The following is a 143,222-nucleotide window of genomic DNA, read 5'->3' on the forward strand; positions in this document are numbered from 1 at the left end:
TGTTACTAGACACGATGTAAGAGTGCAGCCAGAACATTATTTCACATGCAGTTATTCACAACTGAAGCAACATTATGGCGTCGCAGATATGATACGTCCAGAAGTTACGTCTGACGTAAAGAAGTTCTGGTTTCAATAAGCTGCTAATGGCTACACCCACCCAGGTGTTTTAACAGCTGAGTGGTTGCCATGGAGATGAAAGGATGTCTCCAGGTTTGTTTCTGATGCGGGAAAAACATTAAAACATGACGAAACCCCCCCGATGATTTTCCGTCATGCTGGCCCTTTAAAGGTTTTGATAAAGGATTTCAGGTGAAACGGAGTCTGCGGCCGCGGCGGAGAGACGGCCGCCGGTTCAGGCTGGTTCCAGGTGATGGATGGGCCTCCGTCAGACAGAGTGGGGACTCCATCACTCCCACCCACACAAAGAGCCGCCGCCGTTCAACAGCAACAGTGGAAACAAACAGATGTTAAGCTGACAAAAAACAGTAACAATAAACTGTAAAAAATAAAAAACTACCACAGAAACTCATCCCAACAGGCTGCGACTGGCCTCAAACCAGGAAATAAAATAAAACTGCTTCTTAAAGATTTTTGATCTCTGATCACGGTTTGTCAGGTTATAATTAAATAATGAAAAAGTAAAATAATAGGAACATCCGTTATTATTCTGATGTGGAGAAATTCAGGAGGACTTAAGGTTAGCAGATTCACAAATATGCTGTAAATGTATTTTATTTTTCTCTATAAGAGAAGTGATGCTATGTGGTTATTTAAAAAAAAAACCATTTCAATAAAGTGTGCCTAAATTTGTCGTAATTTGTTTTTTCTAAAATGGATTTTAAAAAACACACTTCAATTCAAATGTAGCAATTTTTTTTATTGTTTTATTCTAATTGGATAAAAATAATACATGTGGTTATTTCAAAAAAGAATCAGAAACAAACAGTTTAAGACGTGTTAAAATGTGTTTATTTAGTTTAGTGAGTAAAAACACAACAGAAATCCTGTCCTTTATTTGACCCAGTCCATAGGAAGAACACCTGGACATTTCTTCAAAATAAAACTTCTGTAAATTTGCTTCAGTTTCGCTCTGCTGCATCAATCTTTGCACATGTGAACCTGCAGTTTCCAAAAGTTTATAGTTGTGTTTATGATATTGATACATCATTTATATATTCTGTGATGTAAATTCTGGTGCAGAACAAGAAATCCAAATTATTTGGTTTCCTCCTCATTTCTTCTGAAACTGAAGCAGCTGCTGATGTTTACTCTTCTGACGGATTCTCCAAACTGTCAGCTTCATTTTTACACCAACGTGATTGGAACAGAGCCGGTCATTGCCGAGGAAACGACATCATATTTGTGTTTGTGATTTTAGCCAACATCCTTCAGAAAAGCAGGGCTGGATGTTTCCAGACGGATTCGTCCTTCAGCTGCTCTGTTAGCGCCCGTCACAGTTATGATGTCATGATGCTGAGAAACGATGCGTCAATAATTTACACCCACTTACACGACGACTGGGACTCATCGAATATTAACGAGCGCCTGGGTGTTTGGAGGGTGTGAAAACTTCTGCTGCCGTTCCTGTTTCAGGTTATTTTCTACTCACTTTGTTTAAATAGAAATAAGATGTGCAACCGGGTTAAAGGTCTTAGCAGAGCCACTTTAGACCATTGAAAAAAATTAATGACTTGATTTTTATTTTTCTCCGTTTCCTTAAAAGATCATTTGGACCCACAGCATAAATCATCTGGCATTAAATCTGTTTGTTCAGTTGTTAACCACATGATTTCTATTCCCAGGGCACCTGCAGGTTTCAGCAAGACAAATTTAAAACTTTTAAAAAACTTTTTAAATGTCACCTTCAACGAAATTTAAGACAGAAAAACTGTAAATATGGAGGATGGCTGGAGGATTGTGCAGCAAAACAATGAAGCAAACCAAAAATAATGAAGTTTCTGGGGTTTCTGTGGCTTTGTGCTTTTCCCACTGCACATGTTCTGCTATGTTAACCCTGTACTGCCAAGTTAAACGAGTTTTAGCACAGAAGCACCTAGCCGAATGAGAAAGTTGACCGGCCCTTTAAATTTACACTTAAAAGGCTCAACGCAAACAACAAAAACAATAATCACTTCCCCTCCGCCAGCCAAGCCAACGATGACATGCACGGGAAAGTTTGCACTTGTAAATGTAAACACGCACGCAAACACAAGAATGTTGAAGAATGCTCAACTTTTATCGCTATCGCTTCCTGTGTGTTGGGTTAGACACCGAGTGGCGATGAGTTTCACTGTCGCTCATCGAGTCCATCACCCGTGATAAACACAAGGAGCTAGCCGTCTAGCTGCTAACAGCTAGCTAGTGGTAGCTTCAACTTAGCATAAACGTGATGGGACTGTTTATCTGTCGTGCCGCTCAGGAAGGAAACAGCTCAGAGTTCCTGACTGAAACGTGTGAATCAACCCCAGAATGAAGTGAAATAAAACCTGGACTGAAAAGCCGCTCAGAGAGGAAGAAGCCACCTATGGAAGGTCAACGGCAAATGAAGATTTGTGTCTGTAAACACACTCAGCAACCAACAAAGTGTCTGTTCATAATGACAAACGAATGTTGTAAATTTCTGAGTCGGGGAACGGCAGCCCAAGTGAAGCATGGTGGTGGCAGCATCACGATGTGGGCTGTTTTGCTCCAGGAAGGACTGGTGCACTTCATGAACTTAACAACATCCTGAAGAGAGAAAACTGTTGTGGAAACACTGAAGCGAAACATTTGGTCCAAGTCAAACAGTTCAACCATAAATCTACCAAATTCGGACGAGATCAATGGAAATATCGGAAATTAATTTCTCTGGTCTTCAGCGGAGACCTCTGTCATTTTCATTTGATTAAATGTGAGGGTATCATCCCAGATGTTCTCCAGCTGTGCAGAGACGTACAGATGCCACTTTCTTCTGAGCGTTTATTTGAATCTTAATGCTCGTTCCTCCTCTTTAATCTTCATTAGTTTTATTGTTTATGAAATCCTTTTATCGCAGCCGTTTGTGGGGAGCCTGTCATTAGTGACACAGGGATTTATGTAACCATTAATTTGACTGTTTTAAGCAGAGCGTTTTAATTGCCTGGGAAAGATTTTCCAGCTGCTGAGAGAAGAAGAAAGCGACGCGACAACGCAGCTGCTGGCGCTTCGCTCGGCTTCGTGAGAGCTGGACAGGAAACGGGAGTTTTCTCTGCTTTCTCTGACACGACCACTCATTCATGTTCTCAATAATTAAATCTGGTTTAACTCTGAAAAATTACCGCCAAAACAATTCCAGTTCATATGTGTTCTGCCTGAATATTTATCTTACATGTCAGCTCATTTTTTTTAACTGATTGGCAAAACATTTCCTCAAAAACACTCAGAGTAGCTGAATTTTTGCATTGTGATAAAAAAAAAACACATTAAACTGTGAAATAGCTGTACTAATCAGCTGGAGCTGCATATTTAAATACATCACATAGAAAGACACGAACTGACATTAAATCAGACAAAATGTTTCCGGTTTCCAGTCGGTTTGGACGAACTAAATGTTTCCTAGTTGCTAAATACCAGAATAACATAACAAGTAAATATGCAGTCCAACTTACATATCAGAATTAGCTAAAATGCTAAAGTTAGATAAAATGTTGTCACTATGTTGGCTAACATTGACTTATTTCATTCTGTGTGTCAGTTTTAGTTTATATACCAGAAGCAGTTCGAATGCTAATGTAGCCCTCACTTAAGCAATATTAGTAAATAAGTGAGTTTTGGGTTCTTTACTTCAGTATACTCTCTACTATTTAACTTGAATCTCTCTAATACTTTTGGATCAATCAGCATTTGAACACTACTACAGTAAATTACACTACACACTGTGTAAAGTAGACTTAGTAACCCTTTTTTAATTAGGCAAAAATAATAATAAAATAAGGAAATGGCAGGTTTTTTGGGTTTCAGGCAAAACAGAGCATTGTTCCAACAGTGCAATGAATCTGCATAAACAGTGCAAACACCAGTCATATAACCCACTATTGTAAAAACCTAACCTAATGCCGGCAGAAAATATACTCTACGTTGCAGGCCTGTTCAGATGCTCATGAATGTAGGAGTCCCACCGACTCAACAGTTCAGAGCCTCTTCACTCAATGAGCAAAATATTAAAGTACAACTCAGTACCTTGTGTAATCGTGATTTTCCACAGATGAATCCGGGCAATACTTCGTCCTGTGTTCAGAAGGACCTTAAAGCGATCCGAAGAAACAGCGGTTCAGGAATGATACAGTTGTGTGGTTTCCATGTGCTCTCCACGTGCTCCACATCTACTGGCCCTCAGTTCCCACGTTGCCAGAGGTACTCTGAGCGACGCGGGCACTCAGAGTGACTATCTGGAGTCCGGCTCTCGTTATCCAATCCGGTAACGATCTTCTGTAAACCTTTGAGTTCCACTCTAGCAGCGAAACGGCAGCCTACAGTAGTCCATGTTAGCGAACAGCTAGGTTAGCTTCGCTCTAACTCCCGAGTAAATACAGCGGCAAAGAAACAAACATACAGACCAACAGCTTCTCTTTGAAACTCTACTGTGTCCTGCTAACTTGCATAATGTATATTATAACTTCTCCTTACGACAAGTCTCAGCTTACTTACTTCGAAACCAGCTAACTGCTCCTCCTCCGCTATCACCTCTCCCGCTCAACCAACTCTCCCCTCCGCTCTTCTTCGCTGTTTTTTTCTCTTCACACCTGTGCTACCTTCACAGACCGTACTCCCGTAGGAAAATACAATTTTCACTGGCAATTCCCCACAAAGTAAAGATAACTTATTTTAAACAATGCAAACATATTTTTATTAACTTCATATGAACTTTGATATGTTACTTGAAACAAAAGGATATAATAAATGAACTTATCCTTGCTATTTATTATCTTATACATCTTTTATGGTTTTACTATCCAGGTTACACTAATGTTATTAGCATTTCAGCTAATATTAAACCCACTGACCGAAATGTGTTTAAAACTTTTCAATATAGAAACATTTAATAGTGAAGCAGCTTTAAGATGCTTCCAGTCCTGCGTGGTTAACAAGTTCAGTTTGTGTTTTAATCATTTCGCTTGCTAAATAAACATTTAGTTTGAAGCTATTTAGTCTATAAACAAAATATTTAGCTTGCTCATTAAGTATTTAAACTTTGACATTTATAAATGAATGAATAAAACGGAGTAAATATGATTTTGAAAAGAGAACCACCATTTTTCTCTTGTGACCAAATAACCCAAATGATTTCTGTAAATCTGTGACAGGTTGAGGCCTCAGCAGTGAAGCTCTCATTTCTCCTCATGGTCTTCTGTGGCTGAAGCCGACTGGTTCGTCATCATCAGATGTTCCTAAAGGCCTCCTGAACTTTTTACTCCTCCATTTCTTCTTCCTGTGAGTTTAATTTTAGCTCACATGGCTAAATCCGACTCACTAAATCGAATCTAATTTCCCCGTCAGCTCTTTAGACTTACTTTATGCACAAGTTAGTTTATTTAGCAGAGGTAAGTGGCTGCGGGGCGTTAGAGGTCACGATTGGTCAGAAATCATGACGAGCCAAGAGAGTTAAAGACGTCGCCGTGACGCATCGGCTGGGTTTGCTGAGCGCTGCTGTGCAGGATGAAAGGCGGAAAGCTCTTGCTGGTGAGATTGCGGCGCTGCACAGCGCAGGGATTAGGCCAGCCTTGAATTTAAAGGGGGGTGGGGTGGGGGACTGCCTACAGGGGGTGGCATGTTGCTATTTATGGAGAGAGCTGCATAAACTGAAGCTTTGTGTCTTGCAGGCATTGACTCAAGAAGAAGAAAAAAAAATACCGCAGTGCAATTATGCATGAAGATGAAATGAGCTCAGATGGGTTTTTTTCTTCCACCTACTCGTCTGTTTCATTCATCAGGAGCAAAACAAAGAATCTGGAGAATACGGCTTAATTTGCTGCCTGATTACAAAAACACTCATCAGCTGTTGTTGTTGTCAGGTTCCACTTCCTGGTTCTGAATCAGCGCCATTGTTTCAGGAAACGATGGGAACCTTCAGCGGCTCATTTTCAGCGTTTTTACCTTCAGGTGCCTCTGAGCTGAGAACGTCACATCCAGCAGCCTCCCAGTCTGGGTGCAGAGAAACCAGCAGGGCAGACTGGTGAGGGCAAATGGTTCGGACAGCAAGGCACCAGACCCCATTCCCAACACTGATCCTGGATTCAGAGAGGAGCAAACTTCACAAGTGATGCTCCTTAGCAACAGCCTCACTTTTTACGGAGCATTTTATGGAACTTTCAAGTGAGGAAAGTAAAATGATCAATTTTTCCAGAATTTCTTTGCTTTTCCCACCCATCCATCCATCCATCCACCCACCCATCCATCCATCCATCCACCCACCCATCCATCCATCCATCCATCCATGATGATCGTCAATATTCACTGAAGATGATCGTCAGTATACACGGTTAGTTTTCTGTGACTGCAAAGTCAAATGTCACAGATGATCTGAGGAATTCACTGGACTCTGATCATACAGCCATGCAGGATGATCCGGGTCCAGATCTGGAAGCAGATCCGGGTCCAGATCCGGTTCAGCAGCTGCAGCAACAAAACCCATATTCACAACTTTCTGTGCTTCTTCCATAGACAGTCAACATGTGTCGCTTTGAGGCTTATTATTATGACCAGGGGGGAAGACAAACGCTTTAATAATGATTCCCCTGGTGATTTTCCCCCTTTTTTTTTAAAATTAATGCCGTTGCTTCTCATCCTTTCTGTAAATAGGCGACTCATAAAACGCTGGTTCATTCTTAATTCCTCCATTGTGCATTATTAAAGGCATAATGAGCTGGTTCCGTGTTTCTTATTGGTTTGGTTAATTTAGTGGCTGAATTTAGACCAGAGGAGGAGGATCTTCATCTGAACCTGACCGGACCAGGACCAGACCTGACAGAGCCGAAACTGGCTGCCGGTGAAACAGACATGAGGATTGAGGATTGTTCATCATGTCGCTTTATTTCCACAGGAGTAATTAATAATTCCATCTATAAGCTCCGGCTTATCCCCCCCCATGATTTAACACTAAATGACTGTAATTACTTCGTATTATACTGTTAATGGAGCTGATTCATTCGAATCGACTGATTTAAGGGTTAATCAGCTGGCAGGAAGAAGACGGCCCACACATCCTGTCTGTGTGCAGACAGAGAGCCGGATGGGTCACTTCTAACAAACTGTTGGTGTTTGTCATTTATTTCATTTAAAAGTGGTTAAAGGTCCTCAGTGGGGAACATGCAATGAAGACACTTTTTTCCCAGAGCTTTTAGAGCGCAGAGTCAAGTTTATTCATTTTCCAAAACCCAAACATTGTCTGGAAAATGTAAAACGTGGATAAATGCCTGGAGCTGAAGAAACCAGTGACTGACAGATAGCTACATGTTGGCCTGTATGAAGGATTTTGTCATCATTACATCGCTTAATAGTTAAATCACAGATTAATACATCACGTTTGCAGTTTATTGTAAAGCAGAAACCTTTCAGACATGTAGACAAATATCCATACACAGCCTGCAATAATTGATCAAAGTTACGGCGTTTTGTCTGGATACCCTGCAGAATCCGGGTTTATATCTCTGAAGCCCAGGAACGGTGATGCAGAAGACGAGAACAGGACGCCATGTTGGTTAAAACCTTTACCCTGAGCCTGACTAAAGCCTCTTCTCCATGGAAACGAGTCTCTCTGGCTGGTTGCGGTCTGGTTCGGTTACTTCCTCCACGAAGTGATGAAAGATTTGGACCTCAAGGTCTGACCGTGGAGTCATGGATCTGCAGCACACTGCGCTGCCGGTTACTATGATTTCATTGTGGATTCAATAAATGGGTTCGGTCTGCTGCCAGGTCCAGGTTCTAACCCCTCTGAGGTGGCTCTAAAACACCGTGTCTGCAAACGGATCTGGAAACGGAGGATCCGGCTGAGATGGCGCCTGAGGCTTCAGAGGACTTAATTACCGACCGGTCCCAAAACGAGAGCAGCTGTTAGTTTTTGCCATCGATGTGAGTCACACGGCGAGTTCATCTGCTGCCACACACACTCTGGCTGCAGGAGGTCATTTAAATAAACACTAATTAGCTATTATTCGTACGGAGCTCCACTCCTCCAGGAGCGCCAGAGTCCTGATGGGCTCCTGGAAACACGGCTGCAGCTGCAGGTCAACCTCCTGCATGCAGACAGCGCCGCTTCGCTGCATCGTGCTGTTAGTCAAACCAATCAACAGTTAAAGCTACAGTTGAATAATGAAATGAATTCTCGTGTGTTTGTGAGCATTCAGGAATCGATGCTGCTCGGCGGCGTTTAATGGGACCAGCGGCTCAAACTGGAAAACATAATGAGAAACGATTCATCATTTAATGCGGGTGGCCTGTCACGCTGCGGACCGCAGCGTCTGATGTTCCAGGAAACATTTCAGCTCCCATGTCCAGAGTAATGCTGCATGTGCTGCAGATGGTCAACAGACAGATGAATGGAGCAGTGGTGCGTTGTGGTAACGCTCTGAACAATCCGAGCAGGATGAGACGTTCATGAGGAGCAACAGGAGAATTATTAACAAGCAAACACATTATTTCTGCTTCACACATGTTTTGACGCAGCTGCTGATTTGGGGAGAATTTTTCCATATTCAGTAATGATCTCTCTGAAATGTCAAAGTGGGAATTAAAATCTGTGTCAGTGAAAGAGGCCGTGTTATTGGATCTTTTTATCGTCTTTGTTATTTACTAAAGCAACGACTTTAACAACGTTAACTTTGAGGAATTACTTGGTTCGATTTTAACCCATTTTTTGTGTTTGCAGTATTTCTGTAAATCTGACGCACAGTGGCATCGCTGTGTGTTTCTGTAACGTAGTTCATGACGTTTCTCTCTTGTATTCATATGATTGAGTTTAATTGCAGGTACCTGCTTGATGTCTGCCATTCATTTCCTGTTCCGTTGATTTGTGCTTCCTCAGATTGTCTCCTGTTTTCTAAATTAGCCAGCTGTACTGAAATTACCTCTGATAATTTGCTAATGTGATGTCAGCGTGTTGTCACTTAGCCGCTCCTCAGAAAGCAGCCTCGCTCTCCACACTCAGCTACAAACCAACATCTGAACGCGGCTGCAGGAAGGGAACATCTGCAGATTAGATTGCAGGCAGAAATGCAATAATGTCATGAATAACCTCGTGGTGGTCCAATATTCCACCCGATAATCTAAGTTTAATGCAGTTTGCTTCCGTGAAAGCAGTTTTAGGAAAGATTCAGATGTGATTTACACCACTCTCTGAGTTTTTCAGGACTTTTTTAGGACTTGTACGTTTGCAGAAACGAACACAAAGCGTATAAACTATGGGAGTTACCAACAGTCTGCTGAGTTCTTCGAGGAAATGCGTTTCTACTTTATAACTGAGATGCTTTTTTTTACGGTAGAAAACATTTACAATCACAACCAGTCTAACTAAACCAAAGACTGAAGCTACATTTTGATCATTGTTTTGCTTTTTGTCATGATTTCCTTGTTTCTGTCATTTCTTCAGCTGCTCCATTGCTCTGTTGACTGCTGGTTGCTTTCACCTGCCTCCCAGCAGTAGTTGAAGTTATGCCCCATTTCATCAATAATAATAATATTTGTATTTATTGGATGCACTATCTTTAACTGTCTCTTCAAAATTTAACATCTGCTTGACAGAAAAAAGCACAAATAGGTTTTTTTAATTTAAATGTAGGAAGTAAGGGAGTTAGGATGAAGCACAATGGTATTACCGCAGCAGCAAATTCACCTGAACAACAACAAAAAAAGAGAGAGAGAGAGAGGGGGTTTTGGAGTGGCTTAGTCAAAGTCCAGACTTGAATGAAAGGCTGTGAGGTGAGTTTAAACCAGTTCGGGAAAGAGTCCAAATTCCTCCACAGAGATGTTAAAGACTTGTTTTTGTAATGTCCTGAAGAATATTTGTCTGCATTCGCATCAGTCCATTTCAGTCCGCTTTAATCCAACTCCAGTCCGTTTGTCTAGAAAGTCCAGTTCAGTTGGCGAGGTGTGAACGCTAATCGACCTCTGACCTCTGGTCCTTCAAACCTGGGTCTGGGTTTGGTTGGAGTGAACTCTGGTTCGGTTTGAATGCATACATGAACGCCACGCGGAGCAGAGACCGCTCCAAAAGCAGGAAGTGGACTACAGCGCAGGGCATAAATACAACCGAAACAAACGTGCTAGCCTAGCGCTAGCTGTAGAAATGGCTCGTGGTTTTTAACCAAAGACCAAAGAGAAATCCTCCAATCACTAAAATCTGATGCCTCCATTCCTGTTTCCACTTGGTGAAGGAGGAAGTTGCTCTCAGCGTCTTCAGAGGTTTTTGTGTCGTTTCCTTCAGTGGTTCTTGGTGCAGCGCCCCCACAGGCCAGGAGGGGAACAGGTTTATCAAAGGGTTTGGTTGGTTTGACACAGAGCAGAGACAAGGAGAACCACAGCAGCTGCAGATGGAACAGATATTGAAGTTCTGGTTCCGTAGTTCACCAGAAAGCACCCCAAGTGTGACAAAAACACAATAAATCTGTGAGGGGATGAAGACTTTTTCATGATGAACTGTGACCTCACAAACATTTGACAGAAGCTCCTGTCTGACCAACAAACCCTAATAAAAACGCGTTAACTTCAGTAGCGCAGGACATATTAGGCTAACAAAGGCGAGATGAAGCAGATGTAACCTTTCGGCGCTGCGCCGTCGGGACAGAAAGGTGGGCTGCATACAAACAGGTTAACCTTCTGAAGTCACATGGTGTTGTTGTTCAGCAGCTCCACAGTGAATCATAGCGTGAGTCACACTCAGCACAATAATGATGCCTTTCATTCTCCCTCAGCCCACCTTCGCCCGTCACAGAGCAACCGAGAGCATGGCGCATGAAAGGCTGGAGTTCAGAACGACGGATGGAGGAGGCGCTGCAGCGGCGCCACACTTCAGCCATCACATCTGAATCAACAGGTTTAACAGTCTGGGCTGGGCGTTAGGGAGGCTAACTCACAGCGGCTGGTTTACACCGTAAACCAGCACTGCTGCAGGAGCTACTGCAGAAACCATGAGGTCATCAGACTGCTGGCTTATTTTAAAAACTCACTCTGATATTCGATGTTATTAACTCGACGAGCTTAAAGAGAGCAACCCCACCACACTACAACTTTGTGAGTTCACTTTATTTCTGTTAGATTTGATGATTCTGGCGTAAAGCCGGTAAAACAAATCAGAATTCAGATTCCCTCAGAAAATGTTAATATTACATCTGACCAAGATCAAAATGTTCTGAGAGAAAGTTGAATGGAAGGACAAAATGTGACGGAAACATGTGGAGGAGCAGCAGAGATAACTGCAGCCTCCAGAAGATCGGATGTCACGCTCGCTCAAGAGTTTGGGACAAAATGGCAGAAGATGGACAAATGTCTTTGGCTGAGTGGCCAGAGACAAAACCTGGTCAAAACGTCAAAACCAGCTGGTTTAGCTCTTAACTTACCTTTCTTATGGAGGATATCAGTGGCCATGCTGGGAAAGACCATAGCATACTCTGCCAGACCAAACCAAATCATAGCTAAGATTACTATAGCATGCTGTAGCATAGCGTAGCCTGGCGCTACCTGTAAAGCAGCAGACAGAATTCTCCCTCCTCTCTGAGGTTCTTGTATTTTCTGAGGTCCAGCTTCATTCAGCCGCCTCAGCGATCCTGACTCAGTGTGGAGGGGGGGACTCGGTGGAAATGTTCCCCTCAGCAGGTCTGTAACATCACATCTCCTGGGCTGCATCAAAAGCTGCATGCCATCACCAGAACAAGCTTATGTGAGGTAAAGTTAATAAAGCCTCGCTTCCTGGAGGCTCGTCTTGAATTTCAAGGATGTCGTCGGCAAACAGCCGCTGGAGGAAGGAGCGGCTCAGGTTGATGGGAAAACAGGAGGCGGCTCTGGGTACGACAAATGAATCTGGCCCCAGCAAATGTCATGAGTGTGAGTTCACAGAGGAGGCTGTGTGTGTGTGCGTGTGTGTGTGCGTGTGTGTGTGTGCGTGTTATGGGCTTTGAGGCAAGAAAAGGCTATTTATCATAAACCACCAGCACCGCTGCCTTCTTACAGCGCACAGTTCCTGCGCCTGCAGCAGCAGCAGCTGATTACAAATAACAGAGCGGCTCTCACACGCAGCCACATACCTGCACACACACACACACACACACACAGCCAGCAGGCAGCAGCCAGAGGAAGAGCAGGGCTGCTACGGCGGTCGCACTGGGTCTGCTGGTGGCTGTTTGAAACCACAAACTGATGCAGCATCAGAGCTAATCCTGCTGCAGCACAAACATTTCATCTGTTTTATGTTCTCATTCATTTCCGGCCTGCAGGAGGCGCCGCTTCAGGCTGCGCTTCAGTTTGCTCGTAGTTTTATCGGACTCAGATCAGGTTTGGTTTGACCATGCAAAAGCCTGTATAGCCTGTTTGATGTGTTGTGTGCTAGGTGTTAGCAGCGCTAGCTCAGTCCAGTCAGAACAGTAGGTTTTTTGTTTTTTTTGCGCTATAGGTAACATCCAGAAAATTCAGTGTGAATTAGCAGAAATGAAGATGAAGAGGAAACAGATGAAGAAGAGATATTTGGGAGAAGAAGCTGAGTTTGTGCTGCTGCTGCTCCAGTGTGTGACTCTGTTAGCATCGGGATCAAAACGTTTCCTCAGATAAATTAGAACGTTTGTTAAAAATCTGCTTCGTCACGTTCAACGTCCATTCGCTCGTGTTGTCAGCTCTGACTGGTTTTTTTCTATTTTTGTTCTTTTTTTTTTTCGGTCGACGGCCAGACAGAGATTTAAAGAGATGCAGCAAATGCAAAGGAGGCGGATTAGCAGAGCTGCTAACAGCTGCTAGCAGCTGATGATGTCAGCCAGGACGTGTTGCTGTGGAATATTTGATGTTGAGTTGTTATTGTGTTAGCATGCTAACATGCTAAAAACTAACAGTTGCTACTAGTCTTTAGTCGGAAGACTACTGCTGTAGTTTTCAGTCAGAGGCTTCTTTAGAGTTGTTGGAAAACTGACTGCTGCTGGAGGAGACCCTTCCTGTCTACAGGATCAGACGTGGATGATATGAGTTATGATGTGATTTACTTTTCCTGAGATAAAATATTTTAAATTGAATTAGATTAATTTAGGAACATTTTATGCCTCAGTGACTCAGAGTTAGTCTACTCTTCTTCAGACTAATAAATAGTCTGAAGGCTATTATTTGAGTTTTCATCTCTTATTATTGGAAGCATTCATCTCTTTGTTTTCTGCATCCACGTCTTCCTCGTTTTAGTTTGTGTGTTGTTACTGATTCGTGATTTTCGCCTCAGTCCTTCACCTCCTGAAAGCGTAACATTTTCCTCTGAACGTAATCAGAACAGAGAAGGTAAAAAAAAAAAAAAAAAGCCCACAGCACTACCGATCAAGGATTTATATTATTCTAACTCTTCAGGTTTTATTCATTCCAGTTGCTTTGCGTTCACCTTCGTGCTTTTATTTCACACTTTTTCCAACCATTTACGGTTTTAATAAGAGCTTAAAAAAACAAAACAAAAAAACCCCACAGGAAGCCAAGAACTGGAACTGCCAAGCGCTGCAGAAAAACAGCATGTTGGGTTTTGTTTTGTGGTTTTTTTTCTCCCGGGTGACAAACCAGCACACCTTGGCATCCAAACACCTGCAACGTGTCGGCGGTTCGGGATTCCCTGACAGCTCTGAGTGTCACCCTGATGTGAGCAGGAAAACCTGCTGCAGCCGACCATCTGCTCAGCAACGCGACATGGCAGCGGTCCACACACACACACCCCACACACACCCCACACACACACACACACACTTCATTCATAGAGGCACTTTAATGCTCATGAGTTCCTTTTTACATTTTTCTAAAACATTTCTTTAAAAAAAAAAAAAGTTCCATAATATTTAATTTGGTTTATGTGAAAATCATCAAAGCGTCATCTTAAGCTGCTTTGGTCCAAAATTAGACGCTTTTATTTAGAACCAGTTTGGTCCAAACGAACATGAATTCAGTTAGTTCATTTTAATGCGGTTCAGATAAAAACAAACAGATTTATTCCTGCAGAGTCGTTTCATGCCAGTGAGGCGTTATCTGTGTCACTTGCATCTGGCCGCTGGTTCTCTCTTTAATTAGTGGTTAAACATTATTTTATTGCCGTTTTAGTGAATTTAAGTAAAAACTGTCAAAAATGTTTAATGTCGTTTTTATCTTCAGTTGTTCTGAAGCTCCGTCAGTAGTGTACTTTGGACGTAGGCTAACCTGCTAATGCTTATGCTAACAAGCTAACTAGCATCCATGTAGCTTTCACAGGATTTGACTCAGTGCTGAAAAAACTTTAATGAATGTTAATAATAATAATAATAATAATAATAATAATAATAAACCAGAATATTAAGGCAAAATGTGAAGCTATAAAAATTTTTAAACTTCAACTTTTCTAGCGTCCGGCAGCAGCCAGCTGGACTGCAGTGCTATGCTAGCTTGTACCTAAAATAGTAAATCAAACATTAAAGAGAACAATGAGGGTAGATTTGGTTTCAGATTTTATTTTAATATATATTTTACTGTAGTAAACGGAGCCCTCCTGTTTGTTAGCTTCACTGAACTTGAAACCTTGATAAACTACGTCCCACGAACGCCTCACAGTTTTGTAATATTTAACGCTGCTCTCTCTGTGTGTGTAGTGTTGGGGTGTGCGTGTGTGTGTGTGTGTGTGTGCAGGCGTGGAGGGGAAACACTCAGCCACACTTTAAATATTATATATTCGTGCTTCTGCAGCAGATGATGAGTTTTCTGTTGTTTTCCGAGTTTCAGTCGTTCCATAAATCAGAGTAAGGAGGCTTCAGAGCTGCTTGTGTCGGCAAACCACTTCATAGGAGATGTCTGCCTGTCGTCCTGATAAATGCGTTTGCTTCATGCTGCTCAGTCACAGCAGACCTCTGAAATGTGCCCTGACAGCTGCACCGCCACTCAGCACCAACCTGGCAGCTGGAACAGCAGATTCAATTTCCCCTCTAATGTGAGGAGCTGGAGCGTCTGCAGGAAGTTCCTTTTCACGGCTTCAGGAGCGAAGAAGATCGCCTCCGTTTCAGCATCTCTGCTGGTCCAGAGCAACCCGGGCGACATGCAACGCGCTGCTGCTTCCTCTGACCCCACGCGACGGTGGCTAACCTGTTGTCGTTTTTCTTTCAGAATAAAAGCACGCGCGCAGCAGAAATGGGATGTTTGCAATTTTGTTCCTGCACGTTGCAGCGATCTGCGCCCAGTCATGGACTTCTGGAGTGTTTGCACTTTGTGAGCAGCAGCAACCGCTCCGCATAGAGCTGCTGATGCGATACTTCTGCTCTGAATCGGTTTGCAAACATTTATTTTATCGATCGGCTCCTGGAAAGTTTAGTCTGGGCATTCGGACGGGTTCTGAACAAGCCAAGACGGCGTTTTATGTCATCTTTTGCCTGAGCTGTTTATTCCTCTAAGAACTGGAACCAACAGCACAAAACTCTGAGAAAACACCAGGCTTGGTGACGTCATGAATATACAAACACGATGAGTCATTTGGAGACTCAGTAGGACAAAAACAGTAAACGTTTATTTGGTGTAAAAACAAATTGTGGATTTTTATTCGCCACAAAGAGGCGAAAACATGAAAGTTTTCCTCTCCGTCTGACTGGAGGTAGAAATGAGTAAGAGAATCTGTGATGTTTCTGATTTCACTTGTTTTTGTTTCCGTCTTCTTCAGAACCGTTTGAGTCTTCAGACGGTTCTTTGCCAGAGGTGATCGATCGATTGATTGATGACATCGATGTAAGTATCGAATCATACTAGTGTGGCAAGAGCGCCACTGTAGTTTCAGATTTCCTCTCAATGTTTAATTAATTTTTTTTTTTTTGTATTGTAGTTTCTTAAAGATGAATCATAAACCAATTTGCTTTGATTCGCACTTTGTTTCTTTAGGACAAACAACTAAAATCATGCAGAACGGCTCCAGTCTGTTTGGATCAAACGGTTCTGAAGCCGAGCAGCCTGGTTCTGTTGGTTTTCTAACTTCAAGCGGGGAACAGACGCAGACCGACCTCCAGTTCTCTCTCTCTCTCTCTGTCTCTCTCTCTCTCTCTGTCTCTCTCTCTCTGTCTCTCTCTCTCTCTCTCTCGTAATAACTCATTTTGAAAAGGTTCTCCACCTGCAGGGAACAGCAAACCTCCGGATCAGCAGAACCGCCGCCGAGCTTCAGCACTTCCTGCCTCCTCCTCCAGTTCCATGTCGTTTATTCTGAGTGGAGCTGCAGATTCGGACCAACACGTGTCTCCTTAAGCTGCTGCTGATTAACTGGCACTTTGACCTCATCACTTAAAGGAGAAGCATCCTTTTTGGCAGGAAGAGTTCATTAAAAACATCAGGAACATCTGGGGACCCTCCTGCTGCTTCCTGGTGTCTTCTTCTTTGTGGTTTTCAGCAGTAGTAACATTTTTATTGCACCGCTCTTTAGTTGGCTCTATGTTTGTTTGTTTTTTTGTATTTTTGATTAATTTGGTAAGGAGTGAAACATTCCTTCATGCTGCATGTAGATATTGTTCCACGACAAAGAATTTCTGAGCAAACGGGTTTTATTGGGTTTTATTCAGTTGGCATAAAGTCTGGGCTGAATTTTTTCTGTTTAGGATTTTCTTTTTGTTTTCTCCTTTTGGGGATAAATGTTGAAGGTTAGAAAACACTCAGATGTCATTGTCTCGGTGTGGAGCAGCAAACTAACGCCACATGTTCTCATTGCTTTAATTAGGACGTCTTAGAAACCTCAGCGGGGTTTCATCTGGTTAAATAAAGGAGATCAAACAGAAGAAAGGCGACACGAGGAAGACGGACGTTAAAATGTGCTTTTATTTTGAAGCTCAGATTGTAACCACCAAACTGTCTGTAAACACGTCAAGAATACAAAACGACGCATTACTGATGAGAAAAACTTCACATTATGCCTGTTTGGTTAATAAAATATTTTAATACTTCAGTTTTAAAAACGTAGATCTGTGATGTGTAGAGTGGTAAGAGTGATTTATTTCACAGCTAAAACTAGAATCAAATGACTGTCAACTTTTCTAGGAAACTGTGATGCGTTTTTTTCGCAGGACAATGCTAATACAGCTAGCTAAAAAATAAAATGTGGCTATGGCGCCCCAATGAGTCAGAGGGGCGCCACGCTGGAGGGGGCGCCAAAAATGATGTTGGAATAATTATTTCTAAATGTGATTTTCTGTATTTAACATCAGTTTACTTTGAGTTTTATTAAAAAGTCAGAGAACTGTGATTGAAACGAGGCTCAGTTGGTAAAATCAATCATCCCGGCTCTCCTCAGCATTAACACGAGCCAAATTGGATTATTTTTTAAAATCGGTCTTCCAGTTTTTAATGGTTTTAAACTCATTTCTGTGCTTTGCTCGTGATTTGAATAATAATACAACATGGGAGGAAAACAAAGGGTGTGAACACTTTTCACACTGGTTCTGGTTGATTTGGAGATTTTACTCTTGTTTTAGGTTTTATATCTATATTTATTGTCTGATGTTAAATGTATTTATTTATTTGAACAGAAACGTTAAATGGTCACGATGTGCTTTGACGGTCCCGCCTGTTTCCGGTCCGTCCAGGATGTTTGGGTGTGTTGATGTCAGCAGTTTAAGAAGTTTGGGGTCCCACTGTGTGTGTGTGTGTGTGTGTGTGTGTGTGTGTGTGTGTGTGTGTGTGTGTGTGTGTGTGTGTGTGTGTGTGTGTTGGGGGGGAGGGGAGGGTCCCTGTGTCTGCCGCCCCTCCGGGCTGCGCCGGTACCGTAAAAAAAGGCGCATGTGTGTTTGCGGTTGTGTTGCCAGTTGCGCCGCATCCAGACGCGCTGCCCGCCGCTGGCTGATGCCCGCCCCCTCCCCTCCCCTCCTCCTCTTCCTCCTCATCCTCATCATCATCATCCTCCTTGCCATCTCCGCGTCGCCCCTCATCTTGGTGCTGTTGTGCGCAAAAATCTCCCGCGCCGGACGGAGGGGACCCAGGAGGAGCAGCCGCCGGAGCGGACATGGATGTTTAACCCGCACGCTGCTCTCCGCACCAACAACACGCTGTTTGCAGATTTTTCTTTAGATTTATTTTGGGGTGTTTGGGGTTTTTTTTTGTTTGTTTGTTTTTTTTTTTTAAGGATGTTGCTTTTGCCCTAGGAAGGGAGAGGATCTGCTCGATGTTGCTCTTCAGTTAATCACGGAACCAAGATGAGGATTTCTCCCTGTGGCTGGATGGTGTGGATGTTCTCGGGCTTCGCGATGGGAGCTTTCCCCAGCAGCGTTCAGATCGGTGAGTGCGGCTCGCTTGCGTGGACGTCCCGCATGCGGCTGCGGCTGCGGCGGCGCTCGGGTTGCTCCTCCAGGATGCAGTCAGGAGGGTTAATGCGCTTTGTATCTGCGGGCTCAGGCGGCCACTGCAGCAGATCACAGCGGTAAACTGTGACTCTCCCTCTGTGTGTGTGTGGGTCCCACTCGTCTCCCTCCAGTTTAACCACTTTGCAGCTCCTGCTGGGAGCAGAGAGGTGACAGCTTTATGGTTTCCATTAGAGAGGGAAGGGCAGCGCGTGACCTCCAGCTGTTGATCACCTCTAAAATCAGAAACAAACCTCCAATCCTCCGAGAGGAAAAACCACAGAGAGGCTGGAGGGAAACGACGAGCCGCAACTACCAGAGCGACCCGCTGGAGGGGAGAGGAGAGGTCAAAGTTCAGGGCTCGTTGCAAAGCGTCACCTCTACGGGCTGCAGCTTTATGTAACCGGTGTGCGTGTGAGTGTGCGCGTCCAGATATTTGCTTAAACCAACAATCGCAGCTTATTACCGTTAGTTTAACCGAACCGCTGCCAGATAACGCAGCTTATGCAACCTCCGGTCGGCCCAGGCTGACCTGCGCCCGCAACGCACGCACAACACGCACCACACGCACTCCGCTTCGCATTTTACCTGGAGGTCCAGGCTGGTCCAGGTCCAGCAGCCTCCGACATCATGACTCCGTGGATTTGGAACAGAAATGAATAATTCTATCAAGAGAAAAAATATGGAACATGAACACATTCTGTAAATGAAACATTTAGAAAATGTGACACATTAGAGCAAAGTCTGGATTATTAGTTCAAATCTGGATTATTAGTTCAAATCTGGATTATTAGTTCAAATCTGGATTATTAGTTCAAATCTGGATTGTTAGTTGGTTGTTTGAGGTCGTCTCTACTGGATCCGGGTCTCTAAAACGGTCCACAGCATCACAGGTACTCCGCCGTGCATGGAGCCTCTTCAGAACCAAAGGAGGCCACTTTATTAGGCACACCCCCCTTCACATGCTCGTTAACGCCGATATCGGCTTGGCCAATCAAAATGGCAGCAGCTCAGTTCGTTGGTTCGTGCTGACGTATCGAAGACGCAGCAGAACCAGGAAGAACCTCTCCAATGGAAACCATAACTCCCAGCAGAACCAGCGCTTCCGCCGGGATTCTCACCCACAACCCCTCAGGTTCAGAGACAGAGAGGTCTGCAGATGAGCAGGTTTCTGGTGAGCCGCTCCGGTTTTTCTGCGCTTTGCTTCGGACAGAAGATCTGGACCATCGGGTGCTGAGAAACGAAGAGAAGCGATCGGATCTGGTTTTACCCGAACGCTAATGGTCAGTAAGTGGCGCTCGGCTGTGAAACTAACCGGAAAAGTGCTGTAATCAACCAGCCTGCACCTGGAAGAGCTTAAATATTGCTCTGACTTTAACTGCCGACACTGACTTAACGGCTTCGTTTCACTTCAACCGCTGCCATTACTAAACTGTATCTAACTACGTCACCTAGCCACGCCGAGCCGCCATGATGGAGGCCGGAAGAGAGGCATGGAAGGGACTGCCATTATTTTCCTAAATTGTTTTTGGCAGTTTATTCATGGCTACTACTTGTTTGAGTTAAGCTAACTTGTCTAGCCAACTGTAGTAGCTAGCTAGCTTAGAAACCGACCCAAAGTTTCTCCCTTCTGACGTTTTTGTTGGTTTGATCAAATCACTGACTTTGCCTAATTTCATGCCACAAAAACAGCGTTTCCCCTTACATCAAAGCAGAATTAATACTGTACAAAAGTCTATATGCTAACCAGTTTTTTCGTGCATGCTAGGCTAAATGGTGGTGGTTTTTAGCCTGCATTAATGATTATGAATGGTTCCTTCTCCATAGTGCTGTATTTGATTGTATCTTACGAATCATGCTTATAAATCAAGTTAACATTAATCTTCTTACTTTCTAAAAAAAACGTTCACAGCAAATCCATGAATAAACCAGTGCTGTCCATCGCCGTCATCTTTCTTCGTCAAAAGGTTTATGATTGAATCAAATTTGGTTTACGTCCTTGTCTGTTTGTGCAGCTCAGCGCCCTGTAATCATTTCTACTGTGAAATCAGCAAAATAAAAGTGACATCAGGCGACCAGCTGTACGTCTTTCACCAGCTTTACAGGAGTTAGCGCTCACCTAACTTGTTTTAAGGTCTGTCATGGCTGAGTGGTTCGCTTTCTGAAGAGCCTGATGTCACAAGTAAAGAGTCGATAAGCAGACTGCAATACTGAAACGGTTCAGAAAATCGCTCACATCGTTACTCCCTCTGTACACTGATTAAAACTAAATTAAAATTCAACCAGAGGAATTAATTAAATTCAAATAGGAATTGAAATTGAGCTCAATGGGAGAAATCCCAGACAGACTCTGAAGGGAGATGAGAATCAAGTGGAATAGTGTAGTAAGGCAACGGCTGGAAAGTTTCTGTTACAAACAAACGATCCGATTCCTTTAAATCTTACATTTAATTTGAAACAATTTCAATTCTTTTAATGTATCTCAAGTTAAAAAACTTAACTTGTCTACCTAGCAAATCAAATGTAAAACTATTCTACTGGATTAACTATTGGATATACTGACAATATTGTTAATGTCTTGAAGGTGCTACATACACAAAGTTTTCCTTTCATTTTCAGTAAGCAGATCTAATCATTTTGATGACGGCGATAGTCTGTGTTAAATTCCCTTAGTTTGGTTATGCTTTGGGCCGGTCCGGATCAGGGGAGAATGTTTTATTTACATTATAGTTCATGTCTTTTACATTTTTTAATGATTTAATTTTTCTAGCATCGGTTTCTTGGTTGCTGCTTGTGTTCTTGGGTTCTGGACCACAGCATGATGCTGCCACCACCATGTTTCTCTGGGTTCCTCCTGACCTTTGAAGACAACTACTAGTTCCTCTTGGTTTTACTCAGGCGGATCAGAGTGAAGCGCTCTAAACCCAAATGCGCAGCGCACTGTTAAGACTTACCAGAGGGTTTCATTTTCTCCCATTGCTAATGAAACACAGAAGACAACAGGGGGTCGTCTGTGCGCTCAGGTGAAACCTGAACCGAGCGTAAAGACGAGTGAATTATTCTGAGCTTTACCTTCTTCAAAGAGGTCAGCCATGAAAGACCGTTCTGACATTTAGCTTTAAATGACATTTACACTGTCCCGTCCGCGCAAATGTTGCCTTAAGTCTGAATTCAAAATATGAAACAAACCACTTCTAACACCTGTGACATTTGCACAACCACGAGCGGCTTAGTTCGGGTCTCCGGATGAAGACCGAAGCGGACGAGGCTGATCCGCAGCGCCAGGCTGACGTAGCGCTCAGCTAAGAAACAGAAACACTCAGAGGATCCGGCAGGAGGCTGCAGGAACGGCATCGCCTCATCCAGCCGAGCAACAAACAGGCAGGGACACAGAAACAGGCGTGCAGGAAGCATTAGACTCAAACTGGGGGGGAAAAAAACTTAATTATGAGGATAAAGACAAAATAAAATGACAATGTAATCATAACAATGCCAGGGTGAAGTTGTAATATGATTAAAGAAAGGGCACGATCAAGATGTCTTAATAAATCAAGGTCAAAGTTGGAATAATACAAAAAAAATCTTGTAATAATAGAATAGTCATACAATGAAAGAGTCAAATTATTCATAGAATAGTCTAAATAATATGAGAAATATATGACACAAGAAAAAACAGTTATTACACAAGAAGAAAGTCAAATGAAAAAAGTTGAGATAATATGAGAATAAAGACATATGAGATTAAAAAAAACGAGAGACAGTTTCACAACAATGAAGTCGTAGTAAAGGGAGATTTGTCCCAGTCGTTCCTGCGTGTCTCTCCTGCCGCCATCCGCCTTCCCAGCTCTTTAAAAGCCAGTCCGTTTTCTCCCCTCTTTGGCAGATTTTGTTCTCTCGTTGCTTCCGGTCCATTTATTCCTGCGTTTCTGTGTTTTCATTTATAATTTCCATCATGAAGCCGCTGCTTTTCCAACATCTTCCATCGCTGGTTTTGATTTTAATCTGAATTTATCAGACTTTGGGGATAGGGCGTTGATTCTTAACTGCTTGTTTTATTGCTGTGTTTGTGATTTTGTTTTTATGAAAACAAATTTTTTTTTAATTAAAAATGATGCAGGGCATTTTACATGAAAATCAGCTTAAATTATTACAGGAGTCCTTAAATCTCCTCCTCCATTTCAATGAGGCAGAAGCAGAGGATTTGTGTTTCCACAGTTTAGTTTTTTTGGGGGGTTTTTTCAGTTTTTGCAGTTTGTGTCGTTTCTTTGCTGCTGTTTCCTGGCTGAATGGTCTGAATCTTCTTCGTCCCATCTGCAGGTGGTCTGTTCATCAGAAACACGGATCAAGAGTACACGGCCTTCCGCCTGGCCATCTTCCTGCACAACACGAGCCCCAACGCGTCGGAAGCCCCGTTCAACCTGGTGCCTCATGTGGACAACATCGAAACGGCCAACAGCTTCGCCGTCACCAACGCCTGTGAGTCCACAGCGTCTCCTACTGATTCAACGCACGCAGTAGAAATAACGGGCTGAAAAACGACCGTAACTCTGCTGGTTCTAGCTGCTTTGCTCTGCGTCGGGGATTTAAGTGAGCGTGTAATTAATGAGGCGGTTAAAACATTAAACTTTGTTCTGTTTTGGTTCGAAAAGCTGCAGTAAAAAGAAGAGAATTATGTTTTGTTGGAAACAGTTGTGGATTCTCCTGTGGAGTGGTAACTCTGTTCTACATTCCCATCTTTGTTATTGACAGAATTAATTTCTTTCATTGTTAACACAGGAGACTGAGATTCTGCTTCTCTTAATCTTATTTCTCTCTGACGTTCACATTCAGTCGATGCTCTCCGAGGTTTGTGTCGGTCAGTTTAAGATTAATGACATGGAAAAAGGAACTTGTGACCTTCCATTGAATCTTTTTGTCCTTTTGTGCAGCGAGCAACTGATTCGGAAAAGTTATTAACATGCTAATTACTCTTCTGATGTCACAGACAGGCGTGATGGACTTGTACTGAAAATATCTTTTCTTGTGGCTTTAATTCAGAGTTTAGTTTGAGTTATTTAAAGCCAGATTAGCCTAAATATGTTGTAATTTTCCTATTAACCTAAATACTGCTGCTTTTTGATACAGAAAAACTTGTATATCTTTATTGTCTTCGTAATATAATATCTCATATAAAAAGTGTCATTGTGATACACAAGATATGTTGAAACAAACAAACCTGATCAGCTTAGGATCTATTGTTTACTATCTTAGCAAGAGCTAACACCATTAGCAAGAGCTAACGCCAATAATTAGTGTTTAGGCCATTAGCAGGAACTAACACCGATAGTTAGAGTTAATATGAAATCAAAACAGTTTGGCAGATAATAAATGGTTGCTTAAAGTGACAATGAAGCGTCTTTTTCACAATGTTTTGATCTCGATGCTAACCATCAATAGCTTGAGTTGGAAAGTGGAGCTCCGCTTTCCGGTTAGCATTTCCAAACATCAGCAGCACAAACACCGGCTTTAACGACCGGCTCTCTCTTCTTCCTCCATTTGGTCCTCCTCATCTTCATTTCTCCTCATCATTTCTTCTCTACCTTTTATTTCAAAGCGCTCTGGTTCAAATGTAAAGGACGGACCATTACTCAGTCCGCAAAGATAAGTCTTCTTTCTGGACGCAGCTAGCTTTTTAGAGCTTTTTAGCACCTAGTATGTGTCGTCCACCCAGAATGCATTGCACCGTAAACAAAATGGCAACGTTTGTGTGACGATATTTTAGTTAAATTCATAAAAACTAAAGAGCCAGCTGGTTTCCTGTTGAAAACCAGGATCAGTTGGACCGGGTCTGAAGAGACTTGCTTTGAATTTTCTCCTAGATGTTAGCTGCTGATGGCTGAATAAATAAACAGTAAAGAAAAACTGGGTGATTTTCCCTCACAGTTTTACTGACACTGACGAATTTCTGCTGATTCTGCTTGTGCGTTTAGCATTTCAGATCAGTGTAGGAACATCGCGGTGCGACCATCTGCTGCTGGAAGTCACAGCCATAAAGTAAAGAGTAAAATGGATAATTACTGGTATATTATCGGTGTCCTCCACCTTCCCCAAACAGAGTTAGGTTTCTGTGCTTCCATCAGCTGAGTACTGATGACGCGGCGTCAACAGCTGAGCCATGGTTGCCGATAGCGACAGGAAGACGGTCCCACACCGGGCCTGGGTGTCCTAACCGCAGCAGGCGGGGATGTTCTCCCTGGAGGAGCATCGTCCTCCTTCTATCACCCCGCTCACTCTGTCAGCGGCTGCAGGACCGTAAAACACCTCAGCCTGATGTTCCCACTATCTGCTGTTTTAAAAAAATCAATGGCTAAATTAAGCAGAGAATGAAGTGGCTTCATGTTGGTGCATGGCAGGCTGCAGGCAGCTGGGTTTTACCTTGGACAGGCAGAACGGGCCGTCTGGCCGTTGTAACTCAGATCATCCAGATGGTGATGGTGGAGGGAGGGAGGATCTCCAGTACCAGACAGACATGAAAACCTCTGAAGAAGACGCTGAGCACAACTTCATTCCTCACCAAATGGAAGCAAAACTCAGTTTCCCCCAGAAAACCTGCTAAGTCCACCATGTTTTTGTGTTGAAATATGTTAAATGTTGCAAACATTTGATGTTTTATGGGATGGCATCGTAATCTGGTATAATATTGTGTGATGTCAGTGTGCAGGTGCAGCGATGGAGCAATTGGTTCACAGCCAGTTCAATGCGTCAACTGTAAATCTAGATTCATCTATCTTTACTGTTACTGGTGTATAAACAATCCTATTTAATTAAACAAATGATGCTAAGCCTGGCAGGGGCAAATGAAGCCGGGTGCCCGCCAGGCTGATGATTCACTGGAGGAAACCCTGCTAAAATGGAGTGGTGTCTGATTTGAACAGTTGGGCGAACCGAGACCACGGTTTGTAGGCAATTAGCATTCACACCTCGCCAAGCAAACCAGACTCTCCAGGCAAACGGACTGGAGTTGGATTAAGGTGAGCTGGACTGGACTAGTGTGAATCGACCCCGACCTCCTCTGGATTTCCTTGTCATATCAGTTTGTTTCCAACCACTTCATGTGTTCTCGTGTAACTTTCGTCCAAACACCTGAACGTTTTAGATTTTTGCATGTTTTGAGATCCTCCTGTTGGGAGTTTTCAAGACTTCCACGCTCAGATCCTGAAATGATCCGTTGAAAATGCTTTCCCTCCACAGAACGCTACGCTGGCTTTTCCACTTCCCACTTTAATGGCTCCACATCCACTGAAAGTCGGTCTGCAGCTCATTGATTGGCCGAGCCAAATCAGAGCAGAATTACATGAGCCAATCAATGGCTGTGATAGCTCAGGGTCAGCTGGGAGTCTGAGATCGAACCCACACGGCTTGTTTTCACCCCCAGTCCTCCGTGTTACATTTCACTGCATTTCTGCTCCTCGGCTGCTGCTCGGCTCAGCCATCGGAGCCTCAGAAGGTCTGCGTGTGATCAGGGCGGTAGAGGGAGGCAGTGGGTTAGGGCGGGGGAGGCGGTGGGGTGTGGGGAGGCTGCTGTCAGGGGGGATGATGGAGATAATTGGTGGGAGGAGGAAGAGGACAAGCTAGATGTTCTCCGTGTCGCTGATAATCTTCCTGTGGACACAGACACAAATGATTTCACACGTGTTTGATTTATAACTCAGTTCACCCTGAGGTCACTACGCCTCTAAAGCAACCATTAATAAACACAAACGCTTTCATCTGCATCAGTCTTTATTTTATTAAGGAGTTTCGCTCTGTTTATCGCTGCGGAGTCTGGTAAACAGGAAGGAAAGATGTTGCCTTTCAAAATAAAAGAAGCACATTCAGAACACCTCCTCTCAGAGGAATATGTATATATGTATGTATGTATGGATGTATGGATGGATGGATGGATGGATGGATGAGCAGCCTGGCTGCCTCACGGTGCAGCAGAGAAACGATGAGTGACTCTCTTAAAGGCAGCCGGTCTGGGCGGCTCTCGGAGAGTTGAGTGTTTTTAACGTAAATGATGTGAGCGGCTGGAGGAAGGAGAGTTTGAGTCACAGTGATCATTCATTACAAGCCTCTGATATGCAAACGTTCTACCAGGAAGCTGGCCAAAATGGCCGCCATCCTAACAGCAGGCTGACCAACATGGCCGCCGTCCTAACAGGAAGCTGACCAACATGGCCGCCGTCCTAACAGGAAGCTGACCAACATGGCCGCCATCCTAACAGGAAGCTGAGCAACATGGCCACCATCCTAACAGGAGGATGACCAACATGGCCGCCATCCTAACAGGAGGATGACCAACATTGCCGCCGTCCTAACAGGAGGATGACCAACATGGCCGCTCCTCAGAGAGCGAGTTGCCTTCATCTCGTGTGCCCAGGCTGAGGCCTGATGATTGCCGGGCAGGAAGGGGTTAAGGCGTCCCTCCTCCGCGTTGCCTTGGCCTCCATTCAATCGGTGGCATCTTAATGTGCGTTGAGTCATTCATATTCAGCGTGGCGCTCTGACTCACTCCACATCCAGACAGCAGGCAGCCACCTCTGCTCCTGCGACGAGCGCGGCGCGGTTTCACGTGCACGCCTCCTCTCTCCGTCTCCTCGGCCTGATGTCAGCCCTGCTGGGCTTGATTACTTCTCCTTGTTCTGCTGTTGCCGGCCTTTAAATGGCCGCCGCGCGCCCCGTTTGTCCGGAGATGCCTCCGCTTGGACGGAAACGCTGAGGCCTTTTCGTCACTGGCTGCCTCTGTGCGAAACGTTGGGCTCTGGAGAAAACGAGAGGTCTGCTAATGAGAGATTAATGCAGTCAAGCAGCAGAGAAGCAGGAATAATGAGCAGATGAAAGGAAAACCTCGCAGAAAGACAAACATGTCTTCACAGAGGAAGTTAGGACTTTGCTGTCTGTCTGATCAAAACGAGCCAAACCTGTCTGCTCCAACTCAATACTTCTTTATTGGAATTGTGGTGCTGAGGTATCACTAGTACAAACCAATGTGTTGGGGTCAATACGCTACATAAATACAAAATGTTACCAAGTATTTTTGTTTAGTTTCCAGTGCAAATGTCTTGGTTCACTAGAAATGAGAAAGACTAACTTACAGCTTTTCAAGAGCTTGTTTTACGTCAATCAACATTGATGAAAGAGTTCTTGTTCACACTAGTACTTTTCATCTGTCTTAAGGAATTATTGACATATAACAACTTCCTGTATTTTGTAGAGGTTTAAAGGAAAACATGTTTACATGTTTTGATCTGTCAGGATCCGTTCACTTCATCACTTGTTTGTTACTTTACTGACTAGAAGCTGAAGAACCCGGAAACCATCTGTTCTACACTAAACAAGGTGACTGTGCACAGATTCCAGTTTAGATAGAAGCCGTTGGCGTTCCAAAAAAATAATCAAGATTAACCGACATCATTTACTTTCACGCCGCCGCCGTACGTTTGGTGCCGCCTTTATCGCCTCTTCGTTAGTCGGTGTGCGCAGCTCTGCTTTCCGTCTGTTCCCTTCGTTGTTCCTCCGCCTCCTGGTCTGAGGTGCTTCCGGACGGGCGTGTTTATGCGCTGTGTTCAAGCTACGATCGTTCAGATGATTGATTTATTCCGTTATTACAGCCTGAAGGGAAAGAGTTAAAGAAGCGGCTGACAGAGTGAAGATCCCTCTGTGAAATCTTCCCGCGTAGGAGCGTTCAGGCTGCAGAATAATTTAGCATCTTTTAAATCAATCAGTGTTTATTTATTGACAGCCGTAACACGACGGCAACACAAAGTGCTTCACATGATATGATAAAAACCAGAGGCCATGAAAAACAATCAGCTGAACTAGGAGTAGTTATCAGAGAAGGAGGAGCACCGAGAGGAAAGCATGAAGCTAAAACCTCGGTTAATATCACAGGGAGGAAACTTAAGACAAACATAGAGACAGTCATGATGCTATCAAATATCAGTGAAAATATTAAAATAAAACAGATAAACTAAGTGATGAACACCATGCCTGCTTTCATTTGACGCTTATCTGAATAGTATCCTGACATAAGCAGTGGGTGATTTGGAGAGCAGAGAATATCTTCTTAAAAATGTTTGACACCAATAATTGGTTTCATCCTGTTATTGCCTTGTACCGATTGGCTGCCAAACCATTCGATAAAAACAAGTGTCAGAGAATTAGACAAAATCATCAACTTTTCACACAGTCAAAGCATATTTAATTTGCAGTGGGAGTGCAGTCCCACTTAGCTTTTTTTCTTCACCTTATTATAATTTTCACTGAATGTTCTAATTAATGACAAATAATAAAAAAAATATGTCAAATATAAATAGGTAAGTTTAAAAAATAGATGCTTCACAGTGAACAATGAGGGTTGGAAACCACAGTTGTTTGTGACCATTCCAGACCGCCTCTAAAAACACCTTCAACAACATATTGTAATGGTTCCAACTGCAAATATTCCATAATATTCATTAATAAGTACAATGGAAAACGTCCTAAGGCTACTAGACAAGCTAACAGCCCTTCGCTCTTTGGAGGTTCAGCCAATAAGCAGCAAGAACAATGAATGGCGCTCCTGTATTGGCCGCTTTGTAACGTATAACGTCATGCCTTCAACATCCGGGTGCTCTGTGGCCGTCCTGCGAAGCGGCTTTCCACTTCATGGACCTTACCAGAGGGGCCGCTTTTCATTGGCTGATGCCCATCCTACGTGGTCACGTGCGTGGCCGTCTCACAAACACACTTAGCTTCCCGTTAGCTAAGTACAGCATAATGGCAGAACTGATACAACTTCTACACCTTGAAGCCTGTCTGCTACACAGTCTGACGTTAGCTAAACAGATCAATATGCAATGTGTCTGTATCTGACATACACTAAAGATTTTATTTGAGCAGAAAAGGCTTTGGACTAAACTGTTACTCATGTTAGCCACGCTAGCACCAAGTACAGTGTATCAGGCCTTGGCACACTCAAACATTTGCCAACAAACCACAGGAATCACCCACTGATTTCAAAAGTAACCTACAAAACAATGAATGGCCGACTTACCCAGCCTTGTAAGATCAATAGGCACCAGTGATCTTTGTCCACAGTTATATTGATGTAGAGGATGTGTGGATCTGCTGTTTTCCTCATCGAGTGAAAACATTTTGCTGTGACATGCACAATGTTGGAGGCATCGTGTGGCTCAAACACCTTGATTTCATCCAAAAAAAGATGACATGAACTCGTTGGTTCCTCTGTCCATTGTAGTAGCTGATATATTGTGAAAATCCGGTAGAAATGATGCACTAATCCAGTCAGAAATACACTGCAGAGACTCAGTCGAAGTGGAAGACGCCATGTTTACATAGAAACAACCAGGCTTTGTTTGTGAGACTTGCGGCCACCTGGGATTTTCTAGGTCGGTTGTGGGCGGAGCTTGGTAAGGTCCATTGATAGCACGCTGGAGAACCGCGGTTGTCGGATATTGTTCGATTCAAGGCCGTGAAAACAAAGGCGGTAAAACAGTAGAGAGAAGTTTCCATTACATCCAGTCTGAAGGGGGCGGTTGCTACGAAACATGGAGCGCTGAGGACTTTGGCTGGCTGATACCCAGAGGAAATGCAACACGGATTGGTTCTCATCACTTCATTAGCGGTAAGAACGTGTACAGATGTTTCTGTCTGATAGCATTGCGCCTACCTGTCAATTCAATAAACAAGAATATCACAGAAAAGTCCATTTATTTCAGAAACTTTTTCACTAAGTGATGTATTGTTTACATCCGGAAATTTCGCGCATGCGCACAAGGCAGGAAAACGAAAAGCCGATTCTTTTATTTGCCGCGGTACATAAATTATGTTAACTTATTGAAACCAGGAGATTTTAGTATGATTAATGTAGTGCACTGCGCCACAGCAAAGGGAAAATAATGCAGTTGAACAACTCAAAACCACTTTTTTTCTCATTCTCTGCGTCGCTACGCTACACACAGATTTGTTGTCATAGCAACTGACAACGCCACTAATGTATCAGGGCTCAACACCAAAAAAACACTAATTTCCCACACAAAGAACAGACCATTCAGTCCGTAAAACAATTTAATGTTTTCAGACTTGATGTTTATTTTGCAAATATTAATAAGTGATTGATGTGGAAATGAGCTACTGCTAATAGATTAGCTCATTTAAACCTACTGATAATTTAAGAGATGGTAGATTATCTCCAAAAAAATCTTTCATTAGTTTGATTTCCCATGAATAATTTGGAGTCACATTCCAGTGGAAAATCTGCAAATATTTAGTTTTTATCATGTGAGAAATATCACCAAACTAGATAGTTATTCATGCAAAGCTCTGTTCTTTCTTTTTTTTTAAAGCCAGTTGGAACATATTCATTTTATTAATTTCTATGCGTTGTTGGGACTCTTATATCTTGAAAGGTGCTTTATAAAATTTTATGACTTTAAAATGCCTGTAATTAAGCAATTAGCTCATCAGAGTCTAACTGTAACATATTAATGTTTAATGCCTACATTTAAACTAGTGGAGCTGGCCTGCAGAGATGGGTAAATGTAAGGTGATGTGCTGCTCGTCAGGTATTTAGTCTAATCTGACCTGTTTACACGTTTGTCGGCTGCTTAGAAATAATGAATAAAAGAAGCCACAGAAATTACAGTTTTTCTTCCAAAATGATTTTTGTTTGTAAAAAAAATAAACAAATTATTATTAAAAGCACAGAGCTGTAAAAAAAATATTCTAGATATTTCTGTTTTCATTTACCTTCTGTTTTTGTGTAAGTCTATTGGCTATTTTTGCTTCTGTTAGACTGAAATGTCCACATTGTGGGACAATAAAAGAATATTTCTATTGTATTTTTTGTCTTCTTTTCATTCTGATTCAACAAATATTTTAAAAAATTGTTAAAGCAAAACAAAAACATCATTTGTGTCAGATGAGAGGGAAAGCAGATTAACACAGCAGAAATGTTTTTTTCTTCACTAAAGGACTTCGGTGAGAAAAAAGAAGACACCATTTTTCTTTTTCACTCTGTTGGGGTTTTTTCCCTGTACAAATTAAAGAAATTTAGTCAGAAGTAATAGAAAAATACAAATAATGAAATTTTGCACATATTTTTTTATTAACCTTCAAAGGACAAAAACGTAGTTTTAAAATATTTTTTTAAAGCACATTTTTTTGTTTTCGTTTTACTTGCGCATAACTTGTAAAGTCAAAAGAATATATGAGTTAGAAAGTGTGTTTTTGCCTTTCAGGGCTTCCGTAGGCCCTGGGTTTGGGTCAAACCTGGTGAAAATGGACTCAGCTTTCCAATAAAATGAGCGGTTAATCACATTTAATCATAATGAACAAGCATAGTGATTATTTTTTCACGTTTGGTTTGGAAAACTGTTTCTCTGGTTAATGACTTTCCCCTGGAGAGAAATGGGAAATGTGAAGGCGTCAATATTAGGGGAAGAACAAAATGATCAGGTGTTGATCAGATGTTTGAGGAGGAAGAGGAGGAGGAAGAGGTTTCGTTTGGTTGGTTTTGCTGCTGGGTGTTGATGAGGAAACGGTTTGAAGCTGCTGTGGTTAAACGTGAGGCTGAGCGGTCCAGACGGAGCCGCCATGTTGTCGCCGTTTGAATGGAAACGGTTTGACGTGTCAGCTGAGTTATTATCGGACGCGTTGTCGGAACGCTTAAAGAGGAAGACGCAGCGTCTTCATCACCGTCTTTCTCAGCTAGAAGTCTGCTTGGATGCTCTGATGCATGCCCAGCACACTGGGACAGCACGCCGTTCCAGTTTGTGTTAATCAGGTTTCCAGTTAGATTTCAGGTTTCCGCTCGGTTTTCTTTTCTCAGAGGGAAACCAGGAGTTTCTCTGTGTGCAGCCAGCCAGAGTACAAGCATTTTTACCAACGGGTCAGTTCACTGGACCAACGTCACTAAACCACATCCTACCACAAAATGGCCATCAGAACATTTAGATACAACCTTCTTTGCAGCTCAACTCTTTTCTAGTGTTCTTTTTATTTTTTTGACTAATATTGTCATTAAGTTTTAGTAGTTTTTGGAAGGAGCAATTATTTTTTCTTAATGTTTTGATTATTTAACTTTTTTGTTAGATTTTTTCTGCTCCATTTTAGTTGAAGAATCTTGTAGTTTTGTCAATGACTTGAGATTTAGCTTCAATCTAAATATTTAGCTGGCTAACGTTAAGCTATATTTAGTCTTAAGCTAAGTATTTAGCTTGCTAGCTAAATGTTTAGCTTTCTACTCTAATAGAACAGTGTTGTAAGAAAAAAGTCAAAAGAACATAACATACATTAGTGATATTTAGTAATAAGCTGTGCACGACATTTTACTGGACGATCCATTTTCCAAGTAATTATTGAGATAAATGATTGTTTTGGGACCATTATCAAGTAATTTATTGATAATTACATAATAATGCAACGTTGCCCTGTAAAAGTCTAATAAATTGTCATTTTGTCCTGAAAACGACCAAAAACAACATAGTGTAACCTAGTCGTTTCTGTTGTTTTGTTTATTTATTTAAAATGTTGCATCTGATTTTTTTTAAACTTATATTTAAAATGATATTTAAAATGTCTTCCAGTTCCAGTGTTAAATGCTCATTATAAAGTTTATTGATCTTGCATCCTTATGTCATTACTGTTATGTCACTGCTTCTCGTCCGGTAACAGGACTTGGCTCAGTGTCAGTAAAGGTGTGTGTGTGTGTGTGTGTGTGTGTGTGTGAGGCGCTGTGTCGTCCAGCTGCTGGTTTTCCCTCAGAGGAATGATCTGGGTCCCAACATGGAGACCAGCAGCAGCGTGTTCGCTCCTGTACTATTGCTCGCTCTGATCTATTATTAGATCAGATGATTACTGGTTATCAATTCTGGACCATCACTGTATGTGTGTGTGTGTGTGGGTGTGTGTGTGTGCGTGTGTGTTGGTGGAGTGGCTGCAGCTTTTGAATTCTCTCCAGCGGTCCAGCAGAGAAAAGCCCCTGATTGCTGCATGATTGGCCAATTACTTCGCTTTTATCCAAGTCCCCTCCCCACATGGTGGTCAGAGAGCCAGAGGATGAGCTGATGAGGAAGAGTCGGTTTTTCTCTGCTGCTGTTGAAGCCGTGTGTGAGGTGTTGCTTCACTCCAGGTGGAAACCGGCCCAAGGTCGCCATGATCTTCACACAGCCGACACGACGACACTGAAACTTGGAAACGGATTTCCTTAGAGCTGCCACCAAATCAGCGTTTCCTCCAGAAAACTTGCTCAGCTCGGCGCTAGGGGGCGCTAGGCCGACCGCCAGCTGCCCCACCGGGTTTCTCTCTTAAAAATGTTCAAAGTTGACAGGAAATTTTGGAAACGACAAAGAAAATCCAGCAGTGAATTAATAAAACTAATCTCTCTGTCCGTTGTGTATGTCCAATCAAATGTCATTTTCTTTTTAAATAGATAATTGTCTGCTAAAATCGTTGATGTTTTATTGTACATCAATCTAGCTTAACCCGTCTTTGCTATCACTATTAGCGGTGTATAAGTTAAAATAAGTAAACGATGCTCTGGCTGGTGGGGGGGGGCAGGTAAAGCCTGGAGGCCCGCCAGGCTGATGATACTCTGTAAAAACCCCAGATGTTTTCTCTTAGCTGGATGTTTCTGCTCCTTTACCTGCAGTTTGAGCCGCTCCATCCAGACGTCTGTGGCTCAGAGGAGTCAGCCGATGGCGCTCCTGTTCACAGACCTCAGAGTGTCTGTAGCTGTGTTTCCATGTAGCCTGACATCCAGCCAACTGAAATAAATTTGTTTCGTGGAAACACGCAAATTTAGGATGAGGGTTTTTTTCAACTGTATCAAAATGGATGTATTTTCAAAACGGCAATGGAAACACTTTTTTCTAATCACATGATTAACCGGATGTTACTGCTGGCGGAAACACCAAAGAAGATGACAGGAAGTGGGAAGAGGATGAAGACTTTATTTTTCAGACACTGTGTGAAAGTCTCACAGCATCACAGTTCAACGTGCTGAATCCATCGCTCTTCTGTAAAATGGCCGCCTACAGTTTTCTCACGTAATAGGTTGCCTCTCCCAGGTACAAACATCTCCTCTGATTGGCTGATGGATGATGAGCACCATGGCTGAATTATCAATATATTTGTGATTTACCTGGGCCGCTTCCATGATTTTTAGTGACTTGCCGCTCGAACGTGATTTGAGTTTAATCTAAACCACGCTGACTTACTGGTCACAGGAAACCAGAATCCAAAATGTTCAGACGAACATTTAAAACATTTTCATATTGAGATGCTGTTATTAGCCTGTCTGTCACCTTAAACCTTCTGAATTTCCAGTTTTTCAGGAAAATCAATCTGACGAAACACAACTGATTCAGTGAGGCTGATTGAAAATGAGAATTACAGATAAAAGTGGATATAAAGAGGAAAAATGAGAGGCGAGTTAAAGGAGGTCACTGACTCATTCGACCGATTACTGCAGGCGGTTTGCTCCAGAGCCTCAGGGCCTTCTCTGAATCTGTTTGTCCTCTTTAGTTCTTTCTGAGCGTTACACAGCGTACAACCTCAATTATAACTCTCCTATATGTAAAGCTACAGTCAAAAATTAACACTGATAATTTAGCTGTCAGAGAAAAACACAGAGGCTCAAACTCATATTTTCATAATTCTTTCATTATTCAAATCTCACAATTTCAAGCTAAATATTTAAGTAACAAACTAAATATTCAGTTAGCAACTTGAATAATTAGTTTGAAGCTAAATATTTATTTAACAATATATAACTTTGAATTAGCTAAATATTAAGTTTAGCTCTGAGCTAGCTAAATATTTAGCTAGCTCAATATTATTCTAAATATTTAGCTAGCTAGCTAACATGCCATTTTTGCATATTAGCTAGATATTTAGCATAGTTCTAGCTAATTATTTACTTTGGAGGTAAATATTTAGCATGCTAAATGTCTATGACGCTGAGCTAACTGGCTAGCTAAATAGCAAGCTAGCTCAAAGAGTTCAAAATGTATTTGGAACTAAATGTTTAGCTTGCTAGCTAACTATTTAGCTCTAACCTAAATATTTAGTTTGGATTTGTGACATTTATAAATGAATTAATTACTTGGTAAAATTATGACTTTTAAAAATCATGACTCTTAATTGAAAATCTATGACTTTGAAAAAACAATCTTCTTTTGCCCAAACTATTGCTGAATTCCCAAGTACCTCTGATGTTTTCCAGCTGCAGGAAAACTTTCTATCACCCTCACAGCTTTTTGATCCAGTTCCTGATAGTTTTTGAACCTCTAGTGTTGCTGCATATCTCAGTCATCATGCAGATATCCGTCAACAGTAATTATTCTAAAAGTATCAGTATCTGTAGCTAACAGTGCATTCTTACTGTAAACATCAGTTTCTAGTGCTAAAAACAAAGTTTGCTGGGTCTCTAAACACTGGTGGAAAACTGAACCTTTCTGCATTGAGTATATATTTTTTGTTTTTTTTCAGCTTCTCACGTATTGATGTTTAGCAGGTATTTTTGCATTAGCGACGCGGACGTATCAGGTGCAGGAGCAGCACACTTTGTGCTTACTGCTGACTGCAGAGGAAACAGAACTTACGCTGCAGATTCATTTTCCTCCTGAACCCTTCGGCTAACACTCAGCAGACTCCCTCAGACAGCTAGCTGTGGATTTGGAGGTCACGCCCTTGACTTTTCCTCGCTGCTCACTTCGGGCAATCAAAACTCATATAATCGAGCTTTTCACTGCGGCCGGCTCCCATCATGCCCCTCTGCTCTGCGGCGGAGATCAGGGATCGTCCTTGAGTCCTGACCGCAGATCTCTGCTAAATCCGCTGACTGGCTGCTTCCTGTGGGAACAGAAAGCATGATGGGAGCATCAGCGGACATCTCAGTCCGACAAACACCATCAAAGAGGCAGACGCAAAGGAGGAGAGAGGGCAGAGAAGGAGAAGAATTTGTCATTATCAGCAAATGCAAATGGCCGGCTTTTCCTTCCTCAACTCAGAGCTGGGCATTCATCGGGAAAAATGTCTTATTATGATTTATTCTTCAGTTATTGATGGTAAAAAAAAGAAGAACTGACATTATCTCAAATGTTATTGTTTCTACTTTCTCCATTTTCTGTTCCACAAGAGCATCGACAAAACAGTCAACTTGAAAATGTGATTAAATGATGTAAATTAAGAATGCGCCAATCCACCTTTCCCACTTCTGATTTCTGAGGGTTAGTTAAAACATAATTTAAGGTTGATAATTTGCTGCACTGATGTTACAATTACCATGAGGAGTTTTTAGCCATCTGACAGGTTTGGAGTTACTTGGTGAAGAATCGCTTCATATTCATGTCTCCGGTGGATCCATAAACTCAGACTAGTTGAATGTCAACCTTCGTGTCTGAGATCATTTCTGCATTAAATCATTAAGGCTGGGGGTTTAAAGGAGCTTCAAGCTAAAATGATCCAAACAAACATTCGGCAATGTTTGTATAAATGAGTTTCTCTATTAGAACTAAACTTATTTCGATGGCATGCAAACAATCCTCACCTCAGAGTTTTTTATAACTACTTGCTCTTCGTTTAAACAATGAAGATATTCACGAAGTTGGTCCAGTTTGACTCTAGCAGGACCGTTTCTGTAGTTCGGTTCTGCTTCACGTTTTACAGCGGAGTTGAAGAAACTGATTAACAGCAGAATATTATTTCAGCCATGAATGAAGAATGAATCCGTCTTCATCCTGTTTTCCACACATAATGTATTCATGCTTCAGCTGCTGCTCTGCATTCACGGCATGTTTTATGTTTTCATGTGTGGGATGGAATTTCAGCGTTGCACCAATAACAAAAGATGAGAAACAACGCCATAAATCCGACTCACTGGGAATATTCCAGACTAGATTAGTCTGGAATCTAGTCTGGAATAGACTAGATACCCCTCACGCTGACACATCTATCATTCATAGATCTGGGGTTCTTCCTGCCTCCTGCAGGGCCACTTCCTGTTCCTGTGGAGACCGGAAGTGGCCCTAGAATATGACATGGTTCATATTTTGAATTAAAAGAGTTTATTTCCCAACTCAAACAGAATTAATAAGCGAGATCAATAATGGAATCTGTATCGATAAATTTAGATCAGTTCCCATCCAAAGTAACGCCATGACTGTAACTGTGTGTCACAGTAATTATGGCCCCACAAACACAAATCCTGCTTGAAACACATTCCTATTTTATAAAACGCTTCATCTGGACAGCTGTAACATGAGGAAGTTTGATTTCTGCCCACAGTAACTGGATTTAATCATATTTTCTAATTTATCTGTATTTATTGATGCTTTCATTAGACAAATAGTGGGAAAAAAATACTAAGACTAAATATTTTGACAGTTTTTAGCGGTTTTAAATATTAATTGTAATTAATCGTGATAAATGATGCAATAAATGCTGATTTCTACTGGATCGGGTCTTCGTCTGCTTCAGAACCTGGAAGGAAACGTAGATCTGATCCTAAAATAACAGCAGCACCGGATCGGTCGCCGCCTGGAGAGGTGATGAATAATTCAGTAGCAGAGGAACAGAAAAGCAGCAGGTTCAACATGAGCGCTGCTGATCCAGTTACTGGATCATTCACTCAAACAGAAATCATCAGTGTGGAGCTCAGACTGCCAGGTTTTCCATTCAGAGATGAACTTTGATTATAACGTTGACTGTGGAGGTGAAAACCAGTCACACTGAAGCACGGTGGTGACTCAGGGTGCTGCGGGCTGAAGCTGCAGTGCATTTTGGTCTGAGCTGATCTCGAAAGTCAGAATAAAAAATCTGGACCGGTCACAATCCTAATGAAGACCAGGAATCGTCGTTCGTCAGATCGGTGAATCCTTAGGAAATATGGCGGCCGCACGCAGGTGAAAACGACACATGAACGATGCAAACTCCAAAAAACAAATTTAAACAGAGAAGCTGCAATCACAGAAAATGGAAAAAAAAAATCTACAAATAACAAAAACGTCGAGTATCAAACTCTGCTAGCTCGCTCCACTAAACAGAAGTCCTCCAGGCCACCAGGGGGCGTCTGGAGTCGGTAATATTACCTAAATAAATCTGTTGCTGTTAATGTAAAAGACAAAAAGTATAACGCAGCTTTTATTTCTTCCTCTAACTATCTTCTTTACTGAGCATCGTGTTGCAGATCATCTGCTGGTCGACTCCCCCTGCTGGTCAGGAGGACTTCTGCTTTCTGTTCTGTTGAGAGATTTTGCAACGTTTGCTGCTGTTTTTCATTTTTACAGCATATTTCCATTTTGTGTTTGGAGTATTTTTCTCTTGTGTACTTTATTTGCATCTTTCCTGTGTCTGCACCTTAAGAAAATAGTCTATTCAGAGGTTTAGGGTTAGGAGAGTAATAGAAAACGAATGTAAACCATCAGTCTTTGTTTTCAGGGAAACGCTGGAAAAAAATCTACTAAACCTGAGATGAATGAAGCGATTGCAAAAACCAGAGACTGAGAGGGAAGAGGAAGTGATCTCAGGGGAGAGGAGGAGAAACCTCCTGATGTGCTCTGACATCAGGCTAATATAAAACACATACACACACACGCCCCCCCCCCCACACACACACGCACGCGCGTCATGTTGATGTGGGTCAGGATGGGGGAATAAAGTTGTTTTTGCATCACCAGAGTAAAAAACAAAGATCCAGACGACGATCTTCCTCACCTCATGAACCTGAACATGAGTAAATGAGCAAACACGAAACATCTAAACCAAAAAAAAAAAACCTAGAAGTCAAGAAAAAGTTCTGATATGACTTATTGATATCTGATTTGAACCCACGTTCCAGACATGGTTGATGAAGACCTTCTCTTCTACTGGAAGGTTTTATATCCCTTAGAGCCGACGGCTGCACTGAAAGCTTCGCTGCTGTAGCTCTTCCTGCGCCTGCAGAGGCAGGAATGCAGCTGGAGGTTGAGGCTGATAAATCCTGAGTTCTAACGGCGAAGCTAACGCCGCTTAGCAGCAGTAATGAGGTCAGAGTCGCCGCTGTCCACCTCAGATGGAGATTTATCCAGAGGAGAAGAAGTCCGCTGGCCTCCAGGCTCACCCCGATAAAGATGCTGGTGTCTGAACCGCAGAGGGAGACGCAGAGCTGAAGGAGATCCAGGAACGATCAGAGAAACTCTGGGAAGATAAACACAGAAACATTTAATAAACTGGCACATTATTTAAAAGCCCGTTTGTTCCAGGAAATCCATACTGATGAATTACACCAGATCGAAGTTGAAAGGCTTTTATTTCTGTTATTTACACTGATTTTCTGCTTACAGCCAGTAAAACCATTTAAATGTGAATATTAATATTGATGTGATTATGTCAGAGTAATGGAAAAACAGTTTAATACAGAACCGTGGCCTTATGAAATGTTATGTTTAATACCTGCTTAAAGGTTGTCAATTTTCAAAATCAGAATGAATGAATTCTCATTTCTTATGAGTGTAGGTAGAATACTTTGCACCAGACGGTTCAATAATCTAAATACGTTTAAAACAAGCTCATATGTCTACTTATTCAACAATTTATGTTGCTTATTTTATGGATAGAAATATGATGAATTAATTACAGACCCTGAAATGAACTGACTGGGTTTCTGGTGTCGGTCCAGCACCGGGGTTGGGTCTCACAGCGGCGCTTGCTGCTGCGCAGCGGTGGCTTTGTGTGGAGCCGTCCTGAACGACAGAAGCAATTAAACAGACGGGCTGAAACAATTCACAGCCGCTCTATTGATGCTCTGCAGCAGGAGGAGGAGGAAGGAGACCAGAGGGCGCTCCAGCCGTCCAATCATTTTCAGAGAGACGATATGAGGAGCAGCTGGAGGAACGTTTCATCAGATTTATCCCTTTAAGCTCCTGTAGCTTCCTGTGGATGGTCCAGGCTTTAGGTCACTTCCTGTAGATGGTCCAGGCTTTAGGTCACTTCCTGTAGATGGTCCAGGTTTTAGGTCACTTCCTGTAGATGGTCCAGGCTTTAGGTCACTTCCTGTAGATGGTCCAGGTTTTAGGTCACTTCCTGTAGATCACAGGTGTCAAACTCCAGTCCTCAAGGGCCGCAGTCCTGCAACTTTTAGATGTGCCTCTGCTGCACCACACCTGAATAGAATAATTAGGTCATTAAGACTCTGGAGAACTGATCTACACAAGATGGAGGTAATTAAGCAATTTCATTCCAGTGTTTTGTACTTGTGGCACATCTAAAAACTGCAGGACAGCGGCCCTCGAGGCCTGGAGTTTGAGACCTGTGCTGTAGATGGTGCAGGCTTTAGGTCACTTCCTGTAGATGGTCCAGGCTTTAGGTCACTTCCTGTAGATGGTCCAGTCTTTAGGTCACTTCCTGTAGATGGTCCAGGTTTTAGGTCACTTCCTGTAGATGGTCCAGGTTTTAGGTCACTTCCTGTAGATGGTCCAGGTTTTAGGTCACTTCCTGTGGATGGTCCAGGCTTTAGGTCACTTCCTGTGGATGGTCCAGGTTTTAGATCACTCCCTGTAGATGGTCCATTTTTTAGGTCACTTCCTGTAGATGGTCCATTTTTTAGGTCACTTCCTGTAGATGGTCCATTTTTTAGGTCACTTCCTGTAGATGGTCCAGGCTTTAGGTCACTTCCTGTGGATGGTCCAGGCTTTAGGTCACTTCCTGTGGATGGTCCAGGCTTTAGGTCACTTCCTGTAGATGGTCCAGGCTTTAGGTCACTTCCTGTAGATGGTCCATTTTTTAGGTCACTTCCTGTAGATCAGGGGTGTCGAACTCCAGTCCTCAAGGGCCGCAGTCCTGCAACTTTTAGATGTGCCTCTGCTGCACCACACCTGAACAGAATAATTAGGTCATTAAGGCTCTGGAGAACTGATCTACACAAGATTGAGGTAATTAAGCAATTTCATTCCAGTGTTTTGTACTTGTGGCACATCTAAAAACTGCAGGACAGCGGCCCTCGAGGCCTGGAGTTTGAGACCTGTGCTGTAGATGGTCCAGGCTTTAGGTCACTTCCTGTAGATGGTCCAGGCTTTAGGTCACTTCCTGTAGATGGTCCAGGCTTTAGGTCACTTCCTGTAGATGGTCCAGGTTTTAGGTCACTTCCTGTAGATGGTCCAGGTTTTAGGTCACTTCCTGTGGATGGTCCAGGTTTTAGGTCACTTCCTGTGGATGGTCCAGGCTTTAGGTCACTTCCTGTGGATGGTCCAGGTTTTAGATCACTCCCTGTAGATGGTCCATTTTTTAGGTCACTTCCTGTAGATGGTCCATTTTTTAGGTCACTTCCTGTAGATGGTCCATTTTTTAGGTCACTTCCTGTAGATGGTCCAGGCTTTAGGTCACTTCCTGTGGATGGTCCAGGCTTTAGGTCACTTCCTGTGGATGGTCCAGGCTTTAGGTCACTTCCTGTAGATGGTCCAGGCTTTAGGTCACTTCCTGTAGATGGTCCATTTTTTAGGTCACTTCCTGTAGATCAGGGGTGTCGAACTCCAGTCCTCAAGGGCCGCAGTCCTGCAACTTTTAGATGTGCCTCTGCTGCACCACACCTGAACAGAATAATTAGGTCATTAAGGCTCTGGAGAACTGATCTACACAAGATTGAGGTAATTAAGCAATTTCATTCCAGTGTTTTGTACTTGTGGCACATCTAAAAACTGCAGGACAGCGGCCCTCGAGGCCTGGAGTTTGAGACCTGTGCTGTAGATGGTCCAGGCTTTAGGTCACTTCCTGTGGATGGTCCAGGCTTTAGGTCACTTCCTGTAGATGGTCCAGGCTTTAGGTCACTTCCTGTGGATGGTCCAGGCTTTAGGTCACTTCCTGTAGATGGTCCAGGCTTTAGGTCACTTCCTGTAGATGGTTCAGGCTTTAGGTCACTTCCTGTAGATGGTCCAGGCTTTAGGTCACTTCCTGTAGATGGTCCATTTTTTAGGTCACTTCCTGTAGATGGTTCAGGCTTTAGGTCACTTCCTGTAGATGGACCAGGTTTTAGGTCACTTCCTGTAGATTGTTCAGGCTGTAGCTGGAAGTGACCTTCCATCTACAGGAAGGGTCTCAAACTCCAGGCCTCGAGCACCGCAGACCTACAGTTTTTAGATGTGCCACAGGTACAAAACACTGGAATGAAATGGCTTAATTACCTCCTCCTTGTGTAGATCAGTTCTCAGAGCCTTAATGACCTAATTATTCCATTCAGGTGTGGCGCAGCAGAGGCACATCTAAAAGTTGCAGGACTGCGGCCCTCGAGGACTGGAGGTTGAGACCCTGATCTACAGGAAGGTCACTTCCTGTAGATTGTTCAGGCTTTAGGTCACTTCCTGTCTCTGCTGAAGTATTGTTGACGTTACTTACGCCGTTTTCGTGCCAACAGTCCAAACGGCGGCCCATCCTCAGGCTGCTGACGTTCCAGGGCCTTTGGTAGAGAATCAGGCCCACAGCATCACAGAACCTCCTCTTTACTTCACAGTGTTTTCCTTCCTTTTCATCTGGAGGTTTTATGGCTGGAAAGCTGCATGTTAGTTTAATCTGCCCAAAACACATCTGGCCCAGTGGAGTTTACCTGACTTTTATTAGAAATTAATCGATTAGTTTTTGGATTTATTTCTGTTGGGGTTTTTTACCACTTTCCAACATATCAATACAGATTGTGAGATATTTATAAATGAATTAATACCATGGTGAAAATGACTTGTTCTTATGGCAGGCTCTATGAACTCAAATTATTGCTGTTAATGTTTGACTGTTTTCTCAGTGCGGTGCGTTCACTGACCATAAAGAGACAGGATTTTCAGTTTTGAGTGTGCTGGTAGCCTGTAGGACTGAAACAGATCCAGATCCCCAGTCGTTGACCCGGTCCATTTCTCATCTTTATGGCTCAGTCCTTCAAAGCTTATTATTATTAAAATACATTTTATTTCTCTTTGTTCTTATTCATTGTGGTTCTGGTTCCCTTTGGACCCATTTTCTACTGTAAACCAGGACAGATTCTGATGAAGCCGGTGTGTGATTGGTTAGAGCCAGGTATTTCAGAAGTCGACTTGTGATTGGCTACGATCTTCATGGTGAAGTGAGAAACAACAAACTGGGTCTGGGATATTTACTGGATGAGCTTTAATGATAATGGTTAGAGACGTGGACACTGCATGGCTGCCAGCAGGATCTCTGGACCGACCAGGATGGGAACACTGGGAGTATTGGGGGAACTGGGAGGACTGGAAACATTGGGAAAACTGGGAGGACTGGGGAACCGTCTATCTGTGAGTGTTCCCAGTTCTCCCTGCATCCTGATGGAGTTTGCCACTGATGCAGCTTTTTCCTCCAGTGTTTGGTTCTCTTCTGCAAACACCACTTACTGTAAATCCTTACACACACACAGACACTCAGGATCCCAGAGGAGCCTCTCGGCGCTCCCAGTTGGTTCCCAGCGCGAGGCTCCATGTTTCAGCCCGACTCTCTGCTCATTAACCCGCCCGTCTGGTTCCAGGTTGGGTTTAATGGAGGCGCCATCACTCAGTCACTACTTCTTCTTCTGCTGCTGCTGCTGTTTCCTTCAATGTCTTAAAGGAGATGTTTTCATGTTTTGACTCTAAAGTGTTTCTGAATCATGTTGGTTTCATGGATTTCATTGTCAGGATTCAGTTCATGGAAACTGAATCTGTACTGGGGAATATTCTCACTTCATTGTTCAGTTAACTTGTTTTGAAATTAATTTCTGAATACAGTTCATTTTAGTTGATGTGAACTTCTTGTAGCTTTTTATTGGTTTATATGTTGATAAATTGTCTGCAGATCCACAAAGCCTAACCACCACCAACAATTTATTTATAATTTATTTATAAATTTACATGTTCATTTACAAATATTTTTATCCATAACTATTTATCCATTTATTTACCTCTACAAAATGTAATTATATATTTATCTAGTTATATTTATTTATAAATGTATGTATTTATGTATAAATTAATTTATCCACAAGTGTATTTATATATTTGTCGATATATGGATACATTTTTAGATTTATTTATAAATTAATTTACTGTGTAGCTGAATGCAGAGGACTGTATTCTCATATTGTTCTTGAACCTTTTGTTTTTTTTGGCTGAAGCTGACTCACAAACGGTAAACGAAGGCGTCTTTTGTTTGGCGCCCTGCAGCGGGGGGCGCCCAGGCTGCGGTTGCCACGGAAATGACGACCTTGTCCCTGGATTGGTTTGATCTTGTCGTTTTGTAGCGTAGCTTTCTGTTAGAGGGGGTAGCAGATCTGCTTCTCCTCCATCAGGAGTTCCTCCTGGCGTTTCCTGGGAACCCGGCCGGGTTCTCACCTTTAGGTTGTAAATATCCCGTCGCCCCTCCCCCACGCGTTTCTGTGCCAGGGAACTCTAAACATCGCATGCCCTTTGATATCTTCTGCCTGTCTGAGCTTCTGAGACGCTTTCAGCTGTTTCTAAAAATATCCGGGATCTCTGCAGTGTACGGTGCAGCGGCGCAGCCGGGAACGTCGCCTCCACCACGTCAGGCCCGTTTGGGTCAGGTTTTGACCCGTCGCCAAGTTCTGACCTGTTAGTAACCCAGACGAGCAGCCGGGGAAACATCAACATCTCAACACTTTATCAACTTCCAGCAGGTTTTCACTGCCTGATATTTAAAACTTCTATTCACCGGTTCCTGTAGAAACTCCTTCATTTTGTTGCTTTCTGCACAAGAACCTGGTTTTAAATCCATCCAGCCATCCATCCATTTTCTGTTCACCCTTGTCCCTAATGGAGTTGGGAGGGTTGCTGGTGCCCATCTCCAGCTACGTTCCGGGCGAGAGGCGGGGTTCACCCTGGACAGGTCGCCAGTCTGTCGCAGGGCAACACAGAGACATACAGGACAAACAACCATTCACACACACACACTCACACCTAGGGAGAATTTAGAGAGACCAATTAACATGACAGTCATGTTTTTGGACTGTGGGAGGAAGCCGGAGAACCCAGAGAGAACCCACCATGCACAGGGAGAACATGCAAACTCCATGCAGAAAGACCCCGGCCGGGAATCAAACCCAGGACCTTCTTGCTGCAAGGCAACAGTGCTACCAACTGCGCCACTGTGCAGCCCCTGGTTTTAAATCCCCCCCCAAACTTATAACGAAACTAACAAAGCATTTTAATATCATTATTGGTTGAAACTATAGAAACATTGATATCTGCTCCATAATTCAGGATTTTCCCCCAGAAAACTAGCTTAGCCTGTTAGCTGGAGCTAACGTAAACAAGCTATAGTTCATTGTTTCTGTTTTTGACAGGAAGTTTGAGAATATGACTCGGTAGTTATGTGTATTTGGAAGAAACTACTGATGATACTTAAACACCAACTCTGGAGGCAAACACAACACAAAAACATGCAACAGCAATAAATATCAGTTTTTTCCTCGAGTCTTAAAGCTGGTCACATTTAAAAGTAAAATAAATGGGGTGTGCTGTGGTGGTTTAGGGGTTAGCACGACCCACATTTGTAGAACTTGAGTCCTCGACGCGGCCGTTGCGGGTTCGATTCCCGGACCAACGATATTTACCACATGTCTTCCCCCTACTACTACTACTACTTTCGTATAAGGGACACTAGACACTATTTTTTTTTTTATTTCTCCCTGGAGGGGAGAAATAAAAAAATAAAATAAATGAAAAGGAATTAGACCTAAAATTGAAATGATGAGTCAGCAGCTTTGTAAGCTGAACTAAAGATTTGCAGGTAAAACTTGATTTATTTGGTTAAGTTTCCTGGTTTGACGCAGAGCAGAGAGAAAGAACCGCAACAGCTGCAGTTTTAGTTCTAACGGAACCGGATCTGCCGGACTATCAGGAGGTAAAACAGCCACGAAGGGGACGAATTGTGCAAAATTCACATTTTGCATGTTTTTGTGCTTCCATCTGAGTTTCTACTCCTTTAAAAAAAAAAACAGGCCATTCACTCACAAAAGCGTTTTTTTGGCAATAAGTTAATATTTTTTTGTGTCTGGAAAATGAGCTGTTCAAAAGCCTGTAGAATGCTGAGTCACTGCACCGTTACCTAGCAACTCCAGCAAAGTTCCGTCTGTTACCTAGCAACCCAAGCTGAGCTCCTACACATTTGGTCAGCGGGTTTTTCCACTGTATGCGCTGTACAATGGCTGCTGGAAAAGAGAAGTGTTTTGTTTTCGACTTGACATCCAGAAACCTTGTGATGCATTGTTAGAGGTGCCACGTCTACTTTTCAAAGTAGATGTGGTACAGATATTATTGTGCATCTGTTTGCAATCATTTTCATGTGTAAGTATAAACTTTGAGTTGGGGGGTGCGGCCAGCAGGAACTTATTAGGATTTAAAGTGACACAGGCCTTAAAGGAGCTAAACATAAGAAGAAACTGAGCAGAGGTTGTCTAAGAATGATTCTGTGTAACAAATGTAGAAACATGTTTTTCAAGAAACCGTAACAGGTCACCTTTAATATCAGACAGGAAGTAAAGAGCTTGTGTTTTTTGGGGGGGTGGGGGGGGGGGGGGGGGGTTTGCAGGATAAATAATGTCTTGATGTCATGAAGGCTGATTTTTCTCTCTGTATTTGCTGGTGGGGGATGGGCAGTGCTAGCATGTAAGCTAATGGTTTCTGACTCAGAGAGCACAGTGTGGGCCGGAGGCAGAGCTGCACCACGATGCCGGGTCAGGTGGCTGCTGGTTTGCTGTCGGCTCCGGGCCCCGGGCCCCAGCGGAGCCTCCTCCCTGACAGGACGCGGTTCTGATCAGGGGAACATACCGAGCAGAGCGCCGGCCGCCTCGCTAACCGAGCCGCTCGCTCTGAGGATAGCAGTCCGTTTTCAGCCAACGCTGTCAGAACTGCTCACCCTCAGAGCTGGACCCAACCGGACCGGACCGGGTCAGGCCGTCCCAAACCGGTCATCCACTCAGAGCAGCAGCCAGAGACAGGAGTGATCATAGTGGCCTGGAGGGGAATCATCACTCACTCTGGGTCTGGGAGGAGACTGACAGGACGATGAACCGGGTCAGGACACAGAGGGACACGACACAAAAACAACATCTACCAAGCATTTCTGTCTCGTTTCTACAAATATCTAATTTCACTCAAAATAAAATAACCTGTCAGGTTACAGGTGACCTGTAACCTATCATGTTTCCTTGAACAAGTTAGCAAAGCATACAGAACATGTTTCTACAGTTTTTTAGACAGAATTTTTCTTAGATAATGAGATTTCAGTCTTCTTTCAGAATCAGCTGCTTTAGGGCCTCTGTCACTTTAAATCTAAATAAGCTGCTGTTGGACACGCCCCCAACTCGCATATCAAAAAGGCAACACAGAGATATGCAATTATACAACTGTACATCTTTGAACAGCATTAGTGGAGCCTCCTGCACAACCAATAAGAATCCAGCAAGAGGTTTCCTGGTGGCGAGTCAGTAACAGCAGCCATTGTACAGTGCATACAGCGGTAAAACCAGCTGAACAAACATACTGGAGCTCAGCTTAGGTTGCTAGGTAACGGGGAGGAACTCTGCTGGGGTTGCTAGGTAACAGCACACTGTGGAATATGAGTTAACAATCTAGATGTATTTTAATGACTCATTTTCCAGACACCAAAGAGACAATAGCTTATTGTAGAAAAACAGCTGGGTGTTTTTTTTTAAGTGATCTCATTTTTAGAAACAGTAGAAACCCAATTGGAATAACAAAAATATTTTAAATGTAAATTTTAAATTTCAAATTTACATTTTGACATTTAAAACAAAAGTGTCAAAAAAACACTTTTTTTTAAATGAGAAAATATTAGTTCCACTGGCAGATTATTTGATTTATAATACAGGAAAAATATCATGTCACAAGTGAAATAATGTGCCAGTAGAACCAGAATTTACTGACTTAAAGTTTCTTGTCGGTTAGTTTTGTCTTATTTCAGGTGAACTAAGACGTTTGCATTGGAAACTAAACTGAAAATATTTGGTAAGATTTAGATTTTTGCCAGTGCAGCATCTCAGCACCGTCTAAATACTCTGGTCCAAACGACCAGAACCGCCTGCTGATCTTCTGCTTCTGGATCTCTGGTTCTGTCTGGGAGCCGCTGAGCCGTTTGGAGAGTTCTGGTTCTGGTTTTATGATCCGGTTCTTTATGGTTCTGGCCTCCAGCTGGGTGTTGGCGTCAGCTGGACTAAACGCCGTTTATAAACCCCGTTTATAAAGCTGATGACTGTAAAACAGGACGAGTTACTGCTGGAGCAGAACCTCAGGCAACTGGAACCAGAACAATAAATCACAAACCGGTCCTGAACAGAAACTGTTGTCCCTCTTCCAGAAATGTCTCATCGTCTTCAGGAACGTCAGGCTCATTTTCTGGGTTTAAACAACGGAAACATTTAAATAAAATTCATTTTTAATTAACCCTTTGAGAACCAGGTCCAAAAGTCCTCATACAGGATCCAGATTTCTCCTGCCTGCATGTTTCAGATCAAACCGAAGTCTAATAACCTGAGGAAATACAAGAACCTGTTGGTTTATGTAATATTTTGCATGAAAATTCCTGATGTTTTAAACTGTTTCTTCTTCACATGTTGCCATAAAACCTCCAATAACAGAAAAAGTATCTAGATTTGTGGCGAGTTGCTTTTTAAATTAAAAAGTCCCCGGAGGATCTGAAAAGTTGTTAAATAAAGCGACAAAGTGCTGAACTTCCTCCGCTCACTTGGCCACGCCCCTCAGTCCATCTTGGCTCCGCCCACTTTGATGCATTTTGGTTTTGTCAGTTATGCTTTCACCTGGGCGTTAGTTCGTGACTCTCCTAGAAGTCCGCCTCTCATTTTGCACTTGAAATTTCAAGAAGTCTTCAGGAAGCACATCTCAGTCCACTGAGGATCTTTGGAAAGGGGAGGAGCTTAGAGAGCAGCTCTGTTAGCTCAGTTCCAATATTTCAGGTCGAATTATTGTGTGTTTGGACCGTTATTGCCTCTGGTTCTGGATGCTGTTCCGCTTGAAGCACTCTTTATTGCTCACATTTTTTGCTTTTGGACATTTGTTATGATCCGTAACTATGACAACGAGAACCAAAGAGCAGAGAGAGAAGGAGGAAGTTAAGTCCATCTCTTCCGTCCATTATCTCCCCTACTCCAGCGTCTCTCCTCATGTTTTATATTGAGCTGAAGTTGAACTGTTAGCATGTTAGCATGAGACTGTCGCGCAGCAGCAGTCTTCAATCAGAGGCCTGTACAAAATTGTTGGAATACTGACTGCTGCTGGAGCAATACCATCCGGTTACGACATTTAATTTACGTTTGGGCTAAATAAAGACGAGTTTTCCTCTTGCATCATGAACTATTATTATTATGAACAGTGACAATAGAAGTCTGGGCCTGACTTGGCGACTGGTCCAGATCCAGAGTTTGAAAATGGCCGCCACCGTACAGCATCCGTTTGGTGACATGTTTGATGTCTTTATGAGGAAAACGATGCATCGGCATCACCAAGTCACCAGCGTCTGTCAAAACTGGGAGCCGCACCGCAGCTTATGGGTTTTACTGCTGACATGTTTCCACCTGGGATTCACACATGTCCCACTGTGTGTGTGCGTGGGGGGGTGTTTGTGTGTGTGGGGCGACCGGATCTGTGTGAGACAGAGCTGGAGGCAGTTCTGCTGAAAAAGCAGCAAATATGGAGACAAGGAGACGATTGGAGGTTAATTTATGAAAAGCAGCAAAAGAGTTTCCTCACATTTTGTCACATTATAATAAACTTCAGAGTTTTTCAGTTAATGTTTTATGTGAGTTTAATGTGACGTGGACAGAAAATGATTCATAGTTTTCAGTTGGGAGAAGAAAGCCAGAAGAAGTCAGGTTCTGATGTTCCACGTTTCTGCTGGAATCTGATTTTTTGTTTTGTTTAATTTTATTACATTAGGATGAATAACCAAGTTGTACTGCGCTAACTAACTTAGTACTTTAGAATCGGCCTGGAAAGATTAATCTAGTGGAAGCTAAGTGCGCTAATCATTTTCAGAGTTAGCAAAAAATGCTGAAGCGCTGAGCTACAAATTAGCTCTGCCATTAGCATGTTAGCGGAAGTGTGCCAACCGCCGTCCAAATGAAACACAGTGTTAGCTCCGTTTGTGAATTCCATCAAATCTTAACAGATTTGTACTTAAAAAACTTGCCTTTTTATTCTTTTCACCAAACGAAAAAGTTTAATTGTACCTGAAGATAATTTGGTGTCTTCACAGCTCATTTGGAGCTTCATCCTGGAGATGACTCAGCGTTTAGATCCCAAATTATCATTCTCTACAGGTGACTGTAAAAGCTTTTTATTTGACTGATCTCTGTCTGCGTTCCCTCCTGGTTCCTCATGTTTTATGGATGCTAAGTGATAAAGCATTAAAAGGAGTTTAGTTCACTCACCCCTCAGTGGCGCCACTTAAAATATTCACACTCAGAAGCATTCGGTGCCCTCTGCTGAATCCCCCGAGGACGTCTGCTGCTGAACCTCGTTTGAAGCTTTTTGTTGTTGTTTTTAAGAGTCAGAGTAGATTTTATTCACCTGTCGCCACGAGTGTGAAAGCCGTAGAGTTCCTGACCTGCTTCAGCTTCAGAGTTACAGCCACGCTGCTGCGTTTACGGATTCCTGCACAGAGGGATCATAAAGTTAAAGTCCGCAGGCTGAATTATTCTCCCAGTCAAATCCTTCAGCTTCTGGAGAACAGCTTCACGCCAGGATCTAAACAAAAATCTGGAAAATTGATGCAGATGTTTGGAGCTCAGTTTCAACCGTAACATTACAATGACACATGAAAATGTAGCTCTTTAAAATCTAGGTATTTAAATGTCCACATTCAGCTGCATTGGTGTAAGGAGACATCATTAAATACGACACCAACACTGTATTAGCAGAAGCTAACGCTAAAGCGATACACCAACGTGTTATTTAGAGGAAGCTAATGCTAAAGCGCTACAACAACGTGTTATTTAGAGGAAGCTAATGCTAAAGCGCTACACCGACATGTTATTTAGAGAAAGCTAATGCTAAAGCGCTACACCAACATGTTATTTAGAGGAAGCTAAAGCTAAAGCGCTACACCAACATGTTATTTAGAGGAAGCTAATGCTAAAGCGCTACACCAACATGTTATTTAGAGGAAGCTAATGCTAAAGAGCTACACCAACATGTTATTTAGAGGAAGCTAATGCTAAAGAGCTACACCAATATGTTATTTGGAGGAAGCTAAAGCTAAAGCGCTACACCAACATGTTATTTAGAGGAAGCTAATGCTAAAGCGCTACACCAACATGTTATTTAGAGGAAGCTAATGCTAAAGCGCTACACCAACATGTTATTTAGAGGAAGCTAATGCTAAAGAGCTACACCAATATGTTATTTGGAGGAAGCTAAAGCTAAAGCGCTACACCAACATGTTATTTAGAGGAAGCTAATGCTAAAGCGCTACACCAACATGTTATTTAGAGGAAGCTAATGCTAAAGCGCTACACAAACATGTTATTTAGAGGAAGCTAATGCTAAAGCGCTACACCAACATGTTATTTAGAGGAAGCTAATGCTAAAGAGCTACACCAATATGTTATTTGGAGGAAGCTAATGCTAAATCGCTACACCAACATGTTATTTAGAGGAAGCTAATGCTAAAGCGCTACACCAACATGTTATTTAGAGGAAGCTAATGCTAAAGCGCTACACCAACATGTTATTTAGAGGAAGCTAATGCTAAAGCGCTACACCAACATGTTATTTAGAGGAAGCTAATGCTAAAGAGCTACACCAATATGTTATTTGGAGGAAGCTAAAGCTAAAGCGCTACACCAACATGTTATTTAGAGGAAGCTAATGCTAAAGCGCTACACCAACATGTTATTTAGAGGAAGCTAATGCTAAAGCGCTACACAAACATGTTATTTAGAGGAAGCTAATGCTAAAGCGCTACACCAACATGTTATTTAGAGGAAGCTAATGCTAAAGAGCTACACCAATATGTTATTTGGAGGAAGCTAATGCTAAATCGCTACACCACCACTGTATTGTGGTAAATAGTTTTAAGGAGTTTCTTCCTTTCAGGCTCAGATCACATCAGGATGAATTTCTCCTCTCATCCTTCCAGCGTTCAGCCCCAAGACTCTGATCTTTGTGACGGGCTGCTGGAGAACAGGATCAGGATGAGGAGTGGAGCATCTCTCCTTCCTCCCGGGGCATGATGGGAGACCAAGTGAAGCAGACAGAATGCGGCGCTGCGCTGTGTGACGACAGCAAGCATGATGTGACGTCTCTCTGTCCCTCCTGCTGCACGTTTGTGGGTTTCCTGCGCACAAATGCTCAGCTTCCACCCGACTGCACAGAAGCACAGGGCATGAGAGCCTTATTCACTCTGACACACACACACACACACACACACACTGGGGAATGAGAGGAGGCAGCAGAGTACTGTAAGGTGACAGGTTTAACCGTGTGGCTGCAGGAAGCAGGCGTGTTTCTGTCAAACATGCTTATGAGACGCTTAACACTGCGACTCTGATTTCTTCATACGTGTTCATGATCTTCTGCTGCAGGAAATTAGAGCTGCTCTTATTCCGTTTCTCAGATTTAATTTGATGTTGATGGATTTTCTGCACATTGTGAAAATGTTGCACAGCAGCTCTGATCTCCTGCTGCGTTTCCTCCAAGATGGCCGACGTCGTCGTCTGCGTCGGCAGACCTGCTGCGTTTCTGAAGACGTTTCCTCAGACTTTGACTGGTTCATTGAAAATGATTCAACTTCATCCAATATGCTGGAGACCGCTGGCTAAAGCAGTAGCTGTCCTAACGCTAAAGCGATACACTTTGTCACTGAAACACAAACAGGGCTTCAGATTGTTCAATAAGCCAATTAATCAGTCAAGTTTGTTTCTGCAGCACATTTTAGCTACAAGGCGGTTCAAAGTGTTTTAAAAACACAAAAATAAAAAACTATTCAGCGAGAAACAGAAACAAACTTTACATTTTGTCCAGTAATATCATCAAAATCATTTATACACATCAAATTATTTCACAGCTAAAACATTAACTTTAAAAAATGTTGTCATCCGTTGTTTTACCATTGTTGATTTGTATTCAGGGGCCGAACAAAATCAATTCAAGGACCACAAATGGCCCCCGGGCCACACTTTGACCACCCCATGTTTATCACCTAAAATCCCAGCGAAGTAAAATTAAACTTTCAGTTTTAATGTGAGATAATTTAGCCGGAAGGAGTCGCTGAACGTCAGCAGATTTAATCCAGCCCCTGCTGAACTTTGACCCTGAATTTAATCTGAATCGTGCGGAGCCCTAACCGACCGTCAGCAGAACCGGTGCCGTCCGTTCTGTGCAGCTCGGCTCGATAAATGGATCCAGCATGGTGGTGTGGGCGGGGCCTCACGGCGGGGGTGGGGCTTCTGCTGTGTTAGTGTGCCGCTCATCGACCCGCTGCAGCGGCGCGCTGACCTGGATGTGCAGCAGAGTGTGAGGCCGTTTCAGGGTCACCGCTGAGCGGGCCGGGCCGGGCCGGGAGACCAGCACACCGCTACCGGATCGCTCCAGCTACCTGAGGGGCCAAACATATGGGGGCCAAGAATGGCACGCTGCAACTCCCCCGAGGGCCACAAAGTATTCAGCATTCTAGTGATAAGGAGGCCTGTCGCAATAATCAATAAATCAATTAATCACATAGTAAATTAAAACAAACTTTCCATTTTGATGATTTAGAATTTTTCTTCTACTAAAAACTGGATGATAAAAGTTTTTATTCTGGTGGTCTGAATTTAGACGGCTTTATTTATTTTTGCTTGCTAAGTCAACAAGCTCATGGCAGAATATTGTGATGAAATAAAACCAGTCAGATCTCTGACAGACTAAAAACAAGAATTTATTGTTTTCTGTATTTTTCTGACCTTGATTTTTCTACTGATGCAGCTTAAAACAACCAAACACAAATTTTAAGAAATTTATGAGAACCTGTCAAAGTGAAGGAGAAAATTTAGAATTTTTAAATGTTTTTTTCCCCCCAAAAAATCTGAATGGTGCGGCATGCATTTATATTCATCTGAAATGAGTCAGAACTCTGTAGATCCACTTCTGGCTGCAGTTTTTCTGGGTTTTATCTCAAACATATGTGAACATCTGGAGCATTTTTTCCCATTCTTCATAAAACATCAGGTTTTTAAGTTTGGATTTAGGCCTTTGACTAGGCCGTTCTAACACATGACTCTGCTTTATTGAGTTGAACCTTGACCACAGTCTGCTGCCAGGTTTCTTCCATCCACCTTCACATCAACTCTTAAACACTCCCCTGTCCCACAGCATGATGCTGCCATCTCTTTGTTTTTGCAGATTTTTATTTAAAAACAAAAACATTTCTCGGTTTCTTTCTCCTTCCTTCTCTTTGTGTTTCTCTGTCGCGTAAAATCTTTAAAATATTGAAACATTTTTCTCTGTCGGTGAAGCTTTGATCCTCTTTAAGTTCAGAAATATGAAATTAGGACGATATTCGTCCAGATTTGTTTCTTTATGCGGCAGTTTGGTTGGGAGTTTTGAGTCTAGATATTCACTTTTCAGACTCGCAGCGTCTCCGAAACAGTAACAACAACAACAACAACAAAAAACGACAGGATTTAAACCAGAAGCAGTGAGCTGGAAAATCCTGAACAGGCGCAGAGAGCCACAGATGAGTCTGTGATTCATAACTCAGCAGCAAATCAATGGCTGATATGAATTATTGATCAGTGAACACAACATGGCCACCGAGGCCTGGAACGGCTCCTCACTGACACATCTAGCTGCCAATTTCTAGACCCAACTTCTAACCAGGGCTCGACACAGTATGGACAGAAACTCTGACTTTTGAACTGTTCTTCATCTCTTTTATTCAATATTCAATCATTATTGCATTAGATTAGCATTAATGCTAACCTCAGTTGGTTCCTTTAGTGGTTTTTATCTGATAAAACGAGACGAAAACAGGAGAAAGTTTCAAAGTTTCATTAGAAGATTTAAGAGAAATGATGCTTCCCCAAATCCAGACCTTAACAACGGAGCCCAGAGAGAGAGCACGCAGACTGTCAGAGTCAGGGGTGATCAAAGTGTGGGTCGGGGGCCATTAGTGGCCCTTGAAATTATTTTTTTCGGCAAGTCAAGAATGGTAAAAACAATTTTAAAATTTTTAAATATTTGCTTTTCTTTTAATAATTCAACAATCCGAGGCCATTTCATGTTCTGGGATTAAAATTTTATAGAGATTTCATAAAGATCTTTTTTTTTATTATTGTTGAGCAGATAAAATAAATAAACAAGAAAATGTCATTAAAACAAATTTTTCGATGTTTAATGGAGTTTGTGGCTGTTCTGCTGTTTAAATTTGACAGTTTTCATTGAACATCTCTGTTTCAGGCAATAAAAACATTTTCTGCTAAGAAATAAATTAGGAATTAGTTTAGATTATTAATATGTTACATTACCAATATTATACTACATGTTTCTGTTGAAACTGGCAAATCAGAACAATTGGAGGGGGACAAAATTCATTAAAATAAAGATGTAAAAAAAATGTTATTTTTGTTTGTTTAATCTGCTCAACAATAATAAACATTTTTAAGAAATCTACATAAAATTAAAGACCCAGAACAGAAAAATGACTTTGGACTTTTGCATTATTAAAAGAAAAACAGACATTTTCCAAAACATCTCTGGGTCATCAGTTGTTTTTTTTCTATTCTTGACTTGTATTCCAGGGCCAAACAAAATAACTTTAAGGACCACTAATGGCCCCTGGCCTCACTTTGATCCCCCCTGACATAAAACATAAAAAGTCTGATTTTATTTGCATTTTTTTCTGTATTTCTTGTCGTGTTAAAGTTTATTTGGGGTGTTCCTGAAGTGGTTCTTCTTCTCTGGAGATAATGTTTGTTGTTTTCTCAGAGCCGCAGTTTAAATATTCTGAGATGAAAATGCTTGTTTGCTGCTAGCGGGTTTATCTGGCCTCCGTCTGCATTAGCTGCGTGTCAAACAGAAGAGGAAATGTTTGTCTCAGGAACATCTTGAGCTCTTCCTCTTCTCTTTCTGCTCAGAGTGGCAGCGGCGGCTCATTATTTCTTTCCTGTTGTCGTTCCGTGCGGCGAGGAGGAGAAGAAGAAGAAAGGAGGCCATTAGCGCCACGGCGCGCCGCTCTGTAATGAGAGCTGCTGTTGACTTTATGCTAATCAAAGTTTCTGTTTAACTCAAAGCGTGGCCAAAGGAAACAGTTTCTGTTCATGTCAGCACAGAGGAAATGTTTGATCAGAACGAGCCTCAACCATCAGCCTCCAACACCGAGCTCAAGCTAACCGCTCTGTTAGCTTTCATTCTAGCATGTAACCTCTATGCTAACAGCAGTGTTCATTCGTCTGGTATAAAAAATAATGCTTTTAAAAGTCACTTTCTCTGGATTTTCACACAAGATCATTGAATTCCCGATTTATTTTTTTAAATTATTTTTTTTAAAAAGTTTTGGTGAATTTTTCTGCAAAAAAGTCAAAAACATAAAATTTAAGTGATGCTAACTCCGACCTGCAGGGGGCAGTGTTTGTTCTTTCTACTGTTCTGCTGTCCCAGCCTTACTTGATTTCAAGTTGTAGCTTCTGACTCCAACCTGACAGCTTTTGTTTTTTCCCCATTTTTCTTCTGTATGAAGAAATTTAATGAGAAAAAAATCCTACCAAATGTTTCTAAATCATCGACACAAAATCTGATATTTTAATCACAAAAACACCACAAAAACAATTCCTTGGAATCCTGGAGGGACTGAAATTTTTTCATAAGAGCTGCTGAAGAGAATATTGATGAAAATGTTGCAGATTATTTCCTTTATAAACAGCCTGTGGCAATTATCAATTTGAATCCCAAAAACTATTTCATTTTTTGTTTTTACTTGTTAAATAATCAAACTAATCACAGAATATTTTAATCAAATAAAAGCAGTCATATCTCTGCAGCTCTTTCTTGCAGGTAAAAAAAAAAAACCCTAAGGTTTTAATTTTTTCTGTATTTTTGTGTATTTTCAGCGACAGGAACAGTTCACGTCTCTCTTGTTTTATATGCTGGATAAATATTATTGTTTGTGGTGACAACTGCTGGGATCATTTATGAATTTGTTATCATGACAGGCCCACTCACAATTAACTGTTTCAGCCGGATACTTTAGCTTGTATTTAAGTGAATAATTTTTTTATATATATTTATAAAAACCTTCTCAGATTATTTCACTTACAATAAGACATTTTTCTCAATATTTATGAAAAAGTTCTAATTCCATAAGCAGATTTTTATCACTTACAACATGAGAAAAATGTCTTATTGTAAGTGAAATAATAATAGTCAGGCATTACTGACTTAAACTCATTTCTTTCTGAAAAGTGACTTTTAAGTTTGTTTGGTTTCGAGTGAACTGAGATATTTCTAGTAAAAACTGGATAAAAATAGTTGGTGTGATTTTGTGTTTTTACAGTGCATGAGCCTCAGTGAAAGATTAAATCCAGCTGCTTCGGTTTGCTGTCATAAATTCTGCTCATTTTCAACGTTGAATTTCATTTTAAAGTTACATTTTCTGACTCTGTGTTCCAGGCCTCCTCCCAGGCCGGTGACCTTTGACCTCTGCGCTGCTGACTGCCCCCTGTTGTGTGTTTGTCCGCAGTTTGCTCGCAGTATTCCCGCGGTGTCTTCGCCATCTTCGGCCTGTACGACAAGCGGTCGGTGCACACGCTGACGTCGTTCTGCAGCGCGCTGCACATCTCCCTCATCACGCCCAGCTTCCCCACCGAGGGCGAGAGCCAGTTCGCCCTGCAGCTGCGGCCGTCCATCCGCCGCGCGCTGCTCTCCCTGCTCGACCACTACGACTGGAAGAAGTTCGTCTTCCTGTACGACACGGACCGAGGTGAGACCGCCTCTGGAAACGCGTTCCTGCTTTCCAACGGGAAGCAAATGCAGCATGAGTCGGTTTGGTCTAATCCAGCGGTTAGTCTGGTCCCAAACGTCCAGTTTTAGGACCAGACTTTTGATGCAGGTTTGTTGCTGTTGTGCTTTAAATGAATGAGAATAAATCTCTCAGTCTGCTTTTAGAAATCTGAGTTCAGTAATTAGTTTATTATGTTTTATAGGACGGGTGACAATATTAAATGTGGATAAATAATTGAATGTGAGGTTTAAACACCATTCAGTGTGGGAATAACTGAAGAGTTTAAACTGGTGGAAATCAAAAGATGTTATATTTTCTAACTGCTCCTTTCTGAACAAATCCTGTGAAATTGCATGTAAGTCCACATGATTATTCATTTTTTCTTTCTGCTTTTAGTTAGTGTCTGTTTGAAATAAAATAAATAAATAAACGTGCAGCTCTAAATGCATTGCTTACCATTTACACTATAATTACATTAATAATAGGTGGACGGCTCATTTGTTTTTGGTGGATTTTTCTTATCAAAGTCACTGATTTATTTTTGTTGCCCTTTTTAAAATATTTGCAAGAAATTTTGCCATATTTTTTTCCTCAATAAACCACTGATAAAATTTACATGTAGAAGAAAAAGATGAAGGAAAACTAAAACAGACTGGAAACATGAATTGTAACTTGACTGAGGTACAGTGAAGGAGAAGAAGTTGGAAATACTGCCACCTACAGGTGGGAGTTAACATCGCGTAAACGTAATTTTGTTTTGACCATTTTTGCTCAAATCTTGCAATAATCCTCGCGTGAGTGTGAAAAAATATGGGGATTTGTTGATTTTGCGTGAATTTCCACAATCGTGGAATCATAAAATAATCATTCTAATCATTAAAACTATTAATAATAATAATAATAATAATAATAATAATAATAACAGCTTTCATTGATGATGTTTCTGTTTTCATTTCAGATCATTAAACTCATCTGAAGATCATCAGAGTAAAAACAAACAGGCGTTTTTAAAAAGATTATTCAAAAGTAATCGCTCCCTGAATCAGCGTGTTTAGGTTTGGTTTAGCGTCGCCGTGGGTCTGATCTGCTACTCAACCGTTTTGAGACGGTTGAACAGCTTTGCGCAAAGCCTTTGACTAGGCCACTCCAAAACCTTCTTTCTGGTTTTTACCTCTCTGAGTTGAACTTTAAATGTTTTTAAATGCAGATAAATCTCGGTGTCAGGATGTTTTATCTGCGTCGTTTCTCAGGTTTTTTTTTCTGGTTTAATATCGAAGTGAAACCTCCGGAAAGCGTTTCTTGGTTCACACTTCTCTCCCTGCTCCCGGTTTGTTCGGATTCAGCGCACCGTGTCACATTTCCATTACAGGCAGAGCGGCGGCGGCGCCTGGCGGGCCGCTGCCTCCATCTCTGAGCTGATTGGCTGACGGGGCTGCGGCGCCGACCCAATCTGCTCAGAAAACCCATTCCTGCCTCTGCGTCTCTTATCTGGGGGTCACGCACGCTTGACTGGGTAAAAAGCTTCTCTCTTCTCTCCGCTCAACAAAAGCCGCAGGAATCTGATCGAGTGTTCTGCAGAAGTCCAGCATGGCTTCCTGTCGGAGGCGGCGCCGCCTGGCAGAACGACGCAGCGGGACTTTAACACAGATTCATCAGAAACTTTACAGTGATGAGGCAAAAGGCAGGGGAAGCAAAACGCAGCCAGAGCTGATCTAGATAATCCAGAAACAGAAACGGTTTGCTGCGCTGAGAGCCGCGGAGCAGCCTTACATGATCAGATATTTTATCATAATACACAGGAAACAGGAGGAGAGAAGAAATATTTACTGAAAATGGATGATGGAGGATTATAGAAGAAACATAAAACTATCAGAACAGAATCAAAATATGAGAATAAAGCTAATAAGATGAGAATAAAAGGATGCTAATTTTTTCTGAAGTTATAAAATTATCAAAATAAAGTGGGACTATGGGAATAAAGTCAATATTGTGAGAATAGTCATGAAATTACGAGATAAGTCACAATGATAGGATTTCACATTATTTCAACTTTATTTTTGTAGTTTTATTATTTTTATTTTCTTCCGTTATAAATCAGAATGTTCTATTAATCCAGTAAAATCTGATTTTGATTTGGTGCTATGAACTGAATCATGGGAAGACTGCTGGCAAAGATTACAGATCAAGGAAAGTTTGGTGGAAGGACAAACTGTGGTCGCAAAAACGGGAATTCCATTAAGAGTGTTGTGGTTTAGGAGGAAAAACCGTCCACACATATATCTATTAAAACAGTTTTGATTTATTTCTTATCCTGATCTAAATAATTATGAGGAAATGACAGATTAGAGGAAATAAAGTGAAAATAATCCAGATTAGAGCAGAGAGCTCAGCTCAACCTTCTGCACAATCAAACATTTTAATTCTTCATGCTCCTTTGCTTCAGTTTTGCTTCAGTTTTGTTGTCAGTTTTGCTGTGTTGTGCAGAACCAGAGTTTTTCTCCTGCTAAATGATTCTGCTTCCTGTCCAACCGGAGCCACTTCCTGTGACACTCCGCCAGAGCGTGACGGTCGCAGCGATGGCCTCAGGGGTTTAGTTTTGATGTTCTCCACCCGCTGACCGCCGGGCTTTCATCCAGCGCTGAGCATAACGGAGGCGGCCCACAGAAACACCGGAGGCAAAAAACAGAACTGCAGCAACAATGGAGACATTTAGACATGGAGACATGGAGACATTTAGACATGGAGACATTTAGACATGGAGACATTTAGACATTTAGACATTTAGACATGGAGACATTTAGACATTTAGACATTTAGACATGGAGACATTTAGACATGGAGACATTTAGACATTTAGACATTTAGACATTTAGACATGGAGACATTTAGACATGGAGACATTTAGACATGGAGACATTTAGACATGGAGACATGGAGACATTTAGACATTTAGACATTTAGACATGGAGACATGGAGACATTTAGACATTTAGACATTTAGACATGGAGACATTTAGACATGGAGACATTTAGACATGGAGACATGGAGACATTTAGACATTTAGACATTTAGACATGGAGACATTTAGACATGGAGACATGGAGACGTGTCTGTTTCTTTGGAGTCTGGAAACTGGACAAAACGTTCTGAGAGGAAGGACAATATGAAACGTGCAGCTTGGAAAGGAAGGAAAACGCTGGAAGCAAAGAATTATGGGAAATTTAAAAACAGATTTTACTGTAAAACTAAACGGAGAGAAAGAATACTGGCATTTATCCTCTAGTCGTTCAAATTCAGAAATACTTTATTGATCCCAAAGGGAAATTAAATGTTGATGTAACTCATTAACTCAAAGTCTTCTTGTCTGTTCCTTATAAATATTAATAAATGTTTAAATCCTCCAGTTCAGTCATCGCTTGCTAAAAAATTAGTTTCACTAATGCTGAAACGTTACACCAACACAGCATTTAGCATAACCTAATGCTAAATCACAGCATCAACATGATATTTAGCAGAAGCTAATGCTAATGTGCTAACTTCAATTCAAATGATCTCTGTTCTTAAATGACTACAACCCTCTATCACCAGTTTAATATACAGTTGAAGGTTATAAAATCTTTTGTTTTTTATTTTGCACGTCTTTTCTGTCCGATTTGAAAAAGGACTTGATGTTTCATGTTGTCACATTCATGCCATTAAATGAGCTGATGAAGCTTATTGTCCTGTTACTTCACAACGTTTTGTGTCAGGTAATAATTTGCATGCAGGAATAATATTTATCTGAACGTTTTGGCAGCTTAAACTTTCTTGTGAGGAACTACAGCCGGTACTTCTGAGATGACTGAACTTTCTCAGCTGGTTCTGGTTTTCTCTGTGAGAAAAGAAACCAAACCACCAGAAAGAGCCAGAAATTAATAAACTAACAGATTAAATGCCTGAAATCCCAGCAGCAGCAGCAGCAGCTCTGTTTGGGGCGCGGTGATAAGGCTTCGTGTCCCATTGCGCGGCGCTCAGCCTGTCTGGCGTAAAGAGGCCGGACAGGAAGTGAAGCACAGTCTGGACCGGGCCGACTGATTACCAGCTGATGAATGTGTGGCTGGAGGCTGCAGGAGGAACAGCAGCCGGCTGCAATCAGCATCAACCCGGCTCTGCCTGGGTGTCGGCCCACTGAGGCTAACGCTAACGCTAGCCTGGGCCGAGCAACTGCAGCTGCAACATGTGGGGAGAGAGAGAACATGTTGTCCTCCTGCTTCTGGTTTCTGGACAGAGTGGAGCCTTCATCACTGTATGGCAAGCTCATTTATCATATAGCACCAGGGCGGAGAAGTCAGGAGTATTTGTTTTAAAGGGCCAGTAATGTGTTTTCTGGGCACATAGCGCCACCTTATAGCATAACCAAGTCATCGTGTAAACTTTCCACGTTATAAAAATGCTGTATATCAAATATGAGTTAAAAGAAATTTTACTTCCTAATTTAATGCCTTGAAATTGGGCTCTTTAAAAATGCCTGCTCTTCCTGAGATCCGCCTCCAGGAAGTCATCCCAACATGGCTCCTCTATTAACCCTCTAACATTTTTACCAGCGTTGCTCTGAGCAGCAGCTCCTATAATGACTTCAGCAGATCCATCAGCTGTTTGCTAATTGCTGCTAGCTAGTCTGAAGGAGCTGAGTGGGGGAAGAGCTACGCCTCAAAGGCGGAGCCAGGTCCAACCAGCTGAATGGTTGCCATGGAGATGAAAGGATTTCATAAACGTGCATGCGAGAGTCAAAGCATCACTCCAGGGGGTAACATCATGGAAAGATAAAATTTTTAAAAAAAACACTCCTCACCATGATTTTCCTTCCACCAAACTTTAAACTTTTTGTTTCTTGTGTGGTAAGAGCAGATAGAGGCCAGGGTTCTTGAGTTTATTCCTGATTTTCTTCATCAAACATCTGTAATTTGAGGTTTTTCTGAGGCTCTTAGTTTAATATTTTGACTCCTCTAACAGAAGTATTGATTCTATTAAACTGTGTGAAGGTTTAGAAATTGATTTTTGCTTTTTCTCATCCTGAGTCGCTTCTTGTTTGACAATCCAGAAACTTTTCTGCGTTGCTGAATCAGCTGATATTTGCTGCTCTCTGAGTGCTGACAGATTTCTTCTGCTTTCTTGGCTTTCTGCCTTCAGTTTCTGATTAATTAAACACTTTGACACGTCGTGTAACTTATGGATCTATTTGTTTTTCTTAGTTAATGTAGATTTAATGGGTTGGTTCCAGATCCCGGGTGAATTTCATGTCAAAGGCCTAATTATAATATATCTATTGAGTTGCATGTTTGAGCTTTTGGTTTGTCAGACGGATAAATCTTGTTTTCTGTCTGTTGTGATGACGGCTCATATTGTTGTTCAGTGATTACATGCAGACTCATTTGTTACTAACATCTTTAATTTTCACAGTTTTTACTGTTTCTGGGCTCAAACTGACATTCATATCCATTCCTCTCATTTTTCAACATTTTTTCCTGTTCAGTTTTGTCTTTATGTCTCATTTTTCTTTTCATTCCTGGTTTTTAGTCCTGTAATGTTTTTTGCTTTCTTTCACTTTTCTTTTATTTAATCTTTTTATATTTCTGCTGCTTATTTCAGTTTTTGTTCCATTTCCTCTTCTCATCCTCTCATCCCAATTTTTTCCTTCAGTTTTCTTCTGAATGTCTCCACCTCACTTTATTGGTTTTTTTTCCCTATTCTGCCTATTTTCTTTTTTCCTTAATTTTTTTCCTTCTATCCATTTCTTTCCATCTTTATTTTTGACAATCTTTCATCTTTTCTCCCTTGTCCTCTGGCTTCTTTTAGCTTTCTTCCACTTGCTGCAGACTTTCCTAAAGATGTATCTCAATCAACAAAAAAGGAAATCAATCAGAAAAAAAAATCAAAAGGGCTGTTGTTGTAAATAAATCAAATATGTACAATTTATGTTTATATACATATATTTTATGTATTTGGTAGAGACAATGCACATAAGTTGGCATTTCTGTAATTGCATAATAATTATCCGAAATGCTGTTTTTCTTTTGTTGTATCTGGATAGTACTTCATTTGTCTTGCTAAAAACAAACAAAATGACTAAACTACATAAACTGTCAATAAATATAACAAAAATAATAATGAATTAAAGCTGCAGTCCTTGATCCAACCAGTTTTTCTCTCCACCGCTACATAAAATAACCAACAAACACTGATTATTTTCCCATTTTTCCTGTCTTTAAGAATTTATAAAATATTACAGCTGCTAAAAATACTAAATTATTATGCATGAAAATGTCCCCAAAAAATCCCTCAGTGAAACTTAAAACAAGTTTTTCTTGTTTTCAGCACAAAACCTCATTAATCTTCCCTTTCAACTGGAAACACTTCGCTCCCATCTGGGGATTCGGCTGTAAAGAAGCCAAAATGCCACGAACCGCTTCCTCTCTGCAGGGACAAGTGTGTGTCTCTGTGTGTGTGTGTGTGTGTGTGTGTGTGTGTGTGTGTGTCTTGGCAATAGCAGCTCTCTAATGGGCTGTGAAGGGCCGAGGAGGGATGGAGGTGTGCAGGCAGCCAGGTTGCCAGAGCGCAGGTTAAGCCACTAATTGGGAGCAAAGGGAGCCGGGTTGCCAGATTGTGATGGCCACCAGGAGGGGCCGTTTAAGGGGGACATCTGTTCCTGCTGGAGGACGGCCGCCCTCGTGGCCGCCGTCATGGCCGCCCTGCGCCCGGCTCTGCCTCCGATCCGGAGCTTCGGTCTGGAAACGCTTCAGAGTTTGTTTTGGCTCCTTGAGGACGTCGAGATTCAATCCTGCAGTTTTAAACTTCCTGTCAGGTTCTGCTCAGAGCTGTTTGCTGCAGATCAGAGAGCGGATCCAGAGATGAACCTGGAAAATAATACGGAGCCCAAATATGAGAGGAACAGAGAAATATCCTGACTGTTGTTCAGCAGCATTAAAAAGCACCAACAGACTCTGGAATATTTAAAATAAATGTTAACACCCAGTGGACATCATTTAAATATTAAATGTTGTCAACAGAACCGACTTCAAGAGTCTGGGAAATATTAACTTTTAGAAAATCCCAGAAGTAGAAAATTATTGTAAAACTAAATTTATTACAAGAAGATATTCTGTTTTAAATCTTAGACTGTTTCTCTAATAATAACTTCTAAATAAGAGGATGAGTGTAAACGGCTACCTACAGAATAAAGATAGCAACTTTATTTAAAATGAAAGTTTAAAAAGCAGCAAACCAAACGGGAAAATCGTATTTGGGAAAGCTAAACACGCTAAACGTTTTCACAGTTAGCTAAAGTGCTGAAGGAAGAATTAGCTCTGACATTAGCGCATTAGCTGGTTTGCAGAAGACACAGTTACCGCTTTAGCTTTTTCTATTTGTGAAAAACTGTCAAACACCGAAGTCTATACTGTGATAAACTAAACTAAAAACCTGATCGATCAGTGGAATATTGATCGATAATCAGAGGCCGTTGTGAAGCATATCAGAGCCTGATTTTCTCCGTACCCCGTGTGCATGTGTGTGTGCGCGCGCATATGTGTGTGTGTGTGCGGGGGTGTGTGTGTGTGTGTGTGTCTCAGGGTACGCCATCCTGCAGGCCATCATGGAGAAAGCCGGACTAGACGACTGGCAGGTCAGCGCCATCTGTGTGGAAAACTTCAACGACGCCAACTACCGGCGCCTGCTGGAGGACCTGGAGCGCCGCGAGGAGAAGAAGTTTGTCATCGACCTGGAGGCCGAGAGGCTGCAGAACATGCTGGAGCAGGTGATCGATCAACCGATCAACCGATCAATCAATCAATCAATCAATCAATCATAAAGCGCATTTCAGCAATGCGGCAGTTTGTGAAAACATGAAAGCATCATAAACACGTCATACGGTCAACAGTAGTGATGTTACATGTTGTTGAGTTCTATCGTTAAAGTGATCAATACAGATCAAATATCATGATCAATGTTTCAGTTATTATTGTTCAAAGGAATCTAAACGTGTGGAGGTTTTAGCCTGGATTTTAAGCTGCAGGATGAAACTTTTATTAAAAATATTTGGTCAAACTGTCCCCATGTTGTGACAGTTTGTTGTAAGAGATAATCTGTCGACCTCTGCCTTCTCTGAGCTGCTGCAGCAATTAATGCGACTAAAAGATAAACGCATGACCGAGTTCCTCACTCGTTCTAATCCTGAGATGCTGTTCAGGTGATGGAAGGCCGACTTTGTAACCGTCTCTATGTGACTCTGAAGGTTCAGAGTTCAGCTGGTTTTTACCCTCAGGCTGCAGCGTTGCCTTCAGGTCTGCAGGGATTTAATGCGTCGTCATGCCAACATCTTCAAAGAGTGTTTCCCTCCCAGTCAGACGGTACTGGGAGGACGCTGTACCTGCTAATTAGACCAGTTTGAACCTGGGAAACGTCTGTTTTCATCTCCAGTGATGGTCGCTGGCAGCAGCTCACTCAGAAACCGCTCCTCCCTCCTCTTCCTCCTGCTCCTCTTCATCATGGCCGCCTCCGTCTCTCTGAGGGCCGGCTGCTTCTGCTGCCGACTCTCAGCTTAATCTGAAGTTTATTTATTTAGATTTTTACTAATTATGTTAAAACCAGAGCTGTAACGTTTTACTGTTTATTTGTGTTGCTGAACTCTCTCACTTCCACCAGTGAGTTGTTGATGAATGCTAATTGCTATTAGCATAACAAACTTTTCTTCCGAGGGATTTTATGTATTGATAAAACGTCCTGGTTTTGTAGAAACATAAAAGTTTTAAATGGCTGTTCAAAGTGAGACTTCGCTTATTAAACCGACTGAAGATGAAAACATGAACTAAAAAACTGCAGAAAACGTTTTTAAAAAATGTTTTTTTTTTTCATTTTGCTGCCTTTTATTTTTGAATTGAATTTCAGATTTTTGTTATTTATTTTCATTCATAATTTGTTTCTTTAACTTTGAACCAGTTCTGTTTACATCCATAGGAGGATTTTATTAAAGGCTTTTTTTGTTTTCTGTGCAGGTCTGTGAAATATTTCATTGGTTGCAGGAAAATAATCTAATGCATTTATAATTCCTGTAGCTTTCTTCTAAAGCACATCGTCGGGTTTTATGTTTGATTTATTAGAGATTTTATGTTGCCCAAAAGCAACTTTTCAATAAAATGTTGTTTTCTAGATGTAAATAATGAGTTAAATGATCTTTTAGCAGCAGGAACATTGCTCACATTATATCCCCGTAACCAATATTACCGCATGCTTTCCTGCTTCAGTTTTCATCAGCTTTAAAATGCAGCCTGGATGGATGCATATGAGGGAGGTGAAAGGTTGACGGTTCCGTTTCCAAGGCAGAGCTCCTGATCCGGTTAATGACGAAGCCGCTGAGTCACTGCGGGACGTGGGTCAGCTTCCGGCACCTCGTTAGCGTGGAGTCAGAGGTTCAGAGAGCAGTCAACAGGAAACGCATCGTCACTGCGGTCCGGCCGAAGATCAGCACCGGAAACCAGACAGATAAAGTCTGTTTTATCAGACAGAGACCTTCCTTTGAGCTTCATCTGACACCAGTTCAGTTTAATCCGCTCTAACCCAACTCCAGTCCGTTTGTCTATAAAGTCCGGTTCGTTTCTTGGAGGTGTGAATGCTAATCGAGCTCTGGTCCTCCAAGCCTTGGTCTGGTGAACGACAGTCGTACCGCAGACCGCTCCAAATGCAGGAAGTGGACTACAGGTTAGGGCATTCTGGGTAAATACAACCAAAACAAGCGTGTTAGTCTAGCGCTAGCAAGAGAAATGGCTCATGGTCTTTAGAAAAAGACAAAAGAGAAATCTCAGTTGACCTCCTTTGTAAAGTAGCAAAGTCAAACAATAATTTGGGTTATTTAGCCTGTCATGACCCCGCCTCTCGCCCGGAGCATCCCTCCTGACCCCCCCTAGGGACAAGGGTGTTGGAAAATAGATGGATGGATGGATGGATGGATGGCCTGTCATAAGAGAAAAAAATCTCTTCTAATCTTTTTATTTCGTTTCTTTTTCTCTTTTCTTGTTCAACATTTTATCTTAAAACAAAGGAAGGGTCGTTTAAAAGGCAATCCAGACGTTTACCAATAGATCCACAGTGATGCCTGGTGATGAGACTCCACAGATCTCAGCCATTAAATGTGTTTTCATCCCAGATTGTGATGTCCTGCAATGCTGTCAGATTAACTCGGCTTTGTCTTCCTCAGATTGTGAGTGTCGGGAAACATGTGAAGGGTTACCACTACATCATGGCCAACCTGGTGAGTCGGTTGCCTCCATCTTGGTTTTCCTCTCCAGGTAGTGTGACGGCGTGGAGTCGTCTGTGAACGCCGTAACTCTCTTCCTCTGCAGGGATTTAAGGACATCAACCTGGAGCGCTTCATGCACGGGGGCGCCAACGTCACCGGCTTCCAGCTGGTCAACTTCAGCAACCCCATGGTCATCAAGCTGATGCAGCGCTGGAACAAACTGGACCAGAGGGAGTACCCGGGCTCCGACGCCCCGCCCAAGGTACCAGAACCAGAACTAGAACCACAACTGCAGCTCAAGAATGATTCAAAACTATTTATTTACACAGAGTGAAATTATTGCCATCATTTTCATGTCAGTGTAAACGTTGAGTTGGGGGGTGTGGCCAGTAGCAGGTTAATAGGATTTAAAGTGACAGAGACCCTAAAACAGCTCAGAATAGGGAGAACTGAGGAGTTTAAATCTCATTATTTCAGAATGATTTATTGCAGAGAATGTAATGAACATGCTTTGACTAGGCCAAAGACTTATCCTAACCTGCTCTAGGAAGCATTATGGGTCAGGTTTAAAGCTGAAATGTTTTAATTTCATTTTGAAGCTGAATGCTGATGTTTGCAAAATGGGGATGACTCGGCCGTTTGGAGATCTGAGGAGCGAACCCAGAGAGGAAGAGCCGTCTGCATGTCATCCTCTGCTGCTGCATGCAGCGATGTGACAGACTGACCCACTTCCTGTTCACCCGCACACGGTTCAGGCGCTGGGGCATCACGCCACGGCGGCTAGCAAACCTCCACCCTACAGCTCATCTCTGTGTCCAGCACAGATCTCTGCTTTAGACGCAGGAGCAGCAGAGACGAACTGAGTGTGTGTGTGCGTGTGTTGGGGTGTGTGTGTGTGTGTGTGTGTGTGTGTGTGTGTGTGTGTGTGTGTGTGTGTGTGTGTGTGTGTGTGATGTATTGGGCTGGGTGAAATTAAAAGTTTACACCAGTGTGATATTATCCACGGTGGTGTGTGTGTGTTGATGAATTGCTCTCTCTCTCCTGGAAATCCACTCAGCCTAAATGAGTGGACTCCCCACTGAGACTCTGCAGTTAGCCTGATGCTAAGCTAAGCGACCGCTGCCTCCACCATCTTTACTCGCTCAGATACATAAAAACAGCAACGCTTCGGTAAAAGCTCTTCTTATCAGCAGGTAGAGACCTGATGAGACAAAATTTACTATTATTATTATTAAAGTTCTATAAATTTTCAAGGCATTTACGTCTCTGGATCTGAAGTAGGATTCCCACTCAGGCTGGAGTTTTTCCTCCATCTAGCTGTCAGTTATAAAGCCATTAGGCCCCGGGCCCTTTGGCCTCTTGTGGGAGGTCAAAGGGGACAAAAAACATGCATGTATTCAATCAATACCTTTTGTCTTGTTTTTTATTTCTCGCTTAAGTACTGAAGACCAGTGACGTGCGGTGAGGTTCATAGCTGGTGAGGCACTGACGTCATCAGAATCAGATTTGCAAATAGATGCATAGATTGACAGCAGTTTACAGGTTATGTTTCACTTCTGCATCCTTACACATACAAACCTTTCAGCTCCGGCGTTGGTCTTCCTTTGGTTATTATCTCCTGCTTCGATTGAAAGTCCACTTGAGAAAACTTTTTTAGTGTTGTAATGTAGTCATCCATGTCGAAAGTCGGGATAAGCGAGAGGAAAAAAATCACTATCTCTATTATAATCTATCGCTGCACTTGACTTGCTTCCCGAATCGTTTAGCCTAGCTCGCTGTCACTTACTCGGCAGTTGAGGAGTGAACAAGACGAACGTCTGGGATCTTGAGCGCCCCCTGCCATGAGGCAAGAGAACTGCCTGCCTCACCTCGAACCTGTTCTCTGCCGTTTATAATCGCTCATTACACGAAACACGTTACACAAACACAGTTGGTGACAAAAAGCACTGTACATTATATACATAAGCTAAATTATTGGAAATAAGTTCACATATTAAATTTGTTTAAACCATTTTATTGACGCCGTACAGCAACAGGCTCTCTCCGCTTAGCAGCCAGCGCAGAGCCAGGGGTTGCGCAATCCAAGGTGAGGCAGAGCTCGCTGCTGCCTCACCGGCATCGCTTCCAAGCATTTCAATGGGAAAATAAGAAAATTCAGCGATTTTGAACAAATAAAAATCGAAATTGGTGAAGCTACATGAAAAATAAATATTTTTTAGTACAAACCACCGGATGAATATAACAATTTAAATTACTTTATGATTATATATTTTCTTTCTTTCCATGATGGCTGGTGAGGCACTGCCTCACCTGCCTCCCCTGACCGCACGTCACTGCTGAAGACACGTTTTTTTCTCTCCCAGTACTTTTTTTTTTTTTCACTTAATTGAATGGAATATTTTTCCCCATTTACCGTGTAGGCCCAAAGACAAAATAATAATAATATTAATAATAATAATTATAATTGTACTGGGGGTTTTTTGCTGATAAATGAGAAAAATGTATCTTCATTGTCCTTAAATATTTGGTAGAAAAACACAATTAGTCAAATTTTGCACATTATTATTTTTTTATGCTCAGCTTCAGAAAAAGAAATCCACAAGAAAAAAAGGGAATGTTTTAAAATATTTTAATATAATTTTTTTTTCTTGCACATGATTATATTTTTAAGACATTTTGGGTCTTCAAAAGAAAAATAAAAGGTTTCAAACTTCCGTACATAATCAGTCGGTGACCCGTCTGTTGTTGACTTTCTCAATGTGCTGCTTGTTGAGGTATTTACCTGCTTCATGTTGTCAGACAGGTTCCTCATCATGGCCGAGTTTCCTGATTTACGTTTCACTGGTTTTCCTTCATCGTCATTTTAAAACTGTTTTTTATTTTTATTCTAATTTTATCTGATATTAAAATCATTTCTTCTCTAAACGTGTCAGTGTTGCGCTCCAAACAAACCGAAGCATTGGCCGGTGTTCGGTTCAAAGGGAGGTTTGTGTTGCTAAAGGTGTGATGGAAGCAGGTGCCAGGCTGTAATTGGTCGGGCAGCAGCAGGGGGCGGGGCTTAGAGCACTCCGGAAGCCATAATGTTGCAGCGAGCAGCAGGCTAATGAATGGGGTTCAGCCCCGGCTGCAGGCAGAGTTAATAAACTCCCGCCAGCCGGGGTAATTAATGTCAGGCTGCTTCCCGGCTGGACAAAATGCTTCCCGTTACCCCCCCACCAACCCTCTATTACCCCTGAACCCCCAAAGCCAGGCTACCGGTTCGTCATTCCCTCAATTACCTCTCTGCCCTGCCAGAGGTTACTTTCAGGAGAATTTATGGTGCTTTAAGGAGAGCAACATTTTTACAGAGCAAATAATCAGAGGCAGTGGCGCGTCTTCAGGTCACAGATAAATGAGGGTAAATTGGTGAGTTTACACCGGGGCGGGGGCTCTGCTCTCGTCTTCCTCTCTGTTTCCAGGAAATAATGACCGGAGTCTCCTGCTCCCGTTACGTTGAAGAAACTCTGCACGTCCTCTGAAAACACCTGAACAGCAGAGCATTAAATCTGTTGGGCTAAATCAGAGTTTAATTGGGCTCATTCCTCAGACCGGGTCGGGTCTCCTCCCGGCTGCACTTACAAGAACTTTCATTTCATTCTGCCTGCTGAGTTTTACATCGTTTTTAAAGTGTTTTAGCACCTGACAGTCCGTAGACTCGCTTTGACTTGTTCCATCAACAGCTGCTGTGGTTCTTTCTCTCTGCTCTGAGTCAAACCAACCAAACCCTTTGAGCAACCTGTTCCCCTCCTGGCCTGTGGGGGCGCTGCACCAAGAACCACTGAAGGAAACGACACAAAAACACTGAGAGCAACTACCCACTTCACCAAATGGAAACAGAAATGGAGGCATCAGATTTTAGCGGTTGTGTTCAATCTGGGTTCGGTTGAAGTGAACTCTGGCTCCAAAAGCAGGAAGTGGACTGCAATGCAGGGCATTCTGGGTAAATACAACCAAAGCAAACGTGCTAGCCTAGCCATAACAGGAGAAATGACTCGCCTTTGGCTAAAGATAAATCTTTCAACCGCTAAAATCTGACGCCTCCATTTCTGTTTCCACTCGGTGAAGAAGGAAGTTGCTCTCGGTGTCTTCAGAGGTTTTCGTGTCGTTTCCTTCAGTGGTTCTTGGTGCAGCGCCCCCACAGGTCAGGAGGGGAACAAGTTGCTGAGAGAAAGACAGCCACACTAGCTGGAGATGGAACAGATGACGTTTTGTTCCAGTAGAACCGGGTCAGAAACAGACCCGGTTATCTGTTAATGCCTGCTCGTGTCTTGCAGTACACGTCTGCGCTGACGTATGACGGCGTGATGGTAATGGCCGAGGCCTTCAGGACGCTGCGCAGTCGAAAGGTGGACTTGTCCCGACGGGGGAACGCCGGGGACTGCCTGGCGAACCCCGCCGCCCCCTGGAACCAGGGCAAAGAAATGGAGCGCACCCTGAAACAGGCGAGAGAAACACGCCGGTGGACCTGGAGTTCATTTAGTCACCACCATGAACTGCTCCCCTTTGGTCACCTTCTAACCATAAAACTTCTGTTTCAATTGGCTTTGATGTGACAAGCGCTACATAAATGTAAAGTGGAAGGAAAATAAAAACATGACTTTCAACATTTTTCACAGAAAACATCCGATGAAAAGTGATACCTGTTTTAAAAATGAACCTTTTGGTTGACATGCAGAATGCCTGGACACACTGTTCAAACGGCGTCGCATAGAGAAAAACTACAACTGAATAAATTAATCATAATCTAAAAAATGTGTTTATTTCAGGAAATCAGGATTATGATGGAGAGAAACTCCTTTCTTTATTTCTGTTTAGCTGCATGATGGCTGACATGATGATCTAGATTCACTGAAGATGTAAACATTATAAAACTAACATAAAGTCACAGATTTGGACAAATATCGACCTTATTTGATCTTTCTGAACCTAAAGAGGCTTAAAGTTTAAAGGTTTCAAACTTTAACACATTTTAAGTGACAGACCAACAGAAAGAGAAGGGAAGGAGAAATGAAGCGACAAATGTTTTAGTTTTTAAAGTGAAGACTCTAAAACAAAATGATGGCTTAGAATGGCCTAGTCAAAGTGCAGACCTAAATCTAGCTGGGAATCTGTTGCTTGTTGATGTTTACAGAAGGTCTCTGGGTGGAGCGTTAAGGAAAATCCCGTGTCGTTTTCCTTCAGCTTCACATTTTTTTACTTCTTTATTTGTTCTGTCACATAAAATCCCGGTAAGAAGAACCGACCGTGGGCCAGCTCTGTGGATGAGGCTCAGATAAATTGGTGAAGGTCTCGTTGGTTGGTTCCCCTCTGCGTGACGTCACTCTGTCTGTCTGTGTGCAGGTCCAGCTGCAGGGACTAACAGGTAATGTTGAGTTTAACGAGTTTGGTCAGAGGATCAACTACTCCATGGACGTGTTTGAGCTGAAGAATAACGGACCCAGAAGGGTAAGACATGAAGACGAGGACCAGGTCTCAGAGATGAACCGCGTGAACTTAATTTGGGGCTTTTAGTTTGTTTTTTTTCCAGAGTGAAAGGATTACAGGATAGCAACTGTGATGGGTTTTAAAGCAACACTGCTGTGGGCTTTAACTAATTGGCTTCGATAAGTGATGCTGAAGGTTCTGCAGTATCTCTAAATGTCTTATAAAAATCTGTAGCTACTAAATCTTTCTGAATGTTTTAGCCGATGACGTCCCGTTATTTGTCCGACTCAGATCTCTTAGCATGTTCCTGTTGGAGTCCTGTGAAAATTTCCCAGACTTTCTGCAGTTGGGTCATTTATAACAATTTATCAAAAGACTTTTCTACGTCTTTCCAAATTTTAATTCCTTCCTGTCTTTTCAGGTCAGAGTGACCTGGAACATTAAATCCGGACATTTTCCTGACTAAAACTGTGTAAACAACTTAATGAATCTCCAGCATTGACTGTTGTCAGGGCACAACCTGCTCAGAGAATATTAATGGGAGTGCAGAGTAATATTTGAGTCATTATGAGCACACTGAGTGGATGGCAGAAAATTTAAAATAAACCTCCAGTTGTTCCATTTTAGAAAGAAAACATTTAAAAAGCCTCATTAAAAGCTCCACATTAATGACATTCATTTAAATGATGAGTTGATGTGCACTTCTGACCTGAACTGTGGATAAAAAGTGTTTCCATTATATAACAATAAGCACCTTCACAGGATGGGCTCAATGCGTGAGCAGCATGTAACCGCCTCATTGAACAGGATTAGTTCTGGTTCTGGTTCTGGTCCCGTTTCACTGCCAGTGGTTCTGTTGCACAGAATCTGGAATAATGGAGAAAGAGAAACACCACAGATCTCCACAACTTCAAATGCTCATCTAGATCATTGGAGGTTGGACACAGATGGCCGATCTGGGTCCAGATTGGTTCCCAGCTTCCCAGAATGCATTGCTGTGAACCGTTTAAAATCCACCGTGCTCTCTGACCAGAGTCAGCCATAAAACTGAAAGCGTGAATGAAAGGTCTGTCCCAAAGAATCACTTTCAAACCGTACAGGAAGGAGTTTAATAACAGGCTTACGCCTGTGGAGGGCGCTATAAGCACATGTCCTGTCATTGATACATGGCGGGTATCAACCTGGATGAAGTTAGCGTTTAGCATTAGCTTCCCCAAAATACTATGTTGGTGTAACAGTTTATTGTCAGTGGAACTGTTTATGGTTAGCGTATTACTGCTAGCATAGCTAATGTTTTAGCTAGCAGTGCCCACCTCTTCATTAAACCATGTCTGCTGTTTTGATATCAAGCCTGAATGACGGCTGATGTGCCAAATGCTATAGCGTGTGTGTACATATATACTGTATATATACTGTATATATATGTGTGTTTTTGACCTTGTTTTGAGAAAAAAGAGGCTGAGCAGCAGCTCTGATGGATGGATGGGTTTCCCCTTATTGTTTTCTTTCGCCTTCGTCTAAACATGCCCGAGTCGTCTTACCTGTAGCTGCGGCTCAGTGTTAAGAGTAGCTCTGCTTCTCCACTGCCTGTAAATCAGAGTAATGTCAAAGATGTGCCCAGGCTGCAGTGATGGATGAAGTGGTTTGGGGTTGGTAGGATTTAATGCGTGTTGCGCCATTTTCTGTTATCATAAGTGAGGTGTAAAAAACAGCCTTGGGCAGCATCTCCGCCTCTGGTCTGAGAGGACGGATGTGTGTGGAAGAAATGGAGGCGAAGGCGGGAGCAGCCGAGAGAGTGATGGGGAGAGCATGAAGTGAAACAGAAGGCAATCAAGGTATGCTGGTGGAGGAGAGGAGTTCCCATCAATCAGAAGCTGCTTTGGCCGGCTCCGGGACGCGTGGGTGTTGGTGTGTGTTTGTGTTAGGTCAGAGCCTTGCCCCCACATTCTGCATGTTCTTCAATCATCCTGAGGCCGAGGGCCGCCGGCCCCACCGCCCCCGGCCCCGCCGCCTCCACTCTGTCTGAATTATGGCTGTTTGCAGCGCCTGTCACAGCCTCTGCATCCTCTTATGATCTGTATATCAGTCTGACACAATATTGCTTCTCACATTCCGGCTTTTTACCATAAATTCCTGCGACGCTCCCTGGTCACGATGTGCCGATGCTCTGACTGAAGCACATCCTGTGTGTCGCTTCCTGGCAGTCACTTTGACCCCAGATGACCTCTGGAAGGAGATTCTTACAGAGATCTTCAAAGATTAGTCATTAAGTTGCTGCTTAAGCGGCATCACAAGATGGAAGCTGTTGCAGGACGCAGCATGTGGAATAATCTGGAGAACGAAAAGAAGATTTTATCTGAGAGTAACGTGAAAGTCTAGTTGAAGTGAGTTCAAGCCAACGGAAAACAATAAATCTCAAATGTTATTTTCACACACCGATGGTACAGATGCTACAGATGCTACAGATGTGCTGCTAAATGGAAAAAGGTTTTAATAATACCTAAAAACCAAAAGGCTGGATTAACTACATGAGAACTAACAAAGAAGGAATCAGGGACTAGTGGTTTATTAAATGAAATGGTCAATCAGAAACAAATAATTACTCATGCTAACCGCTATATGTTAGTTGCTGATGCTAAATGCTAATTAGACCTTATTTATCTAAACTGCTAACAATGTGGTAAAATCCTATTTATTCAACTTTATGGTAGAATAAAATGTTTTTATAACACCATTTTCAGGTATTAATTAGCTAATTATGAGCTAATCATGATTAGCTCAATACTGTGAAATGCTAATGCTAATTATTAAAATAAATTTGAGGACCTCTGGTTATTCCAGGCTTAGTATTCGGGTAATTGAACATTTTCATACATATTCCACCTGTTCATGGATTGTTTTGTAAAGCATTTCTAAAAAGCATCTGTGGAATCTGAAATAGGCTGCCTAGATGCTATGCTAGCTGATGTGCTATTGGCAGGAGTTTCCAAAGCAGCCAATCCAGGAGAACCATTTATTTTCCTAGCGATAGTTTTAAGACTGTTTCCAACATGTGTATTAGTGCATTTTAAGCTACATTTGGTGTAACTATTAAAATAGGGCATTGTAAGTGTTTTTTATAAAGATTATGGTATTTACATTTAAAATTATGGATTTATAAAAGTACTTTGACAGGAACTAGACAGGGGCAGACATGGAGCAAGGATCGGAAGGTCGGGAATTGACCCCCAGATTTTCCTCCATAATTATGTGATGGCATGTGATAAATGGCCACATGTATGAGGATGATGATGGTCCTCTAAAAATGTGTAAGAACTGAAATAAAATCAGTTTCTTAACTTCTCTTGACAATTTTATTACATTTTGTTGAATTGCCGAGGATGACTTAATGATTAATTTACAAGTGTTGACTTATTCTTATATATCTGAATTTATTTTTAATGTACTATAAGCTTGTCAGAACCCAGTAATTATTATTTTTACATAACATTTCAAACACAGGAACCCATTCGGTATAATCAGGGACTGCAGTAGTGAAGAATGCGTCATGTTTCCAGTGTTCAGCTAAATGATTCATCTGATATCAACTATCCTGAGAAAACCAAATCTGAGGCGTTCAGTCTGACATTCATGGCATTGGTTTTATAAAATTAATTAAATTATGGATGTTTTTTAGTCGAGATCAAATTATTTGGCTTGTGCATCAGACCGTTAACTCGTAAAACAAATGAATAAAGCTTCATGTCTTGTTTATACTGAGATTTTTTGCTCCGTCACCCAGAACATCTCCAGTAAACTCCTGTGATTCTCCATCAGTAATATTAATAATTAATAGAGTTTAGCGTGTGAACTGGGTGTTCTGGTTCTGATGCTTTGTTCTTCCTGCAGATCGGCTACTGGAACGGTGACGACAAACTGGTTCTGGAGGAGGAAACCCAGCAGCTTTCCAACGACACCACAGGCATGGATAACCGAACCGTTATCGTGACGACCATCATGGTAAGCTAGCACGCTGCATTCACTGCCTTCTGCGCCTTTTCTCAGACATCTTTTTTGCAAAACTTGCTTCTTTTGTAGGTTTACATAAACATTTTTTTCTGTGCCATGCCCTGATTGCAGCTCTACCATAATCAGGACACTAGGGCTGCAACGATTCATCAGCTTCATTAAATTGTTTTGCTATTTAGCGCGTTTTGTTCCGGCTGGATGATTATTTGTGTTGCGCAGTGCTCTCACTTCTGCCAGTGATTTGTGGATGAATGCTAAACGCTATTAGCGCCAAGCGCTGGAATGAGACAGCTGACTGAAAAACAGAGTTGGCGTGACCGCGATGCTAAAACGCCTCAGCAGGAAACATTAGAGTTGAGATCGGCTATAAAAAAATCCGATTAATTATCTCTGAACACCTGAAGTAAACCCGACATTTTATTTTATTTGAAGACTCCCAAACCTGACTTTGCTCTCTTTAGGCTTAGTAATGTAACGTTTCCTGTTTTTAGCTTTTGCTTAAAATCTTCCAGATCCATCTTGTCACTCGCTGATCAAGAATAGTAGTGATGTGCAAAACATTTTACAAAAAAATAAGATTTAAAAATCTTCAAACTTTTCATTTTTAGCAGTGAAAGTAAAATGTTTTAATTCTCAGCTATTTTTGCACCTTGAGGAAGTGGAGTCAATTCAGCTTCCTCCCTCTATTCAGCCCATTTTAACAGACTGGTCCCCAGTTGGACAGGAGGGGACATGAACGGCCTTAGTGGCAGTGATGGACGCAGCGTCCCGAGCCCAAACGAGGCCCAGAAGAACCGGAGCAGAGGAGAGACAGCGGTCATGTTAATGGATCCCTGTTCAGAAACACTCAGAGCCGTAATGGAGTCCCAGGAGAGGGAGGGGGGATGCATATGGAGGGAGAAGCTGGCTTTGTTGTTTTTCAGAGGATGGAGGACTGCTCTTCACAGACACACTGTGGGTGGGTGTGTGTGTGTGTGTGTGTGTGTGTGTGTGTGTGTGTGTGTGTGTGTGTGTGTGTGTGTGTGTGTGTGTGTGTTTTTGGTCATTTAGGTGTAAAGCTGCATGTTTTTCTCCCAGACTGATGGATCCTGGTTTGTAAAGTAGCAGAGTTGCTGTTTGCTCTAAATCTGTCACTTTGTCAGACTACCTGCTCTTACTTACAGTATATTACACACTCAGAGGACTCCCTGTAAGCCCTAAAACAGCTTAGAAAGACTAATGCTCCCATAATCACACCAATTCAGATCCATCACCTTCCTATGTAGCATGATTTTACTCTTTCTCTGTGGCGGCTTCCTTTCAGCGCCGCTTCTGATGTCGGATCAGCGCGTTTGTCGGTCGTGGTTGGAACCGACCTTGTGAAATATCCTGATGTTTCCTGTTTGTCTTCTGAAAGCTCAAAGCCCTGCTGTGTTTATACGCAGCGGCTTAAACTAAAAGGAAACGTCTGATTATTTTATGATAGAAAATAAATAAGACCAAGAAAAATAATTTCACCACCTTGACACGATATTTTACTTTAACAGTTAAAATATGAAAAGTGATGGAAATCTTTTGGTCATTTTTGTTTCCTTTTGTCGTTGCAGAAATTACAGTTAGTAGAAAATGTCATGGCGTAAATAACAGGTGCAATTCACTGGATCTAAAAAACCTTTAGTTTAACGAGATGAGTTCAGTCGATCACTCAGAAGAAATGAACGCCTCGCTAAAACAAAGCAGGAGTTTTTAATGGTACGATATTTAATGGTCCGTCCCTCTGAGAGCAGAGACTGTTTCCAGTGAGGATGAACCCTGAGCCTGCAGCAGCAGGAACCAACCGGAGCCCAATAAACCGTTCAGCAGCTTCATGACATAAAAACTGGAATAATGCATGAAGAGGCTGCTGGGTGAGTCAGCGCTGTCTCTGTGTCACTGGGTCATTTGGACCGCCGGCCGTCGCTCTGGTGCTGATTAGCGCTCCTGACCAAACAGACCGTTTGTCCCGAACACTGAACACGAACCCAAACAAGCCGGCGTGGCGCTGAGCAAACGGGTTCCGTTTGGTTACATGTCGGGGTGTTTGTTTGGCTCTGGATCATGAAGCGGGCCGGGTCGTGTGTTTGTTCTGGACGGCCCGTGTCGTGAGCCTCATTAGACAGCGGCGGAGCGGTGATTATTGACCAGGCTGTCAGCCATGTTGGCCTTTTAAAGTGAAGACCGTGAAGGATCGCTCTCTCTTCCTGTGCCAGAAACACGGACCGTTCTGTCAGAACCAAGCCTCCAGAAACGACCAGAACTCCGATCCATTCAGAACCCATTGAAACCAACTGGAACCTCACCACTCAAACTGATGCAGTTTTATCTGCTTCAACGTATTTTATTGGGATTTTATGTGATGGACCAACATAATGTGAAGGATGGTTTGCATCCATTTTCTTACAAAACATAATTGTGTTCATTGAAGATTAGAGACGTCAGAAAGTCACTGACGTCTGTCCGAGTGAAGAGAATTACAGGCCTTAAAATGTCTGAAATTCATTTTAAAAACTAAGTTTGCCTTTAATATCGTAATCAGATCTTCAAATCTGTGTTTTTGTTGTTGTTGTTGTTGGGTTGGAAACTTTTCCACATTTTCAGAATCAGAAATCACCAAAATTATGAACCCAAACATAAAAATGTAATTTGATATCAAGAGCTCACAGTGTAAAGACATTAAGTATTCACAAATGAACATTAGAGGAAATAAAGTCAACATCCAATAGAAGATAATGTATCCGTCCACTTTATTTTCTTTATGTTGAAATCTAAAAACAGAAATAAAATTATGGTTCTTTAATCATGAAAACAAATATTCTTTAGTAAATATTTATCCAAAATTATAAGCAGATATTTTTCATGTAACGTAAGTTTAATTTATCTGAAGGTGCTCTATTTCACTAGTAGAATAAATGAAAACACAACACACCAGCCTGTGTTGTGTTTGACGCTCTGGTTTCACTGGTTTCACTGGTCTTGTAGGAGGGTCCCTACGTCATGCTGAAGAAGAACTGGGAGTCGTTCGAGGGCAACGACCAGTACGAGGGTTACTGCGTGGACCTGGCCTCCGAGATCGCCAAACACATCGGCATCAAGTATAAGATCGCCATCGTCCCAGACGGGAAGTACGGCGCTAGGGACCCAGAGACCAAGATCTGGAACGGCATGGTCGGGGAGCTGGTGTACGGGGTAGGTGGTGCTATGCTTACCGATTCTGTCCAGAGGTTAGCTGGTTGGTTAGTTGGATGGTTGGCTGGTTGGTTGGATGGATGAATGGATGATTGGTTGTTTTGTTGATTTGTTGGTTGGTTGGAAGGTTGGTTGGTTACATGGATGGATGATTAGCTTATTGATTGGACGGTTGGTTGAATGGATGGTTGGTTGGTTGGTTGGTTGGATGGATGGATGGATGGATGATTGGTTGGTTGGTTGGTTGGTTGGTTGGTTGGTTGGATGGATGGATGGATGATTGGTTGGTTGGTTGGTTGGTTGGTTGGATGAATGGATGGATGGATGATTGGTTGGTTGGTTGGTTGGTTGGTTGGTTGGTTGGTTGGTTGGTTGGTTGGTTGGATGGATGGATGGATGGATGATTGGTTGGTTGGTTGGTTGGTTGGTTGGTTGGTTGGTTGGTTGGTTGGTTGGTTGGTTGGTTGGTTGGTTGGTTGGTTGATTGGTTGGTTGGTTGGTTGGTTGGTTGGATGGATGGATGGATGGATGGATGATTGGTTGGTTGGTTGGTTGGTTGGATGAATGGATGGATGGATGATTGGTTGGTTGGTTGGTTGGTTGGTTGGTTGGTTGGTTGGTTGGTTGGTTGATTGGTTGGTTGGTTGGTTGGTTGATCCTACAGTCCTAGGTTTTACCGTGGCTCACTTGTTTGCAGCCATTTTGGCATGTAAACGTTGAGTTGAGGGCGTGGCCTCCAGCAGCTTATTTGGATAAAATTGACAGAGTTCTAAAACAGGAGCTCAGAACTGAGGAGGTGAAATCTGATTATCTGGTCACAATTTTGAGCAAAAAGTGTAATGAACATGTTTTGTAGAACTACTTTGGTTGTTTAACAGAAAGCATCGTTTGCCCCTTTTAAACAGAGCGGGAAACCCCTGATGGCCTGGGTTGTTGCCACGGGTGACACGACCAGCATGACCAGTTTTTATCTTTGGATTATATTTGTCTGATATTAAAGTATGTTTGATGATCTGAAATGTGAGGACAGCCCCCCCTGCATGTGTTTGTAGTGAATATATTGAATATTTTAGCTTTAAAGCAGAAAAATCCAGAAGGTTTACGGTGGAAATGTGAGTTAGGACGGCTCTGTGTTTACTGGGAACATCCAGAGAAATTATCAACACTTTTCCATTTCTTCCCTGGAGAAGCTCTTCAACCCGGCGAGTTTTTAAAACACTAAACGCTGCCAGGCTGTCGTCTTAGCGCATTCTGCTGAGGATGTAAGAACTTTAATCTCTGCCGTTTTCTTTCCTGGGGCTGTGTTTCCCAACGAGTTGGACGGCCGTAATGAAAGTTAAAATGCTGTGAGAGCGTAAGCCCCGTGCCGCCATGGCTGCCGAGCCGTTCGCTGTAATCTGGTTTGTGGATTTTCTGCGAGCTGGTGAGCGTTTTTCCACAGCTGCAGAGCAAAGAGGTGACACACTGTCCTGCACTCTAAGCATATTTCTCTGATTATTTTATCCTTCCTGCTGATTCTCAGAGTCACAGTTAAGCCTCAGACTATTTTAAGGTCTATTTTTGCTTTTTATTTCCTAACTGCCACGGACTTGTATGACAGCGTATTAAGGCCACTGTCAATAGGAAAAAAAAAGCTCAGAAATTTTGAGATTAATCTCAGAAATTTTCTAAAAAAAAACAAGGAAATTTCTTAGCCTGAAAGGTAAAAAAAAAATTGCTATAAAAACTTTTAGGTTAATTCAGAAATTTTCTAGGAAAAAATGTAAAGGTTTTCTGAGCTTGAAAGGTCAGAGAGATATTTGAAAAAGTCACAATTTTTGTGATTAGTCTCAGAAATTGTCTTTGAAAATTTCTAAATTTCTGATTTTGGAAAATCCAAAAATTGCTTGAAAAAAACATCAGTAATTTTTAGATTGATAAAATGGCTAGAAAAAAAATAAACATCGACATTTGTTTCAAATTTCTACAAAAAAACAAGTGAACTTCTTTTTAAAAAGTCAATTTGTTAGAACAAACCTTAGACATTTCATATTAATTTTAGAAATTTTCTAGAAAAAAATTGGAAACTTCTGGGTTTGAAATGCTACTTTAAAGTCAGAAAACTCGATTTTAACCTCAGAAATCATTTAGAAAAATAAAGTTGGAACATTTTAAAAGTGGAATATCTTTAACCTTCGAAACGTAAACATTTGAGATCAATCTCACAATTTGAGATTTTTCTTCTAAATTTTTTACTTTTAAAGTTCAGAAATGAGTTTATTTTTTCTTGAATATTTCTGAGATTATTCTCAAAATTTATTTGAGTTTTTTTGTAGCAAATTTTCAACTTTTCAAGGTCAAAAATGACCTTGTTGGGGGCGTGCAGTTAGCGTAGTGGTTAGCGCGACCCGTATTTGGAGGCCTTGAGTCCTCGACGCGGCCGTCGCGGGTTCGACTCCCGGACCCGACGATATTTGCCGCATGTCTTCCCCCCTCTTCTTCCCCGTTTCCTGTCAGCCTACTGTCATATAAGGGACACTAGAGCCCACAAAAGACCCCCTGGAGGGGTAAAAAAAAAAGACCTTGTTTTCCCAATTCAATTAAATTCAGAAATACTTTATTAATCCCAAAGGGAAATTAATGTTGTTGTAACTCAATAATTCTCCAAAGAGTTATTATAGATTTTTTTTTTTAAATCATGAAAAAAAAAATAGATTCAAAATTTCTGAGATTATTCTCAAAATATCTCAGTTTTTAAGCAGACATTGACTCTTTTTTCTACCCCCTAATATTTAGTTGCAGTCTCAACCTAATCCTGACCTAATCTCGACTAAATCCTCTTCCTCTTCCCCCCACAGAAAGCGGAAATCGCTGTGGCCCCTTTGACTATCACGCTGGTCCGGGAGGAGGTGATCGACTTCTCCAAACCGTTCATGTCGCTCGGCATCTCCATCATGATCAAGAAGCCGCAGAAGTCCAAACCGGGCGTGTTCTCCTTCCTGGACCCGCTGGCCTACGAGATCTGGATGTGCATCGTGTTCGCCTACATCGGCGTGAGCGTGGTGCTCTTCCTGGTCAGCCGCTTCAGCCCGTACGAATGGCACACCGAGGAGCCCGAGGAGGGCACCGACGGTCCGCCAAGCGACCAGCCCCCCAATGAGTTTGGCATCTTCAACTCTCTCTGGTTCTCCCTGGGCGCCTTCATGCAGCAGGGCTGTGACATCTCCCCCAGGTGAGTTCGCTCTTCCACTAAACTTTAACCCAAGAAGAGCAAGAGTCGCCACAAACTCTGCTCAGACGTGACCTCAGGCCAATTAAATTCACAGATTGACATCATGTCAGGCTAACTGCCGCTTATAGTGAAGCTGCTAACCAGAGACAAGCTAACAGCTAAACATAATGAAGGTAATTGCTAGTTATAGATAACTGCTAACTGAAACCAATTTAGCAGCTACTTATGATTAGCATAACTGCTAACTGGAGATAGGCTAACTGCTACTCGTAATGAAGCTGACTGTAAACAAGCTAAAAGCAACTTGTTTTGAAGGGACCTGCTAATCATAGTGAAGCTAACTGCTAACTTGAGACAATTTAGTAGCTACTTGAGATGAACTACATCCCTCAGGGTGTACATGACCTCCAGTTTGACATCATGACAGGCTGCATTATCTTCGTCATACAGATAACTTAGCGCTCACTGTGTGCTCAAATCCCTGGCCTGTCAATCCAATTAAGTCCTTCATCAATATTTGAAGCATGTCTGATTGACACAAATAGCAGCTGAGTGAATCTTAACACCCTGCTGCTCATCACAGCAGGGTGTTTAGATTCAGCGAAGTAGAAGAAGAAAAACTCATTGCTAATAAAACTTAAGCTAACAGACCCTCAGAATGACCATGAAGCTAATCGCCATCAAACTACCAGAAACTAAAAGATAACAGTGTTTTACAGCTAGCATCACATCCACTCACACCATACCCAACAGTTTTAATGTCAAGCTAACAGCTACTCACTGAAGCGACCTGCTAACTTGAGACAAGCCCGCAGCTACTTGGGATGAAGGTAATTCCAAGTCACAGTGAAGCTAATTACGAACTGGAGACAAACTAAATACTACTCACAGTAAAGCTAACTGCTAACTGTAGACAAGCCAACAGCTGCTTGTAATAAATTTAATTGCTAATCTCTTTAGACACTAAAGGCTAACCAAATCTACTTGTGATGAAGCTAACTGTAGTCAAGCTAACACGTGTAACAAAGGTGATTGCTACTCACAGTGATGTTCTGCTAACTGTAGACAAGCTAAAAACTACTCATACTGAAGGTAACTATTATTTATAGTGAAGCTACTTGCTAACAGAGTTGGAATGAAGGACATTTTTAGTCATATAGTGAAGCTAACTCCTAACTCTAGACAAGCTAACATATCCTTGTAATAAATTTAATTGCTAATCTAGTGACACTCCGCTAACCAAATCTACTTGTGATGAAGTTAACTGTAGAGAAGCTAACAGCTACTTGTGATGAAGCTCAGAACTCATCCCCTCAGGGTGTACATGACCTCCAGGCCAATTAAATTCACAGTTTGACATCATGTCAGGCTGCATTATCTTGATCATACAGATAACTTAGTGCTCAAATCCCTGGCCTGCCAATCCAATTAAGTCCTTCATCAATATTTCAAACATGTCTGATTGACACAAATAGGAGCTGAGTGAATGTTAACACCCTGCTGTGACGAGCAGCAGTTTGTGGCAGCGTATTAGAAGAAGAAAAACTGTGTTGTGTTTTAAATCCTTAAGGTTACCAGCAGTGTGTCTTTGTTAGATTGTAGATGTCTTGAGGTGAATCCGTAATGTGGGTCAGAGATTATTATAACTGCAGCATAAAGCTGATAAGTTAACATGAGAACATTTGCATTGGAACAACAGTTTGACATTTTTGGGAATACCTAGGGACATGACAAATCTATTCACAATTCAGTATAGGGGCATACTGTCTGTCTAAACAGCTGAAATATATAATAAAACTGGGAGTCCATTGTGAAAACAAAACAAAGATGGCCGAAATTGGCCACGGCTCAATCTTCTTGCAGCAGTCAAAGAAATCTCAGTCTGAAGATTCTTAAAAAACTTCTAATGGGAGCAAAAATAAAAGTTAATGAATGTCAGCATAACCAGATACTATAGCTATGCTATTAGCAGGAATCTGAGTAGCTAATGTGGAGACAGCTGCTAGCTTATCCCCAGTTAGACAAGCTCCAGCTAGTTTGTCTAACTGGAGACAAGCCAGAAGCTATTCATGGTTAAGCTAACTGCTAACTAGAGAGAAGCTAACAGATACTCATGATGAAGCTAACTGCTAATTATGTTAAATTCTTAGGTTGGTACGTTTGTGAACACTTTATCTGCTTTACATTCTTATCAATTTAGCAAGAGGCAGCTATTTGTTTCACTGCTTCTCATCTGAACGAGATTTGTGTTTATGTTTTTGCTAATGTTAGCTTTCTGTTTTTACCTCTTCTGCCAGCAGTTCTTTGTCCGTATGATTTGGCTCATGCTGAAATCCAAAACCACTTTATTAGCCCTCCTTTCAGTTTTTCTGTTTGTTGAAGCCAATTTGGGGTTACGTTCCACAACATAGCAGCGTACTGTCAGCTGCTTTAGTTGCTTCCACAAGGTGATTTTCAGTTTAAAATTGGCTCACATAGCATTTTCTTAAACTGTGAAGGTTTTAAATTTCAAACACTTACGATGTAGGTTTTAGCTTGAGTCTCCCAGGTGAAATGCTGATTGTTTCTCCAAACAGAGACAAGTCTGATTGCTGCCTGTTGATGGTTGTTTATACTTACCCAACATAACCCCAGTTTAAATGGGGGAAACTCAAAAAGAAAGAGGAATTTTATGTCTGAAATGATTCCAGCTGCAAGTGATGTGAGGTAAGGAGACGAGGAAAATGAGAAAAGAATTATTGTGATGTAAAAGAATGATTACTGAAATGTTTTCTGCAGCGCTGTTGCATCAGATGATGCTTCCCAGAAATGCTGAACTCGTTCTTCTGTTTTAGAAGAGAGTTTTAAGTTGATGAGGGAGTTTGCATGTAGCTCAAAGTAAAAACTGTTGCTTGTTTTTCTGTGTTGCACTGATATCTGCTGCTCTGTTTGCTGTCGCTCGTTGTCGAACGTCTTGTGTTGCTCTGACTGATTCTGCTGGTTTTGGTTCAGACTGTCTCTGTACTTGTTGTTCTCTGCATGTCTGCGACTTTTCCTCTATTGTTTGAAGGCAAAGAACCCTGGAGTTCGGCAGACTGGTTCCCAGTAAACATGGTGGAGGATCTGGCTTGCTCTTGTTGTTGTGCGGTGGAAGTCGCCTGTTGTTGTGACATCAGGCTCCCTGTCTGCGACGCGGCGAAGCCTTCAGACGGTTATAAAGCCTCTAATTCCCCGCGGTTTCTCATTTGCTGCAAAGCCATCTCAGTGTGAATGGCTTTGTCAGGCTTAAACTTCCTGCTGCTGGTGCGCTCGGGTTATTTCAGGAGCGGTTGCTCTATCAGCGCCGCCCTGTGCTGCTGCTTCTCTAACGGCTGCTGTTGTAGAGTAATAGCGTGAACGCTGGCAGATGAAATCGGCCCGTATCAGCCGCGCCCACGCACGGAGGATCCAGAGGCGCGTCAAAACCGGAGCTCACGTAAGCAGCCCGTACTCCAGCGGGTCGGCGTGTATGATTAGGAGAACACCTGCTGTGCACCTCCACCTGCCTCCATCCCACCTCCGCCCTCCGCCTGCCTTCCTGCAGATAACAGCCTTAAAGCTCAACAATGCTTTTCAACCTTTGCTCTGTTGGCGCTTCCCTCCCATCACTGCTAATCTCATGACGCCTCAGTCCATCAACCGCTTCCAGATCACCCTGAAACCAGAAGGGACGAGGTCAGAGGTCAAAAACAATTACAAAACAAGTTACAGCTGCTGAGAGATTTTACCAAAACCTTCAAATGTGCCCAGAAACATCTGTGAGGAAGGAGTGTTTTCCAGACACATGGTGTGTTTTAGTTAGGAGCTCAGAATGTTGGAGGAAAATCCAGTTTCCAAGCTTGGAAACCCCCACTCTGCTCCTTCAGACTAGCCAGAAGCAATTAGCAAACGCCTGGTGGAACTGCTGTAGGAGCTACTGCTCAGTGCTGGTCCTGATTTTAGATTTTCCTCTCCTCACTGGAAACAGGACAGGTCGTTCCTGAAGGCAGAGTTTTATAAAGAGCCTGAGCTTTTAAAGAACAGCTGAAAGAAAACTCATTTCGCTTGTTGACATTCTGATTAATTAGAGGGACAATGTAAAGAAATGAGAATCAGTGAGGGAGTGAATATGTTTCCTAAGCTATATGTGGACCGGTCTGTGGTTCTGTCCCTTCAGGAACATTAATCTCTCCTTCCTAATCTAGATCTTTAACTAATTTCTCCCTCTCTGACAGGAAGGGCAAACAGAGCTGGAAATAGTCTTCTTCTCTTTTAAATGCGGGTTTCTGCCCCCCTCCGCTCCCTCCGGGCGGCCGCAATAATTAATTCAGTGATTAATATCCCGGTCTCCAATGGTTACGGCAGAAAAAGGAAGCTCAGATGAAACGGTGACACCAAAGTCCTTTTAATTGACTACAAATCCCAGCTGAATAGAGGTGAAGTTTTTCCCTCCTGCGGCGGCATCAGGAGCTCCTTGCTCCTCCAGGTGACTTCCTCCGGCGGACCGACCATCTTTCTGCTGAGTCATGCCGCCGCTCATTTGCTCCTGATTAGCGCCGATTAGCTCAGATTGTGAAGCAAATGTTCCTGACGGCTGCAGATAGTCGCAGGCCAGAAGAAGAGAGGAGGACGACTTTGAAGCTGCTCTATCTGTTCACGCCGCGCCGTCAGTGCAATGCCAATTAGCTTTTGTTATCCGGCGCCACAGCGCTGCTCTGCCGCATGGCTTATTGCTCATGTCAGCAGCGCCTCTCTGCACTCGCAGCGCATATTCTGGGCTGCACTGGAGGCTCTCACTGGGCCGGGTTCACCGCTGGCCCGGAGCTTCAAAGACGAGCTCCAATTTAGAGCTTCTGCTTTGATATTCGGGTCCCTGTGCTAACGATGCTGCGGCTATGAAAAACAGACATGTATGGCTGACGTTTAGGTGCATATATGTTCTTGTTTTACTTAAAAAATCTACACATTCCTGTCAAAATGTATGTTTTCTAAGGTTCGTTTCTGAATCAAACTCTGGTCCTCCAAACCTCGGTCTGGGTTCGGTTGAAGTGAACTCTGGTTTGGTTTGAATGAATGTATGAACACCGAGCGGACCAGAGACCGCTCTAAAAGCAACGCAGGGCATTCAGCTGTTTTTGCTCCGTTTTCCCTTTTGCTTGTTTCCTTTTTAATGTCCTAACAGAAGTTTGTTTTTTAGTTGGATTCTTCAAGATAAATATCAGAAATATTTAATCATACTTTTTTTTTTAAAAAAAGCATTAAGAGTGTGTAAACTTATAACAGCCGCACCTCATCATATATATTTCAGCTTTTTATTAAAATTGTCTGCGTTAATGTGGAATTAAACCATTTATTACAAGTTTTACTGTTTTAGTTAATAAAATAGTTTTAAAAACCATTTCTCTTCTTTTATCCTCCTATAAATAGTTATTAATTATACATTTGACCCAGGAAGCCTCAGATTGAGTCATTTTTTTTATTACTGGTCAGGTTATTATAATTCTATAGTAATTATATAGAGTAATTATAATTTTATTCTCTGTGAGTAAAATCCTGATTTCTATCATTTTATTTTTATTCTGGAAAGTCAGCAGTTTATTCCTAAATCCAGAAGTTTAAAGTAATAAAGGTGCAACGGATCAGTAATCTGTGTTTAGTAGCAACAGAACCTTTTTATTAAATAAAAACTGGAGACCCTTTCGGTTGTTGTGCTAACCAGTCACTGATAATAAAGCAGATTATGGCGTATTAATGATCCTGAGGGGAGATTTGTTTTGCTTTCATCCTGATTATTATCTCTGAAGTTCCTCCGTCTGATTTTCCCATCATATGATTCGTTTTTACGGCTGCAGATGGAAAGAAGAAAAGCATTTCATTTGCCGTATAATTTATATGCTGATTGTTCCAGCAGGGCTTTGAAGCTGGGATGTTTGCTCTCAGAAAGCACTTTCTGGCTCTTCAGTCACACTAGAGCGATATGCGGAGATATATTCACACACATCGCTCAAATCCAGATGAAACATCAACAACTTTAGTGTTTCTGCATCAAACTTCAGAGGATTAATTACTGCTGACCCTGGTGTTCACTGGACTGCCAGAAAATATGTCAGAATCCCACTAAAAATGCTTAAAACTTCCTATTATATTAGTTAAAACCACAAATATACCTTAATAAGAATGAGTACGCTCAGTGGAAGCCAGGCTAGCGCTAACGCAGAAGCTAACATCCATGATTTTTCTCAGGATCCAGCTAATAGCATGTCAGCTAGCTAGCTAGTTTGCCATGTCAGATTCCCAAACTGCATTTTCCTTAAAATATTGTTTTAATGTGTACAAAAAATGTAAAACCTTTTTTCATATTAAGGGAGTGTGTATAAACTTATCAATGCTCCTGATATTTTTACATAATTTTACATTTATGACATGTATAATCCATGAATATTACAACTAGTTAACATATGAATATAGCATTTATTTAATTTTATCTACAATAGAGGAACAATCACTATTTTTTTTAAATTTCACCAAAACAAAACGAGCATCAATAACAGAAACACCAACAATAATGAAATAATATTATTACTTATTATATCCAGCAGTAGTCATGTTATTATACAATCATTTGGACAGTTTAATTTTTTTTAATATTCCACAGTTTGACTCCATTACCACCATCAGAACTGCCAGTTTTTTTTTTTTTTTGGTAGTTCTGAATTTGCATATTTAAAACTGTAATTCCCTGATTCAATTAAAAGAATTGTAAATGGGTTTTTTTCTGTTATTGTTTATTTTTGGTTTATTTGAGGTAATAAATCCACCAAAAGAAGAATTTTCACAAATATTTAAATCCAGTTCAGTTCAACACTTTATCCCGAGACGCTTTTTAAATAAAAGTCAATCCAATCCCATTTATTTCAACTGATTCTACTTATCAATCAATGCATTAAGCTCAGTTTATAATTAGTTTAAAAGTTTTCTGTCTCAGGAATCCCAGCAGAACGTCGAGTCGTTGTTCTCCTGACCAGCAGGTGGCGGCAGTAGACAATCACAATATTTCTAAGGTTTATAGATTATGGTTGTTCTTCTTTGATTGGGGTTTATTGTTAATCACCAACAGCCACAATTTAGCACCAGGGCCATTAGTAAAGTAAAAATAATTAACAACAATATTTTGTCCTGTTTAGCTCTGGAATTAATTTTTCAAAGTCATATTTTTACCAAAGTCAACATTTAGATCTGTGGTAGAAATGTCTGTGAAATCTGGAATTTGGCTGTTTAAAATGTGGAGGAGCCGAGTATAAAGCGGCGCTTCTCTCCTATTTAATGAATACAAACGAGTTTAACTTGCACTAATGGTGGAAAACCGCCGACTAATTGCTGAAAGTGTCTCTTTTTTTTGGTCAATATTGAGTTTTGTGTTTTCCCTGCGGCTCAGCGGGCTGCGGTGCAGCAACTCTGGAGCCAATTTCTGTTTAGTTTCCACTTTATTTCATCTAATACTCTCCTGTCTGGGTTTTCTTGTTTCCAGCGCTCAGGGAAAACTCGCCTCATACATCCTGACATTCAGGTTTCAGCTCAGCATCAGAGAGAGATGGAGCTTTCTTCTGCTTCCTCCTGAAAACTGACTTTCATTCTGCACTGAAACTATATCTGGAATCCTGCTTGTAAAATGTCTGACAAACCTTTTATTACAAAAAACTGAGAGTATTATGTCAACTTTGTCTGCTCCTTTTCAATAGTTTAAAGCAGATCTAATGTGCAAAATTCTCATTTTGTACAGTTTTATACTTTATGCTTCCAATAAGAGTCCAGCTTTTTAAAAAATCAATAAGTGTATGTTTTTGGTGTCTGGAAAACGAGCCGTTTCAAAAAGCTCCTTAATGTAACATCACAAATCACCAGGCACTGCCCATTACCTAGCAACCCCAGTAGAACGCGTTACTTAGCAACTCAAGCTGAGCTCCAACACATTTGGTGAGCTGGTTTTAACCGCTGTATGCGCTGTACAATGGCTGCTGGAAAAGAGAAGTGTTTTGTTGTTGACTTTCCATCCTGAAATCACTTGCTAAATTCTGGGTGGTTGTGCTGAAGGCTCCATTTCTGCTTTTCAAAGATCTACGGTTGTATTAGTTGTGCATCAGTTTGCAGTCATTTTCATGTGTGAGGGTAATCGTTGAGCCAGCAGCAACTCATTTAGATTTAACTTGATTAAACATTTGAGTAAATGGAGGAAAATGAACAAGTGGAGGACAGAAATCAGGCCTAAAAAAAGAGCAGATAAAAAAAGATCCCATTTTATTTGCAACTTTGGTACTTTTCAAACACTCGGCTGAAAATAGGAAGAAACTGAATCTTTTGTGTTTCTGTTTAAAATCGCTAATAATCATTTAATGGGCTCAAAGATAAGTGTTAAAGCACCGAACGTCCAAAGAAAATCCAACCGGTCTGAAAGGACTAAAGAGAGTTTGGCTGCTTGGAAGTAAAAGTTTTAAAATGAGGGATGGCTAAAGACTCATTTTTAAGGTACATCTATTATCTGACTTCAAAATAAAATATTTCTTCACCATTTTTTTGAAGATGAATATTTTGAATCAACAAAGTTCCAGTTAAATGAAGAAGCTAAGCAGTGATGCAGCCTGGAAATAACTCGCTGAGGTTTCCTTCATTGACTGTTTACTTCAGGCGCGTCGGGACGCAGCCGCGCGTCACTGCGGATCACAGTCAGAGCTACCAGCCAGCCAACACGCAGCAGTGCATCATGGGAAACACTCTGCTCCTCTGGTTCAGTTTGAATAAAGCAGCAGAGACAGAAAACATGACAAGTCTCCTCTTTCTTATTAAATCAGTTCAGTTTCTGTTTATGTCACCAATTCATCAAACAATGAAGCTTCAGGTCCAATTCAGAGAAATCATCCCAGTTTAATCCAGATTACAGCAGAATAAAACCACATCCCGGGAAGCGACAGTGGAGAGGTGCACGAGCTTCATCTGCAGAGGGTAACTTTATAAAAATATTTTTCATACATATAATCTGATAGGTAATCTTTGAAAAATTGATTTCTGCCTCCTCCCTGTTCCTATTAGAAACAACCAATCAGAGCCAAGGGGCGGGGCTTAGCACTGTCAATCCCTCTCCATGTTGACTACTCACATCCTACTCCTTCCTCTTTGCTACGCTGCAGCTAGCACAGTCTGCAGTCAATGCTGGAGGTAGTTAGCATAGCCACCGATGACGTCGGACAAGCTGTTTTTCTGTAACTGTAAGTTGTTTCTCCATTAGCACATTTAGCAGTGCATACATGTGGATGATTGACAGCGATAAGACCCGCCTCCTGGTTCTGATTGGCTGTTTTAGCAAATATTTTAATAAAAGTTACATTCTGCAGCTTTAAAGTCTGAATCAGTTCTCTGAGCTCAGATTTTAAATATTGCCCCTCTCTCTGGCTGCGTTTACATTCTAATGACTTTAACCTTATTTTCCCACAATGCACCCTGTCAGCACCGCCTCCCTCTCTGGTGACATTTCCCTGCTAAACTGACTGGAATCCCCAGAAACAGACGGAGCAGAGACTCATCGGTATTCAGGTCTGGAGCTGAAACATCAATAAGTCCATTTCAAGGCTAAAGTTCCCAACATGCAGCAGCCGCAGCAGATCTTTAATGGGGATGTTTTCCTGAACTGTGTGCTGTGAGCGCCCCCTGCTGTTTGTTCTCCTCCATGAAGGGTTTCTGCTTTGACGTTCTCCTCACTCGCTGCTCTGATCCGTCTGCCCCCCAGAGGAGGAAGAGGAGCTGCAGCTGCAGCTCTTCCTCCGGTCAGAAACAGAATCGCCTCTATCAGTGGGAACATGGAGGGTTTGATGCTCTGATGAGGGCTGAACACAGAGACACAGCTCCCCCTGGTGGTGGCTCAGCTGCCATGCTTCAGATGTTACCATGGAGCAGAAAGGTTCTGATTCCCTGCTGTACAGCGCTGACCTCTGACCCCCTTTACAAACCAACAGACAATCCTACAAAATAGACATCAACTTTTACAATGTTTTTAATTCACTAATTATTTCATTTATTTCGCATAAATACTAACCTCATACTGCCTGATTTCAGTTAGCCATCAGTATTATCAGATAACATTACCATAGTTTTATTATAATGTCATGTTTTATGTTAATCCCATCAAATTTTGTTTTATCCCCACAGTTCTTATGTTTTTTGCAGCAGCAGTTCCGTTCAACATCTTCCTGTCAGAATATTTTCCATTTCATGCTAGCTAAGTTAGCATGAGCAGTAAAGCAGCTTGAGGAATTTGATTGGCAGTCAATCTGAAAATGTGCTTCACAATCAAAGATTTTAATCTATATTTAAAAACATTAAAACACTTTTTATTTTTAAACTTTTTTACTCTTCTTCCTCCACTCTGAAACTCTTTCCCAGGCGACGTGGGAACAGGTTTCCTATGCGTTCCCTAAATGATGAAACTCGCTCTGCTCTGTTTTGTGTTCAGTCACTGATGACAGACATCAGTTTAAAACTGTAAACGGCTGTACAGATCCTCAGTGAAGACATGTTTGTACATCCCGAACTCTTTGGAGTTGAACCGGATTGAAAATCGATCTGTTAATTATCCTTCAACATAAATATTATCGTATTATTGAGACTTTATTCTTGTTTTTTTTAATTGTCATTTCTTCATTCTTGCTCCGTTCTGACTGATTCGTCTCTCTCCTGTCTCGCCCTCTGGTTTTCCTCTGCGGCGCCCCCTGCAGGTCGCTGTCCGGCCGGATCGTGGGCGGAGTCTGGTGGTTCTTCACCCTCATCATCATCTCGTCCTACACGGCCAACCTGGCGGCCTTCCTCACCGTGGAGCGGATGGTTTCGCCCATCGAGAGCGCCGAGGATCTGGCCAAGCAGACCGACATCGCCTACGGCACGCTGGACTCTGGATCCACCAAGGAGTTCTTCAGGGTGAGTAGGGGTCAAAGGTCAACTCAAGGGAAGGTAGGAGGACTTTTTTCTGCCAAATGATTTTCAGTTTTTTGCCTTTGAAGTCTTTGTCTCGTTGCGACCCAGAAGGAAGGCAGACCAACACAAACAGCAAGAAATGATACAGTATCTGAAAAGTGTGGCAGGCAGGCACAGAGAGAGCGCCACCTCTCTGCAGACAGCCTCTTCTGTGGATGGAAACGTTTTAATTCCCATTTATTATTGTTGTTTTAGCCATCTGACAGCTTTTGTAGTTATTTAGAAAAGAATCGTTTAAATGTACCATTCCTCACCACGTCGGACAATCATGTCGCCTGCAGATACAAAAACCTACATAGTGGAAGAGAGGCATCAACAAGCAGAGCATTTCTGCTAGCGTTTTAAACTTAAATAAATTAATAATAAGACAGAAGAGCCGTGTCAAAGAAGGCGGCTGTTAATGCTAATCCAGTACTTGGAAATGTGGCAAACACAGTCGTTCAGCTCCTCCACTACTATTGCTAAAACTGCAGGCGGACTTCAGTTTTAAAACATCGCAGAAAATCAACGTCATAGTTTATGACTTTTCCTTCTGATTGCTGATTGCCCCGGTCAAAAATCTACTGGAGGAATCCAAGTGAATGGGAGAAAACCAAACTGAGCTGTAGGCACAATCTGAATTTAGCAGAGTATGTAGTTTTCATGTGATGTCACAGTTCCATGAACTTTGTAGCTGACGGTCATCTTGACAGGCAGTTGCTATGGAGTTGCTATGACAACAATAACACAAGCTACAAACTTAGAACTACCTCTCGTTTCTTTTTAACGTATAAACAGTATAAATACGGATCGACCAATACTCAGTTACACCAATACTCAGTTACTATTTTAAAGAGCTCTATCCTCTGTGTAATAATAAAACAGCAGTGACATTCACTGTAGTACTTACTGATGAACTAGCAAAATTAGCTTAGCTAATATAACTTTTATCTGCTAGCTAAGACGGCCATGTAGCCTACATGTTTGTTACAACATGTTCTTACTCTGCCAGTCACCAGAACCTCGTTATTCACCTGAAGAGTTTCTACATCCTTTACAAATTCTTTTAAACTGATTGTTTGTGTCTGTAGATTTCAGGTGAAGCTCCTCCATGTTGTATAAACTCTTCCTGTTCACTATGTAGTGAACTACTGTACATCGTAGTATGAGATCAGAAGTAGCTGGTCAACATCTTCTAACATGCTTCCATTCTCTGTCTCATACGGGTCGGTCCGGACAGCAGCCATTTTGTTCATGTATCTTTCTTTCACACATTGGTCAGTGTCCACATATTTTCTTCTAGTTGACCTTGAAGCTCATGGCTCCGCTCAGTCTGTCTGCGAATCAATAAAACCAAAATGAGTCCAAATGTTTGGACTGGCTGAATCTCTTTTTCATTTTGGTTTGGTGCTTTTTTGCGTGTGCATACGTTCCAATACCGTCTCCATGGCGGTTTCAACATCGTAACATTCCACGTAGTTATAAAATGGAGGCCAAAAGACAATGGATTTTTTTATTTTATCAAATCAATAATGGCAGTGAATACTTCTGCTTTGTGTTGGTCTGTTGGAACCCCTGGGGGGTGAATACTTCTGGAGGTGTGTGTGTGTGTGGGTGTGTGTGTGTGTTGGAACCCCTGGGGGGTGAATACTTCTGGAGGTGTGTTTCTCCTGAACCCTGCCGACTCCCCGCAGCGCTCCAAGATCGCCGTCTATGAGAAGATGTGGGGCTACATGAAGTCGGCCGAGCCCACGGTGTTCACCAAGACCACGGCGGAAGGCGTGGCGCGGGTCCGCAAGTCGAAGGGGAAGTACGCCTTCCTGCTGGAGTCCACCATGAACGAGTATACGGAGCAGAGGAAGCCCTGCGACACCATGAAAGTGGGCGGGAACCTGGACTCCAAGGGTTACGGCGTCGCCACGCCCAAGGGTTCACAGTTAAGGTGGGTGGAATAGTGTAACAATATGGCCGACGTGTTGTTATGGTATTCCACCTTCCTTGGCGTGCTGCCTTTCTGTGGTGGGGGGTTTGCTGCATGTGTGATGATGCGGGAAGGGGGCGGGGCTTGTCTCTTGTTGTGTCTCTTCCAGGTGTGCATTCCAGGTAAGTCTGTGTGATTCAGCTGCATGGAGCTAAAGGATTTGTGTTTCTTCTGAGGAGCCGTGTGAAGGTCCAGCTCTGCCTCCATCAGACTCCACTGATCCGGGATATGGACCTGTGCAAAAGGTCCATGGTTTATGGTTTATGGTTAGAGAACAGCACCTGTTCACCTGGATACCTGGAGGTCCAGAAACTCCAGATGGACTTTTTCATCCAATTAATCATTTTTCCATCTATTAAATCATCCATCCATCTGTCTGTCCATCCCTCCATCCATCGAATTAGTCATAAAAAGAATCGTCAATCCAACCTTTCATCCAATTAACAAATCATCAGTACATTAAATCATCCATCCATTCCTCAGTCTTGGATTTCTCTTTAGTTTCTTTCTGAGCTCCAGGCTGTAGTAAACTGCATTAAGCTGTAGTAAACCACAGTACGCTGTAGTAAACTGCGGTGAACTACAGTACGCTGTAGTAAAATGTAGCAAACTACAGTAAGCTGTAGTAAAGTGCAGCAAACCGTGATGAACTGCAGTAAACTACAGTAAGCTGCAGTAAACTACAGTAGGCTGTAGTACACTACAGTAAACCACAGTAAGCTGTAGTGAACTGTAGTAAACTATAGTAAGCTGTAGTAAACTACAGTAAATTGTAGTAAACTGCAGCAAGCTGTAGTAAACTGTAGTAAACTACAGTAAGCTGTAGTAAACTACAGTAAATTGTAGTAAACTGCAGCAAGCTGTAGTAAACTGTAGTAAACTACAGTAAGCTGCAGTAAACTGTAGTAAACTACAGTAAAGTGCAATAAGCTGTAGTAAACTGTAGTAAACTGCAATAAGCTGTAGTAAACTGCAGCAAGCTGTAGTAAACTACAGTAAGCTGCAGTAAACTGTAGTAAACTACAGTAAACTGCAATAAGCTGTAGTAAACTGCAATAAACTACAGTAAGCTGCAGTAAACTACAGTAAGCTGCAGTAAACTGCGGTAAGCTGTAGTAAACTACAGTAAGCTGCAGTAAACTACAGTAAGCTGTAGTAAACTGCGGTAAGCTGCAGTAAACTGCGGTAAGCTGCAGTAAACTACAGTAAACTGCAATAAGCTGTAGTAAACTGCAATAAACTACAGTAAGCTGTAGTAAACTACAGTAAGCTGCAGTAAACTGCGGTAAGCTGCAGTAAACTGCGGTAAGCTGCAGTAAACTACAGTAAGCTGTAGTAAACTACAGTAAACTGCAATAAACTAGTAAACTAAACTAGTAAACTGCAGCTTACTGTAGTAAACTGCAGTAAGCTGTAGTAAACTGTAGTGAAGGATCTGTGAGGCTGTGCAGCGCTGCTGTGGTTGGAGTTCCTGCTTTGACTAGACACAGTCGGTGACAGATGCCGGTGGTCCTCTCCTCCAGGCTGCTTCCTGTGGAAGGGGCAGGATCACCCTCTCACTTCCTGCCGGGAAACCAGCAGCAGCAGCAGACTGGACGCTCACACCGCTCCTCTGACTCATCATGCTGCTTTCTGTCTGCAATCTGCTGCCATTACCAATGTTTCATTTTGTCAATGATGCAAAGATATGAAAAGGATCTGAACCCAGCCGGAGACAAACCTCTGCACCCTGTAGACGATCCCAAGACTATGAAATAATTTTTTTTGTTAAAAATTTACAAGAAATGAACTGGAGAAAGCATTTTGTTAAGCAACAGAAATACAAATGTTAATGGGGAAAAATATTACTAAAACATACTGAAATTGATATGTTATTTTTTGTGTTTATGTTTATTTGTATCTATTTATCAGCCTTTTAAACTGATGTGAAACAAGCAGTTTACGTCAGCTGTCGGTGAACTACGGCTTTCCCGTTTTCCTCCTGGCGGCTACGCTACGCTAAGCTAGTCCGCAAATTGAATCCCTCTGAGTATTCTTAATGTAAATGCAGTGTAAACATAATCACAATACGTTGACCTTTTACCAAGTTATGAAAAAACTAAAACTATTACTGTAACTAATAAAAACGGAACAGTATTTAACTAATAATAACTAGCAAATAAACTCTAAAAACTAATTAAAACTGAATTAGACAAACAAGAAGCCACAAGTAAATAAAACTGAACTATAATAAACCCTGAACGTTTCCACAGCAGCCGGCAGAGTAAAACCATGAAGTCTGTTTTAGATTTACAGAAAATTTCACCGATATTTGGCTCAGAAACGCTTCATAATTTTATTAAACCGATCCAAACAAGGCCTGTAATAAATCTCACTGGGTGATAAAGTATCCCAGAACCTATTGCTGTAAATTATAAAATTGTACTTTTGAGACCATTTTCAATCAAATTAATGAAAGATCAATAAACTTTAAATTCTAATCAACATTTAAAGCTCATTATAACCTAAATTAAACCATCTGCCTTCAGAAGCCACCAGATTCATGTAAAAATATCTAAATGTTTGCGGTTCAGGTTGTAGTAGTAGGGAACAGTTAGAGATGTATCTGATTTGATTTATGCAGTTGTCATGGTGATGGAGGTCGGTGTATTTTTTCTGCTGGGTCACAGCAGCAGAGTAAAAGCTTCATCAGCTCCTTAAAACACACTCTGACCTTTGACCGGAATCTCTACCTAATCAGAGATCTATAATCACAACTTTCTGTAATTACTTGTATTTACTTTCTTTTTAGTTCTATAAACAAAACCTGTCTGTATTCACAAAACTAAAGAGCAAACATTCAAATTTCAGCTTAGAAATGTGAATGTTGGTGCAGCTTTGCATCCAGTCCACTAGGTGGCAGCAACTTGTTTGATTCAGCAGTTTTAACTGTTTTATAAAGGTGTGAGTACATATGTGCAAAAGTTTTAAACCATTAAGTATGTACTGTTTTAAAATGAAAAACATAAAAAAGACATTAAAATGCTTTAGAAGACCTGTTATCTGAAGACTTTTGTCTTAAAGGCCACAATGTAATTCAACATGTAATAATTTTTTAAAAAAAGAAAAGAAATACTTTAATTAAATAAATGTATGTATATTTATTTAAATCAAAGCATTGATTTATAAAATCAAGGAGTAATGTGCAGAAATAAAATATTTGTCATTCATTTTATTGTTAAAGCATAGAATTATTTTTTGTTCCCATTTATTCTAAAATTTTGTTGAGCAGTACAAATGAAATCTCTGTAATTTTTTGATGCGCTATTCACAAAAGTTTTATTAATGACTAATTTTTTTTAACATGGCTATTTTAAAATTATTTTTTCAGTTTGTTTTATTTAAATTATTCTTGTATATTTACTCATTTATTACAGCCTGCATCGTTCTTCAGGTTTTCTGAATTACTTCCATGTCTTTGTTTTCGAGGTGGTTTAAAACTTTTGCTCAGTTCTGCTGCTGTAGCGAATATTACATCAATATATATCAGTCGGCGTAACTTTAACAAAATTAGAAGGAGCTAATGCTAAGCTGCTAAACACAAAAAGAAAATATCTGAAGCTAATGCTAACCTGATAAACACATAAAAAAATGTGCATAAGCTAACACTAAACCACTAAATGCATACAAAGATTAGCATAATCCAATGCTAGCCCACTAGCACACAAAATGCAGAAGCTAATTCTCAATAAAACAATTAGCATAAGCTAATGCTAAACTGCTAAACACAAAAAGAACTTATCTGAAGCTAATGCTAACTCGATAAACACAAACAAAATTGCATAAGCTAAGACTAATCCACTAAACACATAAAAAATGCTAATGCTAACCAGTAAAGATGATCGTTTTTCGGTCCGTCTCATATCTTCATTTTCTTCCTGTTGACGACCGGTTTGAGTCTCGCTAACAGCAACGTCCTCGCGTTCTGATTTTGCTACACATTGTTATTTTAAAGTTGTATAAATAGGATGACAAAGTCAAAAGCAAATGACATGAAGTTCATCCAAGTAATGAAAATGGGGATCATTTTATGGCAATATTTGGCTTAAAAGGCTCAAAAACGGCAGCCATCTTGAAAAATGGCTGAAATCCCTGTGGCTAATGGGAACCAAAAGATGCTAATGTTTGTTTCCAGCTTTACGCTGCTGCTCTGACAGGAGAGGTTTGGCTCAGGGAGCTTTCAGGTCTTTTAACTGGGATTAACTTTTTACCACCCTTGTCCCTCTCTGACTTCTCCTCCCTCTCCCCTTTTCTTCTTCCTCCCCTCCCAAATTGGACAGCATACTCACCCCTTTCACCAAATATGCTTTATCGTTTTCAAGAAGTGCTGTTAACCTGGCCGTGTTAAAGCTCAATGAGCAGGGCCTGTTGGACAAATTGAAAAACAAGTGGTGGTACGACAAAGGAGAGTGTGGCAGCGGAGGCGGTGGCGAGAAGGTTAGCCACGATGTCGCTCTGACGTTGATGTGGGTAGGAGAGAAATGTTTGTTGGGAACAGGAGCATCTGCCGGGTCGACCCCATGAGGAAGAGGAGGAAGAGGAGTGCTGTTGAAGCAGAAATACTCGCTGTTCTTGACGCAGAACGGAGCCGGTAGTTCTGGTCCAGCAGCGCTAGCCGTTGAACCCAGAAAGGTCCCGGCAGTATGCGCCCGTTCCAGAAAAGCGACGCAGCCGGGGGCCCCACCTGTATATGTCTGTTAGCTCCGCCCCCTTTCCCAAACCAACCTGGGGTCACATGACCAGAGAGCAAAGAGACATGTAGCGTCCATGGGGCCCTCACTGGCTCCGTCACTTTGTGAAGAGTACTGAGCTGCTCTTGTTGGGCTTCTTATGACTGAATAACATAAAATAACATGTCCTATGATGTTATTTATGTTATTTCCCCACCCTGCCCTTCCCTGCCCCCCGTGATTTGAAGAACGCCCGTAAACCTTGCCGTATTGAAACTGAGTGAAGCAGGAGTCTTAGACAAACTGAAAAACAAATGGTGGTACGATAAAGGGGAGTGTGGACCCAAGGACTCTGGAAGTAAGGTCAGTCCCACCAGCCTGGGTGCCCCCCCTCCTCTCTGTGTGTCTTTGCACTCTTTTTGTCCTGCTGGCAGTGCAGCCAATGACAGACATGCAGGTAGAAGCTTAAGATGGCGGACACAGCATGACCAACATGAGGCATGAGCACCACGCACAGCAGCTGGGGCCTCTCGCTTCTGCAGTGACACAAATGGCTTTTTACCACATGCTAACCCATGTTAGCTTCGTTCTGTTCTACACATTATACCCGAATTTAAACACAATTATATGAAGAAATGCATTATCAAGTAGAGATGGTTTGTTTCCATAACGTGCACGCATTTGGTATAAAGTTATAGTTTTAGTAGAAAATTAGGCATAAATATTTATATCTCCAACCACTAAATGGCAGCAAATGTGAATGTAGGCAGAAGAAAGACTATAGCCACTCAGCCTCTCACCGCTAGCTAAGCTAGGTTGGTGACGTCAACTAAGTTGCTCTTTGCAACAACCTGCTGAGTAACTGGTGCAGCAGTACTGTGCCTCATAACTGCTTAAAAAACAACACAAACAGCGTAGAGAGAAAGCTGGATTAGACAGGAAAGGTCACACCGTTAGGCAATATTTCAGATATTCAAAACAAAAAAATCTTATCAATAATTATCAACATTGACCAATATAAAGTGCTTATGCCACAATGTTTTTTCTAACATCTTAGATAGTGATACCTGTTAAATGGATCCATGAAGTACTTTCTAAGGTTTCACTAGTCACAAACTCGGTTTCAAACATTATTTTAGAGTAGAATAATCTCATCCATGTGTGAAGAGTCTGACCATTTTGGTTTTTAAACAAGAGCTAATAAACTATGCTCAAGGTTTCCATTTGTCTCGATAAAGTTTCCTTTGAAGAAGAAAATATGGGTATATGGGATGTGAATGTCTAGGTATGCTAGCAACTAGCCTATTGAAAGCTAACGCTAGCGAGTAGCCTCCGGCGCCGATTGCCAATTAATCAGATCAGTAGCTAGGTTAGCAATGGATGTAGCCTTCTGCTACAAGGAATTAGCCACCAGTGAGGGTGCCTAGTCTTAATTTGGTGCTGGAACCGCGCTATTCTCAGCACCATATTTTTCCGGTAAACAATATAAACTTGAAATAAACAGACAACATTTGTGTCACTGTAAAAACGTTTGGCCACGTCTGAATGTGTCACAGCTTCAGAAACACTTTGTTTACCACCACAAGCGGTCAGAAGGCATGTTCAGACATGACCAGAACCTTCGACTGATCCACTCTGCTGATGCTCTGCAGCACGGAGGAGGCTTCATCTAGGAAAGCTGCATGCAAACTCCACATTTCCAATCAGACCCATGCAGCACAGCGCGCTACACACACACGCACGCACGCACACACACACTATCAGCTAGACGAGGTTAAGCATGACAGGCACCCGTTTGGTGCCAGCAGGTCGTGGGTTGAATGTGCCTGAAGGATGTGAGCTCAGATCGGCTGCATCTGATTGAACAAAATCAGGGTTCAAAGGTCGGGAATGAAAACCAGGATCTGTTTTAAAGGGAGGAATAAAAGGAGCAGTTCATATAAAACATGTAAACAGATTTTCTCACTTTCCTCAGGGTGTAAAGACAAGTGGAAAACTAACAGGAGGTCAGTGGTTGAACCTCAGCTAGACTTGAGACAATCACATTTTACTAAATGTTTTCAACCCCCTACAGATTTTTGAGTTTTATTAATTTTGTCAAACTTAAGTTATTCAGTTAATGAAACACCAGAAATAGATAATCTTAGTAAATAAAAATGGCTCTTTTAAAATTAGCATTTAATTCATTAATGGGATAAATGTCTCTAAACCCATCTAATCGCCCCCATAAACTGGTTGTTCGAGGAACAAAGTCAATAGAAGCTTCTGATCTCAGTCCTACAGAAAGGTCATGGTCAGAACTGAAAAGGTGACCCAGTTATACTAGTTCTGTGTGGGAAAAATGGACCAAAACTCCATTAATCTATGGTGAAAATCCTGAAGCAGGAAAACCAGAATGCTTGACCAAAGTCTGAAGACTTTCTCAGATGGATAGAAACTTCTGAATCTGAAGAAAGTCTCTGTAAATATTCATTTAGCAAAAAATTGATTTCTGCTGACCTAAACAGGAACAGTTCAGTTGAATTAAAAGAGGCATAATTGTGTAAAATAAACTTTTTTGAGCATTCCATTGTGTTTTAAAGTTTTCCCCAAAGACACACCTGGAATGTTGCCTTGATTCTTCCATGAATGCTTGATAAATCCTTTGATCTCCATGGCAGCTGTGCAAAACACCTGGGTGGACCTAGCCCCTCCTCCGAGACACAGCTCCTCCCCCACACAGCTCCTTCAGACTAGCCAGCAGCAATTAGCAAACACCTGCTGAGCTCATTATAGGAGCTACTTTTCACAGCAACACTGGTTAAAAAAAGGCATTAAAGGGTTAATAGAGGAGCCATGTTGGGATGACTTCCCGAAGGCAGAGCTTTAGAGCAGAAGCTTTTTAAAGAGACAGAGGCCCAATTTCAAAGCGTTAAATCAGGAAGTTAAATTTCTTTTAAGTCATATATGTAGCACTTTTATAACTAGAAGTTAACATAATTACTTCATTATGCTACAATACGGGACTTTGTACCTGGAAAATGCATATTATTGCCCCCTTAATGTTATAATTTAAGGAAAACGATATAAATGTGTTTATTTACAGTGTAAACTGTTTGCAGACCAAGCTTCAATGTGCCTAAAAACTCATAGTTCTAGTAAACTGGGATAAGTGAGAAAATCTTTTTTCTTTTTTTTAACTGATTCATTAGTATTGAGTCAATGTAGTTTAGGTCAATGTGGAAATGGTTGCAGTTTGACGATTTTGGTGTGTTTGTGAGTGAATGATGAGAGTCTGAAGAGAGATTTTTCTCCGTTTTATTCTGACTGATGTATATTTATTGATGCTTTGACCTCTCTGTACCAACTTGTCCTGATTTTGGTTTTTTCCTGTCCTCACTGGAAACAGGACAAGTCGTCCCAGGCCCTCAGCCTGAGCAACGTGGCGGGGGTCTTCTACATCCTCGTCGGGGGCCTGGGTTTGGCAATGCTGGTGGCCCTCATCGAATTCTGCTACAAGTCACGCAACGAGGCCAAAAGAATGAAGGTGGAGGCCCAGTCCCCGTCCCAAACCCCGTCCCAACACCCCCATTCCCACCACTCCCACCACTGCTGCTGCCCCTGCCGCTCTGGCAGCCCCCGCCATAGTCCTGAGCCTAGCCAGAACCCCAGGCGCAGCGGCAGCATCCGCAACTTAGCCGAGTTTAGTGAGGTTTTCAATGGTAATGGCAGCGACGGGGAGGCTAAGATGTAGCTGTGGTTTTCCTAGAAGCTTCACCCAACCCTTTGCTCTCCCTTCACTAGCTCCCTGCCAGAGACTGTAAGTGAAACCTGTCGCCTCGCCTCCCTGTGTTCGCGCCACCATGCTGAGTGACTGTGGTGACCAGTAGCAAAGCGCTTCCCACCTCCCTGTCTTAGCTGCTCACTTTGTGCTGCTGTGACGTCCTGGTCTGCGTTTGAATTTCCCCTCGGTGTGACAGGAAGTGATAAGTCATCCTCAGACTTTATGTCGTCTCTAATGCTTCGCAGTTTGTGTGGCTACAGAGACTGGACCTCATTCATCACACAGAAACCTTCTTCCCGCCAAAAGAAAACATGCATTGCTAATTCTCAGCACAGAAGCCACTGTAGACACAGTGCAGGAGTATCTTTTTAACCTACAGTACCTTCCACAATTATTGGCACCCCATCCAACCTTTAATTCAGTGTTGAACGCTGCAGAAGCTCATCTAGCTATTGGCAAGGCTCCCAAATAGTCTGGCGTTCTTCACTCGAAGTAGACATCCATCGGACAAGCCACTGTAACGGTGGACATCCGCCTGACCCGGACGTCCACTTTGAGTACACCTCAAGTGGAAGGTCAAATTTTATAACTGCGTACTTTAGGTGTAGTTGAAGCGGACATCCGCCAGATACGTCCTCACCAAGGTCAATTTTTACGACTTTGTACTTGAGGCGTAGTAAAGGTAGTCGTCGTTTACGTTGTCATCTGCCATATATGTCCATGCAAAGATCAATTTTTCTCACTGTGTTCTTGAGTGGACATCCGCCGGACACATCCACGCAACGGTCAGTTTTTACGAGCATGTAATTGAGGAGTACTCAAAGTGGATCTACGCCGAACATGTCCAGGCAGAGGAGCAGAGGGTGACAAGGTGTAAAGACTTAATGAACAAAATGACGCAATTTTTGTCACGTAAATATGGCAATGAGAACTGATTCTGGTACTTTGGCAAGACTACACAAAACGTATGCTATGCTAGATCCTTAATGCTTATCGTAGTTGTGACCAGAATCCTGAGAACATTTTTCTTCTTTGCTCATGAAGGAACCAGAGCCAGTAACTTTCCTTTTCCACCATGTGTCCATCACTGGTCCGCTGGTTGTAGAGTTAGCCTCCAGGTTAGCTTGGTCTGGTATCTCTTTGCCCCATAAGACCCATTTTACCGGTAGTCCTCTAGCTGATGTGGGAACGTTCTTCAGCAGTTAGAAGCTCCTAAACGCTCTGATCACCTCAGAATAATGAAACATATTTAATGTGGGCTGCTGGGGTGCCAATGGGTTTAGGGATTCAGGCAGGAGTGCCAATAAGTGCTTAGCTTTCTGGACCTAGATTTCTTTATTTTCCAGTGTCACCCCTGAGGTGATGCTTTTTCTCAGGCTTGAGGAAAGACCATATAGATGAGGATCAATGTCTCACATTTACAGCTTTGAGGACATCAAACTCTAGAGCTTTTGTCCATTTTACGTTGTCTTCAAACTTTAAGTCCTATAGGAAAAAATCTGTGTCCTTCTAAAGGTCTCAGGTAAGAGACACTGTCTTAAGTCTGTCCCTAGAAGATCCCAACATTCATCAAATTTATGTTCTTAGGAACAGAATCCTCCAGACGAGTCCAAGAACTTTATCTTTTCTGTTGTTGACTTCCAGATCTCTGTCCCCAGTCTATATCTGTCCAACGCTGTGTCCCCCATCAGCATATACTCTTCATTAGCTTCACCGTTGCTCAGTCAGCTTCCCTGTCTTCCCTGCACCTATCACTGTGAAGTCATTTTGTTGGTAATGGGTTTATACAGAGATAAGTGGCTGCATATAAATGTCTACAGAACTGAGCAGAACCACTTTCATGTTTTCTCTCCAAGGAGTCAGACTTTTAACTCTCCAGAAATTCTGGGCGTCTTCAAAGTTTTTCTTTGGACTTGGGTTGCTTTGGATAAATCTTCTGAGTCCAGCAGGACCTTGTAATGTGACTAGACTCGGTTTTTGGACATAAGAAATTTCAGCAAACCTAGAAAATCTAAAAAAAGCAAAACATCTAGTAAAGACCTGAAACAAAGACCCCATTTAATATGTTTGATCCAACTTCAGCCCATTTGCCTAGAAAGTCCAGTTCATGTGGACATTCACACCTCGTCGGTTCATGTGGGGAGGTGTGAACACGTAATCAAACCAAATAAGCGGAAGTGGACTGCAGTGCAGGGCATTCTGGGTAAACGGCTCATGGAGAAATCCTCCAACCGCTAAAATCTGATCCCTCCATTTCTGTTTCCAATTGGTGAAGTAGGAAGTTGCGCTCAGTGTCTTCAGAGGTTTTTGTTTCGCTTCCTTCAGTGTTTCTTGGTGCAGCGCCCCCAAAGGTGTGGAGGACAACTGGTTGCTCAAAGGGCTTGACTCAGCAGAGAGAAAGAGAACCACAGCAGCTGGAGATGGAACAAAGCTTGAAGTTTTGGTTCCAGTAGAACAGGGTCTATTGTGGGTTGACTTTTTGAGTTTCTGACTGACAAATTAATGTACAGCTTAGGTGAAGGTGAAACTCGGCTGATTCTGATCTCGATGCGTCTCCATTAGGATTCAGATTCTCCGTCGGTCAAACACGCGACGTCTTTGGTATTTTCATGGATCCAGCTAAAGAATTAGCATCTTTGAAACTAACTCTGTGTATTTTTCATATTCGTATTCCTTTATTTAATCAGGTAAACCCCATTGAGATCTAGATCTCATTTTCAAGAGGGACCTGAGCAAAAAATTGCAATACATAGCAACCTGGTTACAAGATAAAAACAATTAATAGTGCCTGAAGATGCTGATTGATGATGTGTGGACAGGAACGGCGTTGATTCATCCGTTGAGTTTGATATCTAAGTGGGTCAAAGGTCACCATTTCGTGAGATGCAGCCAAAGTCCAAACGGAAATGCTGATGAAGACCTCTTCACAGGAGACAGGAAGCTCTGGCTCTTTGGAGGCGCTGCTGTACGTCTCATGCTTTCATCGGTTTTGCAGATTGGAGTTTTTAACAGTTTCTTGGTTAAATAAAAAAAATCACCACTTCTTTCTTTCCAAAAGATGTTTTAGGCAACTAAAAAAAATTACGTTTGGTAGAAAATGATACAGGCCATTATTTTAGGAAAGTAACAATTTCAATCTCAACTGCTTCTAAAAACAACTGCGTCGTTGCCTAGCAACTCCAGTGGAGCTCCACCCGTTACCTAGTTACCTAGAAACCCAAGCACGTTTTGCTCAGCTGTCTGCTGTCTGCACTGAACAATGGCTGTGTTTTGTTGTTGACTTGCCAACCAGAAACCACTTGCTGCATTCTGGTTGGTCGTGCAGGAGGCTCCACTTTTGCTTTTCAAAGACATAAGGCTGTATAATTGTGCATCTGTTTGTGGCCATTTTCACATGGGAGTGAGAAAAGTTGAGTGGGGGGCATGGCCAGCAGCAGCTTATTTGGATTTAAAGTGACAGAGGCCCAAAAACAGCTCAAAATGCAGAGCAGAATCAAATCTTGTCTAATAATGATTTTGTGGAAAAAAATGCAATCAACATGCTTTGAATCCTAACTTGTTGAAGGAAGCATATTAGGCCACCTTTAAATTAATTTGTTTGAGACTTGATTTTGTTTGAACAATAAACCCATAAGAGGGCAGATTCAGAGATACATTGGGGCAATAAAGTTAGTTCAAAAGATCTAAAAATTTAACATGTAAACAAAGTTTTGAAACTGAAACAAAATTGAAATGGAAAAATTTTTTCAAAACTGAATAAAAGTTTGAAACTGAAAAATAAATTGATTCTATAAAAAAAAAAAAAAAAAAAGATTTGAAACTGGAAAAAAGCTTTGAAACTAAAAAAGAAAAGAAATTGAAACTGGGGGAAAAATTACTGTTCAAAATTAATTTTCAGATTCAGTTTTTTTTGTTTGTTTGTTTGTTTCAAACTCATGGCACTCGGCGGCCATTACAGATACTTCTACTTTGGTGTCGACCCGTAACTCCAGTCTGCAGCCGTCTGTCCAGAACCAGAACCAAGAACCTCGGAGTGAAACAAACCTCTTGTTTGTCTCTGTCCTCCTCAGCTGACCTTCACAGAAGCCATGAGGAACAAGGCTCGGCTGTCCATCACCGGCAGCGTCGGGGAGAACGGCCGGGTTCTGACGCCCGACTGCCCCAAGGCCGTCCACACCGGGCCGCCCGTCCGCCAGAGCTCCGGCCTGGCCCTCGTCTCCTCCGAGCTTCCTTGAAAACCAAAAACCTCTCAAGTGCCTTAATGCAACACCAACCGACCGACCGGAACCACCAGGAGGCAGATTCACCGGGCCGGCGGGTCGCTGCCAGGCCGCGGGGGACGAACCAGAACCTTTTTTTTTTATTACAACCGGAGGACAAAAAATAATATCAGAGAAAAAAACTGCACACTTGAAACTAGCTGCTGTTTTCTGAGCTGACCGCTCTCGGACAAGATATCGACGGGAACAAACGCAGATATTTCTATTCATAAAAGCGGAAATTTAAATCTATTGATACTGAATATATGAGCAAATCTAGAATACTGTGAAGATTAGTAAATATGTATATTCTAAGGAGGAAGTCTAGCTGTACATCCCCACGGCTGTGCTTGCTTTTTAAACTCGTGTACATAGCGGACGCTGTAGTGAAGACTCTTTCTTTTCTAAACCATCTCTGGAGATTTTATTCGTCGCAATAACGACGCGGACGACGACCGATGAACTTTGTGTTTATTCTATTAATATAGGAGCATCTGAACTAAATGTGAAGGGTATCCACTGCCCAAATACTCTGATACCTGTTGCAGTAAAGTTTCTGAAGTATATTCCAGGATGAATGTTACTAGCTCCACCTATAGGCCCGACCCGTGTAGTCTTTGTCACGGAACCATCGGTTCTGGAAACACGATCTGGACCGTCTGCTGAAATACGCATGCGCTGAAGAAATACTTCCGGATTATTCTTAAAATGTTGCTCAACAAAGTGTAACATATTCGTTTATATGAATTAAAATACTATTTGTTATAATAGGATGTATTTTCACAAACAATGTTATAATTATTTTAATGAATAATTGTCATAATTGGCGTGACTGCTGTAGCTTGTAACATTTTAGCTTATATTAGCAGTTTATGTAGCTAGTGTATGGGTTTTTCACACTGTTATTCTAAGTAAACATGCTACTGATAGCCTACAAGCTATTATTAGGATTTCATCTAGCTTTAGCTTTTCAATTAATTTGAGCTTTTACGTGTTTTTTTTCACATTGCATGGAATGAATGTTGCAGTAGGCCAGTGGTTCCCAAAGCTTTTCTGGGCCCCCCTATGGATTACAATAAAATCCCCCCCAAAAAGAAAAAAAATCAACTGGGCTCACACATCGTTGAACCAGACATAAACCTATACACATATTTTGTTTCCAAACTCCACTGAAGTTTATTTCACACTTCAGGTTGCAACAAAACACACTAAAAATCATCTTTACAGTGAAACACTTTTGTGTAACTTTTTTCTTTTCATTCATCCACACCATATTGTCCGATAGTCTACATGCTTAGTTTGTAAAATGACAACCTGTCATTATGTCATTTTACCTTAATTACTGATGTGACCTTACAGTTTAGCTTTGAAAGCATCAATTTCTAAAAGCCTCTGGGTGTGATTTTTACATTCACTGAAAGTTTTCACTCCTGAAATTTATTTTTCTAATTGGCCTTCTGCAGACTTTTGCTTTCTTCTGCCGATTCTGCCAATTTCTTACATTTCTGCGAGTCTTCTGCAGTTGACTTTAAATGCTTCTGAAATTTTCACCAGAACCACTGAGCTTACAGCATTCACACTGTATTTTCACGGGAAGTGTTAAATCTTCTAGTTTAGTTCGAAGATGAGAACAATATGCATCGGACTCACGGGACTGTTAGCTAGTAGCTACTGTCAATGGTGGACAAAATAGGCCTTTATTTTTACAATAATCAAATCTTTTATGAGATTTATTATTCATTATCTAGAAAATAGCTCCTCTTGTAAGTATATGAATATAAACAACTATATTACACTCTGTCGATGTACTTTTTAGGAATAATCTGGAGGTATTTCTTCAGTGCATGCATGGTCGAGCCGTTGGTCCGGATCATGGTTCTGGAACAGCCGGTGCCGTGACAGTCCTCACTGTGCAGACATAGATCCAGAGAGCGGCTCTAGGAACCAACTTCCTGCTCTCTGATTATTTAGTTTTTTCCATTCTTTAATCTATTTTTTTATGCTGAGAACTAAAAAAAAAAAAAAAGACTTGAGTCAGTACTATCAGGGTAGTACTTTACCGCCATCAATGGAACGACGCCATCTCTCCCACTATGTTGTGTGTTGAACTGGGATTAGGGCCAGTCCTAGCTGAATCACTGTGGATCCTCTGGGAGGGTCAACATGCTGTAGAAGAGACGTCCAGCTGGACGGTCTGCGAGAGGACACGAGACGCCCAGAGGCGCTGTTAGACGTTTCATCATCCGGCCCGTCCTCATACATGTTTACGAAAAGGGAAGAAACCAGCTGCACCGGTCCAGGTCTGCATTCCTGTCCTGCCATCCGTCTCTAGACCGGACGTGTCACATGGGCGTCTTTTGATTTAATTGTACGTCTTTATTTTGATCTTTTTTAAGTAAAGGAAAAAATAATTTCAGATTAAAATGTGGTGTCATTTTTTTTTTTTTAAGTGATGCTGATTTTTAGTGATGGGGACACTGACACTAATAGCGGAGCTTGGGCTCTTTGCACGTCAGCTTCCGCTTTCAGGGAAAAGCGGCTCGGTCGTTTCCGGACTATTGAAAAAGGCTCTTTACACTCGGTGCTTGCAGGGCTTGGCCAAGGTAACAATTAATGATGTACATCGAACCGAAGCCTCAACAAGTAGCTGGATAAAGGTTTTAAGATGTTCGCCTCGTTATATGTTCACAGATACGAAGGTGAGTTTTACTTTATGACTGACATTAACTTTAGCTTATGCTAGTAGGCAATATTCTTCATTATTCTTGTAAAAATGTGCTATTTACGTATCTAAACATTTTTAATCCATTCTATCGGACGATGTTTTTACATTATTTTGTACTTATTTCCGAGTATATTGTGTGTTTTTTATTGTCGTTGGAGTCAGAGACCAGGTAAGAGATTACAGTTCGGGCTTTTTGCTTCCGAAGCATGACGAAGCACAAGCCTCATAGCTTAACAGTAGGGCAGCACCGGTGTCAGATTTCAGCTGACTGTTCATGTTCAAAGTTGTGCTACCGTGTTTCTTTAAGGACTCCGTGTTGTTTCGTTCTATTACTTTAGCATGTTTCTTGTGAAAAGCTCAAATAGGACGGCGTTTACAGCAGTGTGTACAGGCGCATCAGTTGTCTGGCTCTGGTCTGCTGGTCGCTCCCATTCACTCGCTCTATCAGACTGAATACAGAAGTGATTCCATGGAAATTTACCATCCGTCTCTCCCTGGCTGAAGAAACTGATTTGGAGTGAAGTGAAGGCTGTAAACTTTGCTGTGCAGCTTTAGCTGAAACTGGTAGAGACAAATATTTACAAGCCACGTCTTCTTAATTCAGGATCGTTTGGAAAGCCATGAAAACTTAAAAACCCATTATATTAGGAAGACAACAATGTTCATAGTATTGTTTTATTTGCTTCTCAAATACGACTTTGTCTTTTCTAGTTGTCATGGTAACTCAAAGCGGAAAGAAGAAAGCTGCATTTCGCTCATGCGGAAGTGACATCAGCGCCGTACGTCCAATGAGCCCAAGCTCGTTGGACTAGAAGCACATTGACACTTTTATTAGTAACAATGTGCTTTTAGTCCATTTAGCTTCCAAGTTAATTTTTCCACATAATTTCTACTGTGCTTCTACTAGGTCTCCAGTATTAAGTGGACCTAGAGTTTAGCTTTGTTCTTTTGCTAACGTTGAAAACATTTAGCACACTTCTCTGAAACACACCGAATTCCACAGCACAGCTACATGTTAATGTAGTCAAAGTCAAGCTAGCATAACTGACCTACTCTGTCACTATTTTTTTAATTAAAAAGTTTTCTTTATGTCTTTAGTTGTCCCAGTGCTGACAATTAGTAGCAAAGAACTGCATCCTTTTTTTGTTATATATTATGCATACATTTAAGACTCATTTTTAAATGAAATTATTTTAATATATTTTAACACTTCAGAAGAGTGAAGGCTGAAGTCTTTGAAAATACGTGACTGCCCTCTAGTGGTTGAGTTTTAGACAGGACACAGGTTGAAGTTTTCAGTTTGAAGTTTAATGTTTTCCATGCTGCGTTTCAGAAAGAATACAGATGGTACTTGTGGCTCCGGTGAGAATATCCAGTAGTACAAATCAGATTCACGTTACACATACCCAACAGGAGGAGGAAGAAGAGGAGGAAGAGACAGGATGATATGAGGGAACCCTGAAGACTCAGCTGGAGTCTCTAATCGTGAGGACTGAAGAGTTTCAAACCGACAGCATGGAGACGACGCGCATCATGAACACACACAGGAACAAAAACAAGTTTCATCTTTAAATAAAGCCTTGCAGATGTGTGGTACAAATACAGGCAAGCGGACTTGGCAACAGATGATGCAGCAAAGAATGCGAAATAATAATAAAAAAAAAAAGTCACAGAGGATGATTAACGGAGAGAGAGGAAGGGTAGGACGCCCCTCGGTGGATGGGGAGCTCCCTCAGGGGACAGACAGGAGACGTGCATGTGAGGATAGGAGGAAGATGGTGGGCTGAACCCGGCTGGAACCGGAGCTGGTTCTGGGACGAGAAAGAAAAAAATAAAAGAGAGAAGAGGAAGAGGAGGGTTTGTCTTGAGTTGTTCAGTCTCGCTGGGCTTCTTCCTCCGCATCTTGCGGCGCTTCTTTGTTCTGTTCTTCGCCTGAAATGAAGAGCAAGAGAGCGATTAGTGAGGATTCGCGAGGCTAACGCGTCAAACCTCTGGCGTGGTTCCAGAGTTGGGTGGAAACGTTCCTCCGTCACGTTACGTCAGGTTTTGTGAAGCTCTGTTTAAACCAGAACATGTTTGTTTTTCAGCATTCTCAGTTTTAAAGCTAACAGTTCAGTGAGGAGCAAACCAACAAAACAAGATTATAAAGTTAAAATAACTGCAGAAGTTTAGTCTGGAGGAAACGCCTGCGACAGCGGGAACCTAGCATAACATAGTATAGATATATGCTAACATAGCATAAGCTAATTTAGTATAAATGTCCATATTTTAGGAATGGATATGCAGATAGACATGAGCTAACATACCATAACACATATTAACATAGGAGAGCATATATAGTGATAATATAGTATAGGTATAGTATACTGGTAGCCATGCTAATATGCTAACATATCCCATTGTATATTCTAGCATGGCATAAACAGCCATAATATAGAATAGTGTTTGCTGATAACATGTCACCTCAAACTGAAGATGCTGAGATTCTGATCAGAGCACCAGAAAAAGGAGTGAACTGTCCCTTTAAGAAAGCACGACCCATTTTCCCCATTAGTAGTGATGGAAAACTTCACATCAAGCGCTCCAGTGAAACAAACAGCACGACTCCTGTTAGCTTCAGAGGCTAACCTGCTGCTGGTAGCGTGGCACCATGCTGGGAAGGGCGCTGTTAAGAGTGCTGGTGAGGTTAGTAGGAGGGAAAATACATTGAGACAGAAGCAGTGGTAGCTTAGAGGGGTTACCGTGACAACAACAAAGCAACCTGTGTAAGGAAGACAACTGGAACCCATCAGGATTTAAACAGGAAGTGATGAAGGAGCGACCTGTGGGGTCATGTGACAGGGGTCAAGGGACGAGGGTCATGTGACATTACCATCATTAATAATGAATTAATTTAACTCAATGAGCCGTTTTCATTGGAGAGAAGATCAGAAATTCATGAGGAATGAAGGAAAATATTTAATATTTGAATTTATAAAAGTTCAGTTATTGATCACGGATGGATGGATGGATGGATGGATGGATGGATGGATGGATGGATGGATGAAAATATGGAATATCATCTGGAAATACGTTTATTTTTTCAAAAACACTGAAACTTCCCGACGGTTTCTGAACCCAGGAAGTAGTCAGGAAGCAGACAGGAAACAGGAAGCAGACCAGAAACAGGAAGTAGCTCAGAGGTGTGAGGTGTGAGGGGGAGGTTAGGGCAGCAGTGAGGGGCGGAGCCAGGGAGGAGGAATGACTTACTAAACACACTGTTCTAACGGAGAGGAGGGGAGGAAGAGGAGGCTCCTCAACAGTCTGAGGAGGATGAGGAACAGATGAAGAGTTAGTGGAAAGAAGAACTCAGGAGGGAATTGAGAAGGCTGCGGTGGAGAGCGTGGCGTCTCACCGTCTCCCTGAACGTCTGAGGTCCATAGCGTCAAGTTGTCCCGTAGCAACTGCATGATAAGTGTGGAGTCTTTGTAGCTTTCCTCGCTCAGCGTGTCCAGCTCCGCGATGGCGTTATCGAACGCCTCCTTCGCCAACCTGCCAGAACCAAAATACCAGTGATAATATAGTATAGGTATAGTATACTGGTAGCCATGCTAATATACGTCAGACCCGGCCCGGCCCGTCCCGCTCTGCGGCTCGGCAGTGTACCTGCAGGCCCGGTCCGGCGAGTTCAGGATTTCATAGTAGAAAACGGAGAAGTTGAGTGCCAGGCCGAGGCGGATGGGGTGCGTTGGAGGAAGTTCGATCATTGCGATGTCGCTGGCCGCCTTGTACGCCACCAGGCTGTTCTCCGCCGCCTCCTTCCTGTCGTTGCCCGTGGCGAACTCCGCCAGGTACCGGTGGTAGTCTCCCTTCCTGGACCGGGACAGAAGGCGAGTCAGCGGCGCCAACAGAAACCGACTCCACACTCAGGAAGACTCAGAGGGAAAATATGATCGGTGTTGTGGACTTAAAGTTTCCTGTTTTTGGACAATAAAATGATTTTATTCATTTTTCATAGTTTTGGTTTTCTGAAGATTTTATTTTTGGAAATGAGGGATTCCCACCTCCCCACCAACGTACTCATGTTTCTGTAGGTCAGAGTGATGTCAGCACGCCATGGCGGCCATCTTGTCTTACCGCTTCTATTTATTTGGACTGAATTCAGGTCGGCGTTAGAATAGTTTTGAGTTTGTCATTATAGTTTAGTTTTATTTTGTTGTGACGTTTTGTCTAATTCAGTTTTAATTAGTGTTTAGAGTAAGTTTGTTTTTAGATAAATAGTGTTTAGGTTTAATTATAGCAGCAGTTTTAGTTTTTTCATACTGAAAAAAATGTATTTCCCATCAGTTCATGGATGGACGAATCCATCCAGCCGTTCGTCCAGTTTAAACCTCCATCAGTAAGCTACTGGTTTCCAGTTTAACCAGGATTTTATTCAGACCATCAGAATCATGATTGGTTTTCTGGACTCACGTTCACTGATTTCAGGTGGATTGTAAACCACTTTGTGTGTGTGTGTCTGTGTGTGGGTGTGTGTGTGTGTGTGTGTGTGTGTGTCTGTGTGTACACACATTTTGTAGTAGAAAACCTTGGATTCTCCAGTGGTTGCTGCTAAGATCAGGTGTTTGTCCAGAACATCCAGGATGTCGTTGCAGATTGATTTCAGCTCTTTCTCCACCTGGACAGTAAAACACACTGTGATTGGTCAAACCGGCGTCAGGCCAGCTGGGTCAGCCAGCGTTCCCGGTGAGGCGGTGCGGAGCGGGGCCGACCGTTTTCCGGTATTCCCGGATCATCTTCAGCTTGTCCTCGCCGCCCTTGTTCTCCTCCTTCTGCTCCAGGCTGCTGATGATCCTCCAGGACGCTCGCCGCGCGCCGATCACGTTCTTGTAGGCGACGGAGAGAAGGTTCCTCTCTTCCACCGTCAGCTCCACGTCCATGCTGGCCACCTTCTTCATCGACTCCACCATTTCTGAGACGCAACACGACAACAAACGGCAAACACTTTAAGGAGCATTTTCATTCAGAAGGAAAATCTGCTTTCTCCTGGACGATAAAGTAGAAGTTATCACGATAAACTATAATATTGTTGCTTTGAGTCCATTTTCAAGTAATGGAATAATAATAATAATAATGCAAGAACAAATTCACAAAGATCATTAAACTTTAAGTTCTGATGAACATTTAAGACTGGGACTGGAAGACATTTTAATATTCAAAATAAATAAACAAAACAAATGAAAGTAATTCTAAAGTCTTCATATAAAGGGCTAGTTGAAGGAAAATTTTTATCATCCAGTTTTTGACACAAAGAGAAAAACAATGAATCACGCAAATTGGAAATGATTGAGTTCATTTTAATTTATCATGACATTAATTGATTTATTATTAGGACAGACCTACATAACATGCATTTAGCATTCAGGAGGACAAAGCAGAGCCACTTATTTTTCTTCAATTACGTTCCATCATGTAGCAGTTTTACCTTCATCTGGTTCAAAATGTGTAAAATAGACAAAAAACAAAAATCTAATATCCAGCTTTTGCTTTCCAGTTATCCAACAATTAGAGCGTTTTTTCATGTTAATATTAGAAAGTTGTTTTTTTTTTCTCTGCAGATGATCAAACATTCACTAAAAAAAATTTTTAGGTGATAAAATATCTATTTTCTTATTTAAAAAAGGTTTAGAGGTTTATTTGCATGTTTTAATGTTTTTTATATTGCAGAAAAAAACCTTTTGTTGTTAAATGAAAAATCATCAAAATGTGCTGATTTTTTTTTTTAACAGAGTAATTGTCAGAATAATTGATTAGTAGATGAATTATGAGTTGGAGCCCGAACATGGAATGTATTTCTGTAAGTCGACTTGCTGAGAGGCAGGAAGCTGATCGATGCTCAGGACTTCCTGGAAACTGAAGCAACACAATCACCTTTACAAACCATATCCGTTACATTCATCTGCAGCCACAAGTCACTTCTGATCTATCAATATTGATCATTTTATCGGTCTCCGATCTAAACCTGCTGCCGAGGGAAACACAGGACTCCTCCAATCAGCTGCAGCTGCTCTGGAAAATGTGCAAAATGAAAACGTCTCGTTGTGGGGAAATGCTTTGTCATGCTTTGTTTGGGTTGAGTATTATTATTATTACTATTATGGATATCAGTGTTTATGATTCTGAACACCTGAAGATCAGCAGCAGCAGAACTGACCTCTGACCCTCATCGTCATCATCGCTGCCAGTTTTACCCGATTAGAGACAAACACAAATGCTGCTCCTGAAAAACATTCCTGTTTATAACACCAGTCACACAAAGAAGTGTGATTTACTTCACTAAACCTCACACTGTTTTCAAACGTATCGGCATTTATTGATGTTTCCATTGAAGAAACAGTGGGAAATAAAATAGTAAAACTATCAATCGTGACAATACGGACTGGTTTTGGGGGGTTTTAAACATTCATTGTGACAACAATAAATCAAAATTATTCCAACAAATTTATCAGGATAAATGATAAACGATAAATGCCAACCAGCACTGGGAGCTGGCATCGAACGGAAAGAGGCGCAGGGCGTCCCGAACGCGTCGCCTCGGAGTCTGGACGGATGATTTAGACAGCAGGACAGGAAATGAGGTCAGACAATATCAATGTTTTTTCCAATATTCGTCTGTTTTCACACACTGCCGCAAGAAAACTCTAGAATTGACATCAGAACAGTCAAATAACTTACAGCAACAAAAGGAAGCCTGAGTATTAACTAGCAAATTAGTTATTAATTAGTTCATAAATTAGTTAATTTGTCTCATTAATTGGACTAAATCAAAATTGGAGTCCGTAAAACCTACGGAAAATTAGGCAGATGACGAGGAGGCTTTCCAGTCTCGCCAAAAATATACTCTGCTCAGCGAGAGGAACAAGAACTGCTCTACTCACTTTTGAGGATTGTATTTTTTTTCTGTTAGAATGTCAACAGAACTAAAACAAAAAAAGTTGGTTAATTTCATAAATGAAAGCAGGTCTAGTTTCAATCAAAAACGATATAATTTTTCATCTTGAAACTGGATTTAGCTCCAATGCTCAAGTTGAAAAACAATGTAAACTAAATATGTTTTAGTTTGCATGTAGAATACGATTGGTTGCTGTTCTAAAGGGTGAAAAAATAAATTTCCAGTAAAATGTGAAATTTTGAATGATTAAAGTGACAGTTAATGGTCAATTAACTGACAATTATTAATAACAGTAAAAAAGGAAAGGCTATTCAGGGACACATTCCATCTAGGGGCAATATTTAAAAACTTAAATTAGGCATTTTTTGCATTTTTGATTCACAACATTTAACTGGTATTAATTCAAACTGACGCACATGAATCAGGAAAGTTTCGCTTTAAAACACTGAAGCTGTTTTAATTTTTTGCCCCAAACTAGTGGCATTAATTTCTAATCCCCTTCCTGATTAAATAGTTTAATTAGGGACTGAATTGTTCAGTAAATGTTTGCTAACATGCCTATTCCTCATCTCCACCTGCAGTAAAGAGGACATGACCACCTGAATTAAAGGGCTAGTCATGTGTTTTAAATCATACAGTTTGGGGGGGGAGATTCGTTAAAATGAACTATTGCGGTATTTTAGACACCAAGCGATATTTTTATTGCTATGATTGGTGTAAAGTAAACTGGTTTAAGTTTGAGCTAGAGGACTGAGGAGTAAAGAAAGGCTAACCAGCTAGTTAGCAGCTAACTAGCGCTAGCAGGAGGCTAGCTTAGCTGCATCAACAGAAACGTTCCCCGGTTAGCGAAGCACAAACCGGGGCTCGCGCTCGCAAACGGACCCCGCTTTCTGTCGGGACAGAGACCGGTTTTTATGAGGCGCAGAGTTTCCCTTTATAAAGCAGGGAAAGCCTCCGCCATTTTGTGTCCTCTCAGCCCCCACATCCATGTGAGCGCCTGTACCTGCGGCTCCGAGCCCCCTGCGCTGCGCAGAGAGACAGGCAGGCGGCGGAGCGGGGGCCGCAGCACTCCGCAGTGACCGTTATGATCTGTGTGTGTCCGCAGCCTTACCGTCGTATCTCTCCGCTTGCTCGGCCAGTTTGGCTTGGTACACCAGGTTCTCTCTGTCCGCCATGGTGCTCCGGTAGCGGGGAGGGCTGCGTTCAGCGTCCCGGTGGGGAAACAGGAGACGATAATCGGGCTGCTCGGAGAGTCCTGGCGGTGGAACAGCAACAGCTCTGTCGCTCCGCTGAGCCGAAGACCCACCGGTGAGCAGAGGCGTGAAGATGGCGCCGCCGTTCCATCCGGGAAATCCACGCAGCAGCAGCAGCATCCACGCCTCCCGCGAAGCTACAAAATCCACTAAAATGTTTTATTTACCCTACATTTATGTAAACAGTTTTAAAATGTGTTAAAGTGCTAGATTTTTTTCTATAATTGCGTGGCTGGTGGGACTTTCTCTGCTATATTCATTCTGAACTTATATTTTTAAAAACCCCGTTTAATTCCTTTAGAATTCAGTGTCTGTTTTACAGATGAGTTTATTCCAGTATCTCTTTGTGACCTTAACCAGAGATTTAAAAAGGAATGGCAAAAGCAAAGGAGGTGGATTAGCAGTGCTTGTGGAAAAAAGAAGCATAATCCAGGAGGTGCTGCTGTGAAATCCATCTCTGTAAAATAGATTTTGTGCTGTTAGCAGAAAGTTATTATCCATATTAATTTTCCTGTGTTTTTGACTAGCATATCAGCTGTTCCTGGAACTTCCTGTGATGTCAGCACTTCTGTAGCTAACCAACACCCTAATGCGTTTGTGACATTATCTTGAGATTTTAAGTCATGTTTCACTCTGATACACTTGCAGTGTTTCTGTTTGCCAGCAGCTCTAACTGAGAAGAGATTTTTTGTTAATGTAAATGTCAAGGATTTTTTTTAAAAATAGACCTTTTCTGGGAAAGTGAGAACAATCTTGTTTTTCTCATCTTGAAATGTAAACTCCTTTGTCCAGATGAGTATAAAACAATCTGATAGATGATGGTCACAGGAACATGAAGAACTTCTGTACGGTTGTTTTGAGGCAACAGATCGGGATGCTCTGTGCCAGCCACATGGAGGGGCCGTCAATGCCATCACTGTGTAAGTAACTAAACTATGTGAGTCAAATTTGATCAAAGTAATTGTACTTTTACCTGGTTGCATTATTTTTGTGCTCTTTCCACCTCTGGTAAAACAAGATTCCAGGAACCCTCAAAAGAATGGACGACTGAGTCAGAAATATTTCATATATTTATTTATTAATACAGTATATGCAGTGTTGTGCAGACTGGCTGTGGTTTTCATTGTAATAAAACAGTTTTATCATAGTGTACAAAATAGCTCTTTTTACATTTTTCTCTAAGACTTAACAAAAGAAACTGGAGAGAAAAAGACTGTAAACTCAAGACAGGGGAAGAAATCCATCAATACAGAGTTGGTGTTCTTAATATATAAAACGCAATAAAAATCAGGTTCATATAAAACTGAGGTCAGGAGAAATATTCCCAACAAAACTCACTGGATATTTTTAAGGCAGACGGAGAAACCCTGTGGCTGCATCTGTGGATTCAGGAGTTAAGGGATTAATCCAGCGTCAGGGAGAGAACAACTAACAAGTACTATCAACACCAGGAAGTTTGATCTGTATCCCAATAAAACATGGATGTTTGTTACAAAAGCTTTTCAAGTCATAAAATTATGTTCTTCTGCTTAAAGAATAAAAACAATAAAGTAAAAAAACAAATATTTTTTTATTACCAGGGAAAAGATCAAAATTCAAACAATAAAATAACAGTTTGTTTGAATATTAAGGGTTATTGTACTACAAATCTACAATACAGGAATGACTGTTAAAAGAAATCCTGACTTGAAAGTTTAATAATTTAAAATGTGTTAATTGGTGGATGTTTTGTTTTTTTGAACTGCTTGCTTAGATAAACAAAAACCCAGAAACTGACCCTCCTCTGGCTTCAGATCAGTTTCATCCTCAGGTCAGCAGGACGTCCACACGCTTCACAGGAAGTTAAAGAACATAAACAAAAACTGGGAGAAAGTTCACATTTTTAAACCGTCTCACTGTGGGTGATTCCGATTCAAACCGAGACACCGATCCGCTCCATCCGAGACCAGCAGAACCAAGGCACGGCGGTGGAGGCGTCATGATGCGGGACGATCCTCTTACTGATGCATCGCACCGTTTTATCACAAACCAGGAAAACCTATGAGGGTTCCCTTCCACCACAGAAACCAGAACACCATGACCTTTAACCCCTGTTGTTAAATGTGATAAATTTAGTTTAATAAACACTTTAATATTTTTTCCATATTTCTGTGGTCAAGAAGAGCAGAAAAATGTCCAAAATAAGACTAAAGTATTTAGTTTCAAGATGGCCGCCACAGAACCAGAGCCCGACTTCTGGAAGCTTCTGAGCAGATGTTTGGTCCAAAAATAATAGTAAAAAATCTAAAGTACAAAAAGACACCCATAATATTAATATGTTCATTTTACAAACATCGCCTTTACTCTTCCAAAACTCCAGAATTATCTGCACCATGGTAATAAATATTAAAATCATAAAAAACCCACCATTAATTCAAATAAAACGAGATGCAGCTGGTTTTCCACTCAGCAGCTGAAACTGGGATGAAGGGGATAAAACAGGCGACCCCGGTCTGACCCCAGGCTCAAACCTGTCCACCACAAAGATAACAGGGAGGCCGGCCCACTCGCCTCCTACCGGACGGTCCCGATCCAGATCTGACGGTGGGCGAGCTTCCTCCCGGCCGGTCGGCCCGGTTCTGCTCAGCTCTCGCTGTCGTCCAGCAGCCGGACGTGGGTGAAGGGGAAGTGGCCGTGCTTCCCGTTGCACTCGCCCTCCCACTGGCCGTTCACGTTGATCTTCGTCACCTTCACCATGTCCCCCACCTGGAGGAGACAGAACCAAACCAGCCTGTTGGACCGGAACCAGGGACGACTCTACCAAACCGTCCCGACAGCTTCACACACTGTAATTCGGTCGAGTTTCAACTGCACTTGATGCAAGACAAACAATTTACAAGCAACTTTTCAGCGAGAAATATGAGCTTGTTTTAAATGAATAGTTTCTCATTGTTGATGAAACAGTTTTAGTTCTATTAGCAGATTATTTTATTAATAACCAGGGAAAAATGTCTAGTTATAAGTGAAATAACCTGCCAATGGAACTGAAACTTATTCATCAATATTAAGGAATTATTTACTTAAAACAAGCTTGTATTTCTTGCTGAAAAGTTACTTATAAGTTAGTTTTTGTGCCATTTCAAATTATTTGCGCTACAAACTAGACAGAGGCACTTGGTAAGTGTTTGTGTTTTTGCTGTGCAGTATTCAGAAGCTGCTTTAAACAGAATATTTATCTGTGTTTTCTATAGAAGTGACAGGAAGGCTCGTCCTGCTGCAGGCAGGACAGAAAAAGTGACATGGAAATGAAAACCCAATCAGGCTTACAGCTGCAGTGTCACTTTTACAAAAAAATTCAAGTAGGAAAACAATCGACCTGATTGGTTAGCATGCTAATGTTTATGCTTGGATCCACACTTTGGAGATGTTTGGCTGTAATGGCAGATAGTTGTGCAGACTGATTTTATGTCAAAACCGCCTGCCATAGGCTGACTTTAGGATGACACTGTGGGTCTTTGGTTCAGACGTCAATGTTAGTTTGTTCATCACTGAACGAGTTTTGTTCCCGGGAAAAAAAGCCCAGAGCACCATGAAGGTCTCCAGTCAGCACTCCGTTATGCCACACATTATAACTCCATTATAATCAGTGTTTCATTTGAAACACTGAAAAACCTGGAGGTTTTCTCTACATGTTTAGTTCCTGTTGTGTCCTCAGGTTTAACAGAAAGAAACTCATTTACTGGATTCTGCATTTAGTGCAGCAGATTGCTGTAAATATCGAAAAATGAGTTCTGACGAGACACCACTACATTTTGATTATCACAGTTGAGCTGAACCGTTAAATATCTGCACTAATTTGGCTTCCTGCACAAAGATAATTAGATACATTCCATTAACCGACATGTCTAGTCAAAGTAATTTCAGATATCTACAATATAAGCTGATTTTATGGCAAAACAGCAAATAAATTGGCAAAAAAAGAAAATCTGCTAAATTTGCCAATTTTCTTACCCAAATACTTATCAAAATAGACAATAAATTGATTATTTTACAGATTAATTGTTGGACTAATCAATTATTAAAGTAATTGTTATCTGCCGTCTTACTTGAATTACAGCTTCCAGACCATTTAATGGTAAATCTGAAGTCATTTATACTGGTCAGAACATTGTCAGCGATATCTTAATTAGCTTATATGTGTAGTCATAAAGTAATGTCAGATATCTGGATTGTAATGTGATTTTATGGCATAACAGCCTGCCATAGCCAGCCAGTTCTAAAGGCTCTGTTCAGAACCGTCCTGTGAATGGACCTGTGTGCAGCTGCTGAAGGGAGACAGTGTGTGGACATGTGGACGGAGGTCTCCTACCTCCAGGGCCAGCGCCGTCTTGTCGTAGGCGTTGGGGACCCTCTTCTGGACGGCGCGGGCGTACACAGGGCCGTCCTGCAGGTTGGGCAGCTGGACGTTGACCATGGGCTGGGCGTACGGGCCGGGGTCGCCCTGCAGGTTCCCCTGGGGTGCCCCGCCGTCGCTGGGCGAGCCGGGCCGGTACTTCTCCACGTAGGGGACGGGGATCATCCCGATGCGTCCGTCCTGGCTGGCGGCGCTCCACCACTGGTCCTCGGGCTTCTCCAGGACGCGCAGCACGTCTCCCACCTTGAACGGCAGGTCCTCATCGTCGTTGCCGGGGAAGTTGAAGACCGCCCGGACAAACTCCTGCTCCTTGGGCTGCTGGGCGGCGGCGGGCGGGGCGGGGGCGCTCCTGGACTTCTCAACCGGCTCGCACAGCGTGGTGGTGTCCAGGTAGTGGAGCTTGTAGAACTCCAGCAAAGCGGCCAACTCCGAGAACGACTCCTCCCCGATCTGGAACCGATTAGACTCCACACCTGACGGACGGACGGTCAACCTCCATCAACAATCAATAAACATGAATGAACTCCTGGTTTACATCACAGACACAGAATAAATCCTGATCAGGGTTTCCCAGTGGATGATCAGCCTGGCAGCCCACCAGGCTTTAGTTACATTAATCAACTTGATTAATCAACAGGTATTTATTTTAAGTTTTATAAAATTGTTCCCTTTTTTAAGACTTTATCGTTGGTGTTTAGGTACTGTTAATGTCTTTCAATAAAACATTAGGGGTATGTTCAAATTTCTTGTCAATTTTAAAAAAAAAATTAACTCCAAAACCCAAAGTCCTAGCATCCGACCACTTGGCTAGTTGTATGAAGGAAACTCTAGTCAGATGTAAAAGGAATATAATTAATCAACTAATAATGCCTGCTTAGACCAGTCTTTCTCAAACATTGGTCCATAAAGTACTGCATGTAAACGATCATTTATTTGCTGTGACATGAGCTCAGAGTGCGACCCGTACAGCTAGCTTACCAAATAATATGCACTTAAAAATAATAATGGATGGGGCGTGCTGTGGTGGCGCAGGGGGTTAGCATGCCCCACGTTTGGAGGCCTTAGTCCTCGACGCGGACGTCGCGGGTTCAACTCCCGGTCCCGACGACCTTTACCGCATGTCTTCCCCCCTCTCCTCACCCTCCTTCCTGTCTGCCTACCGTAGAAAAAATACGAGCCACTAGCGCCGCAAAAACTCTTCGGAGAAAAAAATGGAAAAAAACAAAACAATAAATTATTTAATGGATAAGCTGCATCGTTTATATGATCAGAGGAATTCGTATCTCTAGGAACATTTTTCAGTATCTCGGGCTGAATTGCAGAACTTTTACCGTTTTTAAACAGTATTGTGATACATAGCATGGCACCGGCACGCAGATCTGGGGCTGCGTCTGCGCTGGCTGACTGCATCGCTAACACTTAATATAAAATAATCATTTACGTTGGGTTTTCTTCAGGCTGAAACAAAACATCGTCTAACATGTTATGTTATATTTATTGTTTTTAGTAGAGTCTGTGAATGTTTGAGAAGGTTTGAGAAATAAATCTCTTATTCTTGTAGTTTTGGCCTTCATGCAGCAGAGGGCGCTGCAGGTTAATTTGCTAAAACAGAATTAAAAATGGCGGAGGCACACCGGGACGGGGAAGAGAAATGGTCCAAACAGAGTCCGGTTCAGAACGGAGAATGCACTTTACGCGGTTCTGTTTAGAAATATAAACTCTCAAGATCCTTAAATTTCACAATTTTTTTTTAAATCCAGTATATTATTACATATTTTGCCCTACAGATTATGGAAAGACAGTCGCCCATTTTCACACAAAAGAAAACTCTTAACAAAATGGCTGCTTATCAGTTAATCATTAGTTGATAACATTAGTCAACCTGACATCTGATTGGCTGCTTCTATAGAAACCGTGACGTTTGACTGGCCGCTTCAGGCAGCAAGTCAAGACAACTTCTTCCACTCTGAGGTCAATATTTTCACTGGAAAGTGTGGAGAAAGCTTTGATAAATTGTTATTTACTGCAAACTGTAGGTGAGCAACTCCCGTATCATGAAAAGCAAAATGTAATTTTTAATATAAAATCAACATTTAATTGAATATTAATTGATATTTAATCCATTTTATTCATTGATTTATTAAATAATTATTTCTTGTTACTGTAATTTGACACTCTTTACCCTCCATAGAAAATACCAGTTTGTGAGGAATTAATCTATAGTGACTGAAATAAACTGAACATTTCGAGGTTCTGGTGGGTTAAATCAGAACATTTCGAGGTTCTGGTGGGTTACAGGCAGAACTGTCCAACACCTAAGGAAAGGTTTGTGAAGCAGTCATGATTCAGGGAAAAAGCAGCGTGAAGGGGACGGACTAGAGACATTCCTGAAACACCAATCTGCCCAGTCATGTCCCAGTTGTGACGTCACAACATGCAGCTTTCTACGGCAAGCCTTTTTAACATAAAACCAGTCGAGTCTGAACGTAAGGAATTACATTCATCTACAAATGCATTTTGACGACCCGGAACGGTAATTTAGGAAATCTGCATTCACATTCTGACTGGAAAAAAATAATAATTAAATGTATCTTTACATCATCACAAGTCAAAATTCCTTTTAATGTCTTAAATGACTTCAGCAGATTTGTCATTTGATGCATTTCTGACTATGATTTAAGATCTCAAACTTAAATTACATTTTTATCTATCTGATTTACACAAGGGGGTATAAGCCCACCTTGTGCTGCCGCTGAGCTGACCAAACAGTACAAACTTCATGCACTTGAAGACTGCTTCAGAAATCTGCAGAAAAAATTCCTGTTTATTCACTTCCGACAAACACAATCCTCGTAAAAACGCCTTTAGAAAAGTAGGAGTGCTTTTATGGTAAACCGATTCCCAAGCTGAAAATGAAGAACTTTCAAAAATCCTTTTTTTCTATTTTTTATTAGACATAATACAAATTCAGGATACCAGTAATGTCATTCTGACTAGTCGTAATGCTAACTCAAATTGAAAAGCTGGTTAAAGGCATCACTAATTCATTTGGAGATATCTTAAAAAGAATCAATCAAAATTATAATTTCAGATTTCCCCAATTTAGATTTTCCTAGTCATTATTTGCTTTCAAGACATCTGCAATTTAATTTGCTCTAGTCAAATCTAATTAATGTCTATCAAAATATACAATTAAGATATCTTTAACTGGAGATGTCAGAACAAAAGGTAAGATTTCTTGAATTTACTTTATGACCAGTCGTAATTTAAATGTAGATATCTGAAATGTGTTTCACATAGTAATTCCTTCTGGCTGTCTTGAATACTTTATTTATAAAACTATAAATAAAGTTTTATAAATATATTTATTTATTTACGGTCCCGGTACCTGTACTTTGTATAGTCAAATATAATTAGAGATTTCTTAATTTACTTATATGTCATAAACCAATTAAAAAAAATCTGGAATGTCAATGTGATTATATGTTAAAATGGCTTACCATATCCCTCCCAGAATCTTCACCTTAAAACTAAATTTGGTGCCGTAAAAAAACACCTGGATGAGTCAGAACCGAGCCTTACCTGCTCCAGGTCTCATCCTGTTGCTTATGTCGTTGATAATGTAGTGGGAAACTTTGGAGTTCTCGGACACGGAGAGGACGTAGTCTCCGGGGATGGAGGACGAGTCTCGGACCAGGAAGACTCCGTGCTTCTGTCCCTGCAGCAGAGACACCGCTTCCTGGCGGCTCAGGCGGCCCCAGTACCAGCTATCCCGGTCCTCGGCGTCAAAATGACCCGCCATGGCAGCGGAGTCCGGTCCGAGCTTTCAGGACAGAACCCCGTTTTCCCCGTAACTCATACAACTTCTGTTTCCCGACGCCGGCGCTGTTAAACAAACGCAGCAAAGCCTCGACTTCCTGCGGTTAAAGTTCTTCGGAACCAAACAGAACCGCCGGTTTCCGCTGATCAAAACACAGAACTGCTCAAAACTACCGAGCGACAGCAGTCTCTGGGACCGTAATGGCGGATAGAGGGAAAGGTTGACCTCATATACCGGAAAGGGATGCCCGGTCAATGGGAAACGGTGCGTTCACGCCCCCTAAAAAACATCGGAATCCTGCGACTCCGAACTTTACATTAACTCAGCATAAATATTGACTGGGACTATTAAGGCTTTACTTTATCGGAAAAAAAACAAGAAATTGTTGCACAAATCAGAATTTATTGTGGTTTCACTCTAATATTCAAACTTTCGGAGACACTGACACTAAGGTTTTCATTATCTGTAAATATAATCTATGGAAGAGGATTAGGGCCACTAAAAAAATTTAAAAAAGAATCCTATGGAAGTCATTAACTACACTTTTTCGTGATAAAGAAAGTGTTTCATTTTCAAAAGCTACTAGATAGTAGCCATAGCTAGATAGTAGCCATAGCCATAGTAGCCAGAGGAGAGGCTGCCATGTACCAGTGCTGCCTGTTGGGCCCTCTGACCACCACCAGCAGGCAAGAGACAGGTGGAGTGCCTTGCCCAAGGACATAACGACAGAGGCAGACAGAGCAGGAATCGAATCAGCAACCTATTGATTGCAGGACAAACTTTAATTATAAGGCTAGCATTAGCATGAGGGCTAGCACTAATGACTGGCATGTAAACACTTCCAGTAGGGTAAGGGTTATCACTATTATGTTGACTCACATTAAATTGCTCCTTTCAATGTGCAATTTTATGTGAGTCAACACCTTAAATTGTTAGCCTTTTAGCTAACTATAGCTAAAATGCTATGATTCGCTTAAATGCTATGGTTAGCTTAAATGCTGTCAGTAGCCTGTGGGGTATAATTAGAACGTTGTCTTGCTCCATTCAGTATACTAAACATAGCTAGCAAATGAAATTTTTTTAACTGTCAGGCTAATGTTAGCATGGTAGTGAGGGCTATCAGGTTTCTGTGAGGTGGAGAATAATTCAATTAAAGGAGATACTTATATGAATAAAAGTTATAATTATGAGAATAAGTAAATTATAAGGATAAAATTCATAATTACACGTTTAAAGTTATAATTACGGGTTTTATGTGTAGGACCTGTGCAGTTTTATGAGTTTTAAAATTTATAATTATGATAAAATATTATCTTAAAACTTATCTTAAAAAATATGTAGGGCACGAGGAAGAAACCAAAGAAGGAAGGGTAGAAGAAAGAAATGAAGGAAAGATGACAGGAAGAAAAAGAAGAATAGATGGAAAGCTAGAATGAAGGAAGGATAGAAGGAAAAAGGAAGGAAACTACGTTTATACATCGGGAAACAGAAAAACTCCTCTTTTCTCATTCTCAACCTTATTCCAGACTAGGCGGTAACCATGGCAACCACCTTGACTTTCCTCGCCTCAGTGAAGCACTTCAAACCAGAGTTCGTTTGGAATACAACTCCACCTAAAAGATGCAAACTCTCTGTAGTGAGGCTTCGACTCCAGCACATAAGCTCCAGTTTATGGATTTTAAATGTTAAAAAGAACCTTTTCTGAAATGAACAAGCTTGGCAATAATGTGATGTGTACTTACTGAGCAGGAGCTCATGTAAAAAGTCATTTACAGAAATGTGTTTACTGGCTTGTTGTTAACCAACAAGCCTTGGTTAGTTGGTTAACCAAGTTAACCAAGGCTTGGTTAACTTGGTTAACCAACTAATTTCAACTACAACAGGGGGGCAACGTTCCTTTGCTCCACCAGCAGATGGCGACGTCCTCTCTCCCATCTGGTATCCATCTTCAGATCGCAGGACCCGCTACACACACACACACACGCTCACCCCTACACACACTCAGTTAGCTGGTGAACACACTCACTCTGCGTGAAACTAGCCAGAGCTACTCAAACTTCTTCAGGTGGTTGTAGAGCGACTGGACGTAGGTGAACACACACATGGGGTCCGGCTTGTCCCCCATGTCCAGCATGTCGTCCACCTCGATCAGCCGCAGACAGTCCGCCTGCTGCCTGAGACGAAACAGAGAGAGAGAAGACTGACACCGACTGAAAAGAAACACACCCATTACTTTAAAACACCACAGTCAGAAAGACCGACAGACTGAAATTAATACTCCTGTTGCGTCCGAAGTCCGTCATGGCGCCTCAATGTGGTTTGGCGACGTAGTTGTAAAGATGAACAGTCACTCAACCAATCAGTCAACCGACCAACCAACCAACCAACCAACCAACCAAATCATGCTTGAGAACCATATAGAGACACCAAAGCTTTTTTAGCTCTAGCTTCGTTGGACTTACTCCGCTATAGTGAAGGCCGTCTGCAGGTTCTGTCTGCGGTTCGCCGGATTCAGAACGTTGTAGTCGAACTCCAACGGGAAGAAAGAGTGGACCAGGGCACAGAAAGCCATGCCGTCGCTCCAGCTGGAGGAGAAGTTCTGGATGTCTATGTTCTAGAAGAGAAATGACAGGAAGCGTCTCAGGAAGACGTTCATCCGTCTCTCTGATGGAAACCTGTGAGGGTTGGTGAAGTTGGACCTTGTAGCCGATGGTTTTGGAGCGACACCACTCCAGAAGGATCTGCTTTATCCCGCTGGCGCTCGACACACCGAGGCTCTGGGAGCGCTTCAGTTTGGGCTTGGAGTCCTTCGGCCTGTTTGGTAAAAAGTGCAACAGATTATACAGCAGCAGCTGCTTCTGGACTGAAGGATCTAATCTGGGTTCACTTACTTTATGGGGTCAGAGTTCATCCGCTCAAACAGGGCCCGTTTGGCTTGGGCGCCGTTGGAGCGCGGAAGGGTTTGGGATTTCATCGCCTCCGGTTTAAACTCGATACCTCCGGACTTGTTCGACCTGCTGAAGGGTTTACAAACCAGTTCAGATTATCATCATAAATTATGCAACGTGAGCGAAGACGATGTTCTACCACAACATACGGGTCCAGTTTGGGTGAGAGTCCGGACTTCATGAAGGATTTGGAGGGAAGTAGTTTTTCTGTGGAGGAATAGTTACAAATCTCAGCAGGGAGGACAAGAGGGAATGGAGGAAAGTCCACAGAGCCAGTCGCACCTGCAGGCTGAGGAAAACTCACGCTCCGTTTTAAACTGGGACTGGGCGTCTTCAGGACCGGCACTGAAGAGATTAAACAGAACCAACAGTCAGAGGATAACAGAGAAGTAAGGCTGTTTTCACACCTGACAGTCCGGTAGACCCAATTCGATTGGGAAGAAAAATTAAAATAGACTGTTAAAAAAACGGACTGTTGGGCTGGAGCGGACTGGAGTTTTGTTAGAGCGGACTGGAGTTTTGTTAGAGCGGACTGGAGTTTTGTTAGAGCGGACTGGAGTTTTGTTAGAGCGGACTGGAGTTTTGTTAGAGCGGACTGGAGTTTTGTTAGAGCGGACTGGAGTTTTGTTAGAGCGGACTGGAGTTTTGTTAGAGCGGACTGGAGTTTTGTTAGAGCGAACTGGAGTGAATGCACCTTAAATGTTTTGCTGGCTGGAGCCAAACTCGCCTCGTTTAAAGGGATATTCCCCTGGTTTCACTGTGAGGTCCAGTGATGCTGACAGAGACCGAGACGGAGCAGAAATGGCCGACTCTGTGTTTGGCTTGGTGATGGCGGAAAGCGGCAGGTGGTGTTTGGGTTCGTTAACGTCTAAAAATGAAAATGTAAACTGGTTTAAAACAAACTCCCAGCATGAACCAGGAGGCAGAAACTGTCCGCACCGTGTCTGACTGGAGGATCCGTTTGCTTCGGCGCCGCTGGCGTTTCCTGCGCTGTAGGATTGAGGCGAGACGCGGCGGTCTGATCGGATTTAGGCGCCGCGGAAACGTCTGACGGGATTCTGGTGGCAGCAGCGATGGGAAGATGGGACGAAGCCTCCGAGTCGGACTGATCCCGGGGATTCTGGGCGATCGGATCCTTCGCGCCTGTACAAATACAGAAGACTCTGTGTTTCACAGGGTTTAGAGCCACATACAACAAAAGGTGATTTATTTATGAACAGAGAAACTGTCCGCTACTGGTCGGCCATTTTGTTGTATTCCACATGTGGTCAGCTAAATCTTTGTGATTTTAGAAAGTCACTAGAACGGTTTCTGAAAGATGGGAGAGTCACAACAAATTGACATTTTCTGCCAGGTTGCAACAGAAGCAGAGAGAGAAATATTTCTGTCATGATATATTTATGCTGCTATTCCTGTAAATAAATTAGAAATTTAGCACTTTGCATCCACTGGCATACATATGTCACATGATTTCTGGCTGCAGATGTTTCCTTTGCTACAAATGATAAAGCTAAAACAATGCTATTATTGACTATTAGGCAATAAAATGTTTATTTCCTCATAAAAAAGGATTTAATTATTTGTTTCGTTGCATCTTTCAGTGTATTTCTATTCTATAAAGAGGCTTAAATGAAAAATCGGCAGAATGTGATTTTTCTATTCGATTAATCAATCCTCAGAATAACTAATTATTCTGAAGATTCGGGATTTTTCTGCCGATTATTCATCAAATTAATCGATTAATTGTCAGAATAATCTATTTTCACAATTAATCGTCAAAAAAAATATTAATTTGAATGAATTGATTAATTTTTAAATCAGACTAATCGATTCATCGTCAGAATAACAGATTAATTTCATGATTAATCGTCAGAATAATCTATTAATCACCATAGTAATTGTTAGCTGCAGTCCTAATGTGATTGTTTTTTCTGTCAGAACCCAGAAGTTGAGTCTAACAAACTGAAACAGTTTGGAGAAAACAGGAAGACTGATCATGTCGGCTCGACCCTGCAGATCCGTGTGACCGACCTCCGATAAATAAATGATCTGCTGCGGCTTTCCGCCCTGAAGCCGGAGAGTAAACGGGTTTGGCACCGAGGAATCCCTCCAGGCCGGGTTTGGTGGTCATGGCTGTGACAGGCAGGTGGGGCTGCGGCTCATGAGAGTCTGAAAGAGGAGCAGTCAGATTTCAAAGGTTTTGTTTCATTAAACCGCAAAGGCAGAAGCCATGTTTCCACTCACCGCTGATTACAGCCGACTCCACTGGTTTAGACTGGGATTCCTTGCTGGTTTTGGCCACAGCAGTGGGAGACGGCGCGCTCACTGGAGCATCTGAGTTGGTTTTCGTCGTTGCACTGAGAGGAAGATGCGGTTTGGTCAATGGACCCGACTCTTCCTGGTCTGCAGTAAGAAACACAGAGTTAACCCGTCTCCCATCAGAGTTTAATATTCCTCATGTTTCCGGGTCCAATTTCCGGTAAAAAGCTACAAAAAAAACGTCACTCTGGGTTTAAAGTCCAGTACAATCAGTAAAAGAAACAAATGTGTTTCATTTCTTCACTTTTTGGGGTGAATAACGTTACAATCCTGACAATAATTAAATTTTATTGGCTTTTTCTAGGATTTAGGAAAGTAGTCATTGTAGAACGGACAGAAGGTTTGGTGTCCAACAGTACCTGAATGCACCCTAGAAGGGAAACAGTTTTGCTTATTTACTGCTCTGTATGTGTTTTTTCAGCAAATGGCCGCTTTTTTAGAGTCTGTATACTCCAATTAACGATTAATTGATTTCTAAATTAGTTGACGATTATTTCCATAATTAATTAATCTTAATCTGGTTAATCTTTTACTAGTTTTTGTTGCGTAGCAGAGTGGATGGTTTTCTCTTCAGTCCAAGTCAGACCTTACTGACAGTAAAGTTTATCTTCCTGTATTTCACCTGCAGCAGGAGGATGAAGAAACACGAACTGACCAGGTGAGCTGAGGGTTTCCGAGGCCAGGTGAGAAAGGGGCGTGGCTTCATCGCAGCTTTCAGACGCAACTCCTGAGCGAAAACAAGAACGTCGACATTCAGCACCGAAGAGCGATTCTGCTGCATTTACCAGCTCTTTAAAACATTCCACATAACCAAACTCAAACTGTTACTGCACAGTTTTACACTGAGAGATACTTTAATACTCAAAAAAGTAAAAAAAAAAATCAGGAGTTGTGTTTTCACAAAAGAAACAAAAACAATCATAAAGTGGAATTAATACAAATCTGTAAATTATGTAAAGCGATCCAGTTCAAGGTTGAGTATTCCTGGTACGGCAGGTTTTATAGGTGACTGTGTTAAATTAATCAACTGTCATAAAGACGTTTTATTTTTCAAAATCATATTTTCACATGTTATTCATTCATACATTTATGGCTTCAAACTAAATATTTAGATTTTAAACTAAATATTTAGCTCCATAAATATTTAGTTAGCAAGCTATTCAGTTTATCTACTGAATATTTAGCTACTAATATTACTAAATAAACTAATATTTATTCAGTTTTTAAATATTTACCCAACTACAGTATTTAGTTTAATAGCTAACTAACTGTTTAGCTTGAATGTAAATATTTAGTTAGAAAGCTGAATATTTCTAAACTAAATATTTAGTTTAGAAACAAACTAAATGTTTTATTAGCTATTCAGTGTCCTACATAGTTATAATGCTAACTATTTAGCATATTTACTGTTTAATTCCAAGGTAAATATTTAGCTCTGAGCTGGCTAAATATTTAGTTAGCATTAAGGAAGCAAAAATATTTATGGAGCTAAATATTTAGCTTGCTAGCTTTTAGTTTGAAACTGACATTTATGAATGAATAAATACATAACATGGTAAAAATATGACTTTGAACCTCATTTTTTCTCTTTTTTAAGACTAAATAACCTAAAACATTGGTGTTAATTTTAGAATGAGTAACGTTAAAACCAGCAGCTGCATGTTTTTAACTGTGGTACAGCTTTAGTAAACGAGGTGGAATAGCCCTTTAGTGCGACTCAGCGGCCATCTTCAGCCTGGTGAGGATGGTTACCGTGGCAACTGCTCTGCATGGAGAGGAGTGCTACCTGCTTCAGTCTCTTTCTCCTGGTCAGCCGCGGCTTCTTCACAGTTACTCCTGCCTCCTTTAGCATTCATGCCCTGGACAGGAAAAACAAGCCGAGGAATTCATCTCACCGTCAGACATATCTTTGTGTTAACCCAACACAAACCAGAAGTCACGATAAACAAAGATCTTTTATTTTAACCTCATTCTCCTCAGGAATCTCACATTATTGATTTGTTTACTCACTGATTATCTGACAGGAATCTCAAATGACGCTCAGGGTTCCAACATTTTTCACATTTCACTGGAAATGTTAGTTTTTTATTTCAGTTTTGGTCTTTTTAAAAAAAATAAAAGATCAGAACAATGTAGGGACGGACTGAGCTGATGGATGGAAGGACTGGTTCTGATCCAGATCATCTTACAGAACCACAACCTTTTACCTTTATAAAGACCAGAACATGGGATCCAGTCAGAACCAGGAAACCAAGTCAGAACCTGCCAGAACCAGTAGGTCCAGTCAGAACCATTCACCACTCGGGCCCACATGCAGCGTTCCTCCCTTCCAGGTGATGCTACCTCTGTGGAGCTCCAGCTAATTCTGGGCTGTTATCATTAGTCGTAACCCGGTTCTAGTTCTGAGCCCGGTTCTGGGCGTTTGGGCCTCCAGCTGCCAGCAGCTCTTCCTCTGACAGCCGCATCTATTTTAGATTCCAGGAGTTTCCGCTGCCCTCTCCGTCTGTCCCAATATAGACCCAAACGGACCTTTTGGACTTCAGGCAGAACGCCGAGCCCGCCGGGCCGCTCTCCCAGCATGCAACGCTGCAGCCATCATGCGATACGGTTCCAGCGACAGTCCATCGTCGGCTGGAGATTATCGCTGGTCTTTGGGAATCTGAGTCCGGCTGTCTGACCCGGATAATCCTCCAGCCGACCCGCCGGGTCCGGATCACTAACCTCTAAAAGCATCGACATGATGTCAGCAGCACAAATCCAAAGGTTCTAGAAATTACTCGGCAGTCGCCAGGGGCGGCTCTAGATGGAGGCCACCGGGTGCCAGCAACCCTCTAATGAGCAGATAATCCATCCATCCATCCATTTTCTTGCACCCTAACCCCTAGTGGGGTCAGGAAGTCTACTATCTCCAGCTGTCAACGGGCGAGAGGCGGGGTCAGCATGGACAGGTCACCAGTCTGTCGCAGGGCAACACAGAAACAGACAGGACACACAACCATGCTCACACACACACACACCTAGGGAGAATTTAGAGAACCCAATTAACCTGACAGTCATGTTTTTGGACTGTGGGAGGAAGCTGCACAGTCCAAACCCAGCATGCACAGGGAGAACATGCAAACTCCATGCAGAAAGACGCCGGGCCGGGAATTGAACCCAGGACCTTATAGGTGAGGCAACAGGGCTACCAACTGCACCACTGTGCAGCCCTGAACAGGTAATATTACATTTCTGATGCACAGAAACCCTGATTAATTTCTCCCTTGGATCAAATATTTTACTTTCACAGTTTCACCTGAAGCTAAAAGATGATTTTCAGCTTCAGCCGGATTGATACAGGATTAGTTTTCATCTGATATGTTGGGCTATGGACCTAAATTAGGGCCATAAAATGTGCTAAAAAATATAAAATTGAAAAGAATTCAAGATGAAAAATATTTTTTACAGATAAAAAGATTAGAGAACAGAAAATAAATTGAAACTGGAAAATAAATGTGAAACTTAAATATTTGAAGATGAACAAGTATTTTTAAACTGAAAAAAAATATCAGAAACTAAACATTTTTTTTTTAGACTCCTAATTTTTTGATTAGCTGTGGCTAAAAACTTCTGCCGATTTTAGTGCAAACATATTCTCTATTGAAACTATGGAAGCCATTTAGAAAAATGCCCACCAGAAATGGAAAACACAAGACTGAGAAGATATTTGATTTGGATCAAATTTGACGTTTGGCACAAACATTAATTTTCCACAATAATCATGGTAGCCATCTTGAAAAATCCCCAAAATAAAAGTAAATAGGATTTCTGTCGATCCAATTATCTTTGATTTGACAGCAGAAAGTATTGATCTGTGACAAGTATTACGAAATTAAGTCCGGAAATAAATGAAAAAACGGCCGCCATCTTGAATTGATGGTTCAGGCTTTTTGTGTTTTTGTGATGTTGGTGAAATATTGACTGATCTGCGGCAGTATGGAGGGTTCCCTGCTCAGGCTGCCTGAGTGACAGAGGGTTAATCGGTCAGACGTCAGTCTGTGGGGGGTTGATTAAAGACCAGGTGACTTCAGCAGGGAGGAATGTTGGCAGGGTGTGTGTTTCCAGAGGACAGCTGCTCGTCTCTCTGAAGTGTGTGTGCTGACGGGTCAAAGCGACGGAGACGCTTTTCAACTTTCCATCGGGAGACTTGAGACCCGACTTGGCTCGAAGGCTGCATTCCTGAGTGATTAGGGGGGTGGGCTTGTTTTAGTCGCTGAGTGACGTCTGGCCGTGCCACATGGCGGCGCGTTGACGTTAGAAGAAACCCAGATTGCTGTTTTAAACGTGTAATCTTCATCACTCCTCATCGATCCGGGTCGCGGTGTCGAGACGGAGCCTGCAGACCCCCCGGCTGGGGCCTGAGAACAGTGTGTGCCTCAGATAAGAGAGGAAGGTCCAGACCTGCTGCAGCCCAAATCACAAACCCAAAAATATCCGCGCCCTTTGGAGGACCCGCTGGGTTAAAAAAAACTGGCTCATGAGCAGCAGGCGGCCCAGAACCGGGCTTCACTCGGTTCTGGAGGAGGCTATTTCGGGTTGCAGCCGCAAACCGTCACATTTAATCAATAACGGGAAAATCATTTCAGCTACTGAAAGGCGGTGCGCTGGGGTCAGAGGTCAACCCTAACAGGGCTGTGCTTTACTGCATGGAGGGCAAAAATTCTGGTTTTTACGTTTGTGTTGAATTTCTCCGTCTGTCTGAAACAGTCGAGTCGGAAGGTTGTGGGTTCGATTCCAGCTTCCTTTTGCTACCTGTTGCCCCTGAGCAATGCAGTTAGCCCCAAGCTATCAGTGCACCTGTGTGTCCAGGTCTGAAGGTGTGTTTATGGGAGAATCTGGCTTTGATTGGTCGGCAGGGTCCGAACGTTCGGCCCATTTATTGATGCAGGTTCTGATTTTATGATGGTAGAAATCAGCACTTAAAGCAAAAACCTGGAATTTTTCTCATTTTCGCTTCCGGTAATGCGGTTCCTTATGGACCGTTAACGGACCATCAGGAACAATAATGTGCCATAAATTATCAGCAATAATGTGGTTATTTAATCTGTCTGAAAACACTGGGGGTTAATTTTTTAAAGTCAGAATTTCACCCTATTTTTCACTAATTTATAAATGAGTTTCAAACTAAATATGTATTTAGCAAGGTCAGCATTTAGAAAACAAGATGAATATTTACCATAACCAGAACCATATTTAGCTTACCAGAAGTGGACTACCAAAATAAAAGCTGGATCTTCTGAACCTCTGTCACGTTTCTTTTCCTCTTTTCTTGTACAACATTTTAGGTTGAATCACGGAATGAGCGGTTTCCAAGACAACAGACGTTTAGGATCTGCTGAGTGACGCATCAGCTTTGATGGATTCAGCCTCACCAGCAGGAGTTCAGAGGTTAGCAAGACATAGCTTTTATTTTGATAGTCCACTTCTAGTTATCAGCAAGAGAATTTGCATGTGAGCTAAGCATATAGCTCTCTGCTAGCTCCGAGCTAACTGGCTCCGAGCTACATATTCAGTTTGGAAATAAATACTGAAATAAATATTTAGGTTAGAACAAATATTTAGGTAACACAGAGCTAGATGTTGAGTTTGGAGATAAAAATTAAGCTTGCCAACTAAATATTTAATTTGAAATGGTGCCAGTCTCAAATGAATAAATAAATTAACGAACGAATAATATCCTTGTGGCAGTGACAGGAGCACAAGGACAGTCAGTCAACGGTTTGCTGTTAAAAACTTTTAGAAGTTGACATAAAATTTGAAAATATCCCTAGGTAAACATGAACTATTGGATAACATGACAAAAAAGGCTAAAACACCAACTATAAAGTTTTAAACAATAAAAATATTAAACCTGAACCAAATAACCAAAGTTCAGCCTGGCGGGCCACCAGGCTGAACATCCACTGGTGGAACCCTGATGTGTGTCGTTATCGCTCCACCACAGCGGATACCGGGAATGAATTATATGCCGTCGCATCCCGACCAGAACCTGGACCAGAATTCTTAGCGTGTTTCTGTCTGCAGGAGGAAAACTCACGTTTGTGTCTGCGTGCCTCTTCAGTCTCCAGGGAGCCGGACCCGGGTTGTCGCTGCCCAGTCCCGGCGCCTCAGCGTGTCCAGACCCGCCCCAGCCGGGCTCTGGTGCGGCCCAGTCCGGCGGCCCAGCCTCATTGTGGCCGTTCTCTGGGCCGCGGGCCCCGGCCAGCTCCCCCACGGCGCGGCTCAGGGCGTCCAGCCGGGTCCGCAGCTGCAGGTTCTCCTCCTGCAGCCGGGCCACGGTGTCGCTCAGCGGCCGGCTGGACGCCCACAGCTCGTCCATGCGGTGCTCCACCTGCTGCTTGAAGGCACTGACGTCCACGTGGACCTCCCTGACGGCGGCGTCCAACGTGGCCCTGAACCCGGCCAGCGCCCGGCTCACCGCGCCCTCCTCCATGGGACCTGCTGCTTCTCTTCAAACTGAACCTCTATCTGCCGGACGCTCCTGCTGCCTCCAGACGTTCGCTGCTGCAGGAAGGAGAAGCAGAGCCGACCAGCGCCATGGAGCACATCCTGTCCCGCTGAGAGGTGAGCCTCCCCAGAGTCCGGCAGGCGCAGCTCCTTCCCCGCCGCTTCGCCTATGTATTTTGGGACATAAAGGGGGCGGGAAGAAATAAAAGGGGCAGGCAGAGCCGGGATTATTCAGATGTTTGCGTGTCCCTCAGCTGCCACTTCATCTGGGGGTGGAGGGGTGTGTGTGTGTGTGTGTGTGTGAGAGGGGATCAGTTTCATCCTGGGTCTTCACAGCAGAGATGATTGAAGTTACCTGGAAATGTTTCTGTTTATTCCAGAGCTTTTCTTCTGAAAGGTTTTTCACAACTAAAAGCTCCATCATGTCTTCCGTCGTCTTGTTGGACGTCCTCCAGGTTTCCGTCCCAGTCTGGAAAAATCTGGAATTTGGTCCAGAAGAAGCCAGACTGACATCCTTGTTCTCTACCTCCATTCCTTCTTTCGTCGTTTCCTGCTTTAGGTCCTTCCTTTCCCCCTCGCTGCTCTCCACTGTCTAGCCTTCCTTCCTTGTGTCCTTCCTCTAAACTGTTTAATTTCTCACGTCCTTTCACATCTTTTTTCGTTCCCTATTTTCTTTCATCCATCCTTCCTTTTTTCCTTTCCTTAACACCTTCATCTTCTACCTTCCTTGGTCACCTCCTCTTATCCAACCTTGTTTCCTTCCTTTCCCTCCATCCTCATTAGCATGACATGCTAACAGTCTTCAGCCAGAGGCCTCTTCAGATTCGTTGCGATCCTGACTGCTACTGGAGCTCCTTCCTGGCCTCAAAGACTCGATGAAGACACTTGGATGATTTGACGACATTTAGGAAAAATAAGGTTTGTGGTTCCGTTACAGGAACGTTCAGGAAGCCTGAACATTTTCAGATGCTGTAAACTTATAGAAACATAGTTAAATAGGTGCTAATTTTTCATATAAACTCTGGAAAACGTCGAACACAGTGCAGATACGAAGCCGACAGCAAACAGTCTATCAAATCAAATTTATTGGATTTTAAAGGGGTGCTCTCATTTCACAAGCTATAGTACATAACTCCGCTTCATCTCAGAAAACAGCTGAGTCACATTTCAGGTAGGAAAAGTTTCCCCGAAAAAAGTCACGCTACAAAAAAACCGGAACAGATGCGTTAAGTCTGAGATAGATTCTGTATATGTATGGCAAAATTTGAGTGTTATCAAAAATAAGTGGGGCAGGAAGTGTTGAAGGTTGTGAGGGCGCTGCGTTCAAATCGGTCAGGAAAACGGAGTGATATGGACAGCAGAGTCACGCCTGAACTCCAAACGTCAAAACACTAAAGCAGAGGGGTCCAAACTGTCCGCCCTGATGAACTCCAGGGCCAATCCTGACCAAATTTAAATGACAAAAACTCAAACTGAACTATATGTTAGGTCAGGTTGTGAACAAACAGAACAGCCTCATTTCAGTTTTATCTTACGTATTTTTGGGTTGATTTTCTGTTTTATTGTCTTTTCCAGATTTTTTTCAGTAAAATTCACTGGACGTTTGAGATTTAAATAAAAGCAAAAATTGGTTTGTGTTTTACCTCCTTCGGTTAAAATCTAAAATCTTTTCTAAAAAACATAATAAAAAAATCCACCAGTTTTGAATTTTGGACCGAACAAACTGATTCTGAGGGCCACAAACGGCCCACCAGCCACACTTTGGACACCTCTGTACTAATCAACAGACACAGCAAATGAAACCAAAATTTAAACCTCGAGCAATAGAAAGAAATTATCTGAACGACCAGTTAAAAGTTGCAAAACTAGAAAATAAAGATTTTCACCTCATTACATCAGATATTTATGAGTTAAAAACTAAAGTTGACTTTAATGAGCCTCATTTCTGCAAACTGTAATTTAAAATAAAGAATATTAT

General features: G+C 42.0%; 4 protein-coding genes and 1 long non-coding RNA gene across 11 annotated transcripts; 1 reads left to right on the plus strand and 4 right to left on the minus strand.

Annotated features, from left to right (window-relative positions):
- The first annotated feature begins 17,946 nt into the window (after positions 1–17,946).
- On the plus strand, positions 17,947–110,935 carry gria4b (glutamate receptor, ionotropic, AMPA 4b). 4 transcript variants are annotated; one of them, XM_028031380.1, is made up of 16 exons: positions 17,947–18,441; positions 22,821–22,979; positions 58,245–58,484; positions 66,114–66,298; positions 68,735–68,788; positions 68,880–69,038; positions 73,090–73,257; positions 74,156–74,260; positions 78,128–78,238; positions 81,245–81,451; positions 84,289–84,662; positions 95,423–95,621; positions 97,352–97,599; positions 102,596–102,710; positions 105,736–105,873; positions 110,181–110,935. In XM_028031380.1, the coding sequence occupies exons 1-16, from the start codon at positions 18,360–18,362 to the stop codon at positions 110,343–110,345; spliced, it is 2,709 nt and encodes a 902-aa protein (XP_027887181.1). In that variant the 5' UTR covers positions 17,947–18,359; the 3' UTR covers positions 110,346–110,935. The 4 variants fall into 4 exon arrangements, with proteins under 4 accessions (XP_027887181.1, XP_027887180.1, XP_027887179.1 ...); XM_028031379.1 differs by lacking the exon at positions 102,596–102,710 and adding an exon at positions 102,000–102,114 and having other exon boundaries at positions 17,949–18,441; XM_028031378.1 differs by lacking the exon at positions 17,947–18,441 and adding an exon at positions 19,541–19,677.
- Positions 70,807–92,777, minus strand: LOC114153085 (uncharacterized). The gene is made up of 3 exons (XR_003597273.1): positions 92,602–92,777; positions 86,157–86,162; positions 70,807–70,817 (listed from the first exon to the last, which is right to left on the minus strand). It is a non-coding gene; the product is annotated as an uncharacterized LOC114153085 (long non-coding RNA).
- A 3,445-nt stretch (positions 110,936–114,380) lies between the features above and the next one.
- LOC114152955 (14-3-3 protein epsilon) lies at positions 114,381–121,373 on the minus strand. 2 transcript variants are annotated; one of them, XM_028031141.1, is made up of 7 exons: positions 121,137–121,373; positions 117,846–118,045; positions 117,645–117,751; positions 116,740–116,946; positions 116,489–116,625; positions 116,344–116,397; positions 114,381–115,026 (listed from the first exon to the last, which is right to left on the minus strand). In XM_028031141.1, the coding sequence occupies exons 1-6, from the start codon at positions 121,198–121,200 to the stop codon at positions 116,390–116,392; spliced, it is 723 nt and encodes a 240-aa protein (XP_027886942.1). In that variant the 5' UTR covers positions 121,201–121,373; the 3' UTR covers positions 114,381–115,026; positions 116,344–116,389. The 2 variants fall into 2 exon arrangements, with proteins under 2 accessions (XP_027886942.1, XP_027886941.1); XM_028031140.1 differs by lacking the exon at positions 116,344–116,397 and having other exon boundaries at positions 121,137–121,372.
- Positions 121,374–122,330: 957 nt separating this feature from the next.
- Positions 122,331–129,813, minus strand: LOC114152956 (adapter molecule crk-like). Its single transcript, XM_028031142.1, has 3 exons — positions 129,254–129,813; positions 125,627–126,144; positions 122,331–124,023 (listed from the first exon to the last, which is right to left on the minus strand). The coding sequence occupies exons 1-3, from the start codon at positions 129,471–129,473 to the stop codon at positions 123,901–123,903; spliced, it is 861 nt and encodes a 286-aa protein (XP_027886943.1). The 5' UTR covers positions 129,474–129,813; the 3' UTR covers positions 122,331–123,900.
- Positions 129,814–131,128: 1,315 nt separating this feature from the next.
- Positions 131,129–141,422, minus strand: LOC114152780 (smoothelin-like protein 2). Of its 3 annotated transcripts, none has more exons than XM_028030788.1 (13): positions 140,835–141,422; positions 136,545–136,617; positions 135,381–135,485; positions 134,684–134,842; positions 134,471–134,608; positions 133,379–133,582; positions 133,167–133,307; positions 132,722–132,784; positions 132,589–132,646; positions 132,383–132,505; positions 132,191–132,305; positions 131,954–132,105; positions 131,129–131,665 (listed from the first exon to the last, which is right to left on the minus strand). In XM_028030788.1, exons 1-13 carry the CDS (start codon positions 141,228–141,230, stop codon positions 131,539–131,541), a joined length of 1,854 nt encoding a protein of 617 aa, XP_027886589.1. In that variant the 5' UTR covers positions 141,231–141,422; the 3' UTR covers positions 131,129–131,538. The 3 variants fall into 3 exon arrangements, with proteins under 3 accessions (XP_027886589.1, XP_027886588.1, XP_027886590.1); XM_028030787.1 differs by having other exon boundaries at positions 132,383–132,508; XM_028030789.1 differs by having other exon boundaries at positions 132,383–132,508; positions 135,414–135,485; positions 140,835–141,421.
- Positions 141,423–143,222: the final 1,800 nt, after the last annotated feature.

The sequence above is a fragment of the Xiphophorus couchianus genome, chromosome 11 (assembly GCF_001444195.1).
Source record: "Xiphophorus couchianus chromosome 11, X_couchianus-1.0, whole genome shotgun sequence".
In the NCBI taxonomy this organism is placed as follows: domain Eukaryota; kingdom Metazoa; phylum Chordata; class Actinopteri; order Cyprinodontiformes; family Poeciliidae; genus Xiphophorus; species Xiphophorus couchianus.

What these genes read in the sequence shown, in the direction of transcription:
- LOC114152956 (XM_028031142.1), bottom strand. Translation starts at nt 129,473, where the DNA reads ATGGCGGGTCATTTTGACGCCGAGGACCGGGATAGCTGGTACTGGGGC. An exon ending in CAGGATGAGACCTGGAGCAG is followed by an intron (nt 126,145 to 129,253) that starts GTAAGGCTCGGT and finishes TCCGTCCGTCAG; the next exon opens with GTGTGGAGTCTAATCGGTTC. An exon ending in AGACGGCGCTGGCCCTGGAG is followed by an intron (nt 124,024 to 125,626) that starts GTAGGAGACCTC and finishes TGTCTCCTCCAG; the next exon opens with GTGGGGGACATGGTGAAGGT.
- LOC114152780 (XM_028030787.1), bottom strand. Translation starts at nt 141,230, where the DNA reads ATGGAGGAGGGCGCGGTGAGCCGGGCGCTGGCCGGGTTCAGGGCCACG. An exon ending in GGAGAAAGAGACTGAAGCAG is followed by an intron (nt 135,486 to 136,544) that starts GTAGCACTCCTC and finishes GTTTTCGCTCAG; the next exon opens with GAGTTGCGTCTGAAAGCTGC. An exon ending in AGATCATTTATTTATCGGAG is followed by an intron (nt 133,583 to 134,470) that starts GTCGGTCACACG and finishes GTATTTGTACAG; the next exon opens with GCGCGAAGGATCCGATCGCC.
- LOC114152955 (XM_028031140.1), bottom strand. Translation starts at nt 121,200, where the DNA reads ATGGCGGACAGAGAGAACCTGGTGTACCAAGCCAAACTGGCCGAGCAA. An exon ending in GCAAGCGGAGAGATACGACG is followed by an intron (nt 118,046 to 121,136) that starts GTAAGGCTGCGG and finishes GTTGCGTCTCAG; the next exon opens with AAATGGTGGAGTCGATGAAG. An exon ending in TCCGGGAATACCGGAAAACG is followed by an intron (nt 117,752 to 117,845) that starts GTCGGCCCCGCT and finishes TTTACTGTCCAG; the next exon opens with GTGGAGAAAGAGCTGAAATC.
- gria4b (XM_028031378.1), top strand. Translation starts at nt 19,575, where the DNA reads ATGGAAACCATAACTCCCAGCAGAACCAGCGCTTCCGCCGGGATTCTC. An exon ending in AGAATAACGGACCCAGAAGG is followed by an intron (nt 74,261 to 78,127) that starts GTAAGACATGAA and finishes TTCTTCCTGCAG; the next exon opens with ATCGGCTACTGGAACGGTGA. An exon ending in TCGGGGAGCTGGTGTACGGG is followed by an intron (nt 81,452 to 84,288) that starts GTAGGTGGTGCT and finishes TTCCCCCCACAG; the next exon opens with AAAGCGGAAATCGCTGTGGC.